At 40.7% G+C, this 139,507-nt stretch overlaps 10 protein-coding genes across 19 annotated transcripts in view; 3 read left to right on the plus strand and 7 right to left on the minus strand.

The window, feature by feature from the left end:
* Positions 1-9,737, plus strand: part of fsd1 (fibronectin type III and SPRY domain containing 1) — an 11,232-nt gene extending 1,495 nt beyond the window's left edge. Inside the window, exons 4-13 of one of the 2 annotated variants that reach the window (XM_008407269.2) lie at positions 764-865; positions 1,105-1,127; positions 1,448-1,569; positions 4,697-4,906; positions 4,996-5,094; positions 5,800-5,953; positions 6,034-6,116; positions 6,737-6,988; positions 7,518-7,606; positions 7,689-9,737. In XM_008407269.2, the coding sequence (XP_008405491.1) occupies positions 764-865; positions 1,105-1,127; positions 1,448-1,569; positions 4,697-4,906; positions 4,996-5,094; positions 5,800-5,953; positions 6,034-6,116; positions 6,737-6,988; positions 7,518-7,606; positions 7,689-7,799 (1,245 nt within the window). In that variant the 3' untranslated portion in view covers positions 7,800-9,737. The remainder of the gene's footprint in view (positions 1-763; positions 866-1,104; positions 1,128-1,447; positions 1,570-4,696; positions 4,907-4,995; positions 5,095-5,799; positions 5,954-6,033; positions 6,117-6,736; positions 6,989-7,517; positions 7,607-7,688) is intronic. The other variant, XM_008407270.2, reaches the window with a different exon arrangement.
* On the minus strand, positions 8,945-16,724 carry LOC103463722 (signal-transducing adaptor protein 1). Its single transcript, XM_008407268.2, has 13 exons — positions 16,484-16,724; positions 15,318-15,389; positions 15,116-15,235; positions 14,957-15,013; positions 14,725-14,864; positions 14,503-14,634; positions 14,257-14,326; positions 13,264-13,366; positions 13,083-13,157; positions 11,814-11,876; positions 11,632-11,682; positions 11,398-11,535; positions 8,945-10,470 (listed from the first exon to the last, which is right to left on the minus strand). The coding sequence occupies exons 1-13, from the start codon at positions 16,568-16,570 to the stop codon at positions 10,406-10,408; spliced, it is 1,173 nt and encodes a 390-aa protein (XP_008405490.1). The 5' UTR covers positions 16,571-16,724; the 3' UTR covers positions 8,945-10,405.
* Positions 16,725-19,673: 2,949 nt separating this feature from the next.
* Positions 19,674-24,295, plus strand: LOC103463721 (ras-related protein Rab-11B-like). The gene is made up of 5 exons (XM_008407267.2): positions 19,674-19,844; positions 22,059-22,254; positions 22,343-22,536; positions 22,632-22,712; positions 24,039-24,295. The coding sequence occupies exons 1-5, from the start codon at positions 19,805-19,807 to the stop codon at positions 24,182-24,184; spliced, it is 657 nt and encodes a 218-aa protein (XP_008405489.1). The 5' UTR covers positions 19,674-19,804; the 3' UTR covers positions 24,185-24,295.
* A 4,246-nt stretch (positions 24,296-28,541) lies between these two features.
* marchf2 (membrane-associated ring finger (C3HC4) 2) lies at positions 28,542-34,920 on the minus strand. The gene is made up of 5 exons (XM_008407266.2): positions 34,566-34,920; positions 31,009-31,330; positions 30,718-30,913; positions 30,020-30,229; positions 28,542-29,929 (listed from the first exon to the last, which is right to left on the minus strand). The coding sequence occupies exons 2-5, from the start codon at positions 31,188-31,190 to the stop codon at positions 29,774-29,776; spliced, it is 744 nt and encodes a 247-aa protein (XP_008405488.1). The 5' UTR covers positions 31,191-31,330; positions 34,566-34,920; the 3' UTR covers positions 28,542-29,773.
* Positions 34,921-35,487: 567 nt separating this feature from the next.
* On the minus strand, positions 35,488-40,110 carry LOC103463719 (ras-related protein Rab-11B-like). The gene is made up of 5 exons (XM_008407265.2): positions 39,962-40,110; positions 37,967-38,162; positions 37,513-37,706; positions 36,946-37,026; positions 35,488-36,853 (listed from the first exon to the last, which is right to left on the minus strand). Exons 1-5 carry the CDS (start codon positions 39,999-40,001, stop codon positions 36,708-36,710), a joined length of 657 nt encoding a protein of 218 aa, XP_008405487.1. The 5' UTR covers positions 40,002-40,110; the 3' UTR covers positions 35,488-36,707.
* A 1,631-nt stretch (positions 40,111-41,741) lies between these two features.
* Positions 41,742-91,042, minus strand: pip5k1ca (phosphatidylinositol-4-phosphate 5-kinase, type I, gamma a). Of its 3 annotated transcripts, XM_008407260.2 has the most exons (18): positions 90,665-91,042; positions 71,766-71,797; positions 70,437-70,523; positions 70,193-70,323; positions 69,378-69,495; positions 67,033-67,185; positions 63,598-63,897; positions 62,868-63,076; positions 61,991-62,074; positions 61,747-61,795; positions 59,323-59,407; positions 58,401-58,562; positions 57,502-57,643; positions 56,242-56,274; positions 55,924-56,043; positions 51,969-52,224; positions 46,747-46,836; positions 41,742-45,766 (listed from the first exon to the last, which is right to left on the minus strand). In XM_008407260.2, exons 1-18 carry the CDS (start codon positions 90,795-90,797, stop codon positions 45,764-45,766), a joined length of 2,187 nt encoding a protein of 728 aa, XP_008405482.1. In that variant the 5' UTR covers positions 90,798-91,042; the 3' UTR covers positions 41,742-45,763. The 3 variants fall into 3 exon arrangements, with proteins under 3 accessions (XP_008405482.1, XP_008405484.1, XP_008405483.1); XM_008407262.2 differs by lacking the exon at positions 46,747-46,836; XM_008407261.2 differs by lacking the exons at positions 41,742-45,766; positions 46,747-46,836 and adding an exon at positions 51,789-51,851.
* Positions 91,043-92,603: 1,561 nt separating this feature from the next.
* On the minus strand, positions 92,604-101,735 carry gpx4a (glutathione peroxidase 4a). Of its 3 annotated transcripts, none has more exons than XM_017304515.1 (7): positions 101,697-101,735; positions 95,166-95,260; positions 94,936-95,080; positions 93,592-93,743; positions 93,373-93,397; positions 93,161-93,220; positions 92,604-92,965 (listed from the first exon to the last, which is right to left on the minus strand). In XM_017304515.1, the coding sequence occupies exons 1-7, from the start codon at positions 101,718-101,720 to the stop codon at positions 92,933-92,935; spliced, it is 534 nt and encodes a 177-aa protein (XP_017160004.1). In that variant the 5' UTR covers positions 101,721-101,735; the 3' UTR covers positions 92,604-92,932. The 3 variants fall into 3 exon arrangements, with proteins under 3 accessions (XP_017160004.1, XP_017160003.1, XP_008405479.2); XM_017304514.1 differs by lacking the exon at positions 101,697-101,735 and adding an exon at positions 96,682-96,828; XM_008407257.2 differs by lacking the exon at positions 101,697-101,735 and adding an exon at positions 95,417-95,601.
* Positions 97,262-100,164, plus strand: polr2eb (RNA polymerase II, I and III subunit E, b). The gene is made up of 8 exons (XM_008407258.2): positions 97,262-97,452; positions 97,842-98,016; positions 98,787-98,902; positions 99,005-99,085; positions 99,171-99,229; positions 99,336-99,414; positions 99,829-99,901; positions 100,023-100,164. Exons 1-7 carry the CDS (start codon positions 97,396-97,398, stop codon positions 99,892-99,894), a joined length of 633 nt encoding a protein of 210 aa, XP_008405480.1. The 5' UTR covers positions 97,262-97,395; the 3' UTR covers positions 99,895-99,901; positions 100,023-100,164.
* Positions 101,736-101,917: 182 nt separating the features above from the next.
* arhgap45b (Rho GTPase activating protein 45b) lies at positions 101,918-120,147 on the minus strand. Of its 2 annotated transcripts, none has more exons than XM_008407255.2 (24): positions 119,542-120,147; positions 117,432-117,681; positions 116,794-116,976; positions 113,671-113,811; positions 113,510-113,594; positions 111,525-111,597; positions 111,339-111,414; positions 110,103-110,234; positions 109,147-109,208; positions 108,937-109,047; positions 108,767-108,847; positions 108,513-108,680; positions 108,208-108,345; positions 107,923-108,119; positions 107,159-107,274; positions 106,966-107,049; positions 106,684-106,785; positions 106,453-106,616; positions 105,483-105,671; positions 105,261-105,398; positions 104,553-104,824; positions 103,686-103,923; positions 102,869-102,971; positions 101,918-102,782 (listed from the first exon to the last, which is right to left on the minus strand). In XM_008407255.2, exons 1-24 carry the CDS (start codon positions 119,902-119,904, stop codon positions 102,334-102,336), a joined length of 3,915 nt encoding a protein of 1,304 aa, XP_008405477.1. In that variant the 5' UTR covers positions 119,905-120,147; the 3' UTR covers positions 101,918-102,333. The 2 variants fall into 2 exon arrangements, with proteins under 2 accessions (XP_008405477.1, XP_008405478.1); XM_008407256.2 differs by lacking the exon at positions 119,542-120,147 and adding an exon at positions 118,970-119,473.
* A 2,205-nt stretch (positions 120,148-122,352) lies between these two features.
* tjp3 (tight junction protein 3) overlaps positions 122,353-139,507 on the minus strand; it is a 23,798-nt gene continuing 6,643 nt past the window's right edge. For 3 of the 4 annotated variants that reach the window (XM_008407253.2, XM_008407251.2, XM_008407252.2), the window contains exons 2-30: positions 136,717-136,773; positions 136,151-136,275; positions 135,937-136,039; positions 135,014-135,302; positions 134,830-134,933; positions 134,521-134,710; positions 134,334-134,409; positions 134,152-134,252; positions 133,847-133,931; positions 133,342-133,521; positions 133,082-133,185; positions 132,282-132,366; positions 131,503-131,579; positions 131,312-131,408; positions 130,094-130,179; positions 129,922-129,994; positions 129,002-129,072; positions 128,811-128,874; positions 128,541-128,697; positions 127,985-128,093; positions 127,690-127,909; positions 126,727-126,935; positions 126,514-126,609; positions 126,318-126,397; positions 126,002-126,212; positions 125,779-125,879; positions 123,916-124,494; positions 122,965-123,023; positions 122,353-122,873 (exon numbers count right to left, since the gene is read on the minus strand). In XM_008407253.2, the coding sequence (XP_008405475.1) occupies positions 122,732-122,873; positions 122,965-123,023; positions 123,916-124,494; positions 125,779-125,879; positions 126,002-126,212; positions 126,318-126,397; positions 126,514-126,609; positions 126,727-126,935; positions 127,690-127,909; positions 127,985-128,093; positions 128,541-128,697; positions 128,811-128,874; positions 129,002-129,072; positions 129,922-129,994; positions 130,094-130,179; positions 131,312-131,408; positions 131,503-131,579; positions 132,282-132,366; positions 133,082-133,185; positions 133,342-133,521; positions 133,847-133,931; positions 134,152-134,252; positions 134,334-134,409; positions 134,521-134,710; positions 134,830-134,933; positions 135,014-135,302; positions 135,937-136,039; positions 136,151-136,275; positions 136,717-136,764 (3,921 nt within the window). In that variant the 5' untranslated portion in view covers positions 136,765-136,773 and the 3' untranslated portion in view covers positions 122,353-122,731. Of the gene's footprint in view, positions 122,874-122,964; positions 123,024-123,915; positions 124,495-125,778; positions 125,880-126,001; positions 126,213-126,317; positions 126,398-126,513; positions 126,610-126,726; positions 126,936-127,689; positions 127,910-127,984; positions 128,094-128,540; positions 128,698-128,810; positions 128,875-129,001; positions 129,073-129,921; positions 129,995-130,093; positions 130,180-131,311; positions 131,409-131,502; positions 131,580-132,281; positions 132,367-133,081; positions 133,186-133,341; positions 133,522-133,846; positions 133,932-134,151; positions 134,253-134,333; positions 134,410-134,520; positions 134,711-134,829; positions 134,934-135,013; positions 135,303-135,936; positions 136,040-136,150; positions 136,276-136,716; positions 136,774-136,875; positions 136,921-139,507 lie in introns of those variants that run through there. The other variant, XM_008407254.1, reaches the window with a different exon arrangement.

Consider the following 139,507-nt stretch of genomic DNA (forward strand, 5'->3'; position numbering starts at 1 on the left):
TGCTGGTTGTGTCCACCTAATACATCTACACTCTCTGCTCCTTTTTTAAGCCTTTTATTCGTAAAAGCTTTTTTTCTTCCACCTCAGTTGTATGCACATCTTTGTGTTGGTCTGTCAAGTAAAATACACATAAAAAAATGAAATCTGTTGTTGCAAATTGACAATTTGGACCAGGTAATGAATACCTTTGCGAGGCGTCAACATAAGTACGTCAACTGCAAGCAAATGATTTACTTCATGGCTTCCAGTATAACTGAAAAACAAAGAGAAAAGTCTTAGACGACACATGACGGTCATAATGCATCAGTGTAGTTTTCAAAATGGCTCCAGTTTGTTTGCTTGCAGCATTTTTTTCTCCACTCTCTCAACCATTTGTGTTCTTTCAGCTGTGTAAGAAAACCAGCCGCTGCTTTTCTTCCAGCCATTTCCATGTAAAATTGTACCGTTAATTACGCTGCAGATGAGCATCTGCTGACATTAACGGCGTCGGTTTCTGTTGCAAAGACCAAACGACGGAATGTTTTGGTGGCATTAATCGAGCATTTTACAGTTTTAATTCACACCTAACTGCTGGTGCTACTAATAAAAAATGTTTCATATTAAATGGATATTGGTTCAGGATTCTGCAGCCCCGGGACCGGGCTGTGACTCTCAAATGATGCAGGGAGCACAGCAGCCTCATTATGCTGAAAACAATCGTGAGAATCTCACAGATGTACTCCTCTGTGTTTTCATTTCTTTCTCGCTCTCTTTGCCCCCTCAGAATCAGCTGAGCGCCTGCTCCAAAGCCCTGGAGAGCTCAGAGGAGCTGCTGGAGCTGGCCAATCAGACGCTGTGCTCCTCGGAGACGGACGGCTTCACCCAGGTGACCGACCGCGCCGGCGGCTGCTGCTGCTGTAACGCTGCTTTCCTCCTACTCGCTGCTCATCTGAACATTTTCATCCAAAATACGAACGAATCTGTTACACACGTTGCAGCAAGTCGATCTCAGCCACTCAGCAACTTTTCATGTTAAGCGAAAAACACGATGAACTCAGTTTTCTCTCCATTCCGTATCTCTTCTCTCCTTGTTTCTTCCCCCCTCTCTGTGCTTCTCGTCCCCAGGCGGCCAAAGACATTAAGGATAGGTACGCTACTCAGACATCTATTGCTTCCCTTTCTTTTCTTTTTTTTTTCCCAGTGAGCCATTTCATAATGTAGCATTGCATGCATTCAGACCTGTAGCCACCACACCCATGTGTTAGACAATAAGCACGCTCTTGTTTGGTTCTCTTTGAGTCTGTACCATCTAGTGTCAGCCCCTCCCTGGATGAACCCTGACCCCTCTGTAGCTCTGCTCAGTTTATTAGATAGAATCGTCTTTATTCAGTCGAATAATAGCAGGCGCTTGTTTCCACTCCGTGTTTTTTGTGTGTGTTTGTTTTGTTGTCCGTCCCCGTTTCTGCAGCGTGACGATGGCCCCGGCTTTCCGTCTCTCCCTGAAGGCGAAAGCCAGCGACAACATGAGTCACCTGATGGTGGACTTCAGCCAGGAGAGGGAGATGCTGCAGGGGCTCAAGTTTCTCCCAGGTTTGCTCCACTTTTTTTGTCAAAGAGAAAGAGCCGCTGACTGAAACAGAATGCAGACGCCGTCTCACTGAAGTGGAATAGAGGATGATGCCGATAAAACTGAAATCAAGGTTTCCATAAAGCTTGTCAGTCGAATGAAGGATGAAGGGCGGCTGCTCCGACTTTGGACAGATTGGAAACCGAAGCAGTTGGTGCGTCTGCGCCTCTCCGCTCTTCATCCAGACCCATTTGACTTTGATTTCCAAATAACATCCTAAATTTTAAATTTGAAAATTGAACTTTGGACCAGTGAGCAACAATTGAGTCCTTTCTCTCATCGCCCAGCTAAGATGCTTCTGATGCCATCTCTGGTTCAGGAGTCACTAAACACCATAACACTGTAACGCACAGCTCTTGAAAGAATTTAGAGACCGCTTTAAATGATCAGTTTCTCTGATTTTACTCTTTATAGGTTTATGTTTGAGTAAAATGAACATTGTTCTTTTTTTCTATGAACTACTGACATGTCTCTGAAATTCCGAGCAAAAATTTAGTATTAATTTGCAGAAAATAGGAAATGGTCAAAATAACAAAAAGGATACGGAGCTTTCAGACCTCAAATAATGCCAAGAAAACAAGTTCATATTCATTGATTAACAACAATACTAATGTTATAACTCGGGAAGAGTTTAGAATCAATATTTAGTAGAATAACTAAGAGGTTTTCAATGGGGTTCAGTCCAGTTTCTCCATTTTTTACAGAGCTGCATGTCCTGTGTATGGTTCTCACTGTCTTTTCATACCACAGTTTTTCTTTTCTCTTAACTTTCCTTTTACTTTTCTTGAGTAAAACACTGTGAGAACTTCCAACCTGCTTAGCGATGACCTTCTACAGCTTACTTTACTGAATGGAGGGCATCCACTAGTGGACAATTTAGTTTATTTTGGTTGAATTTCTAAAATTCTTTTTATTTTTTCTTGTTCTAATTGACTGAGATGCACCTGTAGATGTTCACATGGCCACCGGTGTCTAATTTAACCTCATAAAGTCCAGATTTTTCTCTACATTTTGTCTTTACCTGTGTTCACATTTGCAACTCTTCACGAAGGAATTTTCCTCTGGCCATTTATCATATTTTATAAACAAAACATGCATCCTGTCTCTAAGCAGTTAGCTATTAATCTATGTATTTTCAGCATAGAGCAAAGGCTTAGTTTCCTGTGAAGAAAGATATCATCCCTCAAATATTTCCGTCAGAAAACCATTTACGGCATACCTACGTCGGTGGAGAGCGTCGCGGCTCCGACCTCTGTACAATCTGGCGTGATCGCACAGAGATAAGGGAGACAAATGGGAATCCTGGTTCAGGAATCCCAGAGTTATGAATGTTGTCAAGCAAGTTTAGTTTGATTGCGAGGAAATCTTGACGGAGGATCTCTCTCGAAATCTGTAGAGGATGTTTTGTCCTGGGATCCATCAGGGAGCTTTGAAGTGAGAAATCTGATGGAGAGCAGAAGACGCTGGTCTGGACTCATGAAGTTCTCATGTATTTCTACAAACTCTTTTATAACACTGTTCCCACATCAGAGGCAGCTGCTGACGTGTTTATGAAGATAGCTTCACATATCTCCCCATGCATTGACTTGAACATTAAGAAGCTTCAAACCAGAGTTAAATAATGAAACATTTCATCAGTTTTTCACGGTCTACATGATTTCCTTTTAACTTACTAATGGTTATGATGCTGCAGGATTTGCTTTTCCAGCTGCATTTTCTGAAGAAAAACCCCATAATGCAGCTCTAACAATGTCAACTTGGTTAACAGAGCTATAACCAAGTTATAAATCAAATATGTTTTTACCAGGAACAATTTAGCTTCATATTCATTTCTCTTTTAAGCTTTGTCTGATTTGTCTTGGAGCTTTTAGTAAACGCGCGTCTTCCTCCTGCTGATGATGTCATGTAAAGCAGCTGCAGGTCAGTGCTACTATTTCTACCTTTTTTGTTTTATGACGTTGATAATTTAGCTCGTATTATAATTCAGTACGGTTCAAATTAATTTTGCGCGGACAAAACTCACAGAAGTTTGTCTGACTGATAATTTTTTTGAGTTATCAGTTCTTTAGCAGTTCTCACGCTGCAGCTGCATTTATCTGCGGCGTTCAGAGCAGATCACGTGACACAGACAGCAGCCTTTTGATGATTTAAAGCGTCTCTGAATTTAAGTAGCAAAAAAATAAAATAAAAAAATCCAGATATTTATTTTCTTAGCTAAAAGCCAGAACTAACTTTCGGGCTTATTGAAAGTACTAAAAAGTTATTTCGTCACTTTTTTTTTGTAGGCAGTTATCACCCATATTCAGACACATCACGGCAAAAAATATTCAAGCTACTTTGACTTCAGTTTACCTCGTTTCTGTCGTCTTATTAAAGTCTTTACATTTCAGAATTATTGTACTCAACCTTAATTGAGTGATACTAACTTCCTTCAGAAACTTGCAGGGTTACAAAAGGCTGCACAGCAAGCAACTTGCAAAAGTAAAATTAGATCCTTTAACAATACAAAGGTGAGAAAAAGTGCACACAGCGAGGGCCTTTGTCTGCAGGCACAGCCTGAAAAGCCAAACAAAGGCTTAGTGTCAAACGTGGACTTCCTGCGATGTGCTCCACTTAGCCGACAAGTATGACAATGAGTCAAATGACGACTCATAGTGTGAAAGGGGTCGCACTCTGAAGGGAAACCACAAAGATCTGTCATTTCACACCTGTGTAAGGAACCTCGGCTTTGAAAACTTAACAGGGATTTCATAGTCGGAGGAGTTCAGGCCCACCGGCAGCTGCTGTTCGCTGCTGGTTTTACTGTCTCATGATGTTCAGCTGCAAACTGGTCAGCTGGCAGGAAATGGTTTTTGTAGACGGCAAGCGTTTTGCCCTTGGTGGAAAGTGTGCATGGTTTACCACACGTTCATCCTGAATGGAGGAAGTCTGCCCCCTGGTGGGGAGAAAGTGATGCCTGAAACTCTCCTGTGATTTCGAAGTACAATAAGAGACAAGCTCTTTTTGACCTTTCCAGAACCCGTTTCCGTTCTGAAATGAGCCTGAGGGGATTTGCCCTCCTCGGTGAACAAACTGCCCTCCTCGTTTCAGTTCCCGCCACTCCAGAGATCCAGGTGTCAGAGTGCCAAGTGTGCGACAACACCGTCACCATCGTCTGGACCCTACCGGAACCCGACAACAAGATAGAGCACTACATCCTGGAGCACCGCCGGACGAACCACGAGGGCCCGCCGCGTATCAGAGAGGACTACCCCTGGATGGTGGTGGAGGGGATCCAGGAGACGGAGCACACGCTCACAGGTAGCAGGAGGCCTGCGGCCAGACATCCACGGCTAAACTCCGACCAAAGTTACTCAATGCTCCTTTGTTTTGTGTTTTTTAATTCTCAGGCCTGCGCTTTGACACCCGCTTCATGACGTTCAGAGTGAGAGCCTGCAACAAGGCCGTGGCCGGGGAGTTCTCCGAGCCGGTCACACTAGAAACCCACGGTGGGATAATCAAACTAACTATCAGTTTAGTAATCGATTATTCTGACGATCAATGGGATCACAAACCTGACACATTCTGCAGAGTTATTTCCATTTAATCACTTAAGCTTGTTTTATTCAACATCGGAAATTAATTGAAATATGTAAATGACCCAGTTTCTATTTGAATTTTTTTTAAATATTTTTTTAATTGCTGTTTTCATAAAGTAACAGCATTCCTTTAGTAAACTCTTAATCATTTATAGCAAAGGGCGCATCTGCAGTTGAAAAACACTTTTAACATTAAAGCTCAGCCATTTCTGTTTGGCTAAACATCAATACCCGATGATCTAATCTGTTAATTATTTTTTTTCTATTAGTCCAATTAATAATTGGATAGCAAGAGATGGTTTAATGACATGGGATTTGTAGGGATCAGTGAATTTATTTTTGCAAACTTTTAGTCGTGTGAAGCTAAAACTTTGGGTAGAACATATTTACAAAGTTTGTTTTTTTTTGTCTTAAACGTAAAATGTGTATATTTTTATTTTTCTTTCAGGAAATTTCTGTATACTCCAGTTAACGATTAATCGATTACTCAATTAGTAGACGGATTATTTAAGTAATCGTTTCATCCCTAATGACCTCAGAAATGCTTAGAAAGTTCTCCTGTTTGAGCTGCGAACCCCCATCCGCTCAAAACCTTCTTACTGCCGGTCTACGCAGCGTTCACCTTCAAGCTGGACTCCAGCTCGGCGCACCAGAACCTGAAGGTGGACGACCTGAGCGTGGAGTGGGACAGCAGCGGAGGAAAGGTGCAGGAAATCCGCAAAGAGAAGAACAGAACCAACTCCCCTCTGCACTCGCCCGCCAGGTTTGTGTAAGACTCTGCCGCTGCGCGCGAGGAACTTTTCGGTGTTTCCTGTGAGGGTCTCCAGCATTCGTCTCTCGTGTGAGCAGGTCGGCGCTGATGTCCCCCAAGAGGGGGCCGACGGCGCGGCCGGGCAGGGACAGGTTCACCGCGGAGTCCTACACCGTGCTGGGTGAGAGGAGCGACACACGGCTGACGAACGTGGACAAATGTTTTTGCATGTCTACATTCAGGCTGATAGGCATGCAAAGCGCTTCGCATGATAAAAAACGCAACACAATGAACAAGCAAAACTGAAACGGTGCTGTGCGGTGGCAAGTAAAGAGAATTCACAAACTGGGACCGTAAACATGTAAATGTGAGACAGTGAAGTTCCTTGAATCCTCGAATGACTCCTTAAAAAAATGTTGACGTCGAGAAGAAAACTGATCCATTTGTAATTGATTACAAAATCAAACAAAATTTTGTGACAATTTTAGAGCAAAATTGATCCTTATCAGTTTTGCTTGATTTTGTTAATTTGGCTGGGGAGAGCAGGTTGATCTCGGGTGACCCCTGTGAAAACTTTTTTTTTTTTTATTAATCTTTAAAACTATAGCGGCACAAACAAGATTTTTTGTTGCACATGTTCACATGAACTACACTTAGGCTTGTGTGCATAAACATGAAAAATGAGAAGACGCTTAATGGGTATGAATATTTTTGTGAGACATTATACGGATGTTTCTCGTCCGGTCAGTTGCCTCTGCAGCTCTAGAAAGGCGTTAATCGTCCATTAATGTCCCCCTTCAGCCGACACCATGATCGACGCCGGCCAGCAGTACTGGGAGGTGAAGCTGGACAAGGAGAGCAAGGCGTTCGCCGTAGGCATCGCTCTGCGGAGCCTGGGAAGGTTCGACCAGCTGGGGAAGAGCAGCGCTTCCTGGTGCATCCACCTGAACAACTGGCTGCAGCAGAGCCTCACTGCCAAGCACAATAACAAGGCCCGCACCCTCGACTGCCCCATCCCCAACACTATCGGCGTCTACGTCAACTACGACGAAGGTGAGACCGCGGCGAGGAGTTTAGCTGGGCGGGCGGTGGAGGACACAGTGAGCAGGCTTTTAATTTAATACATATGTAACCTTTCAAAAGAAATAACCATACTTGTTAAAAAGAAAATAAACAATAAAGTTGCAAACAGCGACATGCAGGAAATGCTGAGCAACTATGCTCAGATTAGCAGAAACGTTAGCTCGTATATAACGAATGTTTCCAATATTTTAAGTCTTCTATTTCTTTAAATCAAAACCAATCTACACAAGAAAGAGTAGCAATAGCTCATATTAGTTAAGTAAAAGTAAAACTACTCTTATAAGTTCTTTTTTTCCCCAAAAAAGGTTAAGAAAACATAACCAGTACTACCACTCTAGTAGCCTTGTTTTCAAGCTTAACTCGATTTATTAGCATGGATGTAATCATGTAGCTAATATTATCTGCGTCCAACAGCATTGATTAACTCACTCAGCTTGTTTGGTTAAAAAAAAAAAAACGTTGCAAGGATCTTAGCCTTTTTCTGGTTCTTGCTCTGCAGGTGTTGTGTCGTTTTACAACGCTAAAACCAAGCAGCTGATGCACACTTTTAGAACAAAGTTCCAGCAGCCCGTCATCCCAGCGTTCATGGTGAGAAAACGTTCTCTCGAAGCATCCGTTGCTGGAGTGACAGATCTGAAAACGGTTCTTGGACGTGCTTCCCCTCCTGCAGGTGTGGAACGGGAGTTTCTCCGTGGTGACCGGCCTGCAGGTTCCCAGTGCGGTCCAGAGCGGCCAGAGGAAGAACAGCGGCACCAGCAGCTCCAACGCCAGCCTCACCTAGACGCCACCGGCTCCGGCCTCAGCTCCATCCGGCTTCGGTCACCGCTGCAGGTCGAATCCTCTGCACCGACTGCAGGCGGAGACGCACACAGCAGAACAGTTACACCACTTATTCTCGGCCGTTTCTGCCTTGCATGATGGCGGAAGTTAGATTTTTTTGTTTCTTTTTTTTAGGGGAGCAAACAGGCGATCTGTTCCCCGAGTGACAGAATCCGCTGGCTGGTTGCAACGCTTTGGCCCGAGTATGAGTAGTTAATGTCTCGCTGCACATTCATCCAGCTGCTACGGCGGCGATTTTTAGCGCTGGCCGCTGCTGCTTCCTCTGAACGGTCAGCTGTGCCGTCGGCTGCAGCTTCACGGGTCATGCTTCGTCCCTGTGCCTTCCTTCTCAGGCCAAACCAAACACGTGCAGCCCCCCCGGCCCCCCCTCTGTGTACCTGCTTGTTTTGTTTTTAAAGTCCCGCTCTGCGTCAGCTTCAGTATGAGGAGGTTATAACTTTGTTGACTCATCAGTAAACCAGTCTGACCTAAACGACGTCCAGCACTTAAGCATCTCAGCACTGAACTGGATTATTTAACTGTATTGTGTCCAGATATTTGACTTCTTGCCAAGGGATGCTACTCAATGGTATTTACAGTTACAAATGATAGTCATCTGTTATTTAATGTAGGTCTCGAGCTTCCTGTTAAAACTTTCTGACGCTAACATTATAGCCGTGACACGTCCGTCCATCTGACGTCCATCTGCTCTGTTTCCAGTGGAGGGACCGTCCTATGTGTGTAGCTCACTGTCAGTGGCTCAGCAGTATTTAATAGTATGTAACTCCTCTCTTATCTGTGAAATCTGTGTGAAAAGCCTTTAAAAGAATTTACCTCTCAATGCATTGTAACAAACTCACACTGAAAAGTCGTTGCTACAATACAAGCCTTCATTCCCAGGACAAAACTTCAACATTTCACAGTGTTGGAGCGCACAGAGGGAGATCGTTTTGCAGATCAGGGGTCTGAAACTCAAGTATTTGGGTTCCTGGGTTGTGCTTTGGCTTCAACTCGGTTTAATTCAGGCTTTTGATGCAAACATATCGCACAAGGGAGGGGCGCAGAGTTTGAAAGATCAACCAAAGTCCCAGTGAGAGTCAATTTTTCTGGCAGCGGCTGCTAGAAATGTGAAAATGTCCTGACGTTTCAAAGATTTCATCATGCAAAGTAAGAGAAAGAGGCCTAAACAAAGCCATAAGATGCAGCTCCACATATTATTTCAGTTTTTTCCTGAACTCATCTGGAGTGTTGGTTTCTGAAAAAGTCTTATCTTGTTCTCGTTGACCAAAAGCACCCGGGAAACATTAACTTCACATGTTTGTGATGGTTTTTGGGCCAGAACAGTGCCAGTTGTTTTAAAATGAGTCATCGCTCCGGCTGTAGGTACAGACAAGAAGTTGTTCGCTTCCGGTTTAAATAAATGACGTGTTGAAGGGCGGCAAAGAGAAATGGAATAATTAAAATAACATCTAACACTGTGAAATGCTTCGATTACATTTCATTTCTAGGATTAGACATTAAATGCAACTGAAAAATTAGCATTAGATTAATCTTTTTCAATGTACTGAAAAGGAAAGTTTTGACATTTCAATGTAAAAACAAGGTCCCAAAATAAGAGAGTGACTTTGTTTCAAGGCTTTTCACGCAGAGGTTGCGAATCAAAACGTGATTCAGAACCTCGGGTCGGACACGTCTTCAGCTCTGCGCCGCCACATCCATGTTGTGCGTTTCGAATGGTTGGTGTTCTAGTTCATCTCTTCCTGGGTAAATGTAGCCTGCTTTGCTTTACAGAAGTCATTACACTTTATTTCACATGCTGACAACATGTCACAAGTTATTGTAAATAGTTTAATTTTTCCACTATAGTGTATCAGTAATTGAGGTAATAAATGAGTGAGAACATTTTGACTCTGGTCGGTTTTTTTTCTCCAGACAACAGAGAAGTTGAAGCTATAACACACAAAAAAAATGTAAATGTGAAACTTTATTACAAACTATACAAGTGATTAATTCACTTTAAATATTTTATATATGTTGCATGGCACATACTAGAAGTTTGTCATATCAAAGCTGATGAGACAAAGAGTTTTACTCTTTAAATTCACAGAGAGAAAAAAAACTGAAATAAGTGAATCCCATCCCTTATTTCTGTCGCATTTTCTGTTTTTGCACACAGATTTCAGACGGTATTAATAGAATAATGTGTGTGTGTGTGTGTGTCGCTGCGTGAAAGTATGTGAAAATAAATTGCTTATTTGATTCTAAGAGTAAGAGGGAAAAAAAAAAATACACTAATGGAAAGTCTGAGGCGGCTTAGTCAATAGCTAAAGTGCAAAATGAACAAGAGAAACGAGAAGATAATTTGTCCAACCATCTTCACAGTCGATTGATTTGCTAATAAATGTCCAGAGGAGGCAAATCAATCCGGTGTTAATCTGCAGAGAGGCTTTGCTGCAGACAGCTAACCGAGGAGGAAGAGGATGAGGAAGACTCCTGTTTGATATCGTGCAGGAACAGATCTGCAAGTGGCTCTGTTGTTTCTGTCCGCCAGGATGATTGTAGAAGAAGTTAAACAAGCAGCTTGGTCTTCTGCCCCAGCCTCTGTTTCAGCTCCGACAAAGCTGCAGGTAGAACTAAAAAAAACAAAAAAAAAAACAAACAGATTTTTATCTGTGTGAAGATTAACTTGCAGTAGAAATTAGATAAAATTAGTTTTTTCCCTCAATGACGATGAATCGGATTAAACACAACAAATGACTTCTACTTGCTTAAGTGACAGAACTATGAAACATAATCCTAAGATTTTTATTTTTTTACTTTTTCAATTTCATAAATTTACTTACACCTGGATCAATGACAAATAGTGAAAGGCAATATGATTATGTTTATTTAATTTTTTTGGCTTCCGGTATATTAATGGTACGTTTTAGAATGTCATTATCCACACACTGAAACATGTCTTATGTCCTAAGGAAACTTAAGTTTGAAATATTTCCTTCTGATGACCAGAGTCACATCTGGAGAAAATAGTGGCACTATGAGGGTATTTGGCTGCATTCCACTAAGTAGAAATGGGGGGGAAGAAACATCTCAAGCCTGGAAGTTATAGCTTGGCTGCAACTGTGTCTTCCAAACAGATAAGCAAATACTCAAATAAGTTACAGCTCGCTGAAGGGCAATAAAATTGGGAGTGGCCATCAGAAAGCTTTGGCTTCTGTCCCACAGAAAATAAGCAGCCAGAATAAATTAAAAAAAAAGCTGTTTGGCAGCAAAGCGACCAATTCCTCCTGGTTCAGCTACAACACTTCTCTCATGAGTGAACTGGTGTAGCTGAAATGGTCCAAAACTCCTAAAAATACTGTATATAATAGTGGGTACTCAAAACTTTTGATTTAATTAATTTAAATTCTGACTTTGAAGAAAAGAATGTGTTCTTGCTTGAAAATTGTCTCAAAACAACAATATTATTTATCGCGATAACTTCTGGGGCAATTTATCATCCAGCAAAATTGGTTATCGTGACAGGCCTGCTTGTAACCAGGCGCATAACAAGGACTTACTCTGTTTCTCCATTTCTGGATTTGAGAGTGTCTTGGGCTTCTCAGGAGCATTTGTACGGCAAGCGGGTTTGGCCGGTGGAGTTGGGGCAGATGTTCGTGGAGCTGGACGTGGAGGTAGTTTCCTCGGTTCTGGTACCGCTGATTACGTAACGCAGAAAAGAGTGAAATGTGAATCCAGGGAGATAAAGGAAAGCATTTTCTGCTGCGTGGAAACAATTGGACGGAAAAACCTACGTCGAGTTTCACCATAGGGGCATTCATCCGTCACAGATGCTTCCTCCTCCCCTGTTTGAACACAGGTCGTTAGTCAGCGACAGACGCGGACAAAAATGAAGACCCACCAGTTTCTTTTCGGAAAACAAGCGGGCCGGGTGCCAGGAATGATGCATGGAATGACTGAGGGCAGGTCTACTTACTCTTATCAGCAGCAGGTGGAATTTTGACTGGTTCTGGTTCGTCATTCTTCGCTTTTACAGTAACTAGAGAGAAAAGGTGTAATTCAGATTAGGAATGAAAATGGAGTGACACAGGCGAACTCTTAATAGGGTCTGTTTAGTAATCCAGGATCATTCTATGATTGATCTTGTCCAAAGTCATGACTAATCTATGAAAATGTTTTTTATGTGTTCTGTGACAAGAGAAAATGAAAACAATTAACTAGTTTTCATTGTTTACAGCAAAAAAAAAAAAAACTTTCCCCCCGCGCCCCAAATTTCGAAAATGTAAAACCATTGCCCTGCCAATGTACATTTTGACACGTAGCAACCAAACTGAGTATCTGTATCTTGCTACAGAGAGTCTGTAGCAAGACTGTTTTTTTTTTATCTGTGAACATCCAAGTATCATCCTTTTATTTATTTGTCTTTGTTTGGGGGTTTTTTTTTGCAAGGAAGCTAATTTATGGTAAGATTCATAGCTAAATACAGTTGAAGTCTGCTTAAGACTTCAGTTCTGAGTTCAACAATCCAAAGCACACAGCCTGAGCGGAACCCAAAATATTCTGTCAGAATAGCCTAGTTAAAGTCCAAAATTTAATCCCACTGAAAATCAGTGGCATCACTTTAAACAATGATATTCACAGTTGTGCATTAGCCTGTTTTAGTCCATCAAGCAAAATCCCAGGAAGGCCCACTGACGTTTGTGGTTGCAACATTAGCGAATGGCTACTTTTAGATGGAAGCGGCTCTGCTTGCATTCTTTCTCTCATGCTTATCAGAAACAAATTCTTTTTTTTTTTCTGTTTATTTTTAGAGCTCACGTGGGTGTTGTTGGTTTTTGTCCGTTTGTTTTGTGACGACGTTTGCCTTTTAGTTTCAAAGTCCAGAACAAAAGTCGCTGAAAGGTGACGGACGCAGGCCCTGAACGCGTCACCGGACGTCGAATGGGAGAGCGTGAGGCGAACAGACCCTCATGGAAAACCCTCATCGATAACGAGCCTGACGCAGAGCTGCTTCCGGTAACGCAAGAGTTAATTCGTGCGAGTGTCGAGATGGGTTTATTTTTCTAAACCAACAACTTTTAGGGGAGCTTCCTCACGTCTGCGAGATCCTACTGCAAGTCATTTTTTTTTACCGAACCTGCTGTAGCTGATTGGAATCACAAGGACGAGACTGAAACATGGGAGGAATTTTCCTTTCTGCTGATTCTCAAGTATGGAAAAACAACAGCGCATTGAAGGGCCGTACCTTGGATGGGATCCTCTGGTGGCCGCAAAGGCTGCTGGGTCCTCTCACCGTTTTCATTATCAGCTGCAATAAAAGCTGTAAAAGGAAGAATGTTCACAATTTGATTAGTTAAATAAAAAACGAGTGTGTGTGTGTGTGTGTGTGTGCAGGAAAAAAAGAATAGAAAATCAGCTCAACATACAGATGTTCTTGTCGTAATGACCCTCGATGTTGAGGGGAGTGAAAGACCCGTCGGTTTTTTCCACCATGTAGGCGACCACGTCATGCAGCGAGTCAAAGTGGACCTGCACAAAGAGCAACGTCCTGAACCGCTGTAAAGCAATTCAAACCAATAAGGAAACACAAGCGCAGAGTCTGCAGCGCAGGTCATGAGCGCACAAACTTTGGAAAGCTGAGTTTAAGGTCTCTCGTTTCATAACTTTTTCTCGTTGAAGCGAAACGTCATTCATCCACGTCTTTAATTTACACAACATTTTAGCAGCCGCCTCAACTTTTACTGGCAGTCGCCTCCGGCTCGATCAGGATTTTCATAAACCAACTCATTCATAGCTTCAGCTATGCAGTGCATCAGGTTTGACTACGGTTTTATTACCGCCTGACCCCACGTAAACAAATGCCATTATAATCCCTTGGAAATGGAGTCACGCTCCTTGAACCTTTTCATCTTTTTATATGTGAGAACTGTATTGCAATTGATTTGGGATTTGATCTGTTTTTACAAATAAAAACCTGAAAAGTGAGGAGTGCATTTGTGTTGTGTCCCCAGCTGTAAGACTCGCGGGGGGAGGGGGGGCTCAAGGTCTCAAAAGTCTGAAGGCTGGTATTTTTGCAACTCGTTAATAAAAAATTGTTTTAAGAAAGAAGTGAACTGGATTTAGGTCTGAACTTTGACTGAGCCATGTAGGGTATACATCCAAATGCACAACACAGTTATCTAGTTTTTATCTGTAACTCTACAACAACAAAAAACAATGTATAACTTTTCTACTGCACTACTTTGCAATCTGGAAAAAACAAAATAACTATTTTGGTTGTGACATTAAAAGAATACTTTTTTTCCAAGATGCAATATCAGCAAGTTTGTGTTTAGACGCTTGTCTGACTGCGCAAAAAGGGAAACAATATTTTAACAATTATTTCAATGTGGTGAAAACTTTATACAATTGATACTCACAGGTTTGTCCACAGCAATGTAGAAGCCTCCCTCTGGTTTTGGAAGTATGCGATAGTGACGGAAAATCGGCCTGAAAGAGAGACAGATGAACTGAATAGCAATAACAACACTAGAGGAGAAAATTTGATATTTTAACCGCAACCAACAACAAACAACGCGGTCGATTGCAGCTGGAAATTTATGTCTAGGGGAAATCTGGTTTCAGTTGTTGTCGTCACGATAACAGCTGTAAACATGTGTGTTTACCCCTCAAGATCCTGTCTGGTGGTTATGGCGAAGGAGCCCTTCTTTTTCCCAGGTCGTAGCAGCAGGTTTCCTTTGCTGGCTTCTCTCTCCAGCAGCAGCTCGGCCTCCAGGTAAGGCACCTCGTAGTAGCAACTGCATCGAAGCACAAGAAAACCCCACTCAGTCACTCATTTGGTCATCTTTATCTCGTTTTGGAAGTGGCTTTACTCCAGCGAGACTCACGCAGGCATTTCTGCTTTGACAGCAGCAGGAGGACTCGGCTTCGGTTCTGGATTCGTCAGCCTCTCCTGCTCCTTTTGGACCGTCTCTCTGAGGATGTGGATCTGACCCGGCAGCAGGTTCAGGGTGAGGGGTACCTCCAGCTGCGGGGAGACACGATTTCATATTTAAACGATGCGTGTGTGTGTGTGGGAGGAACACAAAATGGTGAAATGTGGAAAAAAAGAGGACAGACCTTAGCCACAGATTGGATAAATCCCTTCCAAAGTTCCCGAGACTCTGCATTTGGGGCCTGCAGGAAAAAAAAAAGACATTGACACAAATATTCAGATAAATTTGAAAAGAAAATGAATTTGAACAAGCTAAAGGAGTTATTCTGCACGAATCCACTCACAGTAAATTTGATGTGTCCCTTTGTCATCTGAACGCTGAATCTGGCCGCGTCCAAGTTGGGATCTGGGCTGCTGTCGTCCGTCACCGAGACCAGTCCACACAGGTCCAGCTTCTCTATGTACTGATGACGCAAGCAAAGAGCAATGAATAACAGGCAAGTCTGGGTTTTTGTTTTAGCAGAACATGTCTCTGAGAAGACTCACATTTTCGTCTCTTTTGTCGTTGAAGAAAAAAAGCGTTTTCCCACACAGGCAGGTCCACAGCTTCCGAGATGTCTGCGCAAACACACGAGGAGACGAGCTCAATAAAAAACACAGCGTGAAACCAACAGCAAAAACATTTTGACTCTGTGCAGAAAGAAAGAAAAGGTGAAAAAAAGAGAAGAAGGAGGTAAACAACAACAAGGAAGTAAGAAGGGACCCTGTGACCGGAGCAGATACTATCTTTGGTGTTTATGAGTCAGCATCAGAAACTATGTGCCGTGTCAATAACAGTAATTAGACAGAACTGGCTAGACCTAATCCAAATCATGCAACCGTGTCAACAGATCAGTGAGATTAAACCCAGAAACTTTCCACGCCGTTTTTGGGAAGAGCAGATTATCATCCTCAACCAAACTGGCCTCAGGATTTATTTAGTTTAGAGTTCGTGTTGCCTGTTTGACCCTTTAACCTGCGATCAGTCTTTGGTTTGCTCCCATCTTTGCAACACAAAGAGCCGACAGACAAACCATTGAACCAGTTGGACTCGCATCATTACATGCCGCTTTCCTCACAGATAATTAAACTTTCATACACCTGCGGTGTCATTTTTGTAATATCAAACATTAATTTGTAATAATAATAATAAGAAAAGATGTATTTCAGCTAGTGATGCACCAATCCGGCTTTTCCTGGACAAAACCAATTTCCAGTTGTAGGTCCAAACCGTCAATACAGATTTTTTTCTTTACTCATTCAATGTTTTGGTTTTTTTCCCCCATAAAATGGTTAAACACATAAAAGAATGTGCTGTCGGCACTTCTGAAATATTACTGTTGGATATTGCGGTGAGAAAGAACATTGATTTTCCTCATTTTGCATCATCCTAATTACCACACCAGTCCAGTGTCCTACACCCAAACACACAGACTGTCCTTTCCATGCACCGTGTCTCATTTTTATAACATAATCAACATTCAATTAAAACAAGTAATCAATGCTAGTCGCAAGTCCATTCTTTTATCACCACAATTGGTTGGCAACTACGTCAGCAGCAGTCACAACTCCAGCCTCTTAGTAGTTTTAAAACGATTATGTATCTTTGAAAAACTAATGAAACAAACAAAGAAACAAAAAAATGAACAGATAAATAGAACTGCTGGATCTACCTTATCTTTGAAGGACCTCTTCTCCATGTAACCCTCATAGTAAAGGTCTGGCAGCTGGTTCTTCTTCCTCCCATTTCGTCTTGCCATCACTAAAGAGGCAGATTCTTGCAGCAGTACAAATGAATAATAATACTAATAAATGATCTACCTGCAGATCAGATGAAACTTTGATCCAGAGCCTTTACACTAGAACTACACCCGGTGTTTTACCTGCCCGCTCTGCTGCTCATTGCATATTAAAGCAGCAGCAGCTCGGTCTGTGAAAAAAAAAAAAAAAATCAGCAGTTCGTTGCTGATTGGTCAATGTACGAAAAGGGGCGGGGAGTTTCGAGCATATCCACAGGTGAGGCTGGTTCTGACTCAGGTTAGCGCTTTGCTCACAGCTGGAAAGTACTTGTGCGTGTCAAACCCAGATACCAGTAAGAAGCTCGAAGGAATTTTTTGAAACTTAAAATAGCAGGGACAGGAAAAACAAGCTTTACAGTAAACTTAGAAGTTTAGAGGCTAAGATGACTTAAAGGGACCGTTGTCCACACAAAGGTGTTGAAATCTCTTGTGCAGATGTGTCAAAAAAAACAAAACAATTTTTTTATGCCAAATTATGATGTCATAGAAAATATGTTAGAAAAATTCCCAAATAAGTTTGAGCACATTTATTCAGCAGGAACAAAAATCCCATTATATGATATAATTGTAAGCCGTGGCACAATTATAAGTTCTCCAAAGTAATCATTTAAAAAATTGGGAGAGTAATTTTTCTTAAATTTATATTTTCTTTTTAAAATGAATTTTAAAAAGTCACACATGTCGTACATGACCAGGAATACTGAGTCATAATTGAGTCAGTATTCCTGGATTAGAAATACGAAACAACACGGAAACCTAGAAGTGATATTGATTGTTTTAGTTAAGGTTCACTGTAAAACAGCAACATCAGATTCAACACTGAGGTGTTTTTTTGTTGTTTTTTTTTAGAGATTTTGAAGTTCAGTTTCTCTAGCAGGTTGTTTTGATAAGCAAACTTATCTTTTTTAAAAATGTATAAATGCTAGATAATTGATTCAATTTACATATTAAGTTAAATGACTTTTTTAAGACACAAAATTAAAAGTTTAGGACTTGGACTGGACTCACAACTTCCATTTCTTGACTTTTGTTTTAATTTCATAATTTTTCTTAACGTTTATGAAGTTGTGAAATAATAATAATTAGGGCAGAGGTGGATCAAATGTATATTATAAATCTTCTGCATTTAACTGTGAATTTCCTCACCAACATACAATATTTATCCTTTCAAACTCCACCAGTTTTCATACTTTTCCACAAGAAAATATTGCACACTTAATAAAGTATTTACTGTATAAAACACTTATGTGTTTCATATTTTAGCAAAATCTAAAAACTAAATATGAAGTGAGTTTTAATTAAATAACATACAAAGAGGGGGGGACACAGTTTGAATGTCCTTATTTCAAAAACTATGTGAAGGTTTTAGTTATCGGTGCTGTGATTTAGTCGAACAAACATAAACACATGACTAGCACTCAGTGTAAGCAATCATTGTCCAGGCTGATATGCTGCACAAAAGCCTTTCATATCAATGTACGATTCATAGGAATGTACAAACATAAATAGTAATGGATTACACTTAACAAAGCTGCTGTGCTGGATGAATAATGACAGCACGTTTTGTCCAAAGTCCAGTTTGCTACTCACTCTTAGGGCAGTGATTAGTTTGGATCCACCTAATGACTAACTGCTGGTGAGGTTTATCTGCAGCTGCACGTGTTATATTTCTCATTTTCTCACTGTGGGATGAGCAACAACACCGAGTTAGAGTTTAATTTGCAGCAGTGTGCTGCTCTCAGGGGCCCTGCTTCATTTCTCATCCTCTATGTTCTGTAAGCTTTATTTAGATCAGCCTTACAGCTAAAAAGGAAGGTGCCAATTTTAAGCATTTAAATTACAGCAGAGCTCAGTTCAGGTGTAAAGCACCACCGAATAAATGATTTCCAACAGCAGCAAAATTAGTTTTATTAGTTTGGTAATTGAGAGTATGTATTTGGCACTTTCTACCCCATTCACTGAGCTCATTGATAGCTTATGTTTATGCTTTAGGTTTGTGTAAATCCTTGGGAGCCCCGAGGTATAAGCAGCTCAGCTAATCAACTAATACCACTGGTTGCTTGAAAATAATAATAAAAAGAAAAACTTCCCCTCTCTTCTCTGTCTCTCCTGAGACGACAATAATTGCAATGAGTAAGAGTCCCTAACTTAAATTCCTCTTGGTTTCTCATACAACCTGGTTTTAGCAATACCTGGATGGATGGATGGATGGATGGATGGATGGATGGATGGATGGATGGATGGATGGATGGATGGATGGATGGATGGATGGATGGATGGATGGATGGNTGGATGGATGGATGGATGGATGGATGGATGGATGGATGGATGGATGGATGGATGGATGGATGGATGGATGGATGGATGGATGGATGGATGGATGGGTGGAATAAGGATTCATAAAACTGCTCTAGCTCTGCTACTGAGAAATAAGTAACAGATAGAGTTATTTATGTGAAGAGTTAATTTGTTTTTTGAAGTGTTTTCTGTTAAGTCTTTCTTGTATTTATTTTTCTGTCATGTCATGTGAGGTTAAAGTATGGAGAAAAGAAGGCATATTTCAATATTATTTAGTGAAATGCATTTAAAAAATGCATGAAAATGCATCCATGCATGAAACAGCATGTATTTTGCAACGCTCAAAATGGATTAGAGCTTTCTCTAAGTAAGTTATGTACTATATAATTTAGATTCTTACAACAGATATCATGGGGGTTAGTTTCTGATTCACCTCAATCCACCCTTGACTGCTCCAAAGTCTGACTCCTTGTCGGTTCTGTGTAAAAATCTCCCACATTTTAAGGGAAGTAATTGGTGTTGTCCAAGGTATAATTTTAAGAAATGTAATTAACTCTTCACATAAATAGCTCTCAGGCTAATGTTGAAGAAATTCCCTGTTTCTCGGAAGGATATGAATTTCCAGAAACGACAGCGTCATGTAAGCTTTGCTTCTAAAACCCTGTTTGTTGTTTAAACAGACCAGATTGACTGGGAGTTTTTTTTTTTTTTTTTTTTTGCGTATTTTTTCCACCTGCAGAAGCTGCGTAGCGGTACGTCACGCAGCGTTTCTGTTCCTCTTACGCAATATGCGCCTTGTCTCCTCCTGTCATCTCGGCGCACCACCACCACCCTGGTCAGTGCGGGGAACTATTTTCTCTCATCACCGCTCTCTCCTAGAGCTAACTGAACATCAAAATGGGGAACAGAGACGACGAGTATGACTTCTTGTTCAAAGGTGAGCGAAACAGACGGAGGCTAGCGTTATTTTAAAGGCTATTCTCAAAACTAGCATGCTAGCTGCGTTATCGTCGCTGGTAAACATCAGCTAACGGTAGCTAGCCGAGCTGTTTTCGTTGCCCGTTGACTCACTTCCCCTGTTTAATACATCCCTTATTCACAGTTACTTCAGGTGTGGCAGTGCTCGTTTTTGTGTTCAGGTCTGACTCTTTCTTTTCAACACGTTGTAGAGAAACCAGAGCGTTTTGTTTTTGGTGAGGAGTCCTGCAGGCTAGTGGTCAGGAGAATAGGACTACAACACACTTGCTGTATTTCAAACTTTATTATCATCTGTCAAAACCAGACTGTGGTTTTAATCACGCAATGAAATCTTATTCAGACGCTCGCGTGGCTTATTTTTGTCTGCTTCATCTTCTAAAACCTAGGTTTTTGTTTGCTTTTTAAGAGTTGCTTTGTTGGATACTTGATCCCTGAGGGAGGAAACTCACTCCCTGTCAAAGGAAGAAAGAGGAAACTCCATTGTTGTTTTTTTTTTTTTTTTTCTGTCAGGTTTCTAATTACCTCTAATCACAGGTACTTTCCAATCAGTCACTTCTCTGTCAGTCTGATGACTACAAGCTCCTTTCTTCACCAAACAAAGCTGGATCTTATCACTAAATCTGTGTCACTAGACCTATTTTTCTTTCTCGAAGTCTAGTTTCCTGCAAACATGTACAGTATATGCTGCATATACACATCTTTGTTTATTGTAAAACTCAAATGAAGGGTTTCACAGTGAAGCTTGCCTTTCACCCTGCCAATGCATTATTAATATGGGGCCCCAGTCTGCTGCAGCCGTTTGGACTCTGGCTTCAGGATACTGATGACTCGTCAGGATGACACAGGAACAGAAGTCTTGAGAAAGCGTTGAGTCAGATTTCTTGGAGCGCAGGCCTTTGGCAGCTCCTTCCTGCCTGATTCCCAACAGGCAGGAAGGAGAGTCTGATAACGATCCCTCTGCGTAGGAAAAGCAGAGCTTTCCGGCACTTTCCACTTTGAAAAGCCACCGTGTGTTTCCAGTCCAGGTATGAGGCGGTGTTAGGCCTTCACCCTGAGTAAAAGTTTCATTGCATTACCACAAAAAATGAAAACAATTAGCATTGTCTAATGGGTTTTGTTTTTTTAAGAGAAACTGTAGCTTACAAGGCTCTCCAGTAGCAGTCAGTGTTTTACTGAATCTGACAAAGCCTCTGACTGAAGACATTGTTGATTTATGACACCTGCTGTCTTGTGACTGTCATGACATGCCAACAGCTCAATATCCGCACAGCAGCGACAATATCTGACCATAACCTGTCCCGAATGACATCATCGGGTGTCGACAAGCACAGCTGATCCACCTCCTTTGCTTTGGCCGCTCCTCCATATCGTATAAACAATGTCAATGTAACAGGAGACTTCGATTATTTAAGCTGTAATCTTAATAGTTTTTCAACCACATATCTATGCATTAAAGTAAAAATATAGAAATCTGATCAAGTTAGCAGTAGTTGGATATAAAACAATCAACCTTTTTGTCTTCCAAATCTATTGAGGAACACTGAGGTTAGTACAATTACAAGCTGATATGGAAATGAACCAATCAATTTTGCCAGAGATCATGGAAAACTTTCTTTTTTTACAAATTGGAGTAATGAACTAAATTGACTGCATTGTTTGATAACCAGGATAAAGTACTCTGAGAGGACATTTGTTGAGGATTGGTTGTAAAAGAAAACCCCCCCGAATTAAATCAAAATCAGAACAAAGAACTTGCTTCATTTTGAGTCATCAACAACAGCACATGTTTTGATGCACATTTTTCTCTTTATTAAGATAAATAAAAAGTCTGAATTATAACAACATGCTTTTGTAATTCCTTTATTTTTTTATTTAAAACAATTTCCTCTATAACAGAGCCCGGAGCAGCCTTTTTTCTCTTTTATGTGTTGCGGTCTGTAAAATAAAAAAGTCAGAATCGGTCGGTTAGTCAGACCTCCAAGGAAGTTGGTGTTTATCATCCTTGTAAGAAATGGAAATATGTAGTGGCCATATGAGAAAGGGGTACGCTCAATACGACTGAGAAAAAAAAAAACTCCCTTTAAAAGCGAGTTAAAGGAAATTAGTTGCAGATATTTGTCGCTACACTATAAGTTCTAAAATGTCCTCACCTCCCTTTGCGCTTCGTTTCCAGTCGTCCTAATCGGAGACTCGGGCGTGGGGAAGAGCAACCTGCTGTCCCGTTTCACACGAAACGAGTTCAACCTGGAGAGCAAGAGCACCATCGGGGTGGAGTTCGCCACCCGCAGCATCCAGGTGGACGGAAAGACGATAAAGGCTCAAATTTGGGACACAGCGGGACAGGAGCGCTACAGAGCAATCACCTCGGCGTGAGTGTTACCTCGGTTACAATAATCGCAGCACGTGGCGTGGTGCACCCCCTCACAAAAGATAGAGCTGACTCTGCGCCCTCGCCAGGTACTACCGGGGCGCGGTTGGAGCCCTGCTGGTCTACGACATCGCCAAGCACCTGACGTACGAGAACGTGGAGCGCTGGCTGAAGGAGCTGAGGGACCACGCCGACAACAACATCGTCATCATGCTGGTGGGGAACAAGAGCGACCTGCGCCACCTCAGGGCCGTGCCCACCGACGAGGCTCGAGCCTTCGCGGGTAAACGACGGCAGGCGCCGCGGCGGAACAAGCACGACCGAGCCGTGCGGAGATATTTCAAAAATGTCCCCCCTCTTTCTCTCTCCCTACGTCAGAAAAGAACACCCTGTCATTCATCGAGACGTCGGCGCTGGACTCGACAAACGTAGAAGAGGCGTTCAAGGACATTCTAACAGGTGGGAGAAGCGAGACTGCAGATTTGTCTTCAGAAGGGTTGAGAGAAAATGAAGGGAATACAGAATCCGATATATTTGAATATGACAAAGTATAAATGTTGAGATAAGGAGGTTTTACTCATTTAGTCGGACTCAGCAAGGCAGCGCGTTTTAAAAATGCAGATAAGCAGGTTTAACATTGGGCTGTACCAAACTTTACTGTGGAGAAAACTCAGTTGAAGTGTTTTTCTCATCTACTTCTCAAGCGCTTTTCTCCCCCCAAGGTCTAATTTTGTGATTAATAATGCATGAGATGCTTTCAGTGGGTGATCAGGTTCTGCTGCAGTGAAGATAACCAAGTAAAAAAAAAGGATAGGTAGATAGAAATGCAGAATGTGGTTTGATAAGTCAGATGTGAATGTGCTGGAGGAAAATCATTTAAAGCTTCCTGATTATAATACGGGATAATCTTCTGCATATTCACTTGGTAAAAAGATGACTTTATTACCTTAAGGTGTAGTTCACAGCAAAAACGCCAGTGTTTTTGCCCTGACTGAAACAAAGAATTGGATTATTCGTAATGAATCGTTTATTGAAATAATCTTCCACTAATTTAGCAATCGATTAATTGTTAACTGGAGTATACAAACTCGAAGAACAAAACAATATATTCAGAGCAGTAATTAAACTAAACCTGGGAAAAAAATGTATTTTACATTTTGGATTAAAAAAAAAGTTTCTTTGTCTGTAAATGTGTTACTAGAACTCGTCAAGTTTTAGTTTTTAACCAGGACAGCAGAATAATTTGCTTTCACAAACATTTGAACCATTGCTTTTGAGCAGCTGTCCAATTATGAATCAATTAAACCAGATCAGCCACACACTGCATTGATGTTAGGAGAAGCAGAAAGAGGTGAGCTTTTCACATGTTGATGTTAAAAGTGTTTGGGTTTTTTTAGCTGCAGACTCATCATTGAGAGATGATGAAGTGGTCACTAAAGGAATGCTGTTTCATATTAGTCAATAAAATGTTTATTCGCTCATTAAAAAAGGAAATTGAATCATTATTTGAACTATTTATATCCATACTTGAATGTATTTTTAATATTGTTTAACAAAAGCTTAAAAGAAAAATCTACAGAATGTGTTTTTTTTTTTCCTTGTCAAAATATTTGATAGCTAAAATAATCTTTAGTTGCAGCCCTAAAATATTTTCACAACTAAGGAAAGCGCTGAGAAATTACTGAAATGTACTCTGACTCTGGTGGCCTTTCCCTTCCCATACATGAGCATTACGTTAATTTTAAAAAAAATGTTTTTCTTTTCTTACTTTTCTCCCGTCTCCAGAAATTTACCGCATCGTGTCACAGAAGCAGATAGCCGACAGATCTGCGCACGACGAGTCTCCGGGCAACAACGTAGTAGACATAAGCGTCCCGCCGACGACCGACGGCCAGAAGGGCAACAAACTGCAGTGCTGTCAAAGCCTGTGACGCTCAGCCTGAAGACACTCACCCCTCCACCTCGCCCTCCTCCTCTTCATCACGCCACCAGTGCACTTTTTTATTTCACACAAAAGCCAGCTCCTTCTTTTTCTTTATCTTGCTCCATTTTCTTATCTTTTTTTTTTTTTTTTTTTGGCACTTTTTCTGAATCTGTTTCATTTTATTTTGTAGGAGTACTTTCAACGTCACTTGTTGCTCTTCTCTCCCGCCATGAGGGATTTATTTCAGAAGCCTTTCGTGTCCATGGATCGATCATGGAGTCAAAGTGAAGGAACGAGGCCGCTGCCTTCAGGCGCAGCGAGTTTAGGAAATGCATTTCAGCGGTTGCCACTAGGTGGTGCTGTGCAAAAACGAACTAAATAAGAGTTACTCCAGCTTGACGAAGCAGTATTATGTATTTGACTGTGTGCTTCTTACTTCCATCTGTCATCATGCCAAAAACATATTCTCATTAAGTATTTATTGAAGAAAAGTTGGCTTCGTTTGTCATTGTCTTACTTTCAGGTGAAGAACTGTGTAAATTTACAATAAAACTCTTGACTGAAGCACTTTTTTTTTGGATGTTGTGTGTTCTTTCTGAAAAAAATATTTTCTGCTTTAATGAAAATTATACATAAGTTATAGAGCAGGCTAACCTTAAAATGAGAGGTTGGTATTTTATTGTTGAACAGTGAATGATGGTAAAAACACTGGAATAATAGCATTTGGTCAAAAGCTCAATCTTTTTTCCATTAAGACTACTGTTTAATGGCATTTTTTAAAAGAACAGTGCACATTTTATTACAATTTTTGCTCTAAGGGAGACAAAATGACCTGGACAGACTTGATGTATCCGAATATGTTTAATGCAAAACATAAATCTAATCCCCGGTTAGTTTGATGTCGAGAGCAGCTTGTGAATAATCTTCCTGGCGTTTTAACAAGCAGTTTAAACGCTTTTCTGCGTAGTAAACAAAGAGCTGAGTTTTCAGAAGTCAGAAATGAAAAGAGGAAAAACACAATTTTGAGGTCTATGTCTCTCGCTGGGTAAGTAAAACATCTCATAAAAGTCTGAACCAACAGTACCTCGCAAAAGGCTATAGAAAAATGCACTAAGAAAAACTTTTCCACATGTTCCTCTGCATAAAATCCGGTTGTTCTTTGAATGTGTTGGATTGTTGGAGAACGTTTTGAAAGAAAGGAATGCAGCAGAGTTTTGGACAAGTTTAAACCAGTGTTAGATTATAATATTTCTCTCACAGTTCAGCTGGATCCATCGGCTAAAAAGAGAAGAGTGCAGCACAGCTTCAAATCTTCTAACACACTTAAACATTTTGCAAGATATGGCCCAAATGATTAACTCAAGACTACTTTCAGGCCAAAGAAATATATTTTTAAAGATAAAATGAAGTTTATTATTTTTCTCTCTCAGCAATGAACTAAGAAAACTTTATGCAAACTTACAGTCTTAATATTTTTTTAGGAAAAGAATGTGTAGATCATCGCAGATCCAAAACTTCAAAAGGGTCTCGCATGTTTTAAATTAAAAGAAACATTTTACTCATTTATTTTTGGGCTCGTTTAAAGAAGACTGAAAAAGATTTAGATTTTATTTTATTTTTAAAAGCAATAAAAACATGATTTAGATCACCGTTTGAAAACACTTGATGTATTTGGCCAGGTTTTAATAAGATAATTAAAAGCAGATTTGGGTGCAAAAGGCAACGGATAGACGTGGTTCTGTGGAGATTAACAGGAAAGCAGAAAACCTGGTTATTAAAAGATGAACACTTTGTGTTTTATCCAACGTTTTTGAGGAGATTTTCTTTTCTGGCTCACAAACAGAAACCCAAACGGTTAATATATCGCCCAAGAGGAACATTTAAAACACAACAAGCACCAGTAAATGAAATTAAGAAGCTCGTGTGAAGTTTTTTTTTTTTTAAGCGATAAAAGCTAAATGCTCAAAAGCAATTTTTATAGACTAGAAATTTTGCTCACATATCAAGTCAGAAGTTTAACTTTTTTCCACTTAAAATTGACCTTTTCAAGTAATGGGTCAAAATCAGAGTAAATATTTGAGGATTTAGGGAACAATGTATCAAAGTAGCCCGAGACAGCCGAGGATACAGAAATGTTTTGGGTTTTTTTCCCCCTCGTTTGATTTTGTTTTGTACTTCCTGCCTTCAACAACAGCAGCAAATCTAATACTTTGAACTCCAACTAAGGAGCTTATGCAGAGGACAGAATGAGTAGATGTGACTGATTTAGTAAAACCTGAGATTAGCGGTTTGTTTTCCATCAGGATTAGCGAGCAGACGACCCCCCTCCATCCCCTCACCTCTGCTAGAGTTAAAGGATGAGATGTAAACATGCTTACGGAGCTACTGGGTTTTCAAAACCAGAAGACGCTTTTGCCAGAAGCACAACAACACAACCGGCGACACTTCCTAGATTAATACCCACGCAGCATTTATTATTACATTTTAGTCTTTTATTTTTTTTAAAAGACATCCTGTAATGTATCAGAAAACACCGTAAATATTATAAACAAAGAACTGCAACTCAACCTATGGAGTACAAACAATCTTGTCTCTTTAAAAAACAACAAACAAACAGGACAGAAGTGTTAGAAAAACAAGTGACATTTACATTATTTACAATCTCTTGGGTGACATTTTATGGGTTGAATACACAGATTGACCACAGCGCATAGAGAGATGCTTTAGGGGAGCGGGTGATGATTTTTACATCTCTATGGCAACGCTGCAGCCAAAATGGGGGCAGTTTTGCATAATTTTCAACGCACTTAATACAACAAAAAGTCTGTCCATTTCTTTGTTGCTCAACAGACTGGCAGCCGCTGGTGTTTACGATGATCAGCCACAATCCAGTGAAGTCTCAGCGAGGATATTAAATGCGTTTTTAAAAAAATAACCAGTGATCAAATAGTTTTTCTGGTAGAAGCTACTGTAAACATTATTGGTATATATAATACTAATAATAATAATTGAATACCCTTAACACACTTTTCTCTTATACAAAATTTCCAACAGATGCAGTTTGTGGCACAAGTTCACATCCTGAAAAATCTAAGAGGTGGAAAAATAAGACGGTTTCATCCGCCCGGTTACTGTAAACTTAGTGTTTAAAAGCAAGCTTTCCCTCCTGAAACTGCAACTACACTGCGCTTGGAAAAATAGATCCATCTACAATGTAAACATGCACGATCACTTATGTGATAACAGCAAACAAGGCGGTCTGATCTAGGTGTAGGAAAGACATCATCTGGATAAAAACTGGGATTTACGGCGTAAACTTTACTTGATGTTTAAAAACTGACAGCTTAGTTAAGATATTTTTTTACTGCTGTTTGGACATATTTTTGGTTTCATGGGTGCTTCAATAAATATCACAATTTTAAAAATTAAATTAGCTGTAGAATACCAGCAGTGGATGCATCAGCCTAGATCGCAACAGGACATTTTTATTCTTAAGGCATTGTGCTTGTGAAGCTTTGACAAACAGGTGATGGACATACTGTCAAAAAAAGACGGATGAGTTTTTCTATATATATATATATATATATATACACATACATACATACATATTTTTAATCATTATTAAATGGAAAACCCCAAAATATTGTAATATCAAGCTAAGTTTATAGTTGACGTATTGAACCGAACCCGTTGCTGCTTTTCTCGCTAACTGGACGATTTGGAGGAGGTGTTCTTGTGGAGCAGCTCTGCCTCACCAGCATTTATATGATCCCTCTAGAGCAGATGTGTCAAACTCGAGGCCCGGGGGCCAAATCTCGCCCACAGTAGCTTTTTATGTGGCCCTCTAGACTCCAAATTACATCAATAAATCCCTCCAGTTTTTCCACAAATCCTCATAATTCACATAAAAATCAACAGATCCGCACGTCGTTTCTGATTTTACTGCAATTTTTTCTCAAAATTGGTCAAAAACATTAAGTTTAAGTGACTGCTGCCTCAGCCTTACTTGATGTCAAGTAAGAAAAAGTTACATTCAACATCACACATTAACTCAAATATCATAAAAATTCCTTACAAATGCTTCTAAATTACATTACAAAAAAGCCCCAAAAAACAATCAAGATCCTGGGGAGACATCCATTTGTTAATATTTTAACAGTTTAATGGGTTTTATCAAGGCATTCTGGCACAACTGGCCCTTTAAGAACATCCAGATTTTTGATATGGCCCAAAACGAAACAGAGGTTGACACTCCTGCTCTAAAAGGCTCACATCCAGAGAATACTGCACCAAGGTAGGCGTCCACATCGCCAACCACTAGTCTGACCATCCCAAAACTGATTCCTACAGCAACGTCGAACTCAAAACCTAGAATAAGCTTCTGCAATACTCTGGGTTTAAAAAAAATGTATATATGTATATATAAAATGTTCTTTTAAAAGCTGTTTTAGTTTCTGTCTATCCAAATGAACACCGACATGTTAAGTGCTTATGATACAAAAACCTTGCTGGCAAAGCCTGCTTCAGCTGGAAAACAGGAAATCCAGTCTAAAGTCAATTTAAAAAATACACCAACAGAAAAAAAACAAACTAAAATCACCAACTGTGAGGTTGGCATGCAATGCATAACTGTGCATGTTAGTATCTGTTTACAGTAAAAGCCTCAATTTCCACAGTGTTGTTATTGCACAGTCTCATGTTACACAGTCGTCCCTTACTAGACCAGAAGTAAAAAAAAAACAAACAAACAAAAAAAACAACAACTGGTGCAGTGAAAAATCTGAGTCGCTCGTTAAACTCAAACTACATAATCAACATCTGGCTTGTGAAGTATAAATCAAAGACGGGAGGGCTGCCCCCCACCCCCCAACCTGCTCCGGTCACAGTAATATGAGAGCACACTCGTGCGGCAGTGAGTTGCAAACGACAGAGAGCGGTCAGAGCAGGTCAACGCACGTCAACACAAAACACCCGCTTAGGGTGCAGTTACCGTTTTCGTCAGAGAAATTGTTCTGCGGAGCCTTTCAAAAAGGTTTCCTGTAAATACTGGTAAGACGATACACAGTTACAAACTGGATGTCTTTTCATGGCAGCTGGTTACACTTTCATGTGTATGACAAATGTGAACTTCATTTTTCAGATTTTTGTTCACAATCGAGGGTTAATTTGGGGTTTATGCAACACTTCAGGGTAAGAGAGGATGCCAAACTGTGGGGGATAATTATGGAAATCCATTTATGGTTAGCAGAACCCCTCATCATCATCATCATCATCGTCACATCCATCATGATGAGTCAGAAAACGTGTACGCTTCTGAACATCACATGCCGTCTCTCAGTCTTTTCTGTGTTGTTTTTTTGCATAAACTTTATCAAACATCCTGCGATAAAAAAAACAAAACAGAAGGACTCGATTTAAATGCGTTCCTGCAGAACGCATTTTTCAGATGGAGTGGAAAAAATATGCAAAAAAGGAAGAAAGCAATATAAAGTAAAACAAAACAAAAAAACAAAAAACAAAAAAAAAGCCCAGAAGAGCTTCTTTGAAGTCCTGCCAACAAACGTGATGCAAGATTCCCACATGTCTCCATCTGCTCTCATACTATACTCTCACTGGCAGACTTCTTCAGTTTGTTAGAGAGCAAGGAATGCTGGGAAGAGCTGGACTCCTTGGCTTCGGGAATGAGAAGACGCACTTTCTGATTTGTTCTTCTCCACTCGGAGTAGAGCTGACAGTGGTAGCGGAAAGAGACCTGGCGGATGGAAACGAGGAAGAGACGTCAGCAAAAGGGACGAGGTTTTTTTATTTTTTGCAGCTGGGCTGCGTCGGGAGTCGTGCTCACCAGGGTCCAGAGGACGTAGATGGTGAAGAGGGCGATGGTGAGCGCGATGAGGCCCACGGCCTGCAGCCAGCTGCCCATGTGAAGGTGGTCCTGAGCCCCCCTCAGGCACAGCCAGCCGGAGATGGCCGCCAGCGGCGTGATGAAGAGGAAGCACACCATGTCGCAGAACAGCGTCCGCTTCTCGTTACGAGGGCCGGGGTCCTGCAGCCACTGTGGAGCCGGGAGGTGAAAGGTCAAAAACGAGAGTGGAAGCAAAGTGAGATTGCCGATCTTCAAGCATAAAGTCACCCGCAAACGTGTTCTCATCACCTACACAACCACAAACTTATTTTACTTTATCAGGATGTGTGACTCGACAAAAAGTGACATGCAATTGTAGAAATAAGGAAACTGTAAGACATGAGTGAACAATACCAAACATTTATATTTAAAAATGACCTGACTAAACCCGAGTTATCTCACAGAGAGAGAAAAACGGGGAAATTTCAAGCATGCAGAGACGTTGCTTTAAAGAACCCAAGAATAAAATGACAGCAAAAAAGGTGGAGCAGAATTCAAAATGCGCGCTACATTTTTCACACTTATTTCAGCTAAAGTATGACAAAACCGTAGGGGGGGGAAAAAAAAAAAAAAAAAAAAAGTATTAGTATGAAAACTTTTGCAAGAGACAAGAGAGAGAAGACGGATGCGACGGTTACCTCTGTGAGCGGCTTGGGTCGCCTCTCGATGCTGAACTCTGTGTGACAGAGCTCGCAGTAGCTGGTGTTGGACGACGACAGCCACTTCTCCAGGCAGCTCTTGTGCACCGTGCCCAGCGTGCCCATGCAGTCGCACGGGGACAGGAGACCCTCGGTGCTGCCCCCCTCGTGGCAAATGCGGCAGATGGGACAGTCGCTGATGCAAACGCACAACATTCGTTCAAACACAACTCCTCCTGCATCCGGAGGAAACCGTTTGTTTTGAGAATGCGCGACAAGTCCGGGTCTCACCTTTGTACGCTCATGGGTTTGAGCACGGAGGACAGCAGCCGCCCGTCCAGCGCCGTGACCTGAGTGACGTAGAGGGCCTGGCATCCCTCGCCCCCCGCCTCCTCGACAATCTTCCACATGCCTGCCGTGCCGGCACAGTCGCACAGGGAGCCAGGCAGGTGGCAGCACCCGCCTGTCGTCATGGCAGCCTCGTCCACCACCTCCAGACGCCGGCCGTGGCCAGAAGCGATGGCGTCGAGGGTTGTAGGCACCGGATGGTCCGAGGACGGGGGAATAACAAAGAGAGCGAACGCCTGCTGCTTTCCACCGGAGAACAATGACTCTACAGAGAAGCAGACATGCAGAGGATTGATTGAGTTTGGTAAAAAAAAATAAAAAAAATTCAGTTTGAAAAGGGGAGAAAAAAAAAAGTCCTGGTCTTTCTCAGTGGAAGACATATTTAAAAAGGAGCTAAACTAATCAGAAAAAAGAAAGACAGTAATATATTATTTTCTCAAATGCACCAGATTTATACGCCTCAAAAAATTTGATATCACTGAAAAAATATTTGCCACTTATTGCAGAAACTGAAACTAATTTACTATATAGAAGAGTGAAATACTTTACATCTTTATTTCTTGTACTTTTAACATGTATGGCTCACAGAAGGTGAAAACAGAATATTCAGTGCCTCAGAAAATTAGAGATTACATAATAATAAGTTGGTTGTTTTTTTTTTTTTAACAGAATATCAGGATTCACATAGGTGTGTTCATTTCCATGCACTCAATATTTGGTTGGGCCTCTTTTCGCATGAATTACTGCATCAGTGGCGAAATGCCGAGCTGGAAAATGAAGTCGGTGTCTCAACAAAGCAGAAGGAAGCACGATGTTCTCTAGAATTTCCTGGCAGGCGGCTGTGTCGACTGTGGACTTGATAAAAACGCAGTTGGCCAACACCGCATTGACCACAACTCACCACCGACCGTGGAAACGTCACACTGGACTTCAAGAAACACGGAGTCTACGCCTCGCCACTCTTCCTCTTTCACTTGGGTCTTGATTTTCAAATGAAATGCAAACTTGACTTTCCTCTGAAAACTGAACCACAGAATAGTAGTGACGATTTTTCTCAGCTCAGGTAAGACACTTCTGACTTTCTGTCTGGTTCAGAAGTAGCTTGACGGATGGGACATTTGTGGTCCGTGTGCAAGATTCATCTGAGCATTGGATGCCTGAATGGATTTTGCTCCTTTTGCCCGTACACCTTTCCTTCCACCGAACTTTCTATGAGTATGTATTTATACACAGCATTCAGATCAGCTTCTTTGGTTATGGAGGGGTCAAAACTTTGAATTTAAACTAAATATACAACATATCACAATCACAACTCTAAGTAAGTATTACATTAAGTGAACCAAACTAAAGTAGTTCAAGTCAACCCAAACAAGCCAAATAAACAACAAGAAATCCAAGTGGACAAGAGAGGGGAGGGATACATTTTGAAAATTTTGTGAAACATAATAAATTTAGGCCATGATCATCAAAATTACGAGAAATAAAGGTTTTAAATATTTCACATTGTGTGACTAACGTAGAAGGCCTGGCATCAATCATTTCTGAAATGAGTGACAAATGATCAGGAATCTTTTCATGCTATTCAGTTTGTTTGTTTTTCTTCCATGTACCTGCATGGTTTTAGGGGTCGTTATTGCACAAATGAGGAGACTCTATTCATTTCTTTTTTACATAAAGAAATGAATTATAAGCATTCAGTAGCATAATGTGCTGCATGTTGCAAATAAAAACAAGATTCATCAGTGAGCAGCTACAGATCTGGCACAAAATCTTTACACCGGCTTTACTCTGTTTACAAAAAAAAAACCTGTTCATTTATTTGTTAAAAAAGAAGGGAAAAAAAACAATGCTTGTTTGGTACATGAACATCAAACAATTCATTTCTTTTTGACAGTTTCAGTCTTTTTCCTCTCATCTCCATAGGATTACATATAACACTCCATACATTCATTTTTCATGCTTGCATTTAACAGACAACTCTTAAATAGGCTGATTAACCTTTCGTTTAGAAAAAAGCAGAACGCCAAAGAGGGATGATGTTCTGATGAATAATCACATGAAAACATCCACTGGGCCGTTTTCAGTTCCATTTTTTTGTGTAAACTAATCTACGAGTTAAAATCCAAGTAAATTGCGTTTTACCAAACCATTAAAGTCTATGCTTGCATTACTTTACCATCAAAACAAACACTTCGTGTTTGATCATGCTATACATCTGCGCTAAACCTTTTATTTTTTTTTTTGAGTAAATGATGTAAAACTGGGATATTTTTACTCAACATTCCCAGTCCACATGTGGAAAACCATGAACGCATTTCCTGCCACGTCAGCGGAGACATTCTTCTTAAGAATTGCTTTGCATCATCTATGAGAAAGCTGGTATTTTGGAAACAAACCAGGGTTTGTTTTTTTTCCCCAAAGCAGTTGTTAATCTTTTCTAAAGACCAAAGTGATGTCAGCAGCCATGACTGAGATGTGTAGCTCACTGATAACCAGCTGCCCGTCTCCAGATAACCCACACAGGAGGCTGAACCGGCTTATATTTGGGGCCACATTTGTGTCTTAGCAAGCAAATTGGGGTGTCATGCATATTAATTACAAATGAACATGACTAACTGATACATTTCAACCTGGACGTGTATGTCTCACTATTTTTGAATAGAGGGGAAATAATTTTTTCAGGAAATCTATTCATACTAAAACAAGTGGTATACTTAAAAAAAAAAGATGAGGTTCTCTAATAAACCTGAGCTCTATTCCAACATGTATTAATGCAACAGCATCTCCACTACAGACCAGACAAAAGTCTCCCGAATCTACAGCGGTACATGTAGGGTTAAAACATTTTTTTTAAGCTTCAGGGCCCAAATGTCAACTTCCTTCCTGAATTATTGAGCAAATAAGTTGATGCCTTACTTTGTGTCGTTGCTCGTGTAGACTGAAAACATGGGGCCACGATTAGGACAGTGACACAATCCTTGACCCAGATCAACAAAGATCCTCTCCAAATCAGAAACAACAGCTAAACCTAATAATTTACCGTCTGTTTCGACACGGGCACTGTGTAAACACTGGGATTAAACCAGACACTTCTAGTTTTATTTAAGATAAACGCGTGGATTTAAAGACAATACGGTACACTGGTCGAAAACAAAAAGAGTAGTGAGCGTAAATGGTTAGGTGGGTACATTTTCTTTCTGCTCTTGCTTTCAGCGGCTTATGTTACAGCTGCAGACAGATGTTGGGGCTTTGACACAGGCTATTGTCTGGAGCTCAGTAGCGGCGTTATGATACCGAAAGCATACTTCAGCAGACGGGCAATGGCTCATAAAGAAAATTCCTGCTACTAGCTGAAATATTACGCAACATTAACAGCTTCTTTATGTTTTCTGGTTAAAAACAAACATGTTAAATAGCTGAGCTATGTTAGCTAGCTGTCAGTGAGCGGCTGCTAACACCCCGTTAGAGGCTGTAAGACATAAAAGCTAACAGCTACTCACCTTCTTCGGTCTTCAGTGACTTTTCAGGGCAGCTTTTATCAGCGCCCCTTTAGCCTCGCTTTGTCTCCTTACTCCATTTTCACTGTAGGACGGAAGGAACAACAAAACAAGGGTGCAGCAGCTCAGCTAGAGCTGTCTGAGCTGCGCTAGCCAACCACAGCACCTCCCCGTCTCCCTCCTGTCAGCTGATAACTCGGCCCAGACCAGGCTTCCGCTTTCCTGGGGCTTTAAATACTGCCCCCGAGGATCATCATCATCTTCATCGCCTTCTACAGTCTGGATCTGCGGTCAGGGAAGGCGTGCACTGCCCGGAGGAGTGATGGTGGATGACAGCGGGGTGTCAGAGGGAGGGGTCCGGACACATGCTCATCAGAGGGAATAAACAGGGACATGGGCTCAAACTGTCAAAACAATTAACTGCGCCCATGTAAACATTTAGAGCCACCAGGACAAGGGGAGCATCTTTATGACTACTATGACATACGAGGACCATTTGGAAATATGATTTTCATAAATAGTTTAATACATTTGCTTTTTTTTTTTTACAGGGTTTTGTCAGACTTTGAAGTGGAGTGAAAATAGTACCTGGTTTTCAAGACCTGAAAATGTTGCCTATTCTTTTTAAAAAGAAAGATGAAACTCTGTAAGGGGTAGGAGTCTGTATGTTAGACACTGATTCTTGAATACATTTTAGGTATAGGATGTTAGAGTGCCTTTCTCCACATTTGTGGTGCTCCCTACATGAGGGAAGCTATTACAAGAACACTTCATGGCTTTTTATTACCTAACCCAGCTCTAAACTTCACAACTTTATCCCTGACCCGTCTGGTGTGTTCTCAAGCAAACCTCTCTGAAACCTTCACAGACCGCTGAGGATAAACTGGCCACAGCACCGCATAATAACTGCTTACCATTCAGGCAACGGCTTTACACACTTCTTTTTATTTCAGCATCTCATGAGCAACATCAAAGAAAAATGCTCACTTAGCAGGCATTTATTTTGTGGAAATGTTAGATCACATTGGATAAATTGTAGTTCCCCCCCAACACATGAGGAAAAAAAAACCCCAAAACAACAAAAACACATTTTATTCATTTACTGAAATGAAGATTTTGTGTTTTCAGGTCCTCTTTTCTCAGATAAGTGTAAAAAGTTAAAAGGTTGAATTTGTTTTGACTGAAATGTCATCAGATTAAAACAGATTTTAAATCCAATCCAGTTTGATATTTAACACATTCAACTGACAGCAAAAACTGCACAAAAAAAAGTGTTCTTGTCCAAGTGTTTGGAAATAATGATTGGACGTGGTTCTGTGAAATTGTTGGACATTAGTGCAAAAACATCAAAGTTTGATCTCAGCCAGATTAAGATAAAAGAACAGGAATCAGATAAACTGATTTCACATATCAAGCAGGAAACAAACCAGCTCCTCTATGGAGCATTACCCATGTTTTTTTTTTTTTTAGCAGTTAACCTGGAAAACGCATGAGGACTGCAATAGTTTCCTTTGGTATCTTTGTGCTCTATGATCAACACACATCCAGAAAAGACACACACATACAATTAAAATCACAGCATTTGTTTCACACCTGCCCACATTAAATCAGTCAGTCACAGCCAGTGTCGCTAGTGGCTCTTGCCGATTTCACACCAGGATGGGCAAAAGGGACTCAAAAGTAGCAAGCAGAGATTTCAGACCTTCTTTCTCCTTGGCTCCTCCTCTACAGCAGGACAGGGCAGAATCAGGTCAACCACACAAGAGATGAAGAGTTTCCACTGCGGAAAACTGTGTCATGAGTCCTTATGCAGACTAGGAAGAGACCTGCTGATCCCTCGCCAGTCCCTCGATGGGAGCGGGTCAATAGGATCGTCGTCTCATGAATTACAAACAGATTGTAGTTTACTACAGGCTCCGCCTGCTTAAAGCGCCTTTCGCCCGGCCGCACCAAGGGAGAAAAATATCTAAGATGTTTTCCTTAGAAATCAAAGGAAGATCAAAAGGAGAAAAAAACTGCAAAAAAATGAAAGTCAATTTAAAGTTTTGACATCCCAGCTTTTTTGAGAACGTAACGAGAGCAGCATGAAAGTTGAAATGAATCAGGAAGGAAAACGGAAGAGGTCGACAGGGAGCACATGAGGGGTCACAGGCTTTGACAGCAGGGCAGTTTGTTCCCCCTCTGCCCATCCATGGTCGGAGGGACGCTGATGTCCACAACGTTGTTGCCCGGAGAATCATCGTGCGCAGATCTGTCTGATATTTGCCTCTGAGATACAATCCGGTAGATTTCTGTGGGGGGATGAATAAAGAAAACAACAAGGATGTGAGAGAGTGAAAATGGTTTGTATCAAACTGAATCGTTGGTGAATCTCTTCTCCTACCTGTGAGAATATTCTTGAATGCTTCTTCTACATTAGTGGAGTCCAGGGCTGACGTTTCAATAAATGACAGAGTGTTCTTCTCTGAATATAAGAGAAGACAAAGAGATGAAAATGCATCTTTAAAGTATGTTCTGGTCATTCACTCGGTGGTTTAAACAGGAATGGATGGAGTTCAGATCCAGCCATTGACTGGCTTTGTCTGATTGATCATATCAGCACAAATTGTGCATCTGATAACTCCCTAACGAGCTACAAATGTTTTTAGACGTTTTTAAAGGCTGAAGCGGTCTAAAAGTATGGGAGCACTTTGGTACCAACAGTTTACATATATAATTAATACTTTCAAATATTTTAGCATTTTCTTGGATACAAAAACTTAAAAAGGTTTTATTATAAATAAATAAAATAGATGGATGGCTGGATATGGCGTTTAAAAAAAAATGGTGACAAGTAATGAAGTTTGAAACAATTCTGTCCTCCCAGTCAGTAAATAATGCTCATTATGGGTCTTTAGCATCTAAATACAGCCGAGCATGTAATAACAAACATACTTATTAAACAACTAACCCGCAAAGGCTCGAGCCTCGTCGGTGGGCACGGCCCTGAGGTGGCGCAGGTCGCTCTTGTTCCCCACCAGCATGATGACGATGTTGTTGTCGGCGTGGTCCCTCAGCTCCTTCAGCCAGCGCTCCACGTTCTCGTACGTCAGGTGCTTGGCGATGTCATAGACCAGCAGGGCTCCGACCGCACCCCGGTAGTACCTGGCGAGGGCAAGAAAGGAAAAGTGAACAAGGGAGAAAAAAAATTAAAAAATACGACAAAAAAAATGTTCATCTGAAATATTTCACATGTAGGCTTGTACTTTGTAACGGGAAATAATCTGCAAAACGACAGCTACAGTAGGACGAAGATTTCATTTGCGTGAGGAATAAACACCAACTGCTGAGCTACAATCGTCAACCAGACGGCATATTTCTAAATAAGCAACTGCTGTCAATAGACTAATACAACACAGACTCACGCAGAGGTGATTGCTCTGTAGCGCTCCTGTCCCGCTGTGTCCCAAATTTGAGCCTTTATCGTCTTTCCGTCCACCTGGATGCTGCGGGTGGCGAACTCCACCCCGATGGTGCTCTTGCTCTCCAGGTTGAACTCGTTTCGTGTGAAACGGGACAGCAGGTTGCTCTTCCCCACACCCGAGTCTCCGATTAGGACCACTAGACAAACCAGGTACACATGTTAAAAAGCCATGTTGTTATGTTGCGGAGGGCTGCTGGCACACACTGGTTAAATTCAACCTCACCCAGATCACGTTGGCGGATTTAATAGGCTTTGTTATAAAACTGTGATGACAGCCTTGTGCTCATCTCATGGACGTGCATTTATCACAGTATGTAGTTTAATTTAGCTCCACACTTAGAAGCTGTAAAGCTTACATGATGTGTGCTTAGATGCACCAATCAATAGACAAAGAGATCAGAATCAGCTAATCTTTCTTTATTGCCTCTGATCTGGGAGCAGCGCATCAACTACTGGAACCCCCCAAACTTATAGGAATAATATTGCAATTCCTTCCGTGATGCTTGGTTTACAGAGTTCATCCTCCGTCGAAGAACCTGCAGCACACTTTCATAATGCATTACAGCCATAATGAGCAAAATCTGGGTTGTGTCACTACCTGCCTCGTTGCACATGAGAATAGAAACAGATGCAACAATTTTTTTTTTACATTGTAATTTTGAACCATCTTGTGTCTTTTTTTTAAAAACACAAATGACTCAATAGTTATATCAAAATGACAAAGTTCGACTTCTTGGAAGAAATTGGAAAAGAAAAACAGAAGGATGTGTCAGGACTTCTCACAGTACCGTAAGTAAAGATGAATCAGTCAGGTTTCCGTAACAATCTCCAATATTTTTGAGGTCTGACATGACAGCTTTGATTATGACTGGTTCTGAGCTTTGTTTTACGCTGAGGATGTATAAAAGTGTTCCTGCTCATCACTTCTGTTTGAGTTTTATAACAAACAGGACATTTGTTTGGAAATTAAAGTTTTTGTCCCTGACAGAACTAACAAAGAGTAATCTTGCTTCTTTTCATGTTGCTTTAGGAGTAACGGTGTCCAGGTTGGTTCAGGCCAGGTTGGTGTTGGAATCATTCTGGATTCATTTTCCTTCCAGTTTCAGCTGGAAAGAGAATGAAAGATCTAAAGTGAAAGATCTTTGACAGATCTTTTATTTTAGTTCTGGGTTTGATACATATATTTCACACCAAAACAGAGAATACAGAATCATCTTCCTCCTGAGCAGTGAGATGGATGGATTCCTATGGTGTTTCTACATGTACATTGCGGACAAACGAGTGAATAAAAACTTGACTTTGAAGAAAGTAACACAATTATCTCTCATTTTTCAAGTATCTGACAAATAGAAAATGGACCTATCTGACCTAGAACTGGAACTGTTTAATCTGTTTCATGTCAAAGATAAAAAGGTGACGTTTGTTTTTATACAATGTGTCAATATCTAGCTTTAACTGTACATAACATAAAGATGATGTGATAACGTCTTAAATACATACTTTAATTTTGTTAATAAGGCTTATTTAAGGCGTAAAAACTTCAGTTAGCAACAACATGTTTATCAGAATGAGCAGTGTCAAAAATTGGAGTGTTTCAAATAATTGTTTTTGAAATGAGAAGCAGCTAATATGTTAGCCAACAGCATTGCATAAAACAAATTACGACCAAACATTGGACATCACGGGACTTCCTTTACAGAGACTTTAGTTCACTCCACAGCCAAGCACTTTGATGACAATGTTAAGACAAAGATTATGCGATTTCCATCCGAAAATGCTATAAACCGAATTACTTTGTTGTCTTTTCTTATTCCACTTAGTGTTCGAGCTAACTTTAGCATCTCTGCAGCTGACTTCCTCAGTTTGCTAACATCACGGAATCACAGCAAACACGGTCTGTCCACCGCCATTCACCCACTTTCCAACAACCAATTACCTTTAAACAAATAGTCGTATTCATCATCTCGAGTTCCCATGGTCGAGGAATATTTTTTCAACTTTGTATTTCCAACAAATATCAACTATTCTCTCCGTCTACCGGTTAGCTAGCAACCTGGCACCGCCTTCAAAGCAAGCTAACAGCACGTGAGTTTGGAATCCTTTAGTTTGACCAATAGGAAGGCTAATCCTATTGACGGACAAATCTATAAACCAATCACAACAGTTCTTTTGAAGATGCCAATCAAACTACGTAAACAACGGAGAAGACGACAAGGTATTACTGCTTTTGTTCTCCTGACGTCCTGAAACATTCCTAAGTGTCAGTGTTTTCCTCTGATTAAATCAAGTTAATGATCTGAGAAAACATTGATATTTATATGTTGACTGCTTTCTTTAATACGATATTTTATTTTGTATATGTTGCATATGTGACCCATTGGCAACCCAGTGCTCTTACTAAAAATCAAACATCTGGATCTTTTTTAAAAATTGCATGGTATTACACTACCTTTCAAAAATATTCATAATCTTTAAACTTGTTGCATTTTGGGACGTCACAACCACAAGCCTCGGTGTGTTTTACATACATTTAATCTAACAGTCCAACTTTTTTATTTATTTTAACATTAACAATTCCCTCACACCCCCACAAACTAGCCTGAAAGTGTGGCGGGCATATGTTCCTAGTGTCCTTTTAATCTGATACCCGGAAATAAAACTCAGTGGAACCAACTACCTTTTGTCTGTCTGTACGTAATTTCATCTCACCATAAGTAAAAGCTGTTGTGGAATAATCAGCTGAGACTAAATTTAGCTTCTATTCTACATGAAAAACACAGTATGTGAAGGAAAACTAATATAGCACACCAACCCTTGCAAATTCATTCTGAGGAAATATTTTCTTCAGCAAGTACAAGGAAGCTGGTCATAACAAGATTATTTTAAATGGAGCTAAATATAGGGCAATTTGTGAAGGAAAAGTATCTGAGGCTGCAGAAGACTTGAGACTGGGACAAAGGTTCACTTCAAATGATTCAGATCAAAGCATATTCATATTTAAAATGGTTAAGTCAGACCAAACGGAAATCTAATTTAACATATATGGCAAGACCAGCAAACAAATGTTTACAATTTCCTTCCAGCTTATTTTGATTTATTTTACTAAGGAAGAAGAGGTAAAAATGTTTAGCTTCTACAAAGCTGACAGAGACGCATGCAACTTGCACACTTGAATTATAGCGAAAAGTTAGTTCCAAGAGGCAATGACTTTTGGGATAGGTTGCAGCTGAGTAGAAACACACACTTATCATACCTTTCAGAAGTTCACAAGTATGTGGCACCTTCATATAAAATCCCATTCAATTAAATTTGGGGTAATGTAAAAAAGTTACATTTTCAACTATTTTATTTCTATTTGTATGAGTGCCGCTACATGTTTTTGTTGTAATTAAATTTTTCTATAATTCACTTTGTTTTTTCAACTGGAATAAAGAAAATCTAAATATTTTCAAGCATGCCAATGATTGTTGAAGACACAAATGCAAGATAACGAATCCAATACTGACCACGTGTGTCTGGTTTGCTGCTTTTAATGCCACTATTGTTACCTTTATACTTCATACACTGTTTTCATATGACTACATCCCTCTTTAAAACTTCTGCTTTAAGCACCAGAACTAACAATACTCCATCACCAAGTAGTATTTATGAACAAACCACCTATTGTGACTACGAGTGAATTATTTCCCCCAGGAATAAACGCACAACATCCTCTCCATGGACAATTCATAGAACTGCTTTATTTCATATTCATTCTGATTGAGTCCAAACACACGCACACACACAGCCATCTATTTACTCCCATATATAAATAGATGAATGTACACAGATATACATAAAATACACGTTTCTGATATGCATATTTATTTGTGAAATCATGCTATGTCTTCTGCAACGGACTCTCCCTATCGGACGAGGGCACACGGCGATTTGAGAACACAAACACGACACGGCTTGAACAGTTGGAAGAATCCCTATTCGATTTGCATGTACGATAAAAACCCACAAGTCTTTCAGTTTCAGAAATCATACAAAGGAACAGCTGTGGGTTTGACGCGCCGCCGATGCACAGCAGCTGCATCTTGACAGACACACTGAAGAATGTGGTTTAAATTATGTAGATTGCAGCCATGCAATCGCTTCTTACCCAGCAGCAAAAATAAAACCAAATAAAAATAAGATTCTCCGATTCAAATGGAAAATATATTTGTATATCTTTATATATGTATTTATAGATTTATGTACATATTCTCAAGAAAACAGCAACGAGGAAGGAAAAAAAAATAAATACAGGTGGAAAAAAAGATATATATAATAAACAATAGACCCACGTGTAAAACTTTCAGATAAGGCGAAAAAAACAAACAACAGACTGTACAAAAATAAAAAAATGCTGCTGTGGTCTTCATCTGACGAACAGCAAACTGATAACTGGCCACTGCACATCAGGAGAACAAACCGATTTCTGTTTTGCATCGCAGACGTCGACGGGTCCTCCTTTACGCTCACGAGCGCATGTAGAAACCGACTGAAGGAAGGAAGTCGCTCTTGAGTTTGCAAAAATATTTTTAAGTTGAAACCCAAAGATATGAAGCACAGACCCTACAGCAGACACTAACATTTAAAATGATACACACACGCACACACAGTTGTAAAATAAATGTCAGCATCTGTGTGTGTGAGAGAGAGAGAGAGAAAAAAAACAACTACAAGTGCATCTCAGTAAATCGGAACATTACGGTTCATTTATTTCAGTAAGCTGTGACTTTCCTGTTGTAAATGGGTTCATTACACGCACAGTGGTGTATTTCATGTGTTTATTTGTGGTAATTTTGATGATTATGGGTTTCAGCTAAAGTTCAAACTCAAGTTATGTATGACAAAAAAAGAAAAATAAAGCAGTTGATGCCCAAACGAACAGCTTCTACATGAACTGTGTAGTGTATGAATGAAAAGCAAAGGTTTTCTTTGCAAAAGTTACTGTGTCAATGCGGCGTAGCATGGAAGCGATCAACCCCTGGCTCTGCGCATGTGTGATGGAAGTCTTTCATAAAGGCCTTCAGGTCATCTGCATTATTGAATCTTGTGTCAATTTACAGAAACTGGATTTATTTTTTTCTGCAAACCATAACCTTCAAATTTAAACAGAGAAATACACATTTGAAGTACATTTCAAAATGTACCAACCCCCCCCCCAAACTTTTTGACAATGTTCTCGTTTACTGAGATGCAGCTGTATGACTTCTGCGTAATGTGGTGCGTGTTTTATTTGGCCTCTATCACTGGTTCATCGCTCAGGTCCCCGTATTAAGTGCAAACAAAGTTTAGCTCATTCACAAACTGCGTCAACATGGCAATGTAGTGCTTTCATCCAAATATACAGATAACAGCTACGATATTGACTGCAAACACTACAACTGATAGTCTACAACTACAAAACGTCGGAACCGTTCACTCGGTGGGTTTCTGATGCGAGGAGGGGATTGCTAAGAGGAAACATGTCACTGATATTTACCCCCCCATCATCCACCGTTCGAACTCTGAATCCTTTTTTTTTTGTGCATTTGTCCAAAAGGTGGGGCTCCAACTGGAAGACACTGCAATGGAGTTTAAAAAAAAAATCCTCTCTCATGACAATGTCTGTAGCTTCTATGTGGCGATTGACGTCAGCTGTGTGGAAGAAAAATCCCCGTTTGTTTCAGCGCACTGAAAAATGTACCAACACTGCATTTAAACGGCTAAAATCAAAGCTCTTTGGGTGCATTTAAGAAAGCTTTTTGTAAAGGAAACCGCCCCCCCCCCACTATTGGGCGAATCCTAAAGTGGAACACACTTAAAGAAAGATATGGAGAAACTATTATAAATTAAGTATAAATTACATCTATTGTGTAAATTCACTAAGAATTTTAGCTAAACCTCCCGTTTTGCTCCTTCTCTTATAAACTACGCTGCATATTTTTCCTCTTCTAGGAATGTGCGGATGACAGAAATGCGCTGCTGATGGTTTTTGATGCAGAGCCCTGCAGGTTTTCTCACTGAATTCTCTCAAATCTGTTTCGAGTTTACACCACATTAAGCCCGCCGCAACATTTGGAGCTAAAGAGGCTCTCAGCCGGAGCGCTTGGCCGGACACGAGGCTGTGGTCGACCTAAGAGCTGTTTCGCTCGGAAACCTTTCGTGTGACGAGCACTTACGCAGTTCGCCATTTGGAGATGGTTGTTTTCTTTGTTTGATCTAATGAGGACTTTTTTTTTGGCAGTGCCTTGGCAAAAGTATGTACACTGAGATTGAAGATTAAATTACACACAGATGGGCCTTGTTTACATGTTAGTTGAACAACTGATTACACGGAGCTAGACTCGTATGCACGCCACGATTTCCAGACTTATTCAAACAATATTTTCTAAATCATGTATCAATTTACCTTCCACTGCACAATATGCAACAGACATATATCAAATACCATCCAAGTAAAATTTTTTTGAGTTGTTAAGACACAATGTGGGGGGAAAAAAGTTGCAGTCAAATGGATCACTGCAGGCTCTGGTGGTTATATTAGGACAGGTCTAATCTTTGACAGAAACTGTGGTTTAATTCCCATCCCTTGCCAAGGTAGGAACCTGCATTGGCAAAGCTGGTTGGTTGGTTTTCCATAGTAATCGCTCTAGTTAGATTGATTGTGATGTTTCATTTTATTTTATTTATTCAATCATATATTTTTCTGTCGTTTGGTCTCAAACTATCTTTCTTCCTTCTCTACTTCCATTAATGTCAAATGTTACATTCAAGAAAACTGATCGTTTTTCTCTTTTTAGAAGTACGTCGTATGTCCTGCAACCTAAAAATGTAACATTGCAGGTGCAAAACCCGATGAGCCGTCTATTAGAGGACCAGTTAGGTTTTGTTGCCCTAATAAGCAAAATTGAGTGCAGAGGTTGCTGAGCCGTCCATAAAATAACCTTTAATTATGGGTTTGAAGAATCCTCCGGCAGGCGCAAAATTAACATGCGAAACGGTGAAATGACCCCGGACCCTCGGACATAAAAACCATGGTGACATTGCTGGAAAGAGCGCGTTAAATCTGTTAAGACCCAACAACGTTGACTCAAATGTAAAAGTGGTGCTTGAAGAGAGCACTTCTTAAAGGTGAACCTCTGAAATGTGTCACCTGCCTTCTTCACACTTGTCTTTACAAAAAAAAACTGCGCCTAATTAGCTGTCTTGTATACTGCGGATGCCTAAACGCATCAGAGCGTAGGAGTACGGATATGTAAACAAAGTAGGTTTTGTGTGTTTCCAAAACCTCCCGGCCTCTGTAGATTCAGTGAGAAAATCTGTTTAAAGTCTGTTAAGAGGGGCTGATTGAGAAGTGGTGTTGCATGTATGTCAAACATATACTACTACAGCCTTTCACAGACTATGTCACACATATACAGAGATAAATCCTTAAATCGATATAATGAATTTCATCTGTCGAGGGTGAAAGGCAGGGATGGTTGGACATCAGTGAAGTCATCACTGTCAGGTGTTGTTTTTTTTTCTTTTTCTTTTTTTTCCCCTCACTCCTCAGGTGTTCATGTCACTTTTTCCTCCGGATATGCTTACAATCCTGCTGCACGCAGAGATCGTGCTTCTGCTGTTGTGGTCTGGACCTCAGACTGATGAGTCTTCTCTTCTGAGACGTTCACTCCCCTCCTTCTCTCTCCCTCCGTCTCTCTCTCCACCACAGAAACAGGGTTTACTGCAGGAGACAGACAGAGACATTTGACGTTACTTAAACGAGAGTGGGAGCATAATCCGATCTGGGAAAAAAAGGAGCAAAGAAGTCAAACATTTATAAAACCTAAAGGAAATGGGAGGATAGGAAGGTGAGTGCAGGAGCGGAGTTAAAAACAAGGCAATGCAGTTTCTTTTTTTTTTTTTTGTCAGAAGAGTCGGATTTATAAACTTTCCTGTGCCAACCTCTGAAACATTCAACATTTTAGACCAGAACGTCATGTAAAGAATAGTCACGGAGGCTCATAAATCTGTGAAAATTTTATTCAGCTGGTGACTAAAACCAATTTGAATGATCAGTTATTAGTTGGTCAGAAACTCAAAAATCGACTTTTTGTGGCCCCAAACTGAAGTGCTACAGCATCCCTACAACTAGGGATCGTTTGGTTTTTACTACAATATATGAAAGTATTAGTAAAACCCTGCTTTACAGTGACTCCGCCCTCCCACATGGAGTCACATTGCCTTAAAGACAAATAACCTAGAGTTGGGTATCAGTAGAGATCAGGAAACAAAACTCTGATCTCTTTTCCTTTACTGTAACTATTGGTTACACTCGATACAATACTGGAAAAAGAAAGAAAAGTTATATATATTTTAAAAAAGGGACTCAAAACGCCTCTAAGCGGCATGTTTAAGAGAAGAAGATGATAAACAATGTTGGGGAGACACACATGACGGCTGACTGTGGACTAGATGACCAGGCAGGCAGGCTGTGACCATTTCCATCCATTTATTAATGAAAAATAAATGTAGGGACTGGCCTTGCTGGACACATATCAAACCTATTCTTGAAACGTAAATGAACCTAGAGAGCTGTTCCAACGTTTTAACGAGCCATCCTCTCCATCACTGTAACCGACACCTCATTCCTCACCTGAGGGAAATCCCTGAACTTTCATATAAAGAGATTTTTCTTTTTAAAGTCTGATGCTCATCACTTACTGTCTCTCTTTCCCAATCCCCATCTGGCACGGTCTTAGACTCTGAGCCATAGTGTAGCGGAGAGTACACCCAGGTCCTGTCCTCTGGAGGCTGTTTTTACACGCCCACCACAGCAGAGGGGGCCAGAGGGACAGAGGAAAAGGCCACAGGCACAGAGACAAGCAGCGGGGGCAGGCAGGAGAGAAAGACACCGGAGATCACAGGAGAAAAGACAAGACAGGAAATGAAAGATTAGGGATGCATAAAGGAGGAAATGTCCGAGACAAATCAGAGTGTGAATCTGACATGCTGAAAGAGCTAGTCCTAAAAAAAACCAACAACAAAAAAAAAACCATGTCGATGTTAATAAGGTTGTTAGAGAGCTAGACATAGAGAGAGAGAGAGAGAGAGAGAGAGAGAGAGAGAGAGAGAGAGAGAGAGAGAGAGATGCAGTAAATGTGTAATACTAACAAAGCGTGTTTGAATCACATGTCTTTGTGGCTTTTGCCCTAATGGAGGAACACCAGGTTTAGGATGAGCTTCGGCGTCGTGCAAGCAGGCAGTATGAGGAGAGAGGAGGAGGAGATGGGAGGAGCCAGGATGCCGGGACAGTCAGACACAGAAAGCATCCTCAGACAGAGCAAAGCAAGTCAACTGGCGGCTTGTTTTGTTTTTCCATCCACTCCCCCCAAAAAATCTTCACACACTAGTGACTTTTTCACATTACAATCTCAAATGTATTTATTTATTGCTTGAATATTAACTCAGTGAACCAACACAAAAGTTTTTATGTGATTGTGAAGTGGACAGAAGAAATGCTACACGGTTTTCCAACATTTTCAACAACATGAAGTCTGAAAGGCACCGCATCGCAACTCACTAGAACTCCCTTTCACTTCAGTTTTTTTGGGTGGGAAAAATGTCTCCACTATGTAGAAAACAATTAAATCATTCTGGTGTCCAAAAGAAGCGCATTACAGACAGGAATATTGTTCAAGAGCCACGTTTGTGTTTGGAGTGTTATAATTTTTGCGTCATGCAGTGAGAGCCATACAGCTACCTAAAAAAAAGAAGCAATGAATAGTTCTTGTCATCACTTTTGTTGTTATCATCACAGTACCGCTAAATATTGTGATAAAATTTTAAGTGCATGTCACCCACAGCTACTGGCTGCACAGAAGTTCATTGAGTGGCATCAGAGGAGAGAGGGTTGAACACAAATGTACGCCACACTCGGAGACAAAGAATCCTTGTCACGTAAATGCTCAGTTAAATACAATAAAGTTTGTCATTTTATTGTGACAATTTTTTTTAAAACGTCACACTGCTGTACATGTGCTGAGTCAGGTCTTCTTGTCAGGGAGTCTAATGCGCAGGAGGAGGAGTCGTCAGTGAAACAAGCAGATGTGACATGACTAAAGACAGCAATAAAAAGCCTGTTTTTTGTCTACCTTCCTCCTACTCTTCACTTCGAGGGGAGATGGCTTTGTTTTTACTGTCAACATTGTCACAAAAACCTCCAGCGGTGTAAAAAGAACAAAAAAGAAAAAAATATGACAATCAGGTTCTCTAGATAACCTTGTTTCTTGTGAAGCACGCAGGGTCAATCTAGGCTGAGATCAGGGAAGCTACACGGGCGAGGAGGCTACTGGTGCACTTACTGGCCAACACGACTGGCATTTCCTCCTCTGCCTGAAGGGAACGACCACCCAGGTGCTCCCGTTGGGAAGCTGAGACGCGTTGCGCACGGTGGACAAAAGCAAAACAGAACGCACGGCGGGAGACGCAGAGGCAAAAAACAACAACAAAAAAAAAAACAGAAAATAAAGTAAAACAGAAAATGATGTGAAATGATGTGGGGATGGATGACAGTCCTGATGGTGAGACGTCCCTGCAGGGATCCAATGGGATGAGTCAGTGGAGGGAGAGGAGAGGTTCACAACTTCAGCGTCTTTTTATATCCTGCCTTCGTTCATCATCACCGTCTCACTACTTTCGGTGGTGACTCATGAGGACAGACGCATGACTGAGACAGTGAAGACAAAGATGGAGGACGGTGCAAGAGAAGAGGACAAAGAAGTTATCTGGAAAGCTGGGGATGAATGGACGAAGAGTGGAAAGAAGCAGAAATGAATCTGGTGACGGCAAAAATACAGAGAAAACTCAACCACAAGCTGATCAGATTAACTCCTTTTGTTGTGATTTATAAATCAAAAAGGTTCTCTCTCACGGTGATTTGTAGTCAAATGTTCTTTTTTTTTATCCATAAGGTAAACATCCTACTTCAGCACAATTTGAACATAAAGGAAAACTTCGACCTGCAGGGAGAGTTTTTGTTTTGTTTTGTTTTTGGCTGTGAGCTCCATTACCTCACGGGATATGTTTTAAGAAATGTGCAGCACAATAAGATATAAGATAAGACAAGATGACTAAACTGTTAAGGCCCATAGCCAGTTGCAACACTCTCTTTTTACATTTTGTCGTGGTAAAACCATTAAAAGTGTGGCGTGCATTTGTATTCAGCCACTTTTGCTTTGATACCACAAAATTAAATCCAATGCAACCTCTTAACTTCACTTAACTGGTTCACAGCTGATCTGGGATGGATTTAGAGGTTTGTCAGAGCACATCAGCGAATAAACAGCAAAGTTTGTAGTGACGTTCGATAGTCGTTAAAGCATCATGAAGTGGTTCTGACTTGGGCTGAATCCAAATGGTTCCCAGTTTTCAGATTCAAATTTCTAATTTTGCACATTTACTAACAATCTGTCATTTTCCTTTCACTGTACGGCCACATGCTACTTTGTTTTGATCTTTTGCATAAAACGCCAATAAAATGCACTGAAGCTTGTGGTCGTAATGTGAAAAAAAGTGGAAAAGGTCACTGGTTCTGATTACTTAGCTGTGCAGTTTTGTGTGCTGCGTAAATTGATCCCAATTCCGTTTCTGCTTTTATTATTGGGGGGTCTGAACTAAAGTTTCTGGAAGATCCATTTGTCATGGATGTTGTGTTTCTCTTATTGGTGCTAAAACTGGTGCAGCTTGATCCAGAGCACTTAATGCAGGGAAAGTGATGGTTGTGTGGTTAAACATGAAAAGGGACCAGCAGCAGATAATGGAGTCTAATATCCTTAAACACCACTCCTGTCATAAAAATAAAAGTGATACTCAGATGTAAAATACTTACTAAAGCCTTTTGGTGCTTAAAATAAACCAAATGTAATAATAAAGAACAAACATTTCCAGAGAACCAGATCAGGTTTAGCCACAAACATACGTCTACATTCATTTTGTATTTGTTCTTTTATCATAAAACATCCAGGTTTAGGGCTGCGAATAACATTTTAGTCATCAGATGAAACATTTGGCACATTCTACAGATTTGTCATTTAAACCTTTTTGTCGTTTACACAATATTGTAAATATGTTAAAAGATAAGCAAATAATTCAATTACTTTTTTTGAAACAAGAATATAACATTTTTATTTCCTAAAATGCAATAACATTCCTTTAGTCTACACTTCATCATTTGTAGCAAAGGATGCATCTGCAAAACCAAAAAAAAAAGAATAAAAAAACAATAGAGTCTATTTATCTGTTTATTTTTTTGATTAATAACTGGGTATCAAAAGGTGAGTAATAGGAGATTTTTTATTTTTGATTTTACAGATTTTAATGAGGTGAAGCTAAAAATGTAGTTCTGGGTTGAGCATATTTACAGATAAAGGAGGTTTTTTCCATCTTAAATGCAAAATGCACACATTTTAAACAGTTTTGTCAAAATTTCTGCTCTAACTGTGTCATTCTTTCAGCAAATAGCTTTTAGTTAACGATCAATCAATTATTAATCGCGATTAATTGTCTCAGCCCTATCCAGGTTGAATTTATATGAATGAAACATGTTTTCTTGTGATCCGGCCTGGACTGACGCTGCTCCCCAGAAGCCCCTTCAGAGCAGAAGCCCGCAGCACGTCTCAGTGTGGTTATACTTCACTGTCAGTGTCACTTTGCGTCTCCCCGACGCCGCGAACGCAGGGGGCCTCTCTTCTCTCCTCCTTCTGAAACACGAGCCGGCCGAGAGCGCTGTTAAGTAACCGAGGAGCTTGTTGACTAACCTGCCTGTCATTAAGCTCTCTCGTGACACATTAGGGGGTGTTTGATTCCTGACAGTGGACAGCCAGCGGGAGTTCAGGTCGGGCAGGAACGTTCCTCGTCAATCTCACAAGTACTTTTCAGATCACAACCACAGACTGTGATGCCATTTCTCGCAATATTTCACAGAAAAAAAGGCAAAGCCACACATTTTAGATTTTTGGCTGAAGAAAAGCATCCCCACAGATGATGATGCCACCTCCATGTTTTGGTGTTTACTGGGTGATATGCTGCAGTGATTTTTTTTTTTTTTTCCCTAACACACATACTGTTTTTTTATTATGCTGTTTGTCCTCTAACAATCATCTGAGACCTTCAAAGACATAATTCAATTAAACACAGCTGGACCCTAAATACCTAATTAGGTGATTCCTGAGCGGACTTGGTTCCACCTGGCTTTATGTCAGAGTAGAGTGTCAGAGTAAAGAAGTCCACAGCACGCTGCAGTTTTTACAAATTACAAATGTAACATGACGAAATGTAAAGGTTGCGGATACTTTTGCAGGGTCTTCCAGCTGAGTTTTAGGATGCGTTACTGCCTGCCAGTGCAGATCTGTCTAAAGAAAGCCTGTTGCTTTAACAGGCACAGACATGAAAACCGAACATGTCCAGAATGCTTCATCTGGTAATCGACAGTAATCTGATAAATTTACTGCTGCAGCCTTGTTGAAAATCACTTTAGGGAGGAGCAGGAAAGTAGACATTCACATGCTGTTATCACAATCTAGGACAGCTCAGATAAAAGAGCTGAACAGTTTGTTCAGAGAAAATCTGGGGGAAACACTTCCTTGTGAAAAGGAGGATGAGAAAACTTATCTCACTCTCAAATCTGAAGCTGCCAAAACTGCATCTTTTGTGAGTTTTCTAACATTTCTCTTAGTATAGAAAGTAAATGAACTTAACACAGCAAACAAGAGCTCAGCACACATTTATTCCCATACCAGGTTGAACCTCCACAGCTCCTCTCAGTGCCTCTGTGGGACGGCATTGTGCAGCTTGGTCAGTGAAAATGACTCGCATCGTTCACATGATGATAAGCTGATCAACCAAAAATAGAAAAAAAAAATGATGGATGTTGATTTCCAACTTACGAAGTAGATATCTGAGACCGGCACGTCGTCGTCATCGTCGACCGAAGCCTGGCTGGTGCAGCCCGATCCGGACATCTGGCTGGCCCCGTCGGGCTCCACCACCACCATCTCGGGCTTGGGCGGGGTTTCCTCGGCAGGCTCTGGTGGAGACGGACCGGCAGCCGGGGCGGTGGAGGATGCCGCCTCCGCCACCGGACACGCCGGAGAGGTCGAGGGCGCCGTGGCCTCTTCTGCGTCGGCTGCGGCAAGAGGCTCGCTGTGGTGAGATTAGACGATCTGAATTAATCCCGCTGCATCTCAGTGAATCAAAATCTCACCAGAAAGATGGTTTGATTAATTCAGTTGAAAACAAAAAGTAAAAATTTTAGGGAGTAAAATATATTTGACATATATATATATTTTTTTTAGAAAAGATCATTTCAGTTATCTCTGATGAGCTAATGAAGTCTTGACAGTTTATGAGCTGAATCCCATTTGGGGATATGTAAAATCTGACGATACAAAAACTGGATTTCTCTTAACATAGAAAGTAAATTAAATTATTCTCAACACGCTCTTATTCCCAGTTTCTTCCACAAGGAGCGTCAGTCACAAAAAATATTGCTAAAGAGCCCGACTCTGTATCAAAATTTAAAAAAATAGAAAGTTTAGTGGAAGGAAAAAGTATAACAGAAAAAGGAAATAACAGTGTGTGGGTTAAAGTCGATTTGGGGATACTCAAAAGGCAGATGAAGTCAGCGCTTCAGGGCCAGCACACACAGTTGTATCCATGTATTTAGGCTACAACTATCAGATTCCTTTGGCTAAGCCACTTCCATAGTAGAGATAAAGTCTCTGAATTCTGAGAAGAGATTCTTAGAGGCTGATTCTCAGAGGTCCAACGTCCTGTTTCACATGGAAGTACATAATATTCTACATTTCTGAGAATATTATGGGATTTTAATAATCACTAAAATAAACAGATATAAACAACAGGAACATATCCTTGTGTGTAAGGAACTTACATAACAATCAATTTTAAACTACTTTTAATGTAATTTATTAAAATGCGTGTGCATGCGGTTGGTTAAGATTTCGGAATTAGAAGACGATTATAAAAAGTAAGGTGCACTTAGGATTTTTAAGCCGCTTCTTTTGCCATTTCTCTGCATCTCTCTTCATGTCTCTCTTCTTCTTTTTGTTATTTAAATCTACGTGGATACAGACAACCTGTCAGCCGCTGCTGACATTAAGAACTCCTGTTTTTTTTAAAGAGCAGGAAAACAAGCCGTTAAAGGAAAACCGCCGCCGACTAAAGCTCAGCAGCTGTGTGTGTGTGTGTGTTTGCGTCGTAGATGTGTAAGCTCATAGATCTGCCAGCTGGCTGCTCGCTGCCACGATCCGTTATTGTTCCCGGCCAGATCATCAACTATTAGGGAGGATTTCGGCGGTCCCGCTCCGGTTTCTCGCTTTCTGCATTGTAGTTTAGTTACATCGGGGAGACACGGCGGCAGCTGGCCAGTAAATCGAAAAGAAGAAGAAAAAAAACAAGCAAGGAACAAAAACGACTTGGCATCTCAAAGAGGAAACTGATTGGCTGAGCGAATGACCGAGACAGGCTGATGGTTGCCATGCAGAGAGACTCCTTTAAACCCAATCTCATCCCGCTTTCTCTCCTTTCTGCTGTCTCTTGTTCTCATTTCACCTGTTTCTCGACTTTCTTTGACTCTTACTCTTTTAATCAATCACGCCATTCCCTTTCCTTCACCTCTTCTCACATCCATCTCTTTTTTTTCCCTCCAACCCTCCAGGCCATACGTCTAGCCACTGCCTTCTCAGCATCAAACCTGATTATTCAGTTGGTTTCACTTGAGCACACCTCTTACAGCCAAACCTTGCACAAACAGCTGACTCTGCTTCTGTTTTCCTTTCATCTTGTCAACAGCTTGTGTGCTTTTTAAAAAATATAAGCTGGTAAAACTAAACAACATAGAGATGCATAGAGATAGATCAACAAGAGATTTAAATCGGTTTTCCTTTGATCTGTAATCAGCAGATCAATTAAGAAAAAAAAACAGATCCTTCTTTTTCTAACAATTACTAAATGGATCTGTCCTAATGCTGCGTTCCAGTTCTACTAGAGAATGGGAAATTCCGACTTCCTAGACAGAAAAAAATCTACTGAAACTCCCCAGGTTACAACTCGAAAAGGCCTGACTGCTTGTTTTAATATGGCCGCTCCTCGCCTCAGCAGAAGTAAGCTGTTGTTGAAAGAATGTATTTCTGTAAGACACACATCTAAAACTCATGCTACATGTAGCGCCTGCAGCTCCAAGCCGAACAAATTAAAAAGTGGTGTTTGTGTATAGAAAATAAAGCTTCAAATGATGTTTCTTTGCCAGCTCCTTAACTAGAGCGTTATTACTTAGGGTTTGACGTCAAATCCAGCTCCGAGTTAAGACTTCCCAGGTAACTGGAACACGGCATAAGACCACCATGTTGATCAAAAGATAATCAACATGAACTTTCATGCACATTACTGAGCTCATTAAAAGTCAAATAAAGGTCATGGACACATGCTTTGCTGCATAAATTAAGATACTTATGTATATCCTTTATTTTCTGCTACGTTTAATTCTTAGAATTAAAAAAAAAAAGTTGGCCTAAGTCACAATCTGAACTGGAAGGTCAGAGCTCAAAGAAAACCTGATCCCTATTACAATCCAATATCTAAATTAAAATGATAAAAAAAGGTCATCTTGGCTACATGGGAGCAGCTTCCCTCAGGCCTCCTGGCCCACTGTCCTACTTCTGCAGCCCAGTACAAATAGAGCATATGCCCCCCTCCTTCTCACCCCCACCAAAAAAATATTGGGGCCTCCGTCAGCCAGAGTCTGATCCAAACAAAACAAACGCACTCTGACGCAAATTTGCATGCATGTGTGCTCTTCCCTCACAACCCAATTACAGTAGAAGCCCCGCACAGCACCTGCAGCAACGTTATCCGCTGAGAACAATGGACTCCTCACTCTAATAAACAAGTGGGCTAAGCAGATTAGAGATGCGCATGTGAGACAGGTGTGTTAATCCAGCAGCCGTCGGCTCTGGGTGAAACTCTGAGCCACAAAGAGTGATTGATTGAGGTTTTATTTATCACTGTTTGCAAAGTTTCAGAGGAATGTCATCAGACAGTGTCTGCTAAACAAGGCTTCCCTTTGTTATTTTAAAATGTATTTGTTCTTTTTGCATCAACTTTAAGTCGTAAGTCTTCTGTGACATCAGAGCAATAAGGTTTCTGCGCCAAACGCTCCAAGTAGGTGTGGAGTAACCAAATCAACATTTTTCCAAGAGGAATGGTCAAAGATCTCACCCTTTGTATGAAATAGCCATGAAAAACATTTAAGTGTAACTCTTGGTGAAAAGAGGGGATTGTGTAAAGTATTGGGAGCCATTATGAAATAGCTATTTATTTTTTTAAAAATCAAACAAAAAAATTATCCTATTTTCTCCTATTATTTTCTTTCTACATTTTTTTTCTAAGTTTGTCAGTATAAATTCTTGCGCCTGCAGTAGGAGAAAGACATATTTTTTGAAGCGTTTTAAATGATTTTCTATTGTTTTACCAGGGGTGCCAATAAGTGTGGAGGGAGCGGGGAAAAAAAAATGTCATCAGGTGGCGCTGTTCTCATGAATGCCATCAGTATTTTTTGCAGTAAGCAAATTGTAATTGGATAGCAAAAAAATTGAATAAATGAACAAAATGGATGTTTGCTTTAGACATCCATTTTTTAAGGAGAACAATTAAGGGAACATCCATGACTAGTGAAACAAAAAGGTTTAAAAAAAAATACGCTTATGAAATTTTTTCTGTTACAGACAACGCAATACGTTTTTAATGCTTGGTTTGTTTTATTGCTTCTAATACTGAACACAGCAAGTGTCAATACAGCGTCAGACCATCGTCTGTGTCGCTCACCTGGCGTCAGGTGAGTGCTGCGGGGCGGAGATGGTCGGCTCGCTGTCGTGTCTCTTCAGCTCCACCTCCACCGTGATGGTCTGCTGGTCCTCCTCGCGCACACGCAGCTCCTCCTGGGTCCTGAGCGCACGCAGGACAAGACAGGAAATGAGACACACACACACGCAGCCGCATCTTGGCAACGGGGAAAGAGGGAGCACCCTCGTAAACACACAAGCGCTCACATTTTCTCTGCACCTCTCCACCCACCGCACCCAGACACGTTTAACCCTGTGAAAACACGCGGCGCCAAAAGCACTCCGGCTTCGTAAAACTCACCTTCCGTCGTGGCTGAGAGACTGGGTGTGCCTCCTGAGGACAGACAAAACACTGTAAGCATGGGATTTAGAGGAAAACTAAAGAAGCTGGCTGGAGTGTGGAACTAGAAAATAAAAACATTTTACCAAGCTGATGACCTTAGCAGATTTCTTCCATGTCTTTTTATTTTTTTTATCATTACATAAATGTTTCAGAACATCAATCAAAGATAACTTGAGTAAAGAAAACATGTGCATTTGAAATGATGATTTTATTAATGCTACTTATGACAACATGACCTTAAAACTGATAGCTGGCCCAATCTTCTTTGAGGCTTTGTTAGCATAAGCTCTCCCATTACGCTTGCTAGCAATAAAACTAATGCTGCTGTTAAATATTTTACCTCCCTACGTTAGATAATGACTTAGTTATTGGTTCGCTGGAGTCCCTAAGCCACAGTTTCCAAACTGACAGATATCAAAGTTGGTTTCTCACCTTTCTGTGAATTTCTTTAGCAAATGGCTCTAGTAAAGCCATTTGCTGCTTCTACAGGTCAGGCAGTAATGAATGAAATCACAGCTCATTCATTATACTAAAAAGTTGGTTTGGATAGCTTATTTCACATATTAAATAAAAATGCTTTTGTTTTTTTTTGCTTTTAAATATGACAAAAAAGAGAGAGCAAAAACGGGAAATCTATGAGGGAGTAAACTTTTCCAAAGCACTGTGGGTCCTTCAGTGGTCACATTAAAACTGCTGACATCACAACATACAGTTAAAGGTCAGTCTAAAGTACTTCAAATGATCTTTTAATATAAAAGAGGAAACAGCTTAGCAGGAGAATAAAGCAGAGTACATATCTTTACCTTGTTCATTTTAAATCTATGAAAAAGAAAAAATGTTCTCTGTCTGAAATAGATTCATTTTGATAAACTATTATGGAGAAAAAGTAGTGAAAGTGTCTTTGACAATCCAAAATAAATATAATATTTGACACCTCTGGGGTTCAGTATTTCATAAATCTTTTACACACAAACACCTGATTAAATGTTTGAAGTAAATCAACTTGTTTAGTCAATCAACTTAGTAGTTTTCGGATGCTTCTTCAGATATCAAAGTCTGTGACTTTATTATCTTAAAATTCAACCAAATCGATATCAGAGCATGTATTAATCAATGATTAAAAACTGCATCGACTCTGTGGCTACTGTAAAGTCATTTGATCTACAACCAAATGTGTCTGGCTACAGAAGGCTGGTGTTGCCGTCCGCCAGTGTGTACCTGTAGCGCGGATGCTCTGCCGTGTCAGACGGAGATCTTTCAGGGATGGACAAAGACGTTGTGGACGAAAGAGTGGTGGCGATCGACGCCGTGGTGGCCTCCTCAAACGACGGCGGAGTACAAGGAAGAAGATCTGGTCGACCTGGTAGAGAAACGACACGGCTTGATTTACTGCACTAAAAGCTTTTCTTCTCCAAAATCATAACTTTTTGTTTAGTTTTTTTTATTTTTTTGCTAATAACACAAGAGAGACAGACGTTATCAAAGATAAAGTAAAATGCTTACATTTTTATTACCACTTTATTTACCAAAGATCTCAGGAATCATATCAAATTGGTGATGCTGTGGAAAGACTTATCCATTTTAACTGAATTTTTTGGAGACTATATTTTTTTTTGATTTTTCTGAAATCAATGGACGTGTTTGCAGTGTTTCACTAAAGAAAAACATATTTGTCCACATAAAGCATCGGTTGAAATGTTCCACAATCGTGAGACGTGCCGAATTTATAAAAAAAGCCATTTTAAACACAAACTCTGGAAAACATTTTATCATCAAATTATTAGCAACATCCCTGACCCCTTTTATGTAAGGGAGCAGGTTGCTCTTTCCACTTGTAATTTTCCTGCACCAAACTACCTGCTTACAGCAGGCGGTATTGTTTTTTTCCCAACTTAAACCTGATTAACGGAAAAACCTCTGATCCTAGAGAATGTGAAGCTATTTATTTTAAAAATACTGCAAAAATATTGGACAATTTTACTAATAATGCAGTCATGATATATTATATTTAAACGTGGGAAACAGCTCTGATGCAGAAATAAGATATTTGCTCGGTAGTTATTTTAGGAGCAGGTGTGCTAAGCACACTTCGTGAGTATTGCAGGCACAACATTCACCTTCGTCCTCCAGCGTTGGGAAGCTGCGGGCTCCTCTCAGGTCGTAGATGTTCTCGTCCCTCTCGGAGGCGAGCTGGCTGGCGGACCACGCCGCTCCAGGACCGGTGCATTTAGGCACCGACAACGACACGCGGCCCTTCTTAGACGGAGAGGACTTCAGAGCTGAGGCAAAAGGCGCACAGAAAAGCAATCAGGACGCATTAAATGATTTGTGATACGAAAAAAAACGTCATCACTCAGGTCTACATCAGCTAATATGACTAAAGTATTGGCCTGAAGTAAGAAAAAAAACAAAAAAACTCCAAGAGCTCAGAAAAACATCCTCTCTTTAAGTTGTGATAAAAACCAACAATACACTGTAAAAACACAAAATTTTAGATCTTAATGCAAAATCTCTGCAAAACAATTACTTTTGTTCAATTTCTAGTGTAGCTGAAATAAGACAAATCTAACTTACAACTTTTCAGCAAGAAATAGAAGCTTATCTTATGTCAACAATTCCTTAATGCTACTTCCATTGGCAGATTATTTCACTTACAACATGGAAAAATGTCTTCATAGAAGTGAAATAATCTGCTCATAAGATAAGCTCCTCAGCACACTTTTAGATTAGGTTGAAAAGTTACTTTTAGATTAGGTTTGACTTATTTCATACGTACTGCAATATTTCCACTAGAAACTACACCAAAAACACTTGGTAAGACTTTGTGTTTTTGTAGTGTAGAGGGATCAAAATGACATTTTTCCCCTTCACATTAAGCAGCGCCTCTCAAGGCTTTCACCTTCTGCATCAGATGTTCATATTAAGACTCGGCTGGTAAAAAAAAAAACAGTGTGAGAAACTGTGTGTTTCTGTGGCTCTTCCCACACTCAGCTCCATCTGACTATTTAAGGGAGTGTCTGGGTGATGAAGTGAACTCACATGAGCTCTTCTTGAACACCGTGCTGCTCATGAACTTGAAGAACCTGTCGGCGTAGAAACCCGGTCGGTGGACCGACACGGTGTCCTGAGGGAGAGACGGGGAGAGTTTATGAGACAAATGGTGCATTAATAAAGTGATCAGATCCAGATTAAACCGCCTGTTTGTCCCTCTCCGTGTCCCGTTTCGGTAATTTTAAATTTTTTTTCCCCTCCGGGTCAAGCTGCTCTCCTGAGCATCGCACACAAACACGTCTGCCACGGACTCTCCGAGACACCGTCAGACGAGGCAACAGACACTCTGCTTCATTATTTATGTATCAGCCCAGTGGGATAACACTGCCAACAGACTGACAGATGACACTTGGTGTTTGGTTAGGAGTAACAGAGCGCAGAAGGAGACTGAAGGAGAGGGAGGAAGCGAGCGGAGAGAGAGAGAATCCGCGCTATTGGGTTTCTGCTTCAGCATCACTTTTACACAGCATGAGTAACATCTTTTCCCACATTCATCAGCCGTGTGTAATATGAAGAAAGTCTGGAGCATTCATCATAGTGATGCAGAGGAGGCGGCTTGCTCTCCTACACGCGTCTTGTGAATTAGCGTGGCTCAGAGTGGGAGAGAGTGGGAGGGAAGACCGATGAGTCAGTTTGATCTCAAGCGCAGACTCCGGAGTGATGTAGAGCCTAAACCCGAGGTTTGGATGACGAGCAGAACATGAACACACGGGAAAACAAAATAGTCTGCCATCAAACTCATCTGCATGACTTGCAGAGGAAAAAAGCCCAAGTGGTACACGTATTCAAAATTAACAGTTTCATTAAACGAACTCTGCAAAAACACAAAATCTCAGCATTTGTCTAATTTCTAGATAAAATGCTTTAGTACACTTGAAATAAGACAAAATTAACTTAATGGTAGCTTTTCAGTGAGATAAAGGACCTTATTTTAAGTCAATCTGTCCTCAATATTAATGAAAAAAAATAAATAATTACCGTATTTTCCGCACTATGAGGCGCACCTAAAAACCTTCAATTTCCTCAAAAGCCGACAGTGCGCCTTATAATCCGGTGCGCCTTATATATGGACCAATATTGAGCCACAACAGGTCTAGCAACTACGGTAAGCAGCCACTGACTTCATTTTCGCCCGTAGAAGAAGAAGAAGCGCGCGGTGCATGCTGGGATAGTTGACAGTACGCTGGTTTGTTAATAAAGTTTGACTTACCTATCTACCTACCGACCGTCTATGACAACTCGTCTGCAGGTCATTTAGCACCACTTTCTCCACGAACATGCTGTGCGCAAACGGAGAAGGGTGACCAGGGGGCGGTGGGGGCGGGGGAAGAGACACAGAGACTGCGGCGGCAGCGTGTCGGTTGGTCTGTGTTACCCAGAAAGCAGTTGGGCACAATACCGCAACACCAACACCGTGAGTGAAATGACGACTGGGGCGGCCTATTATATAAAGTACTGGGGGACTACTTCTTTATTATTACACATCCACATTTGAAGAGTACGGAACAAATCGCGTCCCGTATAGGTTCAATACGGGACGGGTGGCAACCGTAACTGTAGCGTCTATTCTATGCGCCTTATATATAAAAACAGTTTTAAAATAGGCCATTTATTGAAGGTGCGCCTTATAATCCGGTGCGCCTTATAGTATGGAAAATACGGTATACTAATTATCTCACTTATAACATGGGAAAATGTCGTCTTCTTATAAGTGAAGTAATCTACCAGTGGAACTACTAATTATTTTACTGTAAAGATAATCCTAACTTAGCTTTGTCTTAATTCAAGTGTCCTAAAATATTTCCACACAAAACTAAACCAAAAGTACTTAAACTTTGTATTTTTGCAATAGAGAGTTCGTTTTTTAGGTTGTTTTTAAGGGTTGCTAATCATTAATTGTGTCAATATCCACAGTTTTTTAGACCCATATTTCCAGACTTCTCCGTCCTCTTTGGATATTTTTAATGTATAGAACTGAGTAGTAATTTCCATTGGACATCATTTACAGAGATCAGCCATAAAATGGCTCTGTAATTAGTTTGTCATAAAATTTTTGCTATCAGTAACATTGAGTGCATCTTCTTTTAGGGTCGGGACTTTAATACATTCATTTCAATTAATTAATCACACAGATTGATTTTAATATGCTAAAAAAATTAAAGTCAATTAATTTAATAAATCCTGAGCCGGAACATTTGTATTTTGTTGTATTTGTATTTGACGCCCACGCGATGTCCATAAAATAACATCAATGGTTAAGAAAGTCGCTTCTTGGTTTACTTGGGGGTTAATTTTTGTTTCAGGAAAAACAATCTGATGGGACGCTTGAAAACAACATTGTTGTGTGCAAATTGTGCAAAAGGAGTTGGTGTATCTGACACATAAACATCTGTGAGGACCTTATAAACTCACCCCATCGTGAACCAAAGCCTTCCACGTGTGCTCCAGTTTCTTTATTAGCCTGGAGAAACAAAGCAGAGCAGAGGTTAAATGATGTTAAGCAGGTCTAATATGGGAAATTCACAAGCAAGCACTGAATACACAACGAGCTTGCAGTCTGAATGCAGTAAATGTGTGGCATAAAGCGATCACGTCTGAGAAAAGACGGGGCAAAGCTCACTGATTTACGATTCAACTCGATTTCAAGGAGAGTCACCTGTAGGATTGTAGAATATCGATGATGCCGATGTAGAGAAGAAGCCTTTCTCCTTTTCCATTTACCGCTGGAATGCCACCCATCCTGGAATCAGACAGGAAGCAAGGCGGAAATGAAACGTCTGTCGTTAAAAGCATGAAAACAGATCTTGCCGTCGGTCAGACTGAGCAGCAGCCTCGGCTCTGTCAGTCTGCGTCAGGGCAGCTGCGGTACACCTTGGTGCTCAAAAAATCTGCTTTAAACTGCTGAGTTAAAACCCGGCTAAACGCAGCAAGTGTTTTCAAACGAAGACTGGCCTACATCCTGGTTTTTACTGCTGAGAACAGACCGAATATACTTTTGCTGGATGCTTTTCAATTAACAAGAAAAACGGACAAAAAAAAAACCATTTGAAGTGTTGGAGCTGCGATCTCTTTCCAAACATATTGGTCTAATTACATCATACTACTTCAGTTTTTTTTTTTTGAGTGGGTAATTTTTTGTGTGTTTTTTTAACAATATTTTTGGTGATTTTAGTTTTTAAAAAAATATTTTTTTGGCTCACAAATACTTTTGAACTGATGATTTGCGAGGACGGCTCTGTAATTAGTTTGTCATAAAATTTTTTACCTGTAACAAAAACAAATTAATCATCTCATTTTTGCTCAGGAAATCACAGTCTTGATACCAACGCTCTACTTTATCTTCAGCACTGATGATAGAAAATGAAACTCAACTTTGCATTGTTAATTTTTTTAACATTATATTAAAAAATACCATTCCACGAGTTTTTCAGATTTTTTTTTTTTTTTTAAACTATGGTTTTCTGATACCCTGGTCCTTTCAGAGTGCAAAGACGGCCATTTTGTCAGTGCACCGGTCAACCGGTTAAACTCACGTGTCGTCAGTGTCGATGGACCCTCCGCAGGCGGCGCCGCCCTGGATGGACTCCATGGCGGTGGAGTAGAGGGCCTTCTGCTGGGCCACGGGCCTCTTCTCGTCGCTGCCGCCCTGTGACCCCTCCATCTGCCTCTCCCTCTCCGCCTGGTCCATGTTGTGGACCCCGAGCAGCAAGCTGTAGTCCATGATCTTAAAGCTTTCCAGCACCTGAGCACAGAACAAATACGGACGCATTCAAACGCGCAGCTGCTCACAAATATGTGACACCTAAACCTGAATAAAGGAATTGGGAAATATGTAAAAAAAAATTATATTATAAAAATTTTGAAATATCAAACCAGGTAAAAATTATTGTTTCACTGCAGACACATATATGAAATCTGGGGCAAAAGGAGGGTTTTTTTTGCCACTGGTGAATTTGTTTCAAGCAATTATTTACCAATAAGGGATGAATTTTCTGCAAAAGTGTTCAAAGTTAGATTGTGTTGCAGTAACAAAAGATTATTTCAATACACTCCGGTACCAGAGGCAATAAGAAATATGTCTGCGTCTGTATATGAAATACAATCTTGCGCAGACACTTTTCCAAACACAGAGCCAGTTAATGTGGAGCTGATTTACAACCAAACAGCGTTTTATAAAAAGTCCTGCTCATAAAAGAGGCTTTGTTTAAAATAAAGTCTTCACCTCCTATGGATGAAAGCATGAAACACAAACATGTCTCTCACTAGACAGTCTCTCTGTAGAGTTTTAACCATGGCGTTGTATGTGTCCTGGTCCAGCATCAGTCCGTCCGGCATGTCCTGCATGAAGTCCAGGTCTTTGAACGTGGGCTTGGCCTTCTCCCTCTCCTTCTTCGACGCTCGCCTCTTGTAGGTGGAGCCCTTCAGGTCAAATTTGAGGTGCATGCGGACCACGCGGGGCAGCACGTTGTTCATGACCACCACGCGGATGTTCTTCCCGCCCGACTGGACACAGTAGAGGCCAAAAAACTTGGGCAGCAGCGTACGAGGGTTCTGATTCAAGTTCTGGAGGAGAGCAGATCGGACAGGGGGGGAAAACAACGGGCGACACCTTTGGGGTTAGAGGATAGGTGATGAGAAAGAGAAAGTCTGCAAATAAATAAAAAAATATATATACTCCAAAAAAGGTCATTGTCTATTTGAAAGACCCATTTGTTCTGAACAACAATGTAGGTGGAAAACAACTGCGCTTTAATTTTTAGGATGACTCTCAGATTAATTTGTTGAGTTTAATCATTTATTTGAAAATTTCTGATTTCATGCATATTTTCTCAAAACATACATTAAAACATACAACAAAAAGTTAAGTAAAGTATATGGTAGGTGTTTCTACAGTTCTCAGGTTTTAATTATGGAAACTGCAAAAACAACAGAGAAGGAAGGAAGTAATGAAAAAAGAAAGAAAAGAGGAAGGAAAGAAGAAATTAAAGTAGGGCTACACCTAAACCCAGTTTGATTCTCTGCAGAACTTTTGCCTGACTGAACAAAAATAAAGTTCATGTTGTGACTTGAGACAATACTACGGCGTCACATTACTGCCAATACTCATAGCAACTCTCAGATCAGTTTTGGGGTGACCAAACATTTAAACAAGACCATCTAATCTTTTTTGATTTAGCTCCTCTTTTCACGCAATTCAGCCTGTTCTGTCACCGCGGAGCGCTCGTCTCCTGTCTCTGACCCGCACTGAATATTTCAGTAGTCAGTCCACACAAATGAGGTTAGTTGGACTGGGTGCTCCGAGAAAAAAACCTGCTTTGACCTTGGGAGCTGGGCCAGATCTGTCCCATTAGAGAAATGAGAGCTGGGAAAGAAAGCAAGAGCGCTGCTCCCATAAAGAGGCGGCACGCGGCATTAAGGAGCGGAGAAGGAGAGGGAAGACGGAGATGCAGCTAAGAAGGCTGATCGCATGCCGAATGACCTTCATCTCGTGGTAGGAACGGGTGGAAAGAGGCGTCACGATGATGGAGGGGATGAGAGCACACGGGGGAAAAGAAAGAGCGTCCTCCGCCTTCAGCAACACACGACCCCTTCCTCCGGTGTTAGGAGGGCAAGGGTGGTGACAAGCCGCCAGCAGAGACACGTGAGGAAGCGGAGGGACAGAGTGACAAAGAATGAGGACAGGGACATGAGGGAGCTAGAGCAGGAGAGAGGATTGAATGGACAAAACGAACACAGAGAAGCGGCACCAGATCAGCTCCTTTTCAACAAAAACAGCAGTTTGCACATTTTTACTCTGATGTTTCTGCTGAAAGTCTGCAGCAAGTGTGTAAAACAGTCTGCCGTCCACCCACGTGAGGGCTACCGCCCGTGCGCTCATAAAGCCGCCTCCTTACAACCCATTAGACCTGTGAAAGTGTTTCAGAGCATGACCGCCATCATGAGAAGGTCGCAGTGACCGTGCTGAGCCTCTAACATCTCCAACTGATTAGGCGTCACGTCGTTTCTTCTAGGGGTGAAATGGTTAATCGGGTTAATCGTGATGAACTAGTATAGTAATCGATTAATCGTTAGCTGGAGGATATAGACTTAGAAACAAAGGACAGCTGTAATTAAACCAAAACTGTACAAAATATATACACTTTGCATTTAAAATAAAAAAACTTTGCAAAAATGTTCTATTCAAATTCTGTAAAAAAAAAATAAAATTCTATTAAGAATCTTTTACAATAAAATTATTAATTGGTTACCCTCAAAAAATAATTACCAGATCAGCCGCAGACTGTACTCTGACATTAAGTCAAGCAGAAAGAGCTGAGGTCCTAAAACACCACAGAAGGGTAAAATTATTCCAACACTGGTTTTGCCTGAGGCTGTCAGCGCATGAATAAACACCAGGCTGAGGGTTCATGAACCCGAGAGGCTTAAAGCATCGCATGGACATACATGGAGCTGCATCGTTCCAAAGCGGCTCGCGGACTCAACCACTTCTGGTCAGAAGAGTCACGCTCTGTTAGGCTCGACTGGTGGACAGAACATCCGGCGACAGCAAAACAGCAGCCAGTGGCTTATGAAAGCGCCTGGCCGCGGGCCTCAGTCGGAGCTGATAAGAGCCGCTAATGTCTGTTTTGCATGAAAACCGACCGCCGGGACCTCCAGGATCTTATATAAACCTCGGATCTAAACTGCATCATCAGCTAAGATGAAAGCACAAATGGTACACTGGGAAAACCTTTGAACGTGGTTCAACTTGAAAATAAAATGTCATAAAAAAAATAAAGGTTTTTTTTAATTGTAATTCAGAATTTAAAGTTCATTAGGCACAGTGTCTAAACGTTGTGGTTTAAAGTTCTGATAGCTGGTTAATCTTAACTTGTGAGCTTATATAAATTAAAGCTGCGATTTAAACCAAATAATTGTTTCGCATCATGAAAGAAAAATGTCCTCACCCAGCTGAACAAGAACACAGTTCAGCATTATTTTCACTCACTGCTTATTTTAGCAGTTGTCTTAAATCCTTGATTGAAATTGCATGAATGAATATCTGAGAATGAATTCTATTAAACATCAAACATATATTTTTAACAATTAAGCACTGTGATTAGTTGTCCTCAACCAAAAAAATTAATAACTGCCTTATAACACACAAAAAATGTAAGTTAATGTAAGTCACGGTGCAACTCAAGATGCAAAAAACTGCCGCTAAGCACCGTAGGAAATAGTTCTCACTTCTATCTTTTCTTTTTAGTTTCTTTTTTAAGTGCTAACCGTAGCTTACTCAACTCTTGGAGGTAGTAAACAACAAAAGGATAGAAAAAAGGCGACAATCTACTACTGTAAGTTTATCTTTCACAAACTCACACGTATAAATTCAAAATCTAAAACTTGCACCTAAAACTAGCCGCAACTAAGTGTGGCTCAAATGTTTTACAGTACATGTGTTCACCTTTAAGCTGATGCTGCTTAGGAAACTTTGCTTTATTAACTGTAGAAAAACAGGCTTAGTGATATATGTGCTTAAATCAGCGAATCACATTGATTTAATACCATGAAAAGTGTCTCAATAATTAGGAAGGAAAAAAAAAACGCCACCAGGTAGGAATATTTCTTTTGACAACGGCGTTCTGAGATTTACCCCCACATCTGCATTTATCAAACTTTTCAGAGTCGCTCCCACACGTGCGCCTGGACTTTGCTCACCATGTAGTATCCAGGCAGCAGCTTCTGTAAGAACTCAGCCTCCTTGTGCATCACGGTTTTGATGATGAACTCGTCGTCCTTCGTAAGGTAGAAGACGGAGCCGCTCGCTCCGGGGTTGGACAGCTCGATCAGAGGCTCGTTACAGAGGGAGTACTGCAGGGAGACAGAAACCGACCACACTAGTACTCACTTAAAATAGATCACTGGTCATATTTAAAATTTTAATTCTAAATTTCAACAAAAAAGAAAGAGGAAATTCTCCACAAAAGCAGCAAAAAGTCAAATCGAAACCTATTTATTTCTACTTAAAAGAACAACTTTAAGATAAGAAAGTGCAAATGTGGACCAATGCTGTTTACCTACTGCTTTGCTCATCATATTGTGAACTTTATGCCCTCATATTTTCATTTACTTTTTAAACAATCCAGGTACATTTTACCTGACTATTGGTACACAAATGCTTAATACGTTGCACGTCTGGAGCTGCAGCAGGGGAAGCATTTGTAAAAAACGTAGGCCGATTTATCTTTCAAGCTATAATCGTCTGTTAATGTGAGAAAAAGAGAAGTCATGTTTCAATCAAGCCTGTGTCCAGTCCGTTGGATCTGTGCTGTTGGGCTGTAAATAAATGATGCATGAAGAGAAAACATCGGCGGTCTGTCAACACGAGCTCAAAAGCGCTCGGAGTGTCGGGCGAGTAAAGGTCAAAGTTGTCAACCAAGAGTCGGTGGAAGACAGAGGAAGCCTAACATGATGTTTATGTTATTGTGATTAAATGATGTTTAATAAGGACTCAGGAGATGAACCTGAACACACTTTGCTAGGGGATGATGCTGGTGTGAGCCTTCCATCATTTTATGAAGACTATATTAATATAAGCAGCCTAAATATTTACGAGGATTCCACTGAGAAAGAGAAACCAACCAGTTGTTAATGCAGAATCTATCGCCCTGAGAGCTAATTAGTTGAAATTCAGGAAAATAGCTGGTCACTTTAAAAATGACTTGCATAACCATAGCTTTAAACTAAAACTGTCGAACTGCATTATCTCTTTTATTACCATAGAGGAATGTAAAAACATCTATTCTACATGCAGAATATTAAGCCTTGTTCTGCAGGGCCACACTTATTCTTTCCTGTTGGCATTTCAACAACGCAGCTTGACAGGCTTTACATTTGCTCCAATATTTTTCTTAATAAGACATCTGCTTTCATACTTTTGCTACGTATTGAAAGAGCATTTCCCCCTTGCTTTGGATCAAGTATTTCTTGTTTTATATATTAATTCTTCATGATGAGAACAAAACTGAGCGTGCTTGACCTCATACTGTCGACGGACGGCCTTGCTGCAACTCAGCCTGACAGTTTCAGAGCGAGAGGCATGACTGTGGATCTGTCAGAGACGGTAATAATGTGCAGGCCATTATCCTGCTCTGGCACACTCAAAATAATGCATGTGCCAAAAGGTTGTCAGTTTTTAAACAGGAACGTCTGGCCCCGACACCTCACCGTGGAGTAATTGGACGGTGCTGAGCTGTGGAAATACGCCGATAATGTCCACCGGACCAACTTTAGAACCGATTAGGTGATACTGAAAAAACTTGTGTTTTTCATGGAAAGCCATGATATTAATAGCAATTACATAAAGTGCCCTGTCCATTCCTACACAACTAACATTAGGGAAAGTAGACACATTTTTTAAAAGGAAAAAATATTTAAGACATAGCCAACAGAGGAAAATTTGCTGATTGTTTACATTAATTCTTATAATAGTAGAACATCATCTGTAATCTGGAAGAGGGCCCTGCAGGAAAATGGCTCTGAACTTTGTCTAGAGACTCTTTACTGATTCTCTACAAACTCTCTGAACCCGCTGCCATCGGGCTTATCATGACGCAACAACTGAAGCAGAACCACCAGACTGCTACACAGCTGTCTGCCAAAAGCTGATAAAATGCTGATCACACTCCCCAAAAAATTATACTAGTTTTGTATTCCATATTTTTATTACTGAACAATTTGATCACACCGACCTGTTGAAGATTTTAAATGAACGCTGTCTTGTTCTGTTGTTTGTTCTTAGCTATGCTGTTAAATTACACATGTGCAGACGAAAAAAACAAGCTAACACGTAACTAAACAGTGGTCAATTGTGCTTTTTCGACTCTAAACAGGGCGGTGAATCAACATTGGTTTTATACTCTGATGGAAAAGACAACGTGTTCCTCTTGGGCCTGCAGCCGTACTGATTCTGAAACTCTCTCCATGACAGAACAATTAAGGGGACACGTACGAAAACAAAATCTACTACAAACAACACTGGAAGTAAAAAAAGCGGCTCTTACCAGGTAGTCGTCCGGCCTGATGCCGAACAGTTCTCTGAAGTAGCGGAAGGCCACAGGAGCGTACGTCTTAAAGCGGAAGTCTGGGAAATGATGGGCTGGAGTGAGGTTGCTCCCTTCACTGGAGAGCAAAACAAAACCAGTAAAAAGATTATTAGAAAGCATTTCAAATAGCAGATTTAAATAAGTAATTACAAAAGTAACATCAAGCTAAGGTCTAGTTTGAGTTAAGAGTTCACTTGTAGTTCTTGTTTTTTATTGATAATCTGTTTCCTGTCTTCCCAGAAAGTCCTGTTCCAGAGTTGCTTTGATAGTTTTGGTCTTTTATTTCTGGTGGCTCTTGTGTTTGGTCAGGCTCTGTTTAGTCATGTTTTTCTTTTATCCTAGTGCTTCGTTGTCTTTGCTTGTGATTTGTCATGTTCTTTATTCTTTTTCGGTGCCCTTTGAGCCAAGCTTCACACCTGTTCCTTGTTTAAGCCATTGCCTTCCCAGCATATAAACCTCTACGTCTCGTCAGTTCTTCCTATTGTGATCCAGGATTAGTTGCCAGGTCCTTCACATGTTCCCACGTTTCACTCCCAGACTCTACCCGTCCCTTCCAGTTTGTTTCCTGTTTGTTTTTGTTTTCCATTTCGCTTCATTTTCATAAAAACTGATCCTGCCAACCTCCTGCCTGAGTTAGGGTCCAACGCCACACGAAATTGTACAGAGTTCTTCTATTGCATTCTGGGTTCATGAACATTTGACTGGCATCTAGGCTACAAAATTTTGCATAAAATATTCAGAAGTGCATCATTCTGCAGGTGTAAAGTACTGACCTGGGGAAAAAGATGCTTTCCACCACGTAGAAATCTTGCATCAACACATCTCTCTCCGGCTTGGAGCTCAGGTTGCCGACTGTGTAACCGATTCCCAACTGGATGGCACCTTTCAACGCCGATGATGTGGTCTGCAGTTGGTGACGGCCAAAGAAAAGACATAAATAATTAACTTGAAAACAAATCAAAGTGCATTGAGGGGTTTTCCAGAGCTGTAGAGTAATCTCTTAGCATTTCTCAGCACCTTCTTGTACGTAGTTTCTCCTGAGGCGTCCACCCCTCTGTGGCCAATCTTCTTTCCTTGACCAGGCTGGCCTGAAGATGAGGGCATCTGAGAAAATGGACAGAGGCAAATAGGTATATATTGATATTTGTATCAGTTCAAACGTCAATAAAGGTGATTGCCATTATTTTTACAAGGTGTGGGAGTGTAGAGGCTCAGGCAGAAACTGTGATGACAGCCAAACTAGCCATAACTCAGAACACGGCTTACAGAACAACAAGGTTTTTATTAAATACAGTTACTAATACAATATTAAACACTTTACATCTGACATTTTCATTTCACAAGTTAAAGTTTGAACTGACTGAAGTCAAAGATGTTTCTCAGATGTTCCAAGTCTTGAGTCTTTCAAGCGTGATTGTAAGTCAAGAGATTTTAAAGCACGAGTTCAATTCATGTCTCATGTCTTTAAAATGTTCCTCAGTCAAATCTGAAGGTTTTGAAGAACAAGTCCAATTCAAGCCTTAAGTCTGCAGAGCAGCAGATCTCAAGCATCTGGTGCGCGAGGCCAAGTCAAGTCTTTAAAGGACAAGTCCAAGTGAAGTCTAGAGTTTTTGAGCACAAATCAAGTCCATAGTTTTTAAAGGTAAAATCAAGTCTTCTGACATTAAGGTGTAGGTGTAAAGAATTGATCTGAATCTTTATAGCACAAGTAAGTCAGTTAGTTTACAGTGCGAGTCCAAATAAAGTCTTGAAGTTTTGGAGTGCAACTTGAAGTCAAGTCAAGTCTTATATTGTTATTGTTGTCCAGTCAAAGTCTTTGGAGTGTAAGTTTAAGTCAAAACTCAACTCTTTAACTGTAACCTGAGTCAAACTCTCTGCCTCATTTCCCATTTGTGGTTTAAGTATCATAAAAGACATTTTACCACTTTAATCAATCAGACCCAAACCCTGCGCTGCGTACAGTATTTATATAATTTAGAGGCTGAACTGGATGTCTCAAATGTTATCCAGGTAATGATATGTCTGGCGTTATTGCAGGAAATCCCAATTGAACTCGAGGATTTAGTTGGCATTTAAGGAGAATTAAACTCTCAGCAGAGTCCAGTAAGACGAATTGCGATGTTCTTTTAAGGTTTCGCCTTAACAGACTGCACATTGTGGGTAATGCCAGAGAAAAGAGACTTTACTCAGAGGAACACAAATTTGTGAATTTGACGTTGAAAATACCTAACATGTCTGATGTTAGTTGGCGCTGATCACTGTAGTAAAAAAAAAAAGATACTTATGATACAAATGGATCTAAAAAAAAAGGCTGATTGGATGTTACAGTGAAAGATTTCAGCTCACCTCTGTGATGAAGGCTTTCCTGGCAGCTGCATCTGCAGGACAGAAAAGGGAGAGAGATGGCTGCGTTAGTTGCTGTGTGATAAGGTGGTCAATCACGGTGCCCTGTAAGTGCTCTCTGTGACAAAGTCGGATCCCCAGGGGAGCAAGAGGCCGCCTGACATTATGTAACAACAGTGTCAAAGACAAAGCGAGGCCTCCCGGAGCAACTACAGCAAACAGAGACATCGGCTGCAAGGACGCGCAGTCCTTCCTTAAGCCTTGTGCATTCCGTGTGACCATGCATTTGTTTCTGCTCTGTTGAAAACAAACCACACATCATACAGAGTCATTTAAAACAACCTCCAACTTTCTGACACTTAATGATTACTGTGCGAACTACCCATTTGCCTGGAAGAAGCACAGGCGCCTTTATTTTCCAAGTTGGTTTGCAGATGTAAATGATATAATGCGCGTTGCAGTCGTGCGGTCTTAACATCTGCTGTGTTATGATCATCCTTACTTTAATAACAGGATGTAAGCTGTAGGGAAAGGCAATCAGAGCACTGTTTTCACCAGGAAGCCCTGAAATAGCTCTGTAATTATGGACACATAACACTCGGCATAATAACGGAGGAAAGGGCGAAGAAGATAGGAAAGAGAAAACGCAAAACGAGCAAATGGAAGAGTGGAAAGACAGCAGGAGAGGGGGATGAGAGAGGGGTTCAGACAATGACAGGATTAATCAGCCTGTTCTGTTTTCATTTTAAAAACATTTATGAAGGGACTGAGGCAACCGCAGGCTGGCAGCTAAGAGGAGCAATCTGGTGGTAGGAGAACTTAAAGCGTACTTTTCCAGCAACGTGACACTATGGACGACGCTGAAGCAGCGAGCGCTTTCGAACAGTTCCAAAGTTAAAATACTATTTAAAGAAACATTTTTTTTCCTTCCCTGGTTCAGCGGTAAATAACTTTTAGATCAAATTACATTGTTTAACTGCTCTTCTGGAGTCAAAACACTTCTTCAAACATGATATCTGAGCGAAGCCCGAAACATCTAACGCACCAAAAAAAAATACGCCTAAGAGGTGGAACATCCTCACAGCTTGATTCTGTTTCTGAATGAACTTATGGCCGGTCTCCTCCTCCTTCTGTCTGCGGGCCACTCGTGGACGTCCATGTGACAAAGCCAAGGCATTGTCACTTTGCCACCGCTCAGCTCTCCCCTCGCTCTGCCTCTCGCTTTTCCACATATTTGCGCAGAGGAGAGCAAACCGAAGCGTGCCAATGAAGCTCCAAGCCAACTAGAGCGCTGCAGGAATAAATGTAAAGGAAAGATCAAGAGAAGGAGAAAAAAAAATGTCAATGAAGGAATGCTTTCAACGCAGACAATTAAAGACACGCCTCTGCTACTTTTTACCACAGATTTGCGCCTGTGTGTACACGCATGTGATTGAGTTGTGTGATGTAGTTTCGTGTTCGAACAGAGCTCCTTTTTATTAACTAAAAATGTCCACGTCTCTGCTACTTTTAAGAAATCTAAAAGATTTCTAAAAGATTTCTGTTAAATGTTTGTCAGACAACAAAATCAAGCAAATTTTGATGACTTAAGGCCACTAGGCCACTCCTTTTTTCCTGTTTTCGAGCAGTGAAACCTGCTGGTCTGCTTCATATTATGGCCCAACTGTATAAACTACAAGTTAAGTTTGAGGTGAGAAACTTCTTCCCAGATGGACTCCAGCAGGATTTTCTGGTTGAGAGTAAGATTCACGATTTTACCAACTCTACCAATTCATTCAACTCCTAAACAAGCTTATCATACATCCATCACCATGGTTGACTGTGAGTATGATGCTGTCTTCTTGGAATGTGGTGTTAGTTTTTAATTGCAAGTATAATTTGTCTCTTATGCATGTATGTATTGTTTGTAGTGAACAAAGGATTTCATCTTGGCATTGACACCATCTTGCCGATAGTCCTACTTGTTGTTGACTCATGAACATTACTTTATTGAGGCAAGTGATGTTTGCTGGACGCTTCTTAAATGGTTCACCACATTTCTATGTTTTCTTGATTTCTGGATAATGGCTATGTCACTATGGTTCACTTGAGTCCCAAAGTTTTTGAAAATGCCTTGTAATTACTCCCAGACTTTGTGTTGTGTTGTATTTGAGATCTTTTAGTGTACTTCATGTTGTCAGACATGTTCTGTTTCAGTGATTTGTTTTTATTTTTACATGTCTGGCAGTTGTTTTTCTTTTTTAGGTCTGTGTAGTGAAAATGAAGGTGAAACTGTTGGACAGTTAATTCATGACTTCACAAGGGGGAGGAATTACTTTTTCAGCCACGGCCAAGTTGAGTTGGATAGCTGAAAACTGTTTTCTAGAGTCATTATTCAAGCTATCTTTGTCTGAAAGAAAATAATTTGATAGTGTGAAACATTTCAGCGTGACAAAATCTGCAACTTAATCTTGACATATCATGTCAAGATGATATGATATTTTTTTTAGGTATATAGTAATTTCAATTTAAACTATTAAGTTGATGTTAACAAAGTATGAGCCACTTTATTAGAGGAACACCAAACCAAATGTTGGTGCAAACCCCTCCCCCCCCCAAAAAAAAACGAACCCTGTGATATTCTGGAGCTATCAGAGGAAGTAATAACTGCAGCACAAAGAGACATTTACCAAATACATTACAGAAAGTCAGTGAAAAACTGAGAACCAATATGCTTTATGAGCAGGAGTAAAAAACATTTTATTATCATTTCTTCATTTCCTTTTAACAGGTTCCCTTGAGATTCAGTTACAGGAGTCCTTTGAAGGAGCACATAAGGGGAAATGAATCCTCCTATACCGTTATGCGGCGGCAGGCTGTTCGGGGAAGGGAACAACAAACAGGACCTTTTGAATGAATAGCTGCTTGCGCAGCGTGTTGCCTAGCTGACCTGCTATGCCTCGGTTTACGACTCATTCTCGCAGCCCTTGAGGGAGGAGTCCATTGCCAGCTGGTAATGGCAACGCATGGCAAAGTGAGACGCAGTGACCATTCTCACACACAAACCCTGCTAGGGACGCATGAAACTAATCATGTGTTGAACCTGTTTACAGTACACGGTTGGAAAAATGTGCCGATACACACATCACCTTCCATAAAAATGCCTGACAAACCACAGAGCTGCTATATTCGCTTCAGCTCATTGGTTTTACTTCTCATGCGAGCACTACATAACCCAAAAGCACCAAAACCATCCGAGCAAACACTTCATTAATCAAAAACACCTTTCAAACTCTACAAAAGGGAAACCCACGTAAAGCAGTTAAAATGTGTCAGTGTAATAGTATATTACCTGCTAGCTACAGACAGAGGACAGGCACACACATGTAGAATGAGTTCTTGTTTGAACTTGCTTTGTAATGTGCAGGGGGGCTGTGCAGGCCTCCGTACTCATGGATAACTGGGATCCAGCAAAGTCAAGCATGTCTTGTTGTTCCTTACATCTAATCTCCAAACATCGATGTGATCCGAAATACAAACATCTGAAAATCTCACACTATTCCCGATGTGCTGACATCGAGCTGTCAAGATAACCTGCAGTGCTGTCTGTGTCCTTGACAATTTACTCCTGCCTCACGCACATTTTCCCACTCACAAGCGCACCATTCCTCCCTCTTGTTACCATGGCGCCCTGAATTGAGGTCAACCAGCATTTTTATAACTAACGCACGTGTGCCCAGATTCAACAGACAGATGCTGTCTCCATGTCCTCACATGATGCTGAATAGGGCTTTAGCACGGCCACGGAGCGATATTTGGTACAGCTTACCCGTACACGTAGGTCCAGAGGGAGACTGTTGGCTCACGGTTCAAAATAAAGCCAAGAGTGAGAATAGAGGTGGATGAAAGACAGACAGATTAGATAAATAGAAAGCGCTGAGAGGCCTGCATCAGTGCAGTAAGAACCAGCAGTCACCAGTGGATTGAAATAAGAAATTGCCAAAACGTATTTTTCTCTTTCTGCATAATTTGCTTGCTAGCCTATGGCAAAACGTAGTGTTTATATTTATGCTCGCATGTGACACAGTATGCTAAATCATGAGGTCTAGACCTCTTTATCAGGGTTGGGAATTTTTCTGAAAAACATATTGAGAAAATATGTATATGGCATGTGGATTTATGTTGCAAGAAATCACTTTTTTTTTTTTTGGTCGCATGATTTCACAACATGCCAGTAAAATCCTACCAGGTGATGTTTCAAAGAATATTTTTGATTTGCCTCAGTTTAAGTTTAAAAATCTGAAGTTTCTTACCGTTTTCTTTTCTTGGAAAAACATTAAAATGGTTAAAAAAAATAAACATTGTTCACTTAAGCAGAATATTGCTTTGTTTTTGAGTATGTGTAAAATATATTTTTCACTGCCGTTGACTGAGATAGCCGGTTTATGAGAAGAGTAAACTTTGTTAAAGAGGTAGAAATCTGGGAGTACTTGTATCAAATATGATGAAATATGATGAAATATGTTCAAATTACTCCCAAAGTTTCCAGACTGAAATATTTTCATAATTCTTGAGTTTAACTTTTGTCAGTTTTCAACTTCTTTGTAATTCTTGCTTGAAATTGGTCATCTAATCTCTTTAAAGAAAAATAAAATGCCTCATTTTGTTTTTAGTTTGTGGCAAACAACTCGGTAGCTACGGTACAATGACGTGTTAGGGCCATTGTAGATAGGAAAATAAAGAGAAAGAGTCAATTTCTGCCAAAATAATCAGAAATTTTTAGATTAATTTTCTAGAAAAAAAACATGTAGATTTTTTAGAGTTTCACAAGTTGAAATTTTTTTTACTTTAGGAACTCAGAGATTGTCATGTTTGTTTCTAGAAAATTTCTGATCTCATTGTCAAAAATGTACCGTATTAGGGAGTCAAATTGCTGTCAAATTTGGTACTAAATGGAAAATTGTTAGGTTTTCAATGACTGAAATAATCACTAAAATAAATGTGATGATTATTTATTACAATTTTATGCATAGTACAAACAGGTCAATATTTATTTTCTACAGTACTGCAAAATGTATCCTTCTTGTTTATTGATTAAATATGTAAGCATCCTCGGATTCGTTTATGTTTCTACTACAGCTTTGTGAACCGCAGATCCAATCGATACTGGGACTCTCTGAATATGAACCGAGCTGTTTATGTATGCACCGTTATCTCAGCAGACGCCAAGCGATGGCCCTCCAGCTATTGATTGAGACTTCATTTTCTGACCATAACAAAGCAACAATTCATTACTGCGTAAACATATGCCCGACGTGATATCTAAAACGTGTTTTCTTAAGATAACAGAGGAGAAAAATGAATCCAGTGAACAGAAGGACAATAAAACAAGCAGCTCCTCTCGGCTGTGTTGCTGCTGCTTTAGCGTGATCAACATCAGGTTTCCAGAGGGCCTCGTTTGTTCCTCTCATGTCCCAGGATGCTAAAGAGATTCAGACAGACACAGCTACCTTCAGGAGCTCCCTTTTGTCAGATGATGTTAAGTTATCTTTCCCCTCGACTGAGGTCACTCTGCTCACAGCGGTTCTGTTCAGATAAGCAGAAGGCAAACTGATCCTGAATCAGTGTCACCAGGCTGCTCCACCCTTGATCCCTGGATCTCAGCTGCCAGCAGGGTGAGTACTTTTCCATGACCGCACCAGTTCAGACTGGGGAGGTTCTCATCGTCTCTCTCTCTCTTTCTGGCCTCGGCCCAGAAAGGGGAACGGTAAATGTCCAAAAGAACCACACTAAAGCTACAAGTCCTATTTTTCAACCATTTGATATAGTCATGTCATGACTATGTTTGTGTTTTGGTTGGTTTACACACAACGGTGCACGAAATCTGAATGACTCAAAAATGAAAGAGAAAACATCAGTTGTTTATAAAGGGAAACACCTATTGTTGCATATTTCTAAGTTGAGGTCTTTACAAAAATAAAGATGTCATAAGATGCCATATAAGTCTGGTTTAGAGAGCAGAGTTTCCTTTTAAGTAATTTGTAATCCAAAACTACATTTTTTCTTAATTCTTGGATAGGACCACACATTAAAAAGTTGGTAACTTCCTAATGACAAGCTTTACAAGCTCACTGCATTTACAACCCAGCAGCAGAATAATGTCCTTACGGTTGTTGCTTCTGTGAGAAACATGACCTAAGCATCTACTTTAGGCTTATTTTTTAAAACCCACATAATAACAGGTCTATAAGCAGTGTGCTACCAACACTAATCATCAACCAATCAGACGGCCTTTTCTTGATGAAAAAGCAGAGGCAGAAATGTCCAAACAATTTGCACCATGGCCCACAATCGGCAAACCAATATTAAAATGAAAGCAATAAAACTAAATACTTAATTTAAAAAAAAAAAAAAACATTTTCTTTCTTTGTACACAACATTTTTTAAAGAAGATATATTTTTTCTTTAGGAAATAAAAAAAAACCCAGTTACAATCAAGCTAGTTTGTGAAAGGAAATGAGAAAGACATTTTTCAAAATATAACCATGACCTTGAATTTTATCAGTTTTCTTCCGTTTAAATGTAAAGCCAAAAAAAATTGTATGTTGAAAAGTAGCTACAACTTCTTAATAATCAATTGATAACATCTTTATATGCACCACAGCAACCAGATCCTTCTTGATGACTTAGACTGAGTTGGTCGCTCTAAAAAAAGTACATATTCCCAATGTTTGCTTGATTTATTGAACAAACTAGTCCAAGCAGACGGTGAGAACACCCTGGTCCCTTATTAGCAGTGCATACTCTTCATTTTATACAACACAGAAAAAGGATAAGAGAAAGCAGACCGTTGGAAAGAAATCCTTTAGCTATGCCAACCCATCCATTAGAGTCAATAGAGAAAGAGGCGGAATTAATAATAATAATAATAAAAAACTTCCTGGCTATAAATGGCTTATAAACTGATTCCTTAGAGAGGCTCAGATTGGAGCTATGGTGACTGGTGCAAAGCAAACAGTAGATTGAGGAAAACAGAAATATAAGAGACTCTGAAAGCCCTGTTACAAATGTCCTAAGTCGGTTCAGGCTTTCTTCCCTTCATGGTGATTTTAGGGTTAATAGTCAGTGAATCAGCTTGTGTGTTGCTGTGGTCAAGACGGAAAAATCCCAATACATATTTGAGGAATAGCAATAAAATTCAGGACACAAATTCCTGCTTCTCATGGGAAAATGATGCATGGACCCATAAATAAAAGAAACTGGAAGCAAGTGCAGGGCAGTGCGCTCTTTTCATCCAGTACTGGGACGACTGCGACCCAAATTCAGTCATCAACACATTACCGACACGAAAATGTACACTTCTCTGCTGCTGACAAATCGAACATACGTTTTAAGAAAACAATAAATAAATAAATAAATAAAACGCTACAGCTGCTACTATTCTGTATTGCTCTTCACCAACTAATTTCACATTCAAATTGAGCGGAAAGTGGCTAAAATGACTACTTTGGTTGTTACTGACAGCAGCTAATGACTCTAGACGAAATGTCGCCGTGGTTGTGAAGGAACCCTGATGATTACGTATTAATTTCACACCGTGGAACAAACTAATGGACCAGGTGGGAATTGAAGTGTAATTTTTTTTTCTCCCCTCAGAGAGGCTTGAAAGCTCACTGGACTTTGAAATGGAAATGTAAGTTGAAGGAGACCAGAGAGAGATGCATATTAAACAGGAACCTGGCAGGTCGGACAGGGCTGATTATAGTGCCTCGCGAGTTTACACGTCCCTCTGACTTTTTCATATGGCGTCTTGTCAGATCCACGTTTCGTATTGCATAATATTCAGATTGTATACAATTGAACAACACAAATCAGTGCTTAATAGTGAAGTGGAGGGAAAATGACCCGTTGTTTCCAGAAGCTTTGGAAATAGCTAAGCAGCGAACAGCTCAAATCTGAAAAATACTTCTAAAAACGCAAAAACTTCCTGATTTAATAGTTCAAACAACCAGTGCAACTTACACAGAGTGGAAACCGGCTTAGCACTACTGCTAACAGAAGCTAACATCTACAGTCTTCCTCAACTTCTTTAAATAAATGCCCTCAAGTGGCATTGCGCCAAGGTCTTTCAGCTTCGCTATCTGCATTTTCTGTCAAATATCCACAATTGGGTGAATTTTCTGAAAATAATAGAGTTACATTTGGCAGAAAAATTTGACACAAGCTGCATTGGCAAATACTCAACCACGACAGGCGGGTGGTTCGCTGTAGTGCGTCAGTGTGCCACAGTTTTCAGGAGTTTTTAAGGATTCTCAATATGATTTACGCAAGCTGGACCGTTCTAATACATGAACGTTAGTGGGGAACCAGATGACAGCGATGCTTCGAAGCTTCGGTTCATCAGAATGAAGCATAATGTTAAATGGGGGAAGATTATGGAAAACTGACTTGTTTATTTTTGTTTTATATCACATAATAATGTCATTCAGTCATCTGGACTGTTACTTTGATTTATTCACACATGTTTGAGAAACCTTGAATATTTACACAAAGCTCCACCTTCATAAAAAGCAGAGCTCCACCCGACTAGCAGCAGCAACAGCTTGAACTTGTCATACAAACTATAACACTTTGTTTCCCCACATGGATAATAGCAAAAGGCAAACAGTACTTGTTCCAGGTTTCTTACTACCAGTCTTAATTAGTATCCGGCCTTTAAGCTGATTTTCTGATTATTGTAAATCTCTAGTTTAAGTTTAAGTTGTCTTTGTAGAGCTGCACATGTCCTGTGTTGTGTGGAGTAGTAAAGTAAATGGGTCTGAAAACAGCCTTCACTTTAAAAATGTTCTGGTTTTAAAACATTTTCCAAGTGTTCAAGCTATACAGATGTGTAGCTGTGTGTTTGTGAGAATGCGGTACCCTCCCATTAGTAGGTCGGATTGTAAAAATACAGCAACTAATGAAAATAGGTACTCAGGCTGATCTATTTTCAAAACATCCACTATAATTCGAATGCATCTGGAGTAATGGCTCACAGAGATCCCCTTAATGCATCTCGATAAACAGCCTGGTTTTCTGAGCAAAACTAAAAACAGTCAGCAGCAAAACGACTCACACACACTCGCATGTAAAGGCACACATAATTATGCAATTTCACTATGTTGTCCATTACTGAGGTTGTGGGTCAGAATTGAGCTTGATCCTCGCTGATCCTTAAAATACAGCTGTCAGCCAAGAGAAAGAGGCCCTTATTTGGACATATGAGAGGAGAGAGAGGGAGTAAGGGACTGATAATAGAAATAAAGAGCGGGTTGGTCGGTCTCAGCCCTTTGTTCGTGCTGAGAGCAGCACCTTGTCCAGCCGTGGTGACTCAGTAAGGTAATCTGCTCTAACTACAGAAGGAACAAAGCTGCACAACAATGCGGGTTCGCGTTGGCGCCGCGCGTCCCACGCAGGCAGAACCAGATCCACACTGATGGCCAATCGCAACCTGCTGTAACGATTAATCAGATTGTGATTGAAATAATTGTTGGCCAATAGTAGATAAATCGCTAACCAACTCAACTGCTGAAAGAACAACACGTTTTAGTTTAATAAGTAATTAATTAATAAGTAATTAAACTAAAACTTTTTCATTTAAGATAAAAAAAAACAACAACTCATCTGTAAATATGCTTTGTAAGTTATTGTGTTTTTAAGGGTCACAAGGGTCACACTCTGCATGCCAGTGATATGTTTGGGTGTGCTGGACGGACTCTCCCGGCTCTTGATATAAATTTTATTGACAAGATGCGAAAGCCAACGGAGAGCAGTGTGGATACGGTGATGAAGAAGAGGAGGAGAGCCACAGAGAGAGAGAACTGTGCCGTGATGATATGGCAATAGCATGTTTCCCCGTTATTGTGCAGCGCCGCACTGGCTGCCGAGCAAGACGCACTCCATGAATTTATCACTCCCCCACTTGAAAGAAAGCTGCCTCTATCTGCCTCCGTGCAGAGTGCGGCTGCAGTAAGTGTGGCTTAAGAGGGAAAATCCTTCCTGCAGCTGCTGGAGGTCAAGATGAATGTTCAGAGATAAGCCAAGAGCAGCAGCCCCAGACTTCTGTGAAAATACAAAATAACTGAGCCATTAACTCGGTTTACTGTTGCTTATTTAGCTGTAACTCTGCCCGCAAACAGAAACTGATGGTAGAAAAGCATTAATCATATACACTGAGGTAATTCAGTAGCAGGGAAAAGTACAATAAAGCGGCACAACAGCCTTATACCCGTAGAAGTGGTGGTAAGCTGAAAATATGATAGGAACATTTATGTGAATCTTTGAAATTGTTTCTGTGGTTGCTAATTCCTGGCCTTTCTGCCGATACAACCAAATAGCTAGCTGCTTTTGTTTGTTAAAAGACAGATGAAGCTTTAAAAAGCTTCAGACAGCAAGAAATGAACATATTAGCAAACTGTACAACAGATTTCTGACACAATTTATTTATCTTTTTGGCCAGAGAGTGTACAACTGATATTACACAGGTTGGATACTTTGGTGGAAAAACAATGCAGGATGCCATTCACATTAGATACAGATTTGGCAGTTTTTTTTTTTTTTCTGAAGTCTGACCTTTCAAATTCAGCATTTGGACAGGTTTGATTTTCTGCCTGAAGACCACAACGCACTAACTCAACTTTGCTTCAAGGTGCATTCACACCAGTCCTGTTTAGTCTGCTTCAATTGAGCTCTTGGTTGTTTGTCTGGAAAGTGTGATTCGTTTGGCGAGGCGTGAACTCCAGTCCGCATGAAAACCTCGGTCTCGGAATGCACACGTGAACGCCGAGCGGACCGGAGACCGAGGAAACGAACCATATCCCCACTAACAGCGTGAACGACTAGAACGATTTGTGTCGCTCTTCTCTCTCGATCCACATCACCGCCGCACGACGAAATACGAGGAGGCTAAACTTGCCAACTGGGCCCACACTGTTTAATGAATGAACATCTTCTGTCACTGCTCAGATCATATTAAACATACATGAGCCCCGCAGCATCTTTCTCTCTATGAGCCCTCAACACTGCCAGCAGACCTACAGTCCAAACAGGCAGACTTATTCGAAGGTTCCCGTGATCATCTGAGGGTTCGGTTTAGCCAACAGGCTGAGAAGTCAAAGATAATCCTTGTACGGGCAAGAGTTAAAAAGTTTAAAACAATTAAACCAGAAACTTTTTCAAATTTGCAAAGCTGGACCTAAATGAGATTTAAAACGTTCCCTTAAGGTTTAGAAATGCAGATCAAAAGGCGGAGTGGATGTATTTTAGAGAAAGAAAAACAGAAAAATATTGGAAGTAGAAAGCCTAGATAAATTACAATTGATCTTTCGTTGTTTGTGCTCGCTTTTCATCTTTGAAACTTTTTTCTTGCACACTTGTCTTTACAACTTTCCGATGGAAATGACTCCAACCGTCAAGAGTTACAACCCCAAAGACAAATGAAAAGGAAAAGTTGCACAAACGATGTACGCTCTTCAAAGACAAAGACTTACACTCTCTCGTAGCTCAAACCCATCTTTACTCAGCATCAAGTGGCTGAGACATGAGGTACGAACCACAGCTCAAAGTCCAACTAAGGGCTGAAAAACATGAGCATGACCAAGTGAGGTTGTGAGCGGGCAACGCGTACGTAATTACTTTGAATTTTCTGTGGGCTGTTCAGATAAAACAACGGTCTTTGTGTTCCTGTGTGAATGCTCTCGTGCTCCAGGTGCTTCTTATGAAATAATAATAGCCTGCACAGTGGGCAAGTAACTATCCTAATTGAAAACAGCAGGCCTTCACCGTCTTTCCCCTCGAGGGAAGTCGTGACAGCGCAGCCATCTATGAGTGAAACTGAGCCGGAGCCTCCACCAGTGGGAGGGATTTCAAAGATGCAAAGTCCCCTTAACAGACATCAATGCAGCTGGTTTTATTCACTTTTTATTCTTACTGATTTTGAATCCACTTTTTGCATCGGATCAATGTGCATCACAAGCTGAAAAAGGTCAAGTGTGGCTCCCACTGGCTCGCCTCTCTTTGGTTCCTGTCTGCAGCACACATCCCCCCAATTACAGGGGAAAAACAGAGCACACAAAATGTAAAGGAACCGCGTCATCGTCTACGTCAAATATTCTGACGTCACATGCCCTGGCATACGGCCAAAACTCCCAGTGCCTGCTCCTTGGAACGAGCCACTTGGATGCAAATTGATCCTGGTGAGTGTAGTCTCGGAGACGGCAAGGAGCGCGCACCAAGACCTTGCCGACGGAGGAAAGGGAAATAGGTGGGGAGAGCAGATGGATGCTGAATTCCACAGGAGGCATCTTTGTGCTTCTGTCAGCAGTTCTGACAGACCAAGGCTAAGGAGGCAAACAGGAAAAAAAAACATACAAGGGAGGTAGGGAGACTGGCAGTGAGAAGTAAGAGGCAGAGTTTAGGGAATCGCTCACCAAGGAGGAGGTGGACAAGATGCAGGGAGTAAAAGAGAGGAGAGTTTATAAGGCTGAAGGTGAGAGGAGGTGAAGCTGTCAGTGGGGGTGGTGAGATCAGAGGTGTTCATGCTGTCACGCTGGCAGAACACAAAAGGGACAAATTACAACCACCTGAGGAGCAGAAGCCTTTGAGGAGGTCTAAATACTCCGGCAGCTTTTTAAACAGCCAGCTGTGACTCTTACTCACAGTTGCATTCACACGTACAGAGCAAAGTCATAATTACACATGAGAAGGACCTGATGTTAACCAAATGCTGGTGTTGAGCGCCCGTCACGTGCTGCATGAACAGCAGCGGCTTTGATAATCCAGTAAAACGCAACAAGGACCTTGGCTATGAAAACTCCCGTTCCTTTCTGCTGAACTGACTTCAAAGCCCAACGTGTTTCATGACAGACGGAGGTTGGGAGCTCAAAGGAATAAAACAGAGTAACATTTCCGTACTTGCTCTCTCTCTTTCTCTGCACCTGAATGAGCTGCAGACGTACCTACAACAGACGCATTGTGGAAAATGTAGTTTTCTCTTAAATACCTTTTTAAAGTGATGCATTCACTGCTTGAATTTTGTGGGTTCTGGTTGGTGGGGGACGAGTCAGGCCGTCAGCCTCCTATGCAATTTCGCTCCCTTCAGTGATTTCTCCCATTGAGTTGGATTTCTCCGGTAAAATTTCAACCGGGCCAATCAGCGAACAGAAGGAGAAGCTGCGAACGGTGACGTTGATATTTCTGCGCTGGCTCCGTCAAAATTGTAGTCTGCCTCTAGTCTGGCAACAGCAGCGGATGAAGTGAATGAAGTCGTTAAATTTAACAGCTATCTCGTTCATTTCTCTCTTTGGAGTGAGAGATGGGTGTTAAGGATTAGCGTTGAACTGCCCCATTACGTACGTCACGTCCAAACGTTAGTGATTGGTGGAAATTCAAGACTTCAACAGAATCCAGGCCTCCAGTAAGCGTATCTCAGTAGCCGAGGATCCAGACCTTTTGTACGAAGTGAAGCGTAGAACAAGGGGCTGGTTTCTACCAGGCTATACAGGGACTATCAAGCTGTCTGCTTCCTGTCAAGAGTCGCTGCCTCACCACATTTCTGCAAGTTTAACTCAAAAAGCCATAGTAATCCTTTGGTCCGAAGTATTGTGATGAGCTGTAATTTTAAACAACATCGCACACATAAACCTGTTTGTAAGTGCAGCTTAACACATTGTAGGGAAACTTGTCTTTCACTTTCAAAAAAAAAAATACCGCGCTAATAGCCTTTTTGGGGATTACTACAAGGATATTGGACAACATTTTGATGAATTAAAAATGTCTACTGTGTTTACGAGGTTGACAGGGTCAGAGGTTACGTTAAAAACAATATGCTCAGATGTTCCAAAAAGGTACTGGATAGACCTTTCGGACAAAGTCAAAGTCTATCCAGTGACTTCGTTACTCTTATAGTTGAGATATAAGACTAAAGATTTTAGTATAATAAAATAGTATTTTCTTCAGCAGAGGTGAATAGAATTTGCAAACTCTATGTCTTTATTTAAATGATGTAGCAACTTTCACATCTCTTTACAACAAAACATCAAACTATTTTTGTGTTAAAATATTGAAAAGAAAAATTAATTTTTAGTTTACTGTGGCACAGTTAAAAAAATTATGTGTATATTTTTACATGAGTCCTTTAGACTTGATGTTTTTGGCACATAAAGGTTCAGACTCTACTAATGTTCAGAATCATATACCATATTTTCCGCACTATAAGGCGCACCTAAAAACCTTCAATTTCCTCAAAAGCCAACAGTGCGTCTTATAATCCGGTGCGCCTTATATATGGACCAATATTGAGCCACAACAGGTCTAGCAACTACGGTAAGCAGCCGCCGACTTAATTTTCCCCATAGAAGAAGAAGCGGGCAGTGCATGCTGGAATAGTTGTCAGAACGCTGGTTTGTTAATAAAGTTTGACTGACCTATCCATAGACATGAATACCGACCGTCTAGAATCAGGTCGTCTGCAGCTCATTTAGCACCACGTTCTCCACCAACACAATTGTGCAACACTAAAACCGTGAGTGAAACAATGACTGGGGCAGCCTACTATATAAAGTACTCGGGGACCCTTGTCCTGTATAGGTTCAATACGGGACGGGTGGCAACCGTAGCGTCTATTCTATGTGCCTTAAAACCTTCAATTTCCTCAAAAGCCAACAGTGCGTTTTATAATCCGGTGCGCCTTATATATGGACCAATATTGAGCCACAACAGGTCTAGCAACTACGGTAAGCAGCCGCTGTGTGCCTTATATATGAAAAAAAATTTTTAAATAGGCCATTTATTGAAGGTGCGCCTTATAATCCGGTGCACCTTATAGTGCGGAAAACACAGTATATCTTTACAAACCAAAGGCTGTCCTATAGACAAAATATCTATCACTGCCAAAAATGATCTTCCATAAAGTATTGGACGATCTAAATAACTCAGAGTGATAAACGCTTTTCACAACACTGTTTATTTGTTTTGGGTCAAATGAGGTCTGGCAACCATTCACTAGTGACAGCGCCAACAGCACAAACAAGCACACACAATGTTTAAAGACACCACTTCACGCAACATGTAGGTTTTTGGACTTAATAATGAAGCAGGAGAACCTGAAAAAACAACAACTTACAGGGTTGTATTCGCAAATCCTACCCACAAAGGCCCAAGCCGAGATTTGGACCAACAACCCTTTCCTTATATGGCCCAATCTCAATAGCTACATATTAACAATAAAATCATACTTCAGTACATAAGAAGATAACAAAAAATGATTGGGTATCAATTCCTCCCCTTACTAGACAGACAAGAACAGCAATGGAGAAGTTAAGATGCTACCTGAGGCTAAAGGATGTTTTTATCCAACTACAGCTCCAGGACTGAGAGATAAAACCTCTTGACGTTGACACCTAAGAAAAAAAAATCTAACGCAGTCATCCACAATGTTTTCTAAAATATTTAAGCAAAGGATTTTCAATCTTTGGTGTATATAAATATTTAAACCTTGTGAGTCACCGAGAGCCTACTAGAGTCAGGATGATGAGTGGAGTTAATTCAAAGTCCAGAAAGTCTTTGTACATTTCCACAGAATCACCTCTGAGAACTGAAATAACAGCAAGGACTTATGGTCTACATTTGTCAATTCTCACTTCCACTAATGAGAGTACTCAGGCTCTTAGCATATAAAATTAGCCCGGCCATTGCCTTCCTACGCAATTCCACTCGATTTTCATCTCCCTTCTGAGCTCCGTCTGAGATTTCTCCAACTGAGCTCCCTTTCTCTGGCTGAACTTCAACAGGGCCAATCAGCAAAGACAAGAAGAAGCTGTGAATGATAGATTATTCACTGTTTTATAATTGCAGCCTGACTGTAGTTCGGCAATGGCAGCGGAAGAAGTGAACGAATTTAGCCCGTGTTGGCCACGTGTCCAAACATTGACAAATTAAAGTCACAGCAAAAGGAACATTTAAGACATTTTATTAGATATCATTCGGTTTGGCATTTACCTCTTCACAGTGAGAGATGGTTGTTTACAGCGCATGTAATCTTGGCTAGGCTTCGTAGCTTCCTTCCGAATCGAGCTAGCTAGCGCATTACATACGTCATGGCCTAATGTTAGCAATGAGGTAAAATCAGAACCAATCTTTTCAAACTTTTCAAACAGAATCCACACCTCCAGCAAGCAATCGTTTCTCACTAGCCGAAGGTTCGGATCCTCCGTACGAAGCAAAGCGTAAAATATGGGGCTTGTTTTTACCGGGCAAACATCAAACGTGGCACTGACAGCGAAACAAGCCCACAGAATGATTCTACCACCACCATGCCTGACAGCTGGGACAGTGTTTTCTTAGGTTTCAAAAACCCTAACCCTCACTTTGACTCTCGTGAACATACTTTGAGAATCTGGACCCAAATAGCTAAACCCTCTGAGCACAAAACCTTCTACCAGAACCTATTTGGATGATTATCAGCCTCAAACGTCACCATTGCTTTTGGGTTAGAATTTTTGTAACAGGGTTTTCTTGCGTACAGATTGTGAGACTGGTATTTCAACCACTTCCAGTTTGTGGCTGGTTTGATTGTTGGTGGTTTCTGGATATTTTTGAACATTATGGCAAGTTTTCTTCATCCAGAGGGTGACAGTTTATTTCAGATACTTCAGACGGACCTCAGACATCCAAGATGGCTTTCGGATGAATAAAAAAACTTTGGGAACATTTCTCACCTCAGCCTCACGGAAAATGTAAGGGCTTTGCTTTGTGCAACTCAGGAAACAAACCATTTCAAATTAACTCCTCCAACTCTTGTCGCTAAGAGCGGTCAAACATCAACAGCAAACTGATTCGTCTTCCTTTCGAATTAGAAGTTATAATAAACCAAGGATTATTATCTACACAGCTATTAAATATAAAACTTCAGGTCTCCGTTTGCTAGCAAGGCAACATTGCCAATAACAGCTTCAGTAAGAATCTGGTCTTCTCTCATAGCAAAACAAATGCATCGTTTGCTTCTGTTCATTGAAAAGAGCACAAACAGACTTCATCCTGACTTCTCATGATTTTACCTGATACCTAATAAACATGCATAGTATGTAAATGAAGTCAGAAACCTACAGCAGAAGCATTTCTCCCCCAAATCTCATCACCAAGCACAGGCGTTTCTCATTATTAAGGTGCTGTGGAGGTCCCCTGCAGGGGGGAGCTGATTTTATTTTCACTGCAGTTGCCGCTTAGTTATCTCTGAGCAGTGCCTAAGAATACACTTTGACTACGCAACTTGAAATGAGCAACCCCACAACAGGATCAATAGTGACAAAAAAATAATTTTCTTTATCAGTAGATATGAAGGTTATACAGCGAGCTGATAAACGTGTAGAAGCTGAGTATTTTTTGTAAGCGTAAACCCCAAAATAAAACAAACATTTTAATATTGCGAGCGTCAAAGAGGAGGATTATAGAAATAGAAGAACGATATGCAGGAATTGTTGTGGATAGTAAAGTCACAGCTTACATTTAATTAAGGATTACTTTTGTTTTTCTTCTTCAAGGAGCTGCCTTTGCTACCTTGAGCAGCCGTTTGTCGGTTTTTCTTGTGTTTCCAACTGGCTGTCGTGATCAAACCCCTTCTAAAATATATATTTTTTTACAGTTTACCTGTAAAGTGTACATTAGCTTCAGTTTTTCCTGGCTGAAGTAACCATAAAACCCTAACCCCCAATAAACCCATCATATTTTACCATGTACAAACCGCTGTGGGGGGTTCTTTCGCCAAAATCTTGGGTTTATGTTGTGACATTACACTACAGCTCACTTTCTTTTTTGTTGGGGTGTAATAAACATGAAAATCATCCATTTTCAGGAAGGGTGGCGCAATTGTCCACACTGTTGTCTCACTGAAAAACAATCGAGGACTTTCGGTTTGAGGTCTGCATGATCTCCGAGTGTATCCATTGGTTCTTTCTGGGTACTCTGTCCTCCTTCCACCATGCAAAAATATAATTTGTCAGTTTTCACTTCATACTCAGACGTCAGAAAAAACAGCAACACCTCCAACTGGGAAGGTTGGAATGCTTTCCAACTTGCACCTGAGACCTCTCAACAACCTAATTTATGAGACCAATTGAACACATAAGTGTGAGCGTGTGCCTATCTTGCCCTGTTCAGACTGTATCTTGCCTCAGTATAGGCAACATCCACCAGTAATCCTGCAGGAATCAAGGATGTACATAATAAGGTGGATAAAATCAATTAATTTCACTTCATCAGTCTTTTGGGTTGAAAACCTAACCCCATGGCTCAAATTCAAACCCAAACCTGTTGTGTTAAATCAAAGCAGGGCATATTTCACCCTGTAGTGAATCTGGAAAAATAACACAAATTGGGTTTGTTTTTAATGAAGTGGTTTTTACAGTTTATGTTTCTCAAAATCAAATAGAAAAGTCTTCTTTATATATATATATTTCTAATTAACAAGAAGCACCAGAACGAAACATGTTGTCCCTGTTAGAGAGGTGGTCTAATATCCTAGCAACGCCTCTGTCTAGTTTTTATTTCCCCCAGTTTACTACTACATTTATCAGCTCATACATATATAATAGCGCCCATTTGCTTGTCTAATCTTGTCCGTGATTTGTTGTGTTTCTAGCCGCTCAGCACACGCAGACAACACGCTCCCCAGTGCCAAGAACTGCATGTTCATAACTTCACCTGCTCTGCTCACCCATTACCAAGCTACTAGCTTAGCTTTCCAGTTCCTGAGGCTAGCAGAGATGAGTCGGGACTTTCTGCTCACAGCAGCAGAAAGAGAAAATCTAACAAATAACAATAAGAAGGAGGAAAATAAACGAACATTAAAGAGGAATGAATTAATAGTTAATGAATACGTGATAAAATACCCATGTCTGCGGCGTCCATCCCGTAGCTGACTCCCACAACCGTCTCCCCATCATCGGATGCTGTGGCCCCGGATAGAGGGCTCCCTTCCCCGGCCTCCGACAGCCCGACCGCTCCCTCGGCTGCTGCTTCCATTCAGCCTCCCGGAGGAAAAAGAAAAACAAGCACGTCCTCCGAAAGACAGACCCTCTCAGCGGCGGTGAAATCCCGGCGGAAGGCGGAGGGACGCGTTGATGGATGTGTCACGGTAATCAGCAGGAGTAATGTGAGACGGTTCTCAGCGACGGTCCCCTCATCAGTGCGGTGTTCCCTCACGAAGCAGCGCAGAGTCCGCTCGTCTTGGCTGCACTTGCTGCTGCCTACTGAGCAGATCCCGCTGCTGCTGCCTGGTTGGTGCTGATAAGGGAAGCTCTGGCTCCATCTGCAGGCATGTGGGGTAACTGCAGCCAGGAACTCACTGAAAACTTGCATTACTGGACATTTTCAGTGTGCATCTCTTGTGAATCCTGGAGTTAGCAGTGGCATCTTTAACTTTATTCATTCTTGAATACTTTTATAAAAAGACCGTCAGAAAACTGCACAATGGATTAATGTAAAGTGATTCTAATAACTCAAAGTAAACATATGCAGGGGGCACCCGCATATGTAAGGTAAGAATTGCACGAGTCTGTGCAATTCTTACCTGCAGTTTTTAGCAGATTTTTCAAGTTAATATTTGGAAAATCTCAAGAGAGCTGCAGCTCCTCACATTATCAATATCAATGATCAGTAACAGTACAGTGAATTGGGATGGCAAAATCTTTCACAAATGATATTCAAATTTTTTTAATTGTGGAATTAAATAGATTATAAAAATGTTACAGCTTACATTGCAGTCTATATGTACACAATTTTTATATGTTGCAAATCACTAGATTCAAAATGGGAAATGTGTAGTTTCTAAATATAGAAGTTATGCCCACAAAGATTTCAGTTTCATATCCTGGTATCCTGTAAGGCTCTAAAAATCTATTAACTGTTTTCTAAAATATAGTCAAGCAGTTTTAAACTCTTTCCTCTCCACATTCAACTGGCATCCCGTTAACCATTTATACACAGAAAGTCAGAACCTAGCCATAAGTAAACTAAAAAAACATACTGGGACCTGATCTGGAGCAAAAATATTTATGAGCTTTTTAAAAGACATTAATTTACTTTTGACCTAGAATTGTTTTCATTTGACCTGTTCATAGAGGAAATACTGTCCAACACGCCCTAACCTGGTAGATTATTGTTCAGCTGTTTTGGGCAGGAACGTGACACAAAGCTGGTCTGATTCATTTCATTCATTCAATTCCAAAGATGAAAAGGTGAAACTGTTCTTGCAGAAGCTACAAACTCAATGCCAGCTTCAGAAACACTATGCCAGCCATATTTAGCTAAATTGCAACCTAAGGATAATATTAGAAAAGTTGGCATTTATTCACCACTATAATTATGAGACACACACAAAAAAAACTTTAAGAAACTCAAAACATTTAAATATTTCCTTATCAGTGAATATGTTTGAATTTTTTACTACAGACAGTCGGCCAACATTTCCTTGCTATTATTTATTTATTGTCATTTCTTGGAAGGGTTTTTTTTATTGTTTTTTTTTTAGTTCTTGTGGTAGCGCCCCCTCCAGAAGTTGCCGTCCTGAGCAACTGCCAATATTGCCTATTCCAAGAGCCATCTATGGCTATCACTCAGTGGTATTTATTTAATAAATAATGTCAACTAAACAGTTTTATCTGCAGAATTTGTAATCAATTAAGCCCAATAAAAAATGTTAGTATGCTGATGATGGCGTCAGCTGTAAATTTGACCCCCAATAAAATTCTGCTTTGGGCCCCTTTTAATCTCTAGCCGGTTGTGGAAAAAAGCAACACTAACGAGAAATCTCACAGACCAGACAAAAACTACAATTTAGATCTGAGCAAATTTATTAAGAAAAAAAAAGGCATCATTTTGTGCAGATTAAGAGAATTATTGATGTGCACAGGAAACCCTGTCTCCTTCTCTCCAGTGAACCAGATTCATATCAATTTTGAGATCCTTCCAGAAGGTTGGCACGCCCTTTTCATCAGGTCTGTCCTGTCCGCAATGCGGGTTTCGGAACAGACCGTCACTGGTCTGGGACGGACCTTAACCGTATGAATCGGTTCTTGGAGAGGCAAAGACAAGAAAGGAAGCATTGGAGATGTAATATGATAAGCTTGGCATCATTAGTCGAGGAATGGTTGGGTGTATTAAAGGTATTTGGGAAGATCCTTCTCCACCACCTGGAAACAAAGAAAGAGTAAAATGTCATCTGGGAATCTTCCAGTTGCTATTAATAATGAGACGGAAATTAAGTTAGTTTGTTCATTGTTTGCCACTTAACACGAGTTGATTTAAAGGGAAGTTTGGTCAAGATTCCTGCAAGTCTGACACAGCTCAGATCAATTCGGTAACGGAGGGAAGGATTTTGTACGTACACTTGGATCGTCCAGGGGTCCGTATCTTTTCACCACCTGCCCCTCCCTGTTGATCAGAAACTAGGTACAAAAAAGAAAAGAAAACACAAAGTAACTTAGCATGAGCTTTAAAAAAAACACACCAAACAGTTAAGTAGTAAAGTAGTTTTCTTATTAATTTAGAAAAAAAAGAGAAACAAGGTCAAACAATCTAAACTGTTAGTTGGGATTACCTTAGTGAAGTTCCACTTGATGCTGCTGCAGGATTGAAAATAAAAGGCATGTCAGAACAATCATTTCTCATTTGATTGACCTTCATTTCAGCTTAAATAATTCCCTGGTGCTAAAGTTGATGTTATGATACATTGTCATCTGCAGCTGTGATTAACTGGTCTCTGACTTTTACAGACTAGTGTCTTAATTAAGTTTTTTTTTTTTTTTTATCAACGTACTTTCCAAAGGTCCCCTTCCCATTGGGCTGCTCCTTCATCCACTTCCACAGCGGGTGAGCGTTCTCACCGTTCACTTCGATCTTACTGAACATGTCAAACTGAGCATCGTAGCCCTGGGCGAACTGCTTGATCTGAGTCTCGTTACCCGGCTCCTGCAGGTAAAACACAAAAAGCAAACGGATATGACGGAGACCAGTTAGTTTAAAAAAACTAACTGGATGCGTAAGGATGCGTGAACCTCTCTCAGTGTACTTGGCGTGCATCTTAGCAAACTGAGAGTAGTTTGCAAGAGTTTTACCTCATTTAGAGGCACTCAAGACAAAGTTTGAGTTCCCTGCCCACAACAGCCAGCAAGTGTTTAACACTGTGTCAGCCGTGAAGTATGGCGGTGGTGGCATCATGCTGAGGATCTGTTTGGTGGACTATTGTTAATTTCTTCAACTTCAACTCTAATCGATAGTTAGATGGTTGAAACGAGGACACAGTGGGAGTTCTAATGGGGCAATGACGACATACTGGTTTCAACATGACTAAAGCTCAATAACATCAATGCGCGCACACACACACACGTGCACACACCACCGCGTGTTTGTTGAAAATTTGTGGCCAGGAAACCAACCAATTGAAATCAATTTCAATATCTAGATTCAAATAAAAAGAGAAGCTAAATATCAAAAAATCATGCTTGTTGGCTGCTATAAAAAGCTTGTTTTACTGCAACTTCCTGGAATTTTTTTTATCAAATATCAGTTGGTTAGTGTTTGTGTTTAAGTTTATATAATTTTGATACAAGGTGGACTAGATAAAGTCCAAAATAAATTGAAACTTTTGCTTCCAAGTCATGTGTTCAGAAACTGCTGATTTTGTATCAGCTTTCTTAAAAAAAGAACAGATAAAAAAAAAAAAAAGTTTTTTTATCAAACTATAAACTACAATGACGCTAATGAAGACTGTGTGCAAGTTGCTGACCGGTACTGTCTGCCACATAACAGACCAGAGTCACAAAAATATTATAATGACCTCTTTCTTGGGCTGAACCTACACCGACTTGAAGGTATCTTTCTCTATTTACATTCTTATATTACACAGGGCTTCATAAAGTTGGCAGCTTCTGGATAAATCTGCTGACTAACGGGCAGAGATCCAAAACAAACACATTCATAAAAGCCTAAATGTCCCCCCTGTTCCCAGTGGGAAAACATTTATATCTGCACTACGTCTGTGGTCGTGTAAATTGTAAAATCTGTTATCAAAGTCTATTCGTTTTAGAATAAAAAACTTTTTTTTCAGGTCGTAGTCCAGCTTTGCATCAATAAAATGCAATTGAAGTTAATTTAAACGTACCTGGTTCCCAAACTGGTTGGACGGGAAGGCAAGGATGCGTAAACCTCTCTCAGCGTACTTGGCGTGCATCTTAGCAAGCTGAGAGTAGTTTACAGGAGTTTTACCTCATTTAGAGGCAACGTTGGTGATGATGACAACATTTCCTCTGAAGACACACAGAAAAAAAGACACATTAAAGAAAGATACTGTAGCTGTCACATTAAAAGAGAAATGATCACAAGCAGACTTACCTGTACTTCTCAAGGGACACCAAATCCCCATCGATGTTTGTTGCGTTAAATTCATAAATGGACGTAGCTCTCTGCCAATCCTCAATGGGGGTAGACTGTTGGGGGGGGGGAAACGAGGGTTAAAATGATGCATAGCATTTCTACTTCGAATTATGTGTAAATGAGGATACAAATACTGAAAAAACAGCAAAGTTATGAATAAAAATGAGAGTAAGGTCCAGCGTTTAAGCCCTAATTTGATTCCATCTTACCATCGCCTGCAGCAGGACAGAGAGCAGCACTGTGCACCCTGTCAGGAGCATGATTGCCTCTTACTTTGTTCCTCTGAAGACAGAGAGAACAATCAGCTCCCTACGCCTCGTGATCTGTGACTAAAGCTTACAGCCTCAGACTGACACAGACAGAACGCACACCAGGTGGTTCACAATCTACCAGGGGGCGGGCGCAGATTTACAGAAATGACAAGCTGTGACTCCTTGGTTCTAAACAAATAAATCCAGATCAGAAGGGCACGTGTCCTGCAGTCCATAGTTCAAAGTTTTTTTGATAATCTTGGGGGGGAAACTGAGCTGCGTGCGGCCCACGGGGCAAAGAGCGGTGGTCAGAGCAAACACACTCAGACTGTTTGTGTAATACGATTTAATTAAAAAAAAAAGATAATCCAACTGGAAACCAGACAAGTTTGGGGAACACATGCAGGTTGAAGAAGTTCATCTGAGTGCCAGAGCTTAAAAGCAACCAAATCGTAAGCCTAGACAACAAAAGAACGTGTGTTTTCAAGACATTTTAAAGCAGCGTTATACAAGCTGATGTGGGAAATCTCCAGCGTGAGTGCCAAGAATAGCATTATTCAATAAAAAGCTAAATGACCTTGATTTGGTAACATGTTCAAAAGATTTAGAAGGATTTTTCTTACACCATGTTCAAGCAAGTTTGTGTAATATTCACCCTTTTCATAACAGTAATTTACTAATACAGAAAAATGGATACAATTGGAAATGTTATACTGTTATATTTTTTAAGAGACTTTGAAAAACTTTTTTTCATTCCAATTTATTCCACCAAATATAACTGCGATGGTTGCAATGTGAAAACAAACGAGGGTATGAATATTTTTATGCTGTGATTCAGTTATGCAACATGACAAAGGGCACATGCAGCTGTGTTTATAAATGATGCGGTTATCAGCAGGTAACATGACCCAGAGGGCTAGAGGGTATTGACTTGAGTGTCATGAAGTATAATCTTATTACTTTGAATATTTGTCCGAACCAAAGTACACTGTCTGTGCAAACTGTTTACAGGGAGGAGCAGCACAGGTTATAAACTGTGGAGGGGTGTTAGCCAGCTAGGGAGCCCTTGATTGCTAATCAAAGGCTCGCAGCATGATGACACTAAGAAAAACAAGCTAACAGAAATATGATGTTACAGCTGTGGAGGTTAGCTTGCTCATTGCTAAGCAAGTTTGACAATCTCGCGCACACGAAACACATCACGTATCAGAGTTTTACGTTACCGTTGTAGATAAAACAAAGTACAGTATCAGCGCCAGCAGCGACCCACTGCTCGCCAGAATCCCTACTGCAAAAATAACATATAAGGGCCTCATTTTAGGCAGTTTTGTATAAATACGGGGTCCAGCTCCATAGCAGCTGACCGTGACTGACTCCGCCCCGCTGAGCGATATGTTGTGAAAGAGCTGGAGAGGGCGGAGCCATATTGTGATAGTCGAGTTATTTTTGTTGCAGTAATTCTCAAATTGTATAAAAGTCACTGGCGCATGCTATTTTTAAAAGCAAAGATTTTACGTAATAACGTTTGAATATTTTTTCACAACAATATTGCAATAATAATCATTTATATTAATGCCATATTATGGCAAAGATCATGACCCTGATTATAACTAAAACTGAACTTTCTGTATTACAAGCACAAGATAAATATAAAATTACTTGAACGTAAACTTCTGTGAGCCTTTTAACCAGAAAAAACATCCGTATATAAAACAAAACAAGATACTGTTTCCGGTGGGGAACTAACACGACGCTGCCACTCACAATATGGCAGACGCACTGGCGATTCATGTCTCACAGCGCGTGACGTCATTACCCTGCGTTGGTAAACGAAAGCGTGTGTCGCCTTGTCTAAGACGAGGATCAAAATTGACTTATCCATTTAAAAAACGTAATATTTTTTGCACATTTTGTTCAGGTGGGTTATTTAAGGCGGTATGGATGACGAGGAGGAAACTTACAGGCTGTGGAAAATCCGCAAAACCATCATGCAGGTGCGTTAGATTTGAAAGTTATCTTCCTTAGCATGTTAGCTCGGCGAGTCGCTTGTTTCAATGAAAAGTTCTTCTTCGTGGTGTTGGAAATCCTGGGGTTTCATAGAGTTTTATACTCTTTTTCTTGCTGACATTTAGCATTTTCAGTGTGATACAGTAGCAACCTATCAAAAATAAAGCCTGAAAATATGAATAACAGATTAACGGTACAGTTTGAGGTAAATATTCTCGCTGTAACGTACCTGGACTCCACTATCTTTATTTGAATATAAGCTTATACTAAAAGTAAAAGCCAGTGATGGATAAATTCTATATAGTGGGACTGTCAGACAGGACAAACCTGCTCTAAATAAATAAACAAACTGACGTTGCTTGTGATTCTGTCACAGCTCTGCCATGACAGAGGCTATTTGGTGACACAAGACGAGTTGGATCAGACTCTGGAGGAGTTCAAGAGTCAGTTCGGAGACAAGCCCAGCGAAGGTCGACCCAGACGTACAGACCTTACGGTGCTGGTGGCACATAATGATGATCCCACAGATCAGATGTTTGTTTTCTTTCCTGGTAAGGTTTTGCTTTTACCGTTCAGTCTTTAAACGATACTGTGCAAAGTATTTGATTAACTTTGAAGATTCAGAATTTTTGTGTTTGATTTAAGCAAATTTGAGCAAAAATAAATACAAAATTCTCTTAAATTACTTTGAAGGTTTGTATTAAATATTATTTTACTTCTTACTTTCGATCTATTTTTTGTACATCATTTTAATATTTTTAGATTATATTTGCTTCCAAGTATCAGCACAAACACACACAGTTAATTTGTAACCCTCTAGTTATGAATTCATAATGGCTTTTGCCAGCACAATAATAATAATAAATGATCATCTTGAAATTCTTTCATTTTTTTGGATTAAAAGAACTACAAAATGTCTAGTTCGGGGAAAAAAAAGTAGAAATCAGGAGGTCAGAGCTTGGTAGATTCCAGGAAATGGTCTAGTTGACAAAAAAAATAACTAAATGAAACTGAAGTTACATCATTTACATGTTTCAAGTGAGAGAAGAAATCTTAAGAAGACTTGAATCAGAAACTGAGATATGCCATACTAATTTTTTTTTTGCAAGATTTATCTCGTATTCAGTGTCAAACTGTCCGATCAGCTGTAAACAGTTCTAGTCTTTTCCTGAGAGAAAGACGCAAAGATATTCAAGTTCTAACTTGAACAGGAAGAAATGAGGCACAGCAATTCAAATATTACTGCTTTATTTGAAATTGAGATGTGTTTGATCTGATGGGTGAAAGAGCTTCGTCTTCATCGTTTTGTCGTCCCCACCAGAGGAGCCCAAAGTGGGGATAAAGACCATCAAGATGTACTGCCAGCGGATGCAGGAGGAGAACATCACCAGAGCCATCATTGTGGTTCAGATGGGCATGACGCCCTCGGCCAAGCAGGTGGACAACTTTCACACTCGGGCAAACGCTTCGCGCGAGGTTTGGGAAAAGTGACTCTGTCCTGGATGTTTTTCTAAATCTGTTTATTGACATTTGTTGCAGTCTCTAGTGGACATGGCACCCAAGTACATATTGGAGCAGTTTCTGCAGCAGGAGCTGCTTATTAACATCACAGAGCATGAGGTAAACAACAATGAGTTATTTTTATTTTTAACGTGAACTAAAAACGACGGCGGCTTCAATTCTGCATCCTGTCCCTGACTTTCAGCTTGTTCCTGAGCACATCGTCATGACGAAAGAGGAAGTGACTGAACTTCTTGCCAGATAGTATCCTGATCGATCCTAATCTGCAGTTTGTGTTGCAATGTGCCGAGAGGTTTTATGCTTCGTTTTCGGTTTGTGCCTTTGTTCTCCTTAACCCCTTTTAATTTAGTAAGTTAAAGGAAAGCCAGTTACCAAGGATACAGGCCGGAGACCCCGTGGCTCGCTACTTTGGATTGAAGAGAGGACAGGTAAACACAGACGAGCACTAGTAGAAATAATCTGCGACATCTGAGTGGGGAAACTCCAGCAAGGTGACAGGCAAAACCAAGAATGCAAATTCCCACTGAGGTAGAAACGTAAAAATAAGAAGTGCATACACCTGAAAGCAGTTTTGACATTTAAACAACTGCATAAAGGGTCCAGTCAGTTCTGTAAAAAAGTTTTTCTCATGGGTGCAGCCGCAGACTGACACTGCACACCACAAATGTTCTCATTATCAGCCACAATTCACTACAAAATGAACTCTCGGTTTACTGGAACTTTTATGAGCAGCACAATTGTCTGATTTGAATAAATGTTTGGACAAATGCAAAACACCATCAACAGTGTTATGGAAACATCATAAAAAAAACAAATGGAAGCTGTTTTTGTGAATTTTACAGGTTGTAAAAATCATCCGACCCAGTGAAACTGCTGGCAGGTACATCACCTACAGGCTAGTCCAGTGATGGACAGGTACGCAAAACAACTTTTAAGATGTTATCCATTTTAAAACTCTCTAAACCATCCATTTGTATTTCAAGTCTTTCGGTTTTGAGTTGCAGAACCTGACACGCATCTCCGTTTTGTTTTCTAGTTCTTCTGAATCGACCTTCAGGACCGCTAAAGTCCAGTTTTTGCTTGTGGATGGAATTTCTCGTTTTTAACTTTAGATTCCATTTTTATTTGTATTTACTGATTTTTGTAAAATAAAGTCAATTCAAATATGGTTTCCTGAATCTTTAGTTTAAAGCAGTGTTTCTCAACCTTTTTTGGGCCAGCGCCCCCCTAGCCCTTATCCAGGTCCCCCACCGCCCCCCACCAAAGAATTTGTAAGCTACTTTGCACTGACAATTATTTTATTATTAATGTTACTATCATTATTATAGATGTTTTTAATCGGCGCACCGATTATGTTTTCTCAGCGCGCCTTATGCCCCTTCACCTCACGCACATATCGGGGTAAATGTAGCGAGTTTTGTCGTATCGGCGTCTGGAGGAGGAGGGATGTGGGGGGAGCGTATGTTTCTACGCTCCTACGTTGGGGGGACGCTGATTTATGTTTTCGCATCCACCTGAATAAGTGCCCATGGCACTTCAACAATATTATTTTACCTTTTAACTGGAAATAGTGTCCGTTTATTCTTGCCATACAGTCTCTGTATTAATTATTGCTAGAAAGGTCTTGCCATACCAGTTTATTCCTCCGTATTTACTTTAGTTTCTTAGTTTATTCTTGCATTTTGTTCTTCATTCATTTCCATTTAGTTTCATTTGATTCGTATTATCCTCTCTCGGTTTATTACTGTTGCTAGATTTATCGTTTATTGACGCCCAGTAATTTTCACTCATCACCTCTTGCGCCTCCTAATCGTCATGTGTTTCACATCATGTGTTGATTTTTCACTGTTCAGCGTCGGATTCTGTTTTTATGCCATAATTCACATCTAGTTCGTCGCTCCGTTTTATGTCCCGCTTCTCTTGTTTCAGAGTTTTGCGCAATGTGCGCGTCGTTTTTTTTAACCTAAACCTTTTAAAAACAACGGAAACAATTTCGGTGTTCTGATTATTGAAATTTAAAAGTGCTGTGGTACAGTTGTTCCATCAAACCCGTTTCATACCGGACCACTTACAGCACCGTGTTAACGCTATAAAATGAACGCTCTCTATCGTTGTATCACCCATGGAGGGATTTCTTTATTTAAATGGGTTCATTTTTCAGAGGGATACAAAGTGAGGGCATCGTGATTTTAGTAATTACATGTTTATAAGAGCGATTTTCGGTTGTCCTTCCATGGAAGCGGGCAGCCTTCAAACGGACAAAAAAACACTTTTTAATATAAGTTGCTACTTTGACATGATCACAGAACTGCCAAAACACATGTAGCCTACATAAATACCAGACGAAGTGAATCACAGCAGCGTCATCAGCAGGTGTAACGCTGAACTGATGCGGAGCGGAGCCATGTAGCTACAAACACTGAATAGAAGAAGAGCTGCCATCGATACAGTTKCAGCCAAGCATGATTTAATGTTACACAATACAGTTTTACCAAGTTGCTCAAAGTCTAAACTGGTATTGTTGTGGATTTAAGGTGTAAAGTTTACCTTCGACCAAAGGCATCCCAGCGCCCCCCTTTTGTAAAAATGTCCGCCAGCGCCCCCTGCCGTCCTCTGAACGCCCCCTGGGGCGTACCGCCCATGTTGAGAACCGCTAGTTTAAAGCAAAGTTTTACCGGTGTGCTGAGCTGTGTCGAATGCGAGTGCCTACCTTCTTTTTCCTTTTTAAAGGCATGCTGCAGCTGTCGTAGGCTGGAGTTTCTAGCGCTCTGAATTTTTTTTGTTTATCTCGTCTCTCACATGCACTTCCTCTTTACGCCCTCCCTAAAACCAGAGTAGTGACATCATGACGGAGGCAGAAACTACGCTCTTCCTGCTCTGCATTGGTCCCCTATTCTGTTGGGTGAAAAATGCTAAGCAGAAATACACGAGTAACATTTCAAAATAAAAATCAATTTTTATTAGAACAAGTCAGGCATTCAGTGACAGATGCAAAACATGTCAGAAATTGCTAAAGTTTAAAATTTCACAGCATTTTAAAAAGGGAAACTGTTCAATAGTTGAACCAACTACAAATTTATCCGACCGATATTCACACTAAGTTTATAGAACTACAAAAATGCTGGAAAATAAGTACATGTAATCAAACTTCTTGAAGTGATAGTTAATTCAAAGAGCAGTAAGTGTGCAGACGTTTCTCTGCCAGATTCATGACCTTTTACAAAAATGGAATAAAAACTCGTTTTAGTCTCATCGTACATCCTCGACTGACTAATGTATAAAAGCAATTTTATTTATTTGTATCTTGCAGACATCCAACTCTGTTGGTTTAATTTAAAATCCTGTGATCAGACAAACTCGGGCTCCGTGTCCCGCCTCCTTGTCAGCGGTACATTCTTCCTGCACAGGCAGGCCAGCGGGACGCCCGACAGGCTGGCTACGGGGGACCTCAGCTGGTTGTTGTTGGACTGGTTCACGTTGAGCTCAGCCAGCGAGGTCGTCACTTCCTGCTCTGCTGCGTCTTCCTCCGGCGGTGCGCTCTCCGGCACAGCGGGGGGCTCACCTTCTCCGTCTCCTTCGGGGTTGTCCTGGTCCTGCTCTGGGTCCTGTTCCGGGTCGGTGTGGGTGGCGGAGTGGCCGGACAGGTCCAGGCTGTCCCTGTAGCTCAGCTGCTCGTCCTCCGTGCTCACCACGCTCTCCTGCTTCATCAGCCTGCCGGAGCTGTGGCTGCTCTCGTCCAGCTCCGAGTCAGAGTCGGGGAGCTGTTCGCTGGAGCCCAGCGACCCCAAAGAGCTTCCTGGATTCGAAATGAGCATCCAAACTTAAAAGACCTTGCCTACTCAGAGAGGATTTCAACAGATTTGAGTTTATATAGAAACTCACCGCAGCCCTCCTCCTGCCTGTCTGAGTCCGGCTTGTTCTGGTCGTCTTTGCTTCCATCCTCTTCTCCATCTCCAGTGCTTTCCATCTTATCTCCAACACTTTCCTGATTGAGTGAGGTGACGGGGGGATGTTTGTGAGATTTGCTTATTGTCTTATTTAACACATTATGTCACATGAGACCATCTTAAAATAGTTTCAACTGAACAGCTACTGGGTTTTACGAGGTTTTCCAACCATATTTATATTTAAGAAGATGTTTATGTGCATTTCAAATGGAAAATTGACAACAGATGTAAAGTTGATCAACTTTCTTTGCTCCTTTAAGCAAGGAAATAAAAATGTATCAAACTAATTTTCATTTCCAGCCACACCATGAATGTCCTCAAAGAACCGGTTGAGGCACAAATTGATAAACTGGTAAAATATTGTACCTTTAAGTTTAAAGACCAAGTAATTCATGCAAACAAAAACTAATTGGCTGATAAAATAATATGTAAACACACATTATCTTGAAGTTGTATTTCTGTGGCCACCTGGAGCCACAGAAAGTTCTGGTGTGCTGGATTTAGCCCGTGGGCCTCGAGTTTGACATATGCTTTAACGCATTCAATAGATTGGTTGGAAAATATTTTAAAACTGCTTCATAGTTTATATTTCCTCATGTTACAGCAAACTGATTGTATTTAATTGCAATTTTATAAGACATCACTCTTCGAATTCTCAATGTTACAATTGGGAACGATGTTTGTAGCAAGAGACAAACATTTCTAGGTTTACGAATATTTATTTATTGGCCGGAATATTTCCCAGCACCCACCTGCTGCGTGGAGGTAGATGTGGAGCGCGCGATTTTGTTGGTGTGGGAAGTTTTTGATTGGAATATGGAGGAATAGAAGACGATGAGGGCCTCCACAATGCGGGCCTGGTGAGGGTAGTCCACCAGAGAGGACAGGGATATCGTGGCCCCGGTGGGACGGGGACGCATCAGGGAGGGTCCAAACACAATACCCAAGTTGCTGGGGCTCATCTTGTTGTCCTCCTCCAGCTCTGCAATCCTGGATCAACAGAAACTTAGTTGGTGGAATCGCCTGGAAACTAGTGGTTTTATTTAGAGCTGAAATGATTAATCAAACTGATCGTGATAAATCGATTACTAAAATCATCAACGGATTTAGTTAATTGGAGTAGAGACAAAAAAAAAGCAATTTGCAGAAAAGAACAACAGTAATTAAACCAAAATTGTACAAATATATACATTTTGCATTAAAAAGGAAAAACCCAGAACTCCTCAAATGTTTTAGACCAAATACTGTAAAACAAATCTATTAAGTACCTTTTGGTTGTCCAATTAGTTGTTTAATCCAAAAATTAAACATATTAACCCTGCATCACATATGTTGATGTCGAAATCGAGCAGAAAGGACAATACTTGAAAAGTATTGAAGTACTTTTTGCTGTTCACTAAAGCAATGCCATGTTGTTGGATTTAGGCAATAAAATTTTTATCTTATTAAAAAAAAAAAGGAACTGAATTATTTGCATTTTTTAATGTATAAAAAAAGGCTAAAATGAAAAATCTGTGGAATGTGCAAATCAAATTTTATCCGATTAATCGTCAAAAATAATCGCTAGATTAATCTAGAATGGAAATAATCATTAGTTGAAGCACTAGTTGCCAGCTGACCTTCGAAGGTGGCGAACGATGTACCGCAACGTAGCAAAGTTGGGCTTGGGTAGCTCCTTCACCAGCTCCTTCAGACTGTCCACCAAAACGAGGACTTCCGGGTCCGAGTTGGGCCCCAGGTCCACCAGCTCGGGCCCCCGGACCGCTACGGGGTTGGTGCCGCTCGATTCAGCCTCCCCTCCCTCGGGCACGTCTCCCTCGCTGTGCAAGCTCTCCTTGGCCAGACCCATCAGCGTGTTGTACAGACGGAAAGGCATGATGGGCTCCGGCAGCTGGAGGCAACAGGAAACAGACGCACAGAATTAAGATAACGTGGAAACGAGGACGACTGAAACTAAACACAATGCAAAATGAGGGCCAAGCTTCTTTTAACAGTTTCTTCAGGTTCCTACATTGGAGCAAGTGTTGAGATTTTTGCAAAACACATCTATAGCCAAGTTTAGCTTAGAGGTTTAAAAATTGCACTTTATTATCCGTTTTAAAATTTGACCGACTTCTAGCCAATCCAGGGGAATATGTACACAAATTTTAATCAAAATGATTTAATACAGAAAGATATAAAGAGTAAAAACTATCAAACTTGGCAAGTTCAAATATTCAGTAATCCTATGGAGCTAATGTCTTAACATGTTACCTCTGGTAAACAAACTATGAGAGACTAGAAGAAGTGAAGAAGTGTGGGAACTGGTTCCAGGATGCTGCGTGTACCTGTCTGAGGTAAAGCTTGAGGACGTTGCTGATGTCATGTGGCGAACACTGAGACAGCTCCACCAGCTCCTTGCCGTTTTCGAAGGCCTGACAGAGTTTCTCCACGCGGGTCTTCACGCCGTTCACCCTGTAGATGCCCTGCGAAGAGGAAGCAGCGGTTCACGGCCGACACTTTGACGCCGGCCCAAACATCTTGAACGGAGAAACCGGGAGCCTCCTCACCTTCATCTTGAGGGCGCGTCTCTCGATCTCAGAGATGCACTTCGTGATGATGAAGGGGATGCCGTCGCTGGCGCAGCTCGCCACCTGGGTGAAGTCCCGGCCGAACAGCTGCAGGCGGCCCTGCAGCTTCTTATGGCCACACTGGATGGCGAGGGTCTCCAGGCAACGCTTGTGACACGACAGGAAACACTGGAAGGGGATAAAGAAATTAATTAGCCTGAAAGTTTTGGGGGGTTTTTTAACCGTGATTGATGCCCCCTCGAAAGAAGTGCAGACAAAACCAAAAGTGCTTCTGCTTATAGTTTATAAAACTGGAAGCATGCGAGGCTTATTCAGAGCCTGATGGTGATGTATGGAAAATGTTAAAGTAAACATAGCTGTCACTGCTGTACAATAGTGTCTGAATATTTTAGACATGGCTCATGTTTAAACTGAATCCATTTGCTCAGTGGGGAAAACAATCCTTGTAAAACAATAACTGAGGCGCATCTTTAATTATACTTCATTTTTTAACGATCAAATAAGTCAAAACTTTTAATTATTAATTTACAACTTTCTGTTGTAAATTAATGACATACAACTTTGGCACTGAAATATAACTTTGGCATTAAGGTAAGTCTTTAATATCTTTAAATTTATCTCGTAAATGATGACGATATCTATTCATTTATTTAATATTTAAATTACATTTAATTAACATAAAAAGGATTTTACTGTGTGCCCTCCAACACATTTTGCCCCGTTAAGAGGTTTAAGGATTGAGGTCATTTTATTAAAAAAAACAAAAACATAATTTACAGAAGTTAAAAGCTTGTATTAAAGTCTGTGCCACTTTTCCTCAAAAGGGTTTGAGAAATCAACACAGATTACCTTGTTGATTTGAAAAATAAAGTCTAAAAGAACAACTCCTCAGAAAATATAATTGTACACAGCTTTTGCAAAATAAATAAAGTCCTGATGAAGGACTCACTTCCTCGCACTCGGCCCCCTGGAAGTAAACGTAGCTGTCACATTCCCGACACTTGGCAGGAGTCCTCAGCTTCCTCAGCTTGTGGGTCTGGGCCGCTTTGGACAGGCCGATGTTCCGGAAAGGTCTGGTGGAGACCACCACGTCTGGATCCATGCCGTTAATATCTGCACAGAACTGTCGTCGTCACACACAGAAAGCGCAGTGGAAGGACGATCCTGTGCTAAAACGTACTTGGAGTTTCAAACGATGAAACGTTTCCGTCTTTCTCATCCGTCTCCTCGTCAGATGACATCGTTCCAGTCGAGGACGTTCGAGCCATTTTGGAAATGTCACCTAAAAATTTAACAGTTCAATGTGAGATTTTATTTGTTTTAATTTGTAAAACCAGATGTTTATAAATCAGCACACAGAAAATTAACTTTCAAAGGGCTTATTGGTTTGTTAGTGGAACAGTGAAAAGGAAATCTTCAGGTTGCTGTCAAAACTGTTCACCAAACCAAATTAGTGACTCACTTGTGCTGGCAGTGGGAGAATCCAGCCCCGTGTCCGCCATGCTGTCATTGCTCACTGTTGAACCCCAGGATTTGTGTCCCTGTCCTGGAAAAATGAAAAACAACAGAATGAGAGGAGGAGCAAACATTGTAATAGCAGCTTAGCTTTAAAGCCTTAATAACGACGTCCACGGTTTTTAGAAGGCATTGCTTACTCTTACGTTGGGCCTCCGTCTCTGCAGCAGAAGGATCCACACTGATGGTGGGACCGTCAGTCTGACTTGTGTGGTGGTCAGTGTTGAAACTGTCGTTTCTCGGTCTGTGGCCGTGACTGAAATCATTTGATACATTTGGTTTAGCGTTTTCTATAGATGTCTGTTCAACAAGTCTGAAGCTTTTCCTTCCACCTTTTCAGATTTTGTCACAGATTTTAATGTATCTTAGTGGCATTTTAAGTGAAAGATAAAGAAATAAACATTTGAATTCAAATCCCTTTAGTTGGAGGAAAACAAAATCCTGTTGCCCTCACAACCTCGCAAGTTGCCTAATTTGTCTTTTCATTAAGCATGAACAGGGAGGTTGGTCTCAGTCGTGATATTCAACAGTCTCCTATGTGTCAAACTTGAGGTCTGAGGGCTAAACCCGGCCCGCCATGGCCGTTTATGTGGCCCTCAAAACTCCACTCAAGACACGGGCAAATGAAGACCCCTTCAATATAACAGCTGTTATTTTGTCAAATCAAATTACTTGTTTTTGGATAGTTTCAAATTACATCAATGTGAAAAGATGCTACATTTTTAGAAACACTCCCCAAATAGAGCAAAAGCCATATAATTCAAACAGTTTTGTCAACATGTAGTTTTATTAATATATTCTGCTACAACTAGTTCTTGAAATGAAAAGGAGTTTGACACCCCTCCTGTAAGGGTTATTTTTTGTTTGTTTTGTGTGAGGTGTTTGCTCTGAAAGAATCCCCCACCTGGACGATGAGCTGGTCGGAGAGTATGTCTCAAACGAGTAGAGGATGCCGGGCTGCTCAGGCAACTGCAGGTCTCGTACGTGGGCCGCGTACTGCTGGCCAGGGTCGTACAGCTTACTGCTCTCACACAGGGTCTGGTAGTGGACGGGCAGCGCCACGGTCTGCATGTGCATGAGCTGGTAGTAGGAGATGGTGGCCTGCAGGATGAAGGACAGAAGGGTAAACACACTTCAGCGTCCGCAGCAGAGACGAGGCGGCGGCTGGACTGGTTGTGTGCGTTCTGACCGATCGGAGCGTCTGGTCGCTCTGTTTGATGACGTCCTGAAGCTGCCGCAGCACCGTCACCTTTGTGTGCTCCAGCTCCAGCTGCTGGGTGGTGGCATCTGCAATGCATGTTCTATAGGTGGCCTCCGCTTCGACTGCCTGTGTAGACGTGGAAACACAAGTTTATGCTTTAGCTTCTCTAATAGGTTTATCACATTACGCAGCTCAAAAAAGACTTTCAAGGTGCATCTGTAGGCAGACGGATGTCTGTTGTCATGTAGCTGTAGAGGTAAAGGTGTGAATCAATTAAGAATATTCATGAAGACCTTGTTGCGAGCCTCTTCCTCCACACGCTTCTTCTTCTCCACAGACTTTGCAGTAGACCCTCCTCCCTCCTCTTCGGCTCTACAGGCCGCCGTTTTGGCCTTCTCGTACTCCTCGCAGCGGACCATGTAAGCTTGCTTGGCTTTTCGTAGGTTTGCCTCGCACTCCAGCTAACCGAGAAAAGTCATTTTCAGTTGCAAGTTGAAATCCAAACCAGCTACTTACAGTTCAAAACAACAACAAAAAAAGGCCCCACCAGTTTTCTCTTTGCTCGAATCCAGAGATCCTTGATGTCCTTCCTCTTCTTCTCGTGCTCCTGCTTGCGTTGCAGCAGCGGCTGTGTGGGGAAGGCCAGACGTTAGGTCAAAGGTTGGATCGAGAGCGAAAAGGTCAGAGGTGCAGAAGCTGTGTTTGTGATGCAGAGACCTGAATGAAAGTCTGATTGTGCAGAGTGGTGTTGGCCTGCTGCAGCCCTACGCTTTGCTCCTGGTCCTGCTCCAGAGCGAGAGAGTAGATGGAGTAGAGCGGCATGTGTGGCTGAAGGGAGAAACGCAACATTTCATATCGGTGAAAGAAGATTTAACTCTACCATCAGAATGATTTTTGAAATTTGGAGATAGGAAGAATGGGATTTACGTGTGTTATGCTGTGTTTGCAGGACTGGTATAATCTCTGAAGGCCTTTGGAGAACTCCGCCTCTGTAACACAAGAGCAGCAAAACCTGTTGGCACTGTAGCTCCCTCTTGTGGTTGTTGAAGGATATAGAGACTTAACTCCACACAATGCAGGGAATCATATTGCTTCACAATGAGTGATATAAATGTGATAGAGCTAATGTTTTCATAAAAAATAAAAAATGAAAACAGCCAATACCAGATCTACTCTTGTTGTTCTTATGTGTTGACACATTAAGATTTGCAGCATAGCTTGCTACTTTTAAGCGGTTGAAAAAGTAGTTGCTTAAAATATTTCTGATTTTTTCCTTTTTTTCCCTTGTTTTTCACTTTATTATAGTAGAACTTGTAGTAATGACGTTTGTCAAGCGAAGGCTCATTGCCTAAAGAAAATTTGCCAATAGTTGAAACAGAATTTTACGTCAAAGATGTGATCCCTGAACGTAAACATCTACAGTAACTCACAGTAATATTAAGACTTAGTACATCTGATCAGGATTTATAAAGTAGCACAACTAAACTTGAAAAATATGTCACGCATTTGCATTCAGCTGCTTTTATACACAGAATAAAATACACATAGGTTTTACACACTTACTATTTGGACAACTGCTGAAGATAGCTGGTTGAAGTGAAATTTATTTAAGAACATCGTAGTAAAGGGAGCTAAATAAAAATATTTTCCTTCCACTTTCATAATTGTCCATCATGTAAAATCCCCCAGAAAAACACACTGAACTTTGTGGTTGTCATGTGTGAACTATTGTAAAGTTCCCTGTAAAGTACTTTCACAAGCCACTGTGACTTCTAGATAACCAGAAAACCTTGGAGACAAAAAAAACAAACTTTTCTGTTCTTTAAATTTCCACGCAGGACATTTGTCCTGTGATTGCCTCAGCTCGAGGCATTTCCACTCACCCAATGTGGTTCTCTTTTCCACATAACTTATCAGGTCCTTCATGTACTTAGAAATGGATTTGGCATAGACCAGAGCAGAGTCCACACCTCCCTCACTGCGCTGGAGAATCACATCCACTTCCTCAACTCGGCCTGCGGAATGACACGCAAACGCTCGTCAGTCAAGGAACTCAAAACAGTTTTTCCTACCAACTTTGATTTGATCTGAGCCTCATTCTGGCATGTTTAGGTTTGAAGTAGTTTTTGTAGTGGTCTCAGGTAGAATATTTTAAATCTCTCAATGCTGAACATTTACTTTAGTTGTTGCCAGTGTTTTTTGCACACTTTAAATATATTTAATCTTGTATGACAGTTACAAGACCTGAACAACATGAAGGTTTCTTCAAGCTAGAAAGAAATCATTCCTTTCCACTGTTGCCTCACACAGCATGTCTGTTTTTTTTAAGAATATACTTATTACTACTAAGACTGATCAAACTTCTGGGGTTTGTTTAACATTAAAAACAGATTCAATCTGGTCCAATCTGAACTGGGAGCTGCAGGACATCTTCATGATGCATCGGCATGAATACAAACTGAACCGAGTCGAATTTGAAAAGCAAGGAGGTAAAAACCCAAATAATGTATATATTTTTGTATAGTTACAGGAGACTTCATGGATACAGAGCAGGACCAAAGAGCAGAGAGAGAAGGAGGAAGTTCAAACCATCTCTTCCATTGATCATATCCCCAAGTCCAATGTCTCCATACAGCCAGGTAGACATTAAAAGGAGGTCAAAGGTGAATGAGGTGATTTGGGCGTTCTTGACAACAACCCATTGTGTCATCCGGGACATGTTGCTGTGAAATATTGCGTCTGCTGACCAGAAATTGAGCTTTTAAATCGTCATATCAGTCATGAAACTGTGATAAACAGTTTTCAGTCAGAGGCTTCTTGAGATTTGTTGCAAGACTGACTGCTATTGGAGGTCCTTCCTGTCCACAGAATCACCGTCTGAAGATCTTTGGATGAATTGAGTTTCAACATTTAACTTCCCTTTGGGATCCATAAAATATTTTTCAATTCATTCAAACAGTAGGAGCGTTGAAAATCTGTGGGCTGTGGTATTCGAACCAGCAGGGGGAGACCAACAATATTTCAGGCTCAAGTCGCATCAGGATCCTTATAGGGGTTTGGGTTGATTTTACGCAACGTTAGTTTTAGCTGTAATTGGAGCGGAGGAGCTCATCACCTACCGTTGTCATGCAGGTCACTCCTGAATTGACCCCCTTCTACTCCCTGACCTGCTGCAGCGTACAAGTTCTCCATCGACTGAAAACACAAACCATTTAGAGGTGAAACTTTCTAGATTATAGTTTTCATTGGGGACAGGAGTAAATCTGCTTAAGTTGGCATGAAGGATGTAATGGATTCAAACTCACTCTGCTTTTCTCTGTGGGCAGCAGGGAGAGCAGCGTGCTGCTGTCCACCTCCCCCATCAGAAGCTCGGACACACTGGAGAGGAAGACACAGGTGCATTTCAGTAAGTTGTAAATGTTTGTTTCTGCCAATTTTATTGTGACTCACCACAAATGAAAACAAAAAGAAAAAAAAACTGCATGTTTTTTAAGTGACACAAAAGTGTTATGTTCCGACTTGTCAATTGTTCATAACTCCGTCTTAATAGAAATTAATGTCTGTAACAATAATACTCATTCTCAGAAATTATATTTTAGGGTCAACTGTAATAAGGCTGCAGCTACCGATCATTTTAGTGAACAATTATTCAATCCATTAATCTGATGAAAAAATTGGCACATTCTGTATTTCACCACTTAAGTCTTAGTACAAAATTAGATACAAAACAAGTCAATTTCTTTTTTATTTTTTTTCTAATATGTAAGAAAATAAACACTATCACCTAAAATGCAATAAGAGCATTGTTTAATGCTTGATTATTTGTAGCAAAGGACACATCTGCAGCTAAGAAAATACGTCTAACATCAACATGTGAAATGCTCAGCTCTTTTAGGTCGATGTAATGTAGAAAGGCTAATTTTTGGATTAACTGATTAATAATTTGTCTAGCAATGAGATAAGATGCTTAACAGGGCATTTTTTTAAAACAGAATTTGAACAAAATGAAGCTAAAAACTATGCCTCTTCAGGATTTCTGTGAAGAGCAAATTTACAGACAAATGTTATTTTTTTCCTGAAATGTAAAAATTATGTATTTTTTGCCTAATTACTCTAATTACTCCTCTGAATGTGTTATTCATTCAGCAAATTCTCTACTTTTGAGTCTATATACTCCAGTTAATGATTAATGTATCAGTAAATGAGTTGGCAATTAATTCAATTGTTACAGTCATAAGCTGTAATTATAGCGCGAATCTATACAAGATTAATTTTTTTAACAGTTATTTAAATACAGCACACTTTTAATGATATTCCCATTTACTGGTGGGAATATCAATGAATGGGTAAATGATATTAAACGACACACTGTAGCAGAGGTGTGGAAACTGCGGCTCAGACATTAGGTTGGTGTTGTGGACAGCTAAGCTTTTAGAAGAGAAAAAAAGGGAAGAGGTCGGAGCCTAATGCGAAACCTTTGCAGGTACAGCAGAGACAGGAAGTGACAAAGATAAAAGTTTTGAACCAAGTCACCTCTATCAGGTTCAATCATTTTTCTGTGAAATCAATGAGCTTGTTTCCTTTGAAACCGGGGTTGTCTGGCAACATGTTGGACAAACGGCAAAAGCACAAAGGCGGGTACTCCATGTTCGAGTTGTTTTGGAGTCGTTTTGTTGTGACAGAAAGGTCGGAGGGAGAGCAGAGGAGGGAATGAGGAAACAGACACATCAGGCAGATTTCAACTGTCTCTTGCCAGCTCACTTCCTCCTAAAACCCACGACTGTCTAAACCCTGAAGCGGCACAGACACGTCGCACTCTTTTCACCGGTTTATTTTTAAGAAAATTAGCAAAAGAAAAAAAAAAAGCACAAACTAATCTCGAGTCATTTTTAAATCATTGATTTGATCTGGTTTCCTCCTGTGCATTAGATTTCCGGTGATCATTCTCACATCGTCTCGTTGCTTCAGGCTGTGCAATCTGTGCCATTAGAGCTCAGGTAGTCAACAGAAGTTTTAAGTTTTGGTTTTGTGACGGTAGATGAAAAAAAAGAGAAAAAAAAAAAGCCACTTCCTGTTTTCAGCTTTGGCTCATGCAAATGTGTCACCATCAAGCACTTCTCTCTGCTTCCCAACATCAGACTCTCAGCTCACTACTACACACCTACATACCACTAGAGTAAACTGTATGTCAAATACATGTGGACACCGTTATGAAGTAAGACCGTTATCTCCAACGGCAACAAACAGCAGCTTCACTTACGGTTGCTAAATATAACCTTGCTGCACTTACTTGCTGCTGAAGGCGACTGCAATGGTCTCGATGGCCTTCTCAAAGTCTTTCTTGTCCATCTCGTTGGATGCCTCATAGTGGAACCCTGAAGCAACGTCCAGATGTTCAAGTTGCAGCAGTTTCCCCCAGAACATTGAAACCCTCCTCCGCCGTCTCCTCACCTTTGACCTTGGAGATGAGCTTCCCAGCAGCAGTGAGGATCTCCACCGTGTTCAGCAGCGGGTACGTGTTGATGACCTGACGCAGGTTTCGCAGCACCTCTCCCAAACACTCGTGTGCCACGGGCCGCTGGCTCTCCTTACCTGTGTGAAGGAAGAGCTGGGTGAGACGAGCGCATAAAAAGACGGCAAGAAAAAAAAAAAACCTGAAAGAAAAAAAAAAAAAGACTGCCACAGATCGTGAATGTTTCCGTTAAACAATCAGCATCTCTGCGGGAGCAGCTCTCAGATACATTTAAATCTGGTGAAGGCTTTAACTATTGTTTCGGTTATGAACGAGTTTAATTCCCGTTTTATTTCTTGTTTTTGGTTGCCGTGTTTTATTTTGTATATTTAAAATATCTTCCTGGTCAAGTGTTTAGTTTGTCTTTGATAGACAATCTTGTATTCTTATGTCATTATCAATGGCTTCAAATATTACAAAAATTTGCGTTCTAGGACAATTTATTGCTCAGCAAAATTTGTTGTGACCGGTCTAGCTGAGACCAATATGGAAATGTTTAGACTCTAAACCAAAAGAGATGTAAAAATTCATTCTGGTAAATAAATTTTTGGTTAGCAATGCAGTAAATGACATTTTATTTCCGATTGGGATTTTGGTTTAAAGCCAATCTTCAGCCAAGAAGACAAAATAGAAAAATGAAAAACATTGAAATATGAAAAGGTGCTGGCTGTTCCACTCCAAATCCATTTTCTACTTTTACTTTCAGCAGTGAGGAAATATTGGATGTGAATAATATCCACCAGCAGGAGGTGACTCAGTTATTCTCGTCAGATTAGGGATTATAATCCGTCAGTCGAACCAAACAGGGATCAGAATAATTGAAAACAAGATGCAGTACAAGATTGGTAGATATACAGTTTATATATATATATATATATATATACACCCAACTATCCAGAAAAATGAATTGATACTGGTAAGTGTGCTGGTACAAAATGGTTGGTTTGTGTGTAGGAAGTGAAAGTAGGCTGGGATAAAATTGCAGCAGTCTGGCATGAAACCAAGGCCATCAAGAGGCAAATAGACATGGAGCTTCTCTAAAATCTCATGATCAACAGGAAATGAGACATGAATGAACTGATTAGCATAAATAACTAAATAGCTAGCGTTCTGTTCAATCATCTCCAGCTGAGCTGAAAGGGCCGACGAGGAGGAGCATTAAATCCCACAATTACCGGGAGAATCCGTCAATATGACGACTGTAAAGTCTGACCTTTATCAGAGAGTAGAAAGATGAAATCATCAAGGAGTTTTCCACAATTCATGTCGAGGACACAACAAAGAGGAAGAAGTTGCTCTGATGAGACCGAATATTATGTGGCCTAGAGGCAAACCCAAGATGTGTGACAATGCACATCACCCTAAACACACCGCCCCCCTCGGTGAAACATGATGGTGGCAGCCTCATGCTGCGGGTTGCTTTTTGTAACGCCGACAGGGAAGCTGCTCAAAGTTGATGGAGAAACTGCTTTGAGCTACAAATCCAGGATGCAAGGAAAATAATTTTGATTTTTTTTCTCAAGATGCATTAGTTCCTTCCACTTCGCATATAGTATTAATAAAGTACATTAAAGCTTGTGATTGTAAAGGCAATTTAATTTATAAAGCACATTTTCAGTGCTTTGTAATGAGAAAAAAACAAAAAAAGCAAATATTTTGAAGGGAATGTTGATGGGGAAAAACAAAAACAAACAAAAAAAAAAAACAACCCCCCCCCCCCAGCTTTCTAGCTTAGCTTCACAACCAAAAAAGCCAAGACAGCACATTTATGAGGCAGCTGAGTGACGGCAATTGCTTTATTTCCCTTTCGGCTAAAAAGCAGACAAATTTCCTGGTCACAAGGTGTTACAAAACAAAATGCAGTTAGTGTGACTCAAGTAAACAAAAGGTCAGCTTTTATCCCAGTGAAGTCACTACAGCCTGCTTAATTGTGTTCTTCACGCATTTAAGCAACAGTCCTTTCTCTACCTAGCCCAGCCTCCAGCTGGAGGAGCTAAGGCAGAATCTTCATTCTCCCACAGTCTCAGACGAATTCAGCCAATGGCGAAGGAGCAACAGGTGACCCAGAAAGGAACAGTTTTGCAGCGGTGCCACAGAGGATGTGGCCCTTTCTGAAGATTTGCAAGATTAGTCTTTAGCTCTGGCAGTTTGCTGTATCTCCTTCCTGCGGCTCACGAAGGCAGGTCACCTTGATCACAAGTGAAAACTAAAGTAAGAAAAACCCCAAAGTGGCACCATAACAATAAAATAAAGAGCTTCATAGTAGGAGCAGAATTATGAGAGTCAGAGTGACGGTGATGTAAGTCAACCCGTCAGAGGAGGAAGTGTTGAAAGAGGCCTTTCTGTCTCCGAGTTATCCATCATGGCTTCCTGTTTAGAAAGCCAACATGGGTGGAGAGCGTGACTTAACAAAAGATAGCAGGAGACGGAAAAATATTTCAGGATCTGCCATAAATAAATATGTTGTAACTAGATCACGAAGGAAGCTGGACGACGGTCAGAGACGTTTTGCTTGTGTAAAGCCGGTCCACTGCATGGCTCTGCTCCGTCGCAGGCCGTTTCAGGCTCGGCTGCGTCGTGCAGGAGGGGCACAGAGTGCACGAACATGGCTGCAGTAAACAAGAAGCTGGCTTCCTGCAGGAGACAAGAGCGCGGTCGCGTCTGTGGGCGCAGCGGAAGCGCACTCGTCAGCTCAGAGAGAGGAAGCTGCACACGCAGGCTCCACCCGCCGCTGCTGTCACTCACGTAAAGCACACGTGTTTGGGCTGATGTAAGATCGACAGGAGGGCCTTCCGACGGATCACTCGTGAGAAGCTGTCGAAAGTCACCAAAAACAGCATTGTCCTGCTCGAGCCCCCCCCACCCGTGAGAACAAACATACCTGTCTCCACAATGACACAAAGATGTATTTTGTCTGCCTGACGTGAAAACAGACAGTATTTCATAATATTTCATGCCGATTACAGCACAGGAAGCGGATATACAAAGTTAACTCGAATAGAAAATCTCCAAAATGTTTGGACCCCTCTCGCTCTCTCTTTGCTCGGGGGTCTGCCTCTTACCCTCAGCCAGCACGACATCCTTGAGCTTGTCCACGGCCTCAGCGAAGCGCGCCACGTCCCTCAGCAGGGCTGGGATGTCCTCCACCTCGATCACCGTGCTCTCCGGCACCTCTGACTGGGGGGACGGGCTCAAGGCCCCCTTTCCCTGACCTTTAGTGTGGACCCACGATGGCAGCGGGAACCCTGAGGAAACACAGAAACACAGGACGGTCAATTTTACCTGAAATATTTCACTTCCGAGACGTTACTCAAGAGAGTAACTCCTTAGGGACGGTTCCAAGTAAGCTCTTCAAAGTGGAGACAAACTACCCTCAAAATTATGGAATAATTGAAGAATATGCAGAATATACAAAGCACATTTAAAGGTGCAGTGAGATGTAGGATAGAATTGGGGTACAACGAATTTAACCGCTTTGAATGTTAAGATTTCTTTAAGAATAATCAACCTTCAAGGTTGCTTTCTGATTAGAGCCTAATCATCCTATAAGAACTAAGATGAACAGCTGAAGAAGAGCCACATTCGTACACCCTCCCCAACCCCTCCCTGGTGTTGACACAGAGGGCCACGCCTTCAGCAGCCAGGTGTGTTGACTTTAATGAGACACTGTGCAGAAGTGAAGGTTGTTTTCGAGGCGGACCTGCGGCGCTGGCATGTCGACTCAGAGCGGTGGGCCTCTTCAGCGTCTGGACGGGGGACGGACAGCCCACCCCCTGCATGGCGGCCAGCTTGGCGTGCTGGGGGCTCGGGGTCCCTGGGCAGGACAGGGATGAGTCCTGGAAGCCCGCCGCGGTGGGGGTGAAGCTCGAAGAGGTGGTGGAGGAACAGGGCGAGGAGGAGAGGGCGGCGTCGCCCGCATCTTTCCGAGGCTGCTCTTGGAGAATGGACAGCTGGGAGAAAGAAAGGCAGATGTTAAGTTTTCCACTGGAGGTCTGACCTGCCGATTCCAGCGGTTTCCAAAGGATTTATACCAGATGAAAGAGAAAGAAATGCTCCAGGATTGCTTTTGTTTTTAATCGAAACATAAAGGGAACAGCAATCCCACTCATTAATTCCTGCAATAAGCTGCGTTTTCTTGGTCAGTTAAGTTTTAAATAAATAAAAAAAATGAAACAAAATAAATCTGAGAAATACGTTTCTTCCGACTGGGAGTGTCATTACTCAACCAGAGTTCTGATTGAATCTGAATCTATGAAGATAGAAGATTAGGGTGATGGCATGGAGGCCTTCCCACCCCCAAGACCTGGAACTCATCAGCAAAGATTAGTTTAAATGTACAAAATGCTGCTTCACAGTTATATGAAGGTTTTCAAGCTGCAATGCAAAAAACTTTTGCAAAGGTTACGCAGGAGAGTAAATTATTTTAACATGCCAGTCTAAATGAAATGGAAAAACAGACTTTTTTAAATGATACCCTTTGAACATCGTCTTCTCATCTTTTGGGAAATCTTCGTCTCATTTTCAACGTGAAACAAACTTCTTAGTTAAATAATCATCATTTTGATTCTACATTTATCAAGTGTGTGGCTAAATTTGGGCCCAACTTTTATCTGAATCCGTCTACATTTACATTGTTTAATCTGTTTATACACTTCTGAAAATGAACCGGACCTGTTCGTCTTTAAAAGTACCTTGAGAAAACCTTTGGTGTGAATTCAACATTCATCCAATTCTTAATGAAGTAAAATACGCATTCAAAGCTCGATGCATTTGAAACGATAGTTCTGATCAATTTATTGAACGAGAGAGGAAAAGCTTTGAGCCGTTTTAGTGTCTGATCGACGGCTAGTGACCGTTGAGGCTCCCTACAGAGAGGAGTGACCTACAATGGCCTCTGCGGCCTCCTCCTCCGCCACCGCTAGCACCAGCAGCAGCAGCTCTGCTGTTGGTAAACACACATAGGAAGCCTTTCACAAGATCCTGAGCTGCGTTGTGCAACACTTCCTGACTCCAAGCTGCGTCGGGTGTGGCAACTTGACACACAGTGTCGAATGTCATGATGGTTGGAGAGGCCACATTGGAAATTCCCCCCAAACGAAGCACAAACGAGACACACTGAACAAATTTAAGGATTAATGTCAAACACATTTCTGATCTGACCAAAAACATCTCGGGCAGACGCAAGGAACCAGAATACAGCATGCATCCGGATGGTGCTGAACAGAATTAGTCTCCTACCTGTTTGAGCCATATGTTGTGCTTGTTGGGCAGTATGTCCAGCTTGTCCTTTCCTTTGGACTCTGCCTTCTTAACTCTCTGAGTGGTGGAGTAGGGGTTGTAGCTGTTTTTATTGTTACGCTTCAGCATGCTTCTCAGTCTAACTGCAGTTTCAATCCACTTCTGAATGCAGTCACTCACTGAGCCACTGCAGAATGGCTAGCGCAAAAAAAAAACTGAACGAACAAAACCCACAAGAGATGAACTTCCTATGCAACACTTAACCAGATATGAGCCAATGTGAGATCAGGTGCCAGTGAGCGCATTTTGCCCTCATGACGCTGCGTTTTGGCGATTGCCTACAAGAAGGTGACAGTTTCTCAGCCTGAAGACACCATGCAGCCAGCAAAGCAGAAATTTTTTTTTTTTTTTAAAGCTGGGATCAGGTGTTAAAAGCCTCTCCGATCTCATATACAAATAGAATCACCCCTGGTTTGGAGATCTGTCCAGCCTGTCCCGTCCAGATGAAGGTTATCTTACTCTACACACACACGCACTCACAAGAGAGAAACCAGAAGTGATGCGCTACTCACAGACGCCGCGCCGCTCTGTGGCCCGGGGCTTCCTGCTCGGCTCTTCTTTGAGATGGACGGCGTCTTGATGAGCTCCCGCGGTTTCTTCCTGAACATCTTCAGAGTGCCCTTCCCGTCCATCCCGACTTCTTTGAGTTTGACGCACAGACCCCCCACCCACCCCCCGACTCGCCACTTGTTCCGTCTGCCGCTGGCGTTCAGCGGGAACTCGGTGCCATCCGGACCAGCTCTGAGGCACGATAACTGACTGTGCGTCTTCCTCCTCCTGTTGCTGCTGCTGCTGCTGCTCATCGAGCCGCGCAGGCTCACTGACGCACAAAGACGCACGGCTGGGCTCACCGCAAAACTGCGCGCTCCTGGCATCCGCTCTCTGCGCACGCGTGGGCGTGGAGGGGGGGGGACACAGACACACCTGCTCTACAAACTTTCAACGGGAATATCTCAACTCGGAGGCGGATTTGTCTCGTGGGTGTAAACCGATGTGATGGAGGGGAAGGGGGTGCTCTCTCTTTCTCTCGCGCGCTGCAGTTGTCTCTTCGCTCCACAGCAATTAGTTCATCCTGATACAGGTGTGTATGTGTCCAACACGTGACCCGAGCTGCGTCACCAGCGCGAGACGTTAAAACGAGTGTTATCAATGCAAACAAGATTGTTACCACAAGTGTGAAAAATGCAAATTTATTGAACTCAGCAAGACCCCGCTAAACTCTGGCTACAAAACTCGACCTCTGGATAAAAGCGTGTTCTGATAAGAGCTTTAAAGGTCAAATATTTACTTCAAAACTGTCTGTGAAACTGATTAAATTTGCTTGTTGACTTTAAATAGTATTCAAATTATACATAACATACATATTGCCATTTTTATCAAATGTAACGTTTTTCGGGAATAAGGGAGCTAAATTGCAATAAAATAATCAAATTCCTCATACATTTAATTCAGTTGTATAACCAAAATCTTTGGATCTTTGGTCTCTATTTCAATGTATTTCTTGTTCTGGAATACGATTTTAGCTCTAACTTACCTCCTGGACGTAGCTATCAGTGTCGTAACCACACTTTTCATCGTAAACCACCAGCAGAAGATAGAAAATGAACCCCAAATTTGAAAGCAGGTTCGAAATGACTCATTGTGGGCGAAGCAGTGGCACATGGTCGTGACCATTTTGTTTATTTAAAGGCATGATACTAACAACCTGAAACGGTCGCTAAAAGTTACATATTCTCCAAATAAGACAAAATAATTTTTTTTAAATAAAAAAGCTCGTCAAAAGTGTGAACAGCTTTTATGTTTTCCTTATTGCAAATTATTACTTTAATCAATCATGCACAACTGTTTTAGTTTTTCTTTGTCCCCAGACTCCCCAAACACTTCCTTTTCTATTGTTTCTGTGCTTCTGGCCACTGTCAGTATTTATGATAAATTACTTCTATTTTTAATGTAATGTCGCTACAGGGGCTTTAACATGGCAGGTGAAACATTGATGTATTAAACTACAACTGCATTTTTAGTTAGAAATACACATCCTGTTATCATCGACATGAATCATATTTAATTTAGTCTTTTAATAAAAGGTTGGAACAGTTCCTTTTTCGAGGTGAACTCATAAGGCAACAGAAAACACTGACATTTAAAACAAGCATTTGGTGCACCACTTCATTGGCTGTAGTTGAAACCAGACGTTTGTACACACGGAATAAAAAGGTATGTATTTGTTTTTCCCCTGAAGTTAAATCAAACCAAACTTCCCTTGTTTTAGTTCAGTTAGAATCAAGAAAACTATTGAGACGCTTATGGAAAACCACAAACATTTGACCCAACTAGTTATGTAGCTCAAATTCAATGCTGTCAAATATTTAAATGTATGCTAGCTTCTGATTTTAAAGACATTAAATACATCTCTAATACTGTATTGCCTCTGTGCTATTGTAGCATTTAGCAAAGCGACATAATTTGGGTAATTGTAACTCAGAACAAGAGAAGCTTGGTCTGATTTAATTTCAAATGAGAATAAAATACTTCAGTGTCTTTTATTTGGTGTATGTAAACTTCTGGCATCAATCCACCCCACCATAATGTCTGCTGTAATTCTGCCTGGATATTTGACCTCTAATGTTTGAGTTTATAAATTGGTTAATTTCTGGGCACCATTTCAGATCATTAGTCGCGTATCCAGCCAGGTTCAAGTCTGATGCATGTTGATGGCTACAAAAAGTGCATCATTTGTGACTTGCAAAGGGACATTTAGCCAAATATTAGTGAGAATGTACAAACATTTGACTACGTGTAATTCATTTTAAACCAATGTGTTAAAGAAAAAACACTATAAATTCTTTCTTGGAATTAAAAAATAAATTCTGTGCAGTTGTATGTAGTCCTTTTTCTTCCAGAAAGAGACCTTTCAAATGCATCATCAAAAGCTCCAAATTAGTCAGATATTCATGATTAGTTTATAAGAACTGAACTGAGTTGCATTACTTCTGCTAACCCCCAAACAAAATTTCATAAAATCTCAGAAAATAAAAAGGGACGAAACTTCAGAATACATCTCCTGTCAACTTACTGATCCTCTTCTTATGAACAACTTTCACATTTTAAAGGTCTGGAGAGAAAATATTTATATTCCAGGGTTTTTCTTCCCTTTACTAGGAGCAAAGTCATTCATGTTAAGTTGTCCTTATGGCTGCAGCAGGATGATCTCAGGGTTTTAAAGTTTTTTGTCACATATTTGTCCTTAGTACATATTTGTACTGCGGATATCATCCTCAGTGATCGTGGTTGTGTCTTTGCACTTAAAAGATTTCATGAACTCATTGTGAAATTAGAAAAAAACTGTTTATTGTATAAAAGGTTTAAAAACTGGTTTCTTAATTGGTCTCAAGGGTAGGTTAGGGTTAACATTACTTTGCTTAATGATTTCTAATAAAACTAGAATTTGTACATTACAGACTGAGTTGCTTTAAGTAGTTTTAAAAACATAATAAATATAAAAAGGGAAAAAAAAAGAAAAACCAGGCACTTTGATCTAAAATGTTTTCAGTGAGACATTTTTTTTGGTAATTTCTCATACATTGAAGAAAAACATCGCCCTCTTTAGAGAAACTAACAATCTAAGAAAACAATGAGTTAAAGGACTGAAATAGTCATCGTCTGTCCTGGATTAGCTGTCGGCAGCTTTAATCCTCCCAGTATCTAGAGTTCAGTTGCCGGACCCCATTCAATGTCGTCGGCCTCTTCGTCCTCCTCGTCAAACTCGTCCTCATCCTCGTCGGAGCTGTCGCTGCCTCGGATCTGTGTGCGTCTGTACTGGACTGCTTGGTGGTGATGGGCCAACCTGAGGAGGTGACGGGCAGAACGGTGAGGAGTCAGAGTGGATCAGTCTCATTTTAATCAATGAATCCCACAAAGAGGGAGCCGGGACTTACACGATGTACGACGGGCCTTTCTTTTCCTCAGGTTGGGTCTGTGGTTCTGCCGCACGCGTCTGGAACAGAGAAGGAAAAACGCATTTAAAACTAGAACAGATTCAAACTCTTCATAATAAAAGTTTGCTTTGTTGTGTTGAAATCATGCAAATACAACAAAGCACTGAGGAGGATTCTTGTCAAGGAACAGCAGTACTTTACGGGGAATTTAATTCATTTTGAGTTGAATTAACTTTAGATGCAACTCTACTCTTGACTCAAAAGCTTTTTGGCAGCCGAATTTCAACCATAAAGCTCTAAAACACATAAAATAGAGCATTTTCTTTGTCTTCCCTGGCTGTTTTTCTAAATGGTAGGCAGGTGAACACAAACATTTTAATCTGTAAACTCTGGGGAAACATGTAAAATGTCTTTCTGTAGCCAGGAAAGTGTTTACACTTTTCTAGGCTACAATATTCAGCCACTATTGTGAAATAAGCTCATTCAAAGATACATTTTCCAAATATTAGTGGGGTGTATTTATATATGTGAGCCTATATTTTTAAATTTTTACCCTGTGTGGATTAGACAAAATCCAGAAAAAATTCAAACTTGTAGATTTTGTTCTTTTAAGTTTCATTGAAACCATATTTTGTCTAATGATACCATTTTATAGAAACATTAAAGTTCAAGTAAACCAAAAAAGGCCCAAACTAAATGGGAACCTCATGCTCTCAGTGGGTGTTAAAACCTCACTAACATTGTAAATGTTTTTTTCTCCCTTTACATAAGGCCAATATGTGCCAAATTAAAAACATATTGTTTAAAGTCTTTACTTATAAGTTGTTTTCATTCCATGTTTAATCCCAGTAAGAAGTGGAGGGTTAAACTGTTTCTCAAATATTGTGACGTTACCAGAACAATTCTCAAATTGATTGACTGTAATAAAGTAAACTTTCTGTTTGGACAGACCTGCTCTAGTCTCTCCTCAATAGCAGACAGAGGGGCAGGCTGGAAGCTCTCCGGCTGCTCCTCGGCGTATGACGGCTCGCGTACCGATCGTCGATTTGACGGGTCGGGGGCTACAAAGTCTGGCGGTCCGTCTGAGTGAGTGTTGGCCTCGTCTACATTGAGACCATCAAAGTCAGAGTCTGTAAAGCTGCGTTGCGATGGCTCTTCCTGCTCAGCAGGGCTCCGGGGTGGGCTGTAGTCCTCCCGGCGGGCTGACCTGGGCTCCGGCACATGCATCAACGGTGGGACTTCTCTGTCCGAATAGCCGTAGTCACCAAGCTCTTCGTCGGCAGCCGGAGTGTCGTACTCCAAGGCGGGTTCGGACGATCGGGCCAGAGCAGCTCCGGGTCCCCTGGAGCTTTGTGGGAACCTGGCGGCTTCCTGACCCGGATAGGCCTCCTCCAGGTCCTCGTTGTCGGTGTACGCCTCTCCGTCTGTGATGGCCTCTCCGTCGGTGTCCTCCAGATCGCTGGCAGCGCTCAGATAGTCCATCTGGGTCGGGTCCAGAGCATCCAAGTCCTGCTCTCCTCCGCTCTCCAGCTGGACAGAAGAGAACATGAATGGAGGGGTTTTAAACAAATGAAGCTGAATAGGAAGAACTTTAAAATTGCGCCACAGCGCCCCCTAACTAAATCTGTAGTGAATTATTCAAACTGTACCAGGCAGGTTAGAAAATGAGTCTTTTTAAATGTACTTGATCGTAAGACTAGACATAATTTTGGGTATTTGATGGAAAAAAACAACACGAATTCCCCCACTGTGTGATTCTTAAACTAGTGCCTCACTTCAGTCAGTTTAAGATCCGTCCTTGTTTTCTTTTCGACAGGCACAATTTCTGAAAATGAAAAGTGATGAAGCCATCTTCCTTCTTCAAAACAAACAACCTGGCTTGAGAAACGCCTTGAACACACAAGTGTGTGTAACCACTGTGAAGATGTGGTCAACATGAGCCAACGTCAGGATGTGAACAAATTGCATGCATGTTGGCTCAAACAGTCTGCAAACTGTAACATGACGATTATCAAACTGGCATTGCTATTAATGTAGGACAGACAAAATTCAGAAAGAGTTTATTGGCATCACATTAGGCACAAAAAGGGAGATGAAAGTCCAAAAACTTAGAGAGAGTTAAAGAGAGATTTGGAGAGGTTTTAAAAGTCCACTTTCTGTTTAAAAAAAGTTCAATATTAACATTGTCTTACTGAACAAAAGGCCATTTGCTCAGATTATTGGGTTCACAAATGACCTTCATGAAATCAAGTTTGGTTGCAGCACATTGGTTAGGATAATTTTTAATTTAAATTGTAAAATAAAGTTGTTTTCATATTCTTGTGATCTGAAAATGCCATTTAAAATGATTGAATTTGATGTTAGCATCAGTTACTCTGTACTTGCGTAGCCTGTTTATGAAATATCCTTCACTCTTGAGTAACTTTCTGTGACATAATTTTTACTTTTACTTGAGTAAAAATGTGGGGTTATCAATCCACCTCTGATTTTTACCCAACAATCATTAAATATTGAAATTTATTACAAAGTTATAATAAATTCTCCTTTATTTTTGGGTTGGTTTAGCTCAACTTGTCTACTATTAAAATAAAATCCTCCTAATCTTAATGCAAGGTTCTATATCCTATGATATTTAAAATCACAGGAATAGTATCAGGAGAGATGACATCACAACATTTAACAACCTCAATATTATCTCACAATCGTAGCCAATTTCCTGGTTCCAATTCTTAGTTCTAAGTTTTTGACTGAAATCGAAATATTCCATTGTTTACTTGTGTGAGGGCTGTGGAGAGGAAGAGCAGCGCGACATACCGTGACCTCTGACACCCAGACAGGTTTGGACTGCTGGTGCCGGATGCTCTCCTTCAGAGAGTCGTACCACTTGTGGGAGCCGGGCTGCAGGTCTATCCGAGCTGAAGGGGAAAACCAGGAGAAATACTGTGAACGCTCCTGAGTCACAAGTGAGAGGAAAACACTTCTATCCCTCCTAACACATCTTGCATTTAACCATTTAACCGTCTAACATGAGGCATACCTGCGAACAGGTGGCTGGCATGTTTCCTCATCTTGACGGCCTGGGAGTAGAGGCGTCTGGAGCTCTTGCTGGAGTCGGGTTTGTACTTGTGCCTCATGGCCTTGACGTCTTTGCGGCTGTGGGGGTCTAAGAACAACACCATCGGGTGGTACTGGATGTAGTTCAGCCGCTCCACTGCGGTGGGAGTGATGTCCAGCAGGGGGTGCTTGTCCTGCAAAAAACCCCCAAATAATTCAGAGGATGACACAGGAAGCAAAACGTCTCCACTGTTGAGAAATGAAACATCTAAAGTTGAATTTTGATGGTTTCTTCTCACCTTCTCTGCTATTCTCCTCACAGTGTCCAGTTTAATAACGGTGGAGCTGTTGTCTCCTCCGCCGCCCCGCGGAACCATCTCTGTGAGAATAAAGTTCAACACAAATACTAATCAGGAGCAAGCCTCAATATGTGCAATGCTTTTCTGTTATTCGTGAGAAAGGTTAGAAATGGTCAAACAACGAGCAGAAACTCACCTGCCACCTCATAATTATCAGGCATCTCATGGGCCAGCTTCTCCATGGCGATGTCATTCAGGGGTCCCAGGATGACAATTGGTCGTTTGAAATTAGCTGGTAAAAAAAAACCAAAAAAAAAAAAAAAACAATCAGCTGCTTTAAAACTGAACCGAATGTGACTTTCTGAACTAAACGTGTCCATGTGTTTGTGTGTGAGAGACCCGAGCCCACCTTCCCTGAGCAAGACCCTCTCGTAGGCCGGGAATTTGCCCTGAATGGTGAGCTGCAGCAGGTCTTCCCGAGTCCGTCTGTTGTTGTTCTTCTCATTCTTCTTGTTTCCACGAAGTCCTCGCAGTTTCCAGAACTCTGCTCTCGGCCCAGTTGCCTGCCTTTCTCCAGTGGACCGCTGCGTTCGCTCGATGGTGGCCAGCTTCTCTGCCCTGCGGGAGGCGATTGTTGGAAGAACGTTTTAACCAGGGGGTTTATTCAAACCCGTCTTCGCATTTTGCCACATTACACCCTTGAGCTTCAATATATTAAATAAAAACCTTATGTGACAACAGTACATCACCGAGTGAAACAAAAATACAGCTTGAAGCTGGGAAAATCATTGTATAGAAAATGGAAAGATCAAAATATGGCCATGAACCTGAACTGAGAAACGGGGAAAGAAGAACTGTAATCAGAAAAGCTGCAAAGAAATGAATGCAACTCTGGAGGAGCTACAGAGAACCACAGCTCAGGTAAGAGATCAGCTGTGCACTTAAATATTTTATAAGTCAAATAAATATTTTTTTTGTTTCCATAGTATCAAATTATATCAGTGTGAAAGGATAATAAATAAATAGTATTTAACTTTAAGAAGCACTCATTGAATCCAAAGACAGACGTTTTAACAGTTCACATTTATTAATACACCTTGCCATAATTTTCATGAAAATGAGTTTGATTGATCTGTCTTAAAACCATTCATGTGTTAAAATGGCCTAGTCAAAGTCGATACCTATATCCAACAGAATTTGTGGTAAGAGTAAAAGATTTTGGTTGACTGAAAAGGAATAAATAGTGCCTTAATCTTTCAGTCATGCTTTACTTGTGTTGGTTTATCACATAAAATCCAAATAAAATAAAGTTTGAGGTTGTAAGTGGCTGCAGGTCAACGAGCTTAAGGAGGAATATAACGCGTCTCCTCACCGCTCCTGGTGGGGGATGGTTCCTTTGTCCATCTCATGCAGGTCGTTCCCCATGCGGACAGCGAGCCAGTTGCCGATCTTCCCGGTGAACATCGTGTCCAGGACCCTGAACACCTCTCCTCTGGTGAAGCTCAGACCCTTGGAGTTGTCCGCCTCGTGGTCAAAGTGCGTCCGGACGTAGAAGTTGTCCCCCAGGTTGGACTTGATGATCTTCTTGTAAACTGAAGACAGAGTAGAAGTTAGGACTGAAACACGGAAAGTAAATCGCACCTTGATCAGCTGTGCTCCACACTTACGGTCCATCTTTTTCTGAGTGCACAGTTCCACCCGCTCTCCCGCTGGGAGATTGAGGAGGAAGTTGGCGGCTTCCTCTCGCGTGAAATGGGCAAAATCAACATTATTTACCTGAAAGCAAACAAAGACCAAAGGCTTGATTCAGTTTCATAGCCGAATAAACCACCAAATTAATTTATTTATTTATAAATAAATTATTTTGAACAGACAAAAATGAAAGCAAGGAAGAAGGAAAAACAATTTTAAAATTAAAACAAATGATCATACTCTTCAACTTATAAACAATTAAATGTCCAAACACCAGATAAACAAATTATTTTCACCTTACATGACATTTAAAAATATCACATTCTCATCTTTAGATGTACAATTTATTTAAACACTTTTTATATCATCGATAGTATTTATGGTCTTTGCAACACTCATATTACACAACATATTTCCCAATAAGCTTCTTTTTAAACAGGTTTTTAAGTTGGTTTACATTTGTTCTTTTTTTGGCCTCACCATTCAATCCAATAAAATAAATAAAAATGTGAATAACTCAGAAAAGGTCACCTTGAGGATCTGGTCTCCCTCCTTCATTCCCTCCTCATATGCGGGGCTGTTTGGCTGAACTCCGCCCACAAAGATCCCAACATCGTTGCCTCCCACCAGCCTGAGGCCCAAACTGCGCCCTTTGACAAACCTCACTGTGTTTACATCAGAGCTATACCTGCAGAAAAAATAAAAAATGAAATAAAATGATATGCCAAACAAATCAGATCACTAGAATTATTTTTATAAAGTTTAAATACAGATGAGTTTTGCTAAGAATATATTTCTCACCCGGGATTAGATGATGGGTAAGAGTCAGGAGGTAGAAAGTAGAGAGGCTCCTCTGCAGGTTTGGCTGCAAGAGAAATCAAAACGTCACAGCTAAGCTAATTGCATGGATGGAATTATAACCATGGCAACCATACAATAAGAAAAAAAATAAACAAAGAATTGTAATAAATTTAAACGTTAAATGTTCTTACAGTAGAGCTGAGGGTTGTTCACTGAAATCCCAGACCGGACGGTGCCGCCTCCGTTTGCAGCACGAGGAACACTGCAGAGTGAAAAACAGATCTTTATTCTTCCATCTCACTCCTGCAGCTTTTTCATTTGATTCAAACAAATATGTCACACAGCTTAATCTTAATTTGATGGCAGATAAAGCTAGTGGACGGAGAAAATGAGATTAATTAAAATCACAGAGAAGAAAAGATTAAATGAACAACAAAATAAAAAAATAAATCAGCTTCCCAACAAGATTTGAAATATAGGTAACTTTTTGTTTTGCTTTTTAATTTGTATTTTTAAGAGGTACAGGAAAAAACAAGAAAAAAAGTGGCTTATTTGTTTTATAAAAATATCTGCACTTTACCATTAAGACACCAAGTAATTAATTATAGCCTCTCTTTTTTTTTTTTTTTTTTTTTTATCTCTGTCCAACTTACATTTAGGTGAGTGCAAATTAAAGAACCCTTAATGTATGAATGGAGTGATTTGATTTTTATTTATTAAGTTAATTGAACCAAAAACCTGTTACATACCTTAAAATAAAAGTTATATTCCAACTTCTATTTTATTTTACTGTAAAATTTTGAAGAGGTTAAATTAACAGAAATTTATTTAATCTAGGTCTGTTAAAAGCCACATTTCTTATTAAGTTAGTTAATATATTGCTGTGTTATATTCTTTTGAAGTATTTTAATGTATAAAAAATTTCATTTAAAAATGTGTCAAACTAACTAGAATATCAACACAATTAATCAGTGAACAAAAATAAGAGGTATGTTTCTTAACAGCCCACTTTAACTCGTTTAAAAAGTTAAAGTGGGACCTTTCAGGTCATTATATTTGATTTAAAAACAATCCAGTTCTGGTGTAATTTGCTCAGGTGTTTGTGCGTTACCTGTGGTGGTCCTGCTCTCGCTCGGAGCTGCCAGACCTCCTGAGATGCGAAAGCTCATCTGACTCAGAGGATTCTGAAAGAGAAACCAAAAGACTTTGGTCAGTGACTCCGTTTTCATGGTTTGCATGGTCAAAAAGGACGATAAGAGCTCAACATAACGGAGTAAACCCACCGTCTGGAGGCGGCCTGATGGGGGATTTGACTTGACGTGAAGGCTCCCTCCTCGCAGCAAGTGAAGTTGCTTTCTTAGACAGGACTCTAACAACAAAATGTAAAAAAAAAAAAAAAAAACTTATCAGTAACATAAAAACTATGAGGGAAAAAAGTTGTAGTTTTCTGCTTAAAATATTCATTAGTCTTCAGCTTCTGAACACTGGACAGAAATTGAACGTAACCAATAAAAATTACAAATACCGATCAGCTGGAGTATCGTTTTGCGAGTCAGATATAATTCTCCTCTCTGATCCACTTTGCTTTATGTCAAACAGATTTAGATATTGCTAATAAATATATGTTGGCAGATATATTTAGCAACAAGGACTAGTTTAAAACACGAACAATTTGTTGTTTGGACGATGGAGTGATGTAATCCTGGTGTATTTTGGATTCTCAGCAGCTGAAATGTAATGTGGTGCAATCTGAACAGGAAGTCAAGTCATGTGCACCAGCGTGTGCAATAAAAAAAAAAATTTAAAAAAAAGCCTGATGGCAGATGAGTATGTGTAAAACAAATAAACCAGATGTTCTAGTTTCTCATGTTCTGCTTCAAGAAATTGACCTCCTTGGTTCTAGAAGCGTATATAAATTAGGTTAAACGCCCTTGTGTTAGTAGTTTTACTTACGGTAATAAATAAGCAAATGAGAATCTGAAATGGTGTATAAAGCTGAAAATCTAAAATTTAAGACCAAACATTAGGGAAAAAAATTATCCCTGAAGCAACAATTTTCTGAACACTTTCACTAGAATCTGTAATGGCAGATTTTTCAAGCCATTTCTAAAAAAAATTTCAGCTCAATAACACAATAGTAGCATCAGAGATGGTGTACTGAATATTACATTTAGGAATTTTAAAATACATTTGTGTATATTACTATAATATTACAAAATAAGTACAACAGGTATCGATACCTTTGCAGGCCTGTGTAAGCCTATAAAGTGTGATAGGATTTTTATGATCCGACTTTCCACCTGCTCAGGTTTGCTGTCAACAGCTGAGGTTAAATTTACTTTCTTTGAGGAACTCTTAAGGTCAATTGTTTTGGAAGGTTATGTTTACACAAAAGTGCCAACTTATGAAAGCTTCTTGGTGCAGGAACCCAGTGCTCGGGAGATTACAGACGTTGTAGAAAGTAGATGAAGCCCACCTGAGAGTGCGAGATGTTATCTCACCTGCGTCTCCCCTTGGCTGTGTTTGAGTTTCTGCCCCCTGAGGAGTCCTTGCGGGGGCCGGATGCGTCACTGGCATCTGACTCGGCGCCTGAGTTAGCTGTAAAGGTCAGTGAATATATGGAATGTGGTTTCAAAGCTACTTAAAGCAATCTGTAAAAAAAAAAAAAAAAAAAAAGCCCTTCCATGCAGACCTTTCTTTGGCAGGTCGCTGGTTTCGCTCCAGCGAGGCGGTTCGACGGGAGGCTGCAGAGAAACCTCCGGCAGGGTCCTGGGAGAGAAACAAAAGAAGAGGGAGGCGGGAGTGAGGGAGGAGGAAGATAACAAATCTCAGTTATGTTTGACGAGGGGGCAACCCGTGGCTATATTGATGATAATCTGAGACTTAAGTGGTAAATATTCACCTTATTACCTCTGAGGTGAGCTCTCTGTGTGAAGGTCAACTGCATTGTGACCAATCAAAATGATCCATTTTAATCATGTGGTAGGTAAAAGCCTCTGGGCCAGTAAAGATCTGAACTAAACCTCATTTAAAAAAATCATGCTTTGAAACACATGCAGATTTTCAGGAACTGATGACTGATCAGTTTATTGGTGTCTGATTGGAGCAGCGCTGCTTCATTGATAAGTACTCTGATCAATACAGCCACATACATGTTCTGTAAAAGCCACTTTTATTCATTTTATTTGTTAACAAAAACTGTAAACACAAGTGATACACAGTCAAAAAATAAATCAAGCAAAAAAACAAAACAAACAAAAACTGGTCCAGAATAAGCAAACGAATAAACACACACACCAAAAGAAAAAATAAATCACAAAAACACAGAGGGCTGCTTCAATTGTCAAAATCAAACGGAAGTTTGTGATTAGCTAAGGGTAACAGAGGGAGAGTCGTGAAGTCTGGCCAGTGTCCGCTTGGTAAACTCTTGCAGAGTTTCAGGTATGGGTTTTGGAGGACCTTCATCTGTACCTGTATCTGCTGATGGAGTCCTGGCTGTACGAGGTGCTGTGCCTCTGAGGAGGCGCCGGCGTGCTGTCCGACTCAGAATCAGAATCTGGAAACGAGCAGAACGTAGTAGAATAACCCTTATTACACCGTAAACTAAAAGCAGCACCACAGAGCTCTGCAAATGCGTTCACATCCTATTAAGTTTTTATTTATTTTTTTTACATTTTGTCTTGTTGCAACTGTAATTTATTTGAATTTAAGAGCTTGGTTTTTTAAAATTGAATTTTTGAGGTACATGCAAAGAAAAAAAAAATTCTTTATGAACACATTAACCTCAATGTGCAACAAAGTAGAGACAGCATCATGCTGTGGGTGAGTTGGGGAATGAAACTAATGACTCAGAAGGTTTAAACAGAAATGCATTGCACATTTTTTCAGTTTCGTTGCTAAACAGTGTTTTTACACCATGCATGATTTTCCGTTTCACAATTATGCATTACTTTGTTTTGGTTTTCAATCTAAAATGTCAGTAAAATATTAACATTCAATGCAGTAGTGTGAGATTTTTTTGTAAATTATTATTCTAATTACAATGTTTTCATTTTGTACTGACAACTAGGGAGTTAATCCTTTAAAAGTTAATGTGTATTTTTTAAAGGAACTAGCAAAACATTCATAGAGGTGTTAAGCACTTGTGTACTTGGCCATCTCTTTTTGCACTTTATTTTAAGCACTTAAAACTGGAGTAAATATTGTCAGGGAGTTGTTGAGGGTACAAAACGTCACAAGGAAGCTGGATTGTCGTGTGTGTTTATACAGACCTGGGGGTGGGATCCTGACAGGGGAGTTGACTCTTCTTGGTGGCTCTTGGCGAACAGTGATGGGGGAGGATTTCAGACCAATATGGGGAAGATCAGAAAGAGATCTGCAGAAACAATGCAGAGGAGATGGGAATAATTTATTATTTTTAAAAAACATATTTAAAGAGTCAACTTATGTTCACAATTTGATTGGGCTATCTAAATGTCTTAGCAACACAAGGATGCACAAATCTCTCAGTGAATTAAAATGCAGTCCGTACTTGTATCTGGTGTCTGGGACGGGGCTCTCTCTGCGTGGAGGTGGGGAGGCGCTGCGGTCGGAGTCGGACTCAGACACTGGCTTGCGTGGCTTTGAGGAGGAGGAGGGGGGACGGGTTAAGGTCCAGTTCTGCACAGGAGAAGATCGTGGGTTTGGGAGGGCAGCCAATCCTGGAAGAGGTCTGCAGGAAGAGACGGACGTCATTAAAGTCTTCACAGTAAGTATCTCAATCATTTTACTGTACAGGGAGCTAATAAAGACATGCACTTTATAAACTAATCCAATAAAATATAATTAATAGAAAACTATCAAGTGAATGCAGAAGAGTAACGGCACAATTATGAATCAGCTTGTAGAGAAAGCAAAAATATAACATATATTTAACAATAACTAAATGACATGGGTTCAAAAAGGAACTTCAAATCAAGCCATCAAGAAGTGAATGTCTAACTTCAAAACACACGTCAAAAACCTCTTAAAATTATTTTCAACCTAAATGAACCGACTTGTATTTGCTGGAGTCCTTCATTACTGGAATCTCTCTTCTGGCAGGAGGAGAAGCGCTGCGGTCCGATTCGGACTCAGACGGAGCTGACGAGAAAATTAATTACATTTAGAAACAACAACAATAAATGTATTTCATCTTACTGCCTACATGTGATTTGTTTAGTTGGTGGTCTTAAAAACTAACTTACAATACATGCATCTCAACTCATTTAGTTCAAAAGTTGTTTGTTTTCCAGACAATCATTTTTATTGCAACAATGAAATGAGCATTTATGAAAGGAAGCTAATTTCCTGGAGGTTGTACCTCTGCGAGGGGCGTAAGCTTTCAGAGCAGGCCGGGTCAGTGTGGAGCGTACAGGCGATGAATCCCTGGACTTGGCTCGGGGCGGTGGCTCGGCTCTCGTTCTGGGTTAAAAATATTGAACACGACTTAAAAATGGCAACTAACAAATGAAAGAAAATGTAAAAAACTGTGTGGGTCTGTACCTGCGTGTCCGTTTCTCTCGGGTGTGTTGACGTGATATCCGGCGAGGGGCGATGTCCTCCTCAATGTCTGAAATGTCTGATAGGTCACAGAAAGCGGTTTTGATGAAGTTACCCAGATACGCTGCATGCAGAGATGTTGAGCCCAAACTCTTATGATTTATCCTCCCAACCTCTCAGTAACTCTTACCCTCCAGCTCTGAGCTGCTGTCCTTGCGCAGCTCGTCCTCGCTGTTTCGGGGGCTGTCGTCCACCTCCGGGATGGTGACCAGGAACTTGCGGTCGTCCCTGAGGACCGTCATGGTCAGCCTGCCCCGGCTCTTCTCCACCAGGTGCTTGGTCTCCAGGAGGGAAAGGTTCTCAGTCGTCATGCCATTGATCTATTTCAACATGGATTAATAAAAAGCAGTGGTTAGATTCCTTCCTTCATAACAGATAGAGGACATTTTCATGCTTTTCCAACCAGTCTGCATGGAGTAAAAATTTCAGAAATCTTCACCTTCAGTATTAGGTCTCCTTCTTGCAGCGTGCCTTCCTTGGCGGCCAGTCCGCTGTCTGTCATGTGCTTTATAAATATCTGACTTCCCAGCTTCAGTCCGTACTCTGCAAAACAGAATTTAAAGAACCAATATTATTCTGGCACCAAAACAACCTCCATTTGCATTTCCATCCGGCGCTCCCACCATCTGTGGCTCTCTTTTTAACTAGCGTGGTTTTGATCGGTTTGTCTGGAGCGCGGTTCTGCGGCAGCTTCTTGTATCCGGACATCAGCGGCAGCGTCCCCGTGTGCCCGTTGTGCTGAGGCGAGGGGCTGCGGCGGGTGTTGTAGCGTCCGCCGTCCCTGTTGTCGCTGCCGTCCGAGAAGCGGCGCGTTCGTCTCGGCGCGTCTTGATCCAGCAGGTTGGACTGAGAGGAGGCCCTCGTCGGCCTGGAGGTGGCTGGGATCTGGATCTTTCGAGGCCGCTTTACTGTCTGCGAGACAGAAAGGTCAGAGATTTAAAGAGAACGTCAGCCTGTCGGCAGGTTATTAACATTTTGTCACAGAAGAACCACAGCGTGAGATGTTCAAACTATGGGATATTGTTTTATAACCCAACTCTGCTTCCTCTGACCTTTACGATGCTAATTATTTGCTAATGTTCTGCAGCCTTTACGGAATGGTGGCTTTTATATTGGGTTCAAATTACTCATGATATCAACTGTGTAGAATTTTATTTGGAGGTATGAAACTCTGCTTTAAGTTTCTGCGCTACTTTGTAGATTTTAAGTGATTTCAATCCCTTAAAATAAACTGAGAAACTGAGGATTGTGGTTATAGTTAGACAGAATGTGACATGGTTCAAGAGCTACAAAGACTTTATAACTCATTTTATTTGTCGTTTCTGTTGTTTTCTTTATTTATTTTGGATATTTATAATATCTCCCAGTTCCAGTGATAATCTTTGAGAATGTGTTCTTGCATTATTGTGCCATTGTTACTATTGTATTACTTTAAAAAACATTATCGTTTAGCGCAATAACTTCAGGAACAATTTATCATCCAGCAACATTTGTCATGATGACTGGCCTGGCAGCCGTTTTATTTTTAGCCTCTGCAGTTACTCACAACGTTTGCCGTCTTGCCACATGACTTGAGGACCTGAATGGTGTAGTTGGAGTGAACGTTTTCCATCGAAACTCCATTGACCATGACAATTTGGTCTTTGTGGCTACAAAATAAAAGCACAAGGAGCCACACATATAAGCCCCTTTCTGTAGGTTGATATCAACACTTCTTTATTTTATGAAAAATACTTGTCGTATCAAAAGGAGAAACCTACTAGAGGCGTCCCATGGCCGGTCCATTAGGCAGAACATCCGACACCACCACAGCCGTGTCTCCGGTGTCCGGGTGAGCCTTGTCCTTCCCTCCTGATAGAGCAAAACCAAAACCCACCTTTGGGTCCTGCCATGAAGAGATAAAGAGGGAGGACTGAGATAAGGATAAAATTACACAAAGCACATTAAAGGCAGAGGAGGAATGCAGCAAAATGAGAGGGTAGAAATGCAGGCGAAGTGGGTGATTGAGCGTAGAGATAGAGAGAGAAGGAGCACATTCCAGCGCCAGGACGGTGACGAGCCAGTTGGTGCTGCGGGGCGCAGCAGGGTGTGTCTCTGAATTCCTGCTGGGGAAGCTAGATGTCTGAAGCACGGCCCACCTTAGACCCCGAGGTTCCTCGCAACGGCCTTGACAAACACCGAAACAACACCCAGCCTGCTAGTTTCCACGGAAGTAGCCAAAACCCAAAGCACAGCAGCGAAACGTTTTTCCATACTCATTCATGTTTTTCCTCCCCTCATTTATCAAAGATTCTTCATCATCAGGATGACAAAAACAGGCGCTTACTTTGTTTAGTGTTACCGTGTGCTGCTCCCATATCGTTAACTCGTCCATGCCTGGTTTCTGAAAAAGACAAAAATAACAAACACAAAAAAACTTACTTTTTACAGTTATGCTAAATGACAATATGATTAGTTAATTCAGTCATGTAAAGCTGGACCTTACACGGCAGACAGTCGATGTTGAGAACTGAAAGGCTGTTTGTTTGCCTCAACCCGATATGAACGTGCTCACACCCATTTCAATCCCGCCTGACCGGTTAGGAGGAGGAGTTACCTGCTATGTTCATGTATGTATGCACAACAGGTGAGACACGAGTCTTTTTTAAACCAATAAAACAACATAAAAAGATAAAACTACCATCCTGGTCTCTGAGTCTTTCAGTATTACTAATGTGGAGTCATTTACAGAAAGTCTGATGACGCTGTCAGATGTAATATTTATTTTTAACCAAAAGAAAAGAAAAGTAGATAGAAAATGATTGCTGAAACTTATGCAATCGGCTTAGTGACGATCCATTTACAGTTTCACTACGTCTGAGAATTGCAGCATATTTCTGTGTCTGACTATGTAAACATTCACTGTGGAATAATATTTGATCTCCTCTGCAGCCAAAACTTTTGTCGGTTTATGCAGGCGTTTCGTTATTTTTAAAACACTAGAGTCTCTGTGACAGGGCTTCACTGTATTAGGAAAACATGAGGCAATATTGGTTGAAATGGCAAAAATTGAGAAATAACTGAAATAACTAAAGTATTCAAAAATTGCTTATGTGATTTTGCTTTGAACTCATAATGAGCAGTCTAATCCAGATTACAGGGAAAAAGTGATTATTTCCATCACAGCAACAAAGTTTGGTAACACTTTATTTGAAGGGGTGTGCATAAGACTGACATGACACTGTCATAAACATGACATAACATCTGTCATGAACATAAAGAAGTCTTTATGAATGTTTGACAGTTGTCATGAAGTGTCATTCGGTAAATAATGACACTTTTAATGCAAGGTTGCTCTAAAAGTTCCATTGAAAGTCCATTAAAAATGCCAACTTTGCATTAAATTGTCATCATTTACAAAATTATGCAAAGTTGGTATTTTTAATGGACTTTCAATGCAACTTTTAGAGCAACTTTGCATTAAAAGCGTCATTATTTACCAAATGACACTTCATGACAACAGTCATGTTTATGACAGTGTCATGTCAGTCTTATGCACAACCCTTCAAATAAAGTGTTACCCAAAGTTTTACTGAAAAATTTGTTTCCTCTGCCATTTTGGAATTAAAACAACTTAGTTGTCGTTTCTTAATAACGTCACCATCTTACCCCAAGTTCAACTTTTAAATAATTTCAAGTTATATGTCACAATGTATGGTACTTAAATAATTTGCAAGCACTTGTTTGGGTCTAGGCAGTTCAACACAAAATGTGTTTTGTGCTAAGTGATGATAATTTACTTAACCAACTTTATCAATAAGCTGCACATATTGTGCAGCTCAATTGTGAAGTATTAGAGTTGATTTTACATCAGAATCAAGACATGCCTGTTAACAGTTTTATCAGATCAATTCAGCAAAAAAAAAGCAAGCAATCAAAACAAAAACGGACATTGTTTCACTGTTTCACCAGCGGTTCTTTTAATTTGATGAATTGTTACATTTCCATCCAGTAGTTTTTGTTGGAAAGCAGCGGCTTTCCAACAGTGAGAACGCTTGACTTCAACTTCCTGGACAAACGAGGTGAAATGCCTCGCATGATTTGCATTTTCCACACAGGCCAAACACGAGCTAAACGTGAGCTAATTCCCCCCCGCCCCCAAGTAAACGGAGGAAGATGCTTGTTACACAAGATAACAGGTAAAGTAAGATACTCGCTGTCGAGAGTCAAAAACAGGTTTGAAACATTAAGAAAAATATTTCACTTATAATTGTACTTGTGTATCATCTTGTAGTTTCATGTTTCTTTTAGGTGTCAAACAGGTTTACATTTTTATGTCATAGTGAAACAATTTTGGGATTCATACCTGTGGAAGGCGCTGCATAAATTTAGCGTACTCACCTATCCAGAGGCTATGCTTATGATAATTACCAAACGCTGAAGGATCAGCAGAGTTTGACCTTTGGACAGGTGGCCGACTGTTTGACTAAGTTAAACATCAACTGTGAGAATCATCTAAATTAAAGCTGGCTGTGACCTGATTTCATGCCAGGGTACCGTCTGAAAACAACCCGATACAGTTTGATTCTGTAGTTTTATCGTAGCTCATTAGCTGCATTCTCCTGACTGGAAGCTCATTTAAAAAGGTCAAAATGTTCCTCCAGAGAGTCTCTGAACGTCTCGTCCAGCCCATCCCTAAGAAAAAGTACCTTGGAAAATAAATCAGGAATGACCCTCTGTAAAAACCAGAGAAGGAGCAAAGAGCAAACACAAACAAGAGCATAAATCTCCTACTGAGAGGAATGGAAAGGAGGCCAAGGCGACTGCTGAGCAGACCTACATTTACAGCAGAACTACTGAAGTTTAATTCCAGGGTGTTTTAATCACCGTCCTCTGCTTAAAGAAGACAAAACCAACTTTATCAATAAGCTAAATAGGGTTTGTCTGTCAGAAATCCAGAAAAGTTCAGAAAAAATATATGAAACTACAGAAACAGATTTAGCTTTGTTCATCTTAAATCAAACATGAAATTAGCCAAACATAAATCTAAAAATTAGACAATACTACAACATATCCTAATAGATGTTTCATAAAAATAATAAAAGATTGAAAAAGTAACTTTCCCACTTTAGCGAATG

This window comes from Poecilia reticulata, linkage group LG4, assembly GCF_000633615.1.
Source record: "Poecilia reticulata strain Guanapo linkage group LG4, Guppy_female_1.0+MT, whole genome shotgun sequence".
Lineage (NCBI taxonomy): Eukaryota > Metazoa > Chordata > Actinopteri > Cyprinodontiformes > Poeciliidae > Poecilia > Poecilia reticulata.

Bases quoted from the DNA above. Each gene is read 5' to 3' on its own strand.
- LOC103463722 (XM_008407268.2), bottom strand. From the start codon at position 16,570: ATGGCAAGACGAAATGGGAGGAAGAAGAACCAGCTGCCAGACCTTTAC. The intron at 15,390-16,483 runs GTAGATCCAGCA...GTGTTTGCGCAG, and splicing joins AGAGGTCCTTCAAAGATAAG to ACATCTCGGAAGCTGTGGAC. The intron at 14,327-14,502 runs GTAAACACACAT...TCTCTCTTTCAG, and splicing joins ACCAGACAGGATCTTGAGGG to GCCGATTTTCCGTCACTATC.
- LOC103463721 (XM_008407267.2), top strand. From the start codon at position 19,805: ATGGGGAACAGAGACGACGAGTATGACTTCTTGTTCAAAG. The intron at 19,845-22,058 runs GTGAGCGAAACA...CTTCGTTTCCAG, and splicing joins GTATGACTTCTTGTTCAAAG to TCGTCCTAATCGGAGACTCG. The intron at 22,713-24,038 runs GTGGGAGAAGCG...TCCCGTCTCCAG, and splicing joins GTTCAAGGACATTCTAACAG to AAATTTACCGCATCGTGTCA.
- marchf2 (XM_008407266.2), bottom strand. From the start codon at position 31,190: ATGACGACAGGCGGGTGCTGCCACCTGCCTGGCTCCCTGTGCGACTGT. The intron at 30,914-31,008 runs GTGAGACCCGGA...CGTTTGCATCAG, and splicing joins AAACCCATGAGCGTACAAAG to CGACTGTCCCATCTGCCGCA. The intron at 29,930-30,019 runs GTGAGCACGACT...TCCATCCGCCAG, and splicing joins TCTACGTCCTCTGGACCCTG to GTCTCTTTCCGCTACCACTG.
- LOC103463719 (XM_008407265.2), bottom strand. From the start codon at position 40,001: ATGGGAACTCGAGATGATGAATACGACTATTTGTTTAAAG. The intron at 37,027-37,512 runs GTTAGTTGTTTA...TCTTATATTCAG, and splicing joins CGAGGCTCGAGCCTTTGCGG to AGAAGAACACTCTGTCATTT. The intron at 36,854-36,945 runs GTAGGAGAAGAG...ATCCCCCCACAG, and splicing joins ATTCAAGAATATTCTCACAG to AAATCTACCGGATTGTATCT.
- pip5k1ca (XM_008407260.2), bottom strand. From the start codon at position 90,797: ATGGAAGCAGCAGCCGAGGGAGCGGTCGGGCTGTCGGAGGCCGGGGAA. The intron at 61,796-61,990 runs GTGACTCTCCTT...TTGTTTCTCCAG, and splicing joins GATATTCTACAATCCTACAG to GCTAATAAAGAAACTGGAGC. The intron at 52,225-55,923 runs GTGAGCGACACA...ATCTCACCACAG, and splicing joins CAGCACTCACCTGACGCCAG to CGAGCCTCTTGCCGCAGCCG.
- polr2eb (XM_008407258.2), top strand. From the start codon at position 97,396: ATGGATGACGAGGAGGAAACTTACAGGCTGTGGAAAATCCGCAAAACC. The intron at 98,017-98,786 runs GTAAGGTTTTGC...CGTCCCCACCAG, and splicing joins GATGTTTGTTTTCTTTCCTG to AGGAGCCCAAAGTGGGGATA. The intron at 99,415-99,828 runs GTAAACACAGAC...TGAATTTTACAG, and splicing joins TTGGATTGAAGAGAGGACAG to GTTGTAAAAATCATCCGACC.
- arhgap45b (XM_008407255.2), bottom strand. From the start codon at position 119,904: ATGCCAGGAGCGCGCAGTTTTGCGGTGAGCCCAGCCGTGCGTCTTTGT. The intron at 116,977-117,431 runs GTCCGCCTCGAA...GTGTTTCCTCAG, and splicing joins TCGACATGCCAGCGCCGCAG to GGTTCCCGCTGCCATCGTGG. The intron at 105,399-105,482 runs GTGAGGAGGCTC...TCCTCTTCGCAG, and splicing joins GACGCGCCCTCAAGATGAAG to GGCATCTACAGGGTGAACGG.